This window comes from Pantherophis guttatus, chromosome 12, assembly GCF_059756535.1.
Source record: "Pantherophis guttatus breed Tessera chromosome 12, ASM5975653v1, whole genome shotgun sequence".
In the NCBI taxonomy this organism is placed as follows: Eukaryota; Metazoa; Chordata; class Lepidosauria; order Squamata; family Colubridae; genus Pantherophis; species Pantherophis guttatus.
The window spans coordinates 11620940-11744403 of NC_142074.1; the positions used below are offsets into that span (position 1 = coordinate 11620940).

A 123464-nucleotide genomic window follows, 5' to 3' on the forward strand; every position below is an offset into this window, starting at 1 on the left:
TATTTATTTTTGCTACTGAAATGGATCGAAAAAAATGTAGTCTTTTTTCCCCTCATGTAATTTATGACCGGCATTTCCAGTTTCCTTATAGCTCTGAGAAAATGTTTAATGAATTTTAACAAAGGCATTCTATTTTCAGATTTCAGTCTTAGCGGTTTTATTTGATTCCCAAATGAAGTCATCAAACAAAAAAATGAAATATTATTCAGCATGATATTCAGAACTCTCTCGATCTCTTGTAAATGAGCTCTCTAATTCATTAATGGTTATTCAAGGAAGGTCATCCAAAAAGCTGGTTCTGAATTGTTAGGGTATTGATCAACTGCATTAATCTCATTTTACAATAAAATATCTCAGTAATCCATATAGGAATATCTTTCTTTGGGGGGTGGGGAGTCTTCTAAGATGCATTTTCTAAGAAAACATGCCAGTTTGAAACTAATCTAGATCCAATACGGGCTAACCTGACCAATTTCATATTTTTTCCCCCAAGTAATCCTTCTAATCCTCATTAGTTTTATTCTTTCCATTGAATTTATGGATTTATGAGAAATTTTCCTCTACTGAGACTTTCTAAAGCTTGATCAGAAAAGACCAAAGAATGTTTCAAAGCTTGCACTTTTCCAGAGGATACAAAGTCGATATTAAAAGAAAAAGGATTGGGGAGAGAAAAACAGTAATATAAGCATTTATCTTCAAAACTTGTTTATCAAATATCAGAGAAAACAAGGAATTCAGAGAACTTTTCAATGTGTAAATAAATAAAATCTGTTGTGAAATATGGTGTTTGATTAAAAAACATCACTATTTTACAACTTAGGATGAATGGAATGCTGTCCCAGAATGAGAAAATTCAGGCACAATGAGAACCGAAGATCATGAAGGAAAGAACAATTGAAGACAGCAAGAGTGCCCTAGCTTAATTAGCAAGGTAGCTTAATTTGTCTTGTGTCAATACCAATCAAGATAGCTTAAACTGTCTTGCGTCAATACCAATCAAGTGGCAGGGTTCAATCCAGAATGCCAGCGGAAATACAATGTCAGTCCTCCTATGGGTAAATGAAATGGGCACAGACTGTGTGACACCAAAGTTCACAGATGAAACAAATCTAAGCCAATACTGGAGGAGTTGATATCAACTCGTAGCCTTTTAGATATAGGGTATAAACTCTACACACCTTATTCTGTATCTAAGAATAGTCTGTATCTAACCTTGGCAACTTTAAGACCTGTGGACTTCAAGTCCCAGAATTCTACAGCCAGCCATGAGAATTCTGGAAGATGAAGTCCACAAGTGTGGTATAAAGCTCTACACACCTGATTCTGTATGTAAGCAGGGGTGCCCAACCTTGGCAACTTTAAGACTTGTGGAATTCCCACGGCTGGGTGGAGAACTTTGGGAGTTGAAGTCCACAGGCCTCAAAGTTGCCAAGGTTGGATACCCCTGATCTAACGTATATCAAGCAGAGATCTACTTACCCCTCCTTGAAAAGGTCCAATGATGGTGAAGTCATACATAATGTTTAAGTACAACAGATTATTTATTATCCTAACAACCACCACTCTTCAAAAGCCTTAAGAAAGACACAGCTAGGTTGACCAAATCTACAGCTTCTAATGAAGGCTTTACACACTATCATCTGGGTGTATGTTCATGGATTATTATAGCTGTACATGATTTTTGTTTTTTTACACATAATTGCCTGACACCAATAGAAGATAAGGGCTTCCATCATGCATTTTGCACTAGGATATCTGTTTCGATGATTCTTGGCTTATCGTACCCATGAATCAAATACATGGAGTCCGCCAGTTAAGGGGATCGACTTACGAAACCAGAGCACATCATGTTTAATGTTTTCTTTTCTTTGTCTTTACAATAGGGCCAAGGTAGCAAAAATATTAAAACACTGACCTTTTCTTCTGAAATGAAATTTACAACTTGAGCAGCGTCTCTGGTCAACTAATACATATCTTTATAAACCGGATGAAAACTATACAGTATTTAAAAGTATTAACATAAGCGATCGATCTCTGAAATGAAATGTGTACCGAAATTCCTCACCACAGTTGCAAAATACCCTGATGCTACGGAAACCAACCTACGAACAGCAATAAATCCTCTAAACTGGTAGAAGTTTTTATTATTATTAATATTATTATTATTATTTTGTTTTCTTCCTTTCTTCAACTGAATTCAAGTAGTGTAGGAGGAACTGGTATATGCCTTTTAATTCACAGGGCAGGCAAATACAGGAGCTGTTTCTTGGGGTTTTTTTCTGTTTTTGTTTTCCTCTGTTCCACGTAGGCGAAATGTTCCAGCTGACCTATAAGTCTGTGGAAGTTAGCTTTTTCATGCTTCTTCGCTGAGCCAAGCTTGAAGCTGCAACAGGTTCCAAAACAGGCTGAAATGTCTTGTTATTCAGTGCAGAATAGGTAGCAGCCATGGCCCCCTGGGACATAATGACATTAAAGGACAAATCAACCCACCATCCTCAATCACCATTAAGATACAGACCTCTGTACCCTCTGCCAACTTTACCTTCACTAGATGTGGCGCGTCTTGCCTATTTAACTGATAATGTGGCAGCTGATCTCTACAAGCTATCCATGAATGCTTGAGAACTTGCTCTGCGGTGTATCTCTGGTGTGGATCTACATGTAGCATATGAGATAGCAAATCCTGGATCAAACAGATAACAAGAGTTTCTAAGTACAACTTAGAGAAAGAGGAGGTTACAAAGAGTTGAACGTGGCCTTCGTGATATTGTCACTCCTATCAGGATCATAGCAGTCATCCTTCCACCCCAAGGTTTCCATGCTACTGGTGCCAGGCCTGGAAGCCATCTTTTTCGTTGGATCTTCAGGCCTGCCACATTTCCTACTGTGGGAAACTGGGAGGGGGGATTATATGGAGCAAGGGTGATATATAGTCATAATAACATTCCTTTCTCAGAGAGTCAAGGACATCTTGCCCTGCACTTAGAGGGAAGTGGGAGGCATCTCCAGTTGGAACGGTGCTTTGATTGGACCACGTGATGGACATGTGGATGCTGGGCAGGGACTTGGACTTTCCTTTGGGTGGGGAAAACCTGGAAGCTTTCAGATTCGGGTTTTCCCAGATGTACCAATATGACATCTCTAATAAAATGGAACTTTGAGGAAACTCAAGCCTCGGAGTCTTCTTTCATTGGGGGTGTTCCTTGGAAGCCTGACATTAACCCGAATCTTGACAACTGGATTCTAATGGTAGCAGCAAGGAATATCTTCATCAGTGAATGTCAGGGTCCCTTCCTGATTTCAGAGGGAACCAAAATGTGGCATAGAGGTATGGATGACCCCAAAAGACAGGGAAGCTTAACTGGGAAGGAGCAGTTAAACTTTCTGAAAATGGGATGCTTCTGAACCGGAAACAGTTCATTCTCAACAGGCCTTCATCGTAACTCTCCCTTTTGCCACCTTAAATGGAAAGTGAGATAACTTGCATGCTACAGACTTTTAAAACAAAATGAATGGGAAGCTCAAAGTAGAATTAATATGCACCCTGAATAGCGTATTATCTCATTGGATGCATCTATTACAATAATTTGAATAATATTACATACAAAATCAAAATAATTTGAATAATATTACATATAAAATCATGAAGCAGACCTGAATTTGAGTTTTTAGAAGAGGTAGAACAGGGAAAGCACCTTATATCAAGTTGCATGGGAAAATGACATACTGTACAGAAACTGGTTAGAATCTACATAATATATTGGAACATCTACATAATATAAATCAAAAGAAACTTATTCAGCCTGAGATTCAGGTATGGAAAAATTCCGGCTTGTGTTTTTTAAAAAATAAACGGAATAATTTTAGCATGTGTCTGCCAAGTTACTTTAGCACAGGCATGCTAAGTAAATCTTACAAAAGATTTAAGGTCCAAAAGTAAGATATAATACCTTGCTTTTTAGATAAAGTTAAATATCTAAATAATTTAAATAATAAAGTCAAATATTTGTAGAAAATGCTTTAAAATTATTTATAAAAGGTGATGGCAGGTTTCTTATTACTGATCACTAACCAAAACATGCATTCATGGGGAAACTCTTGATTTAACTGACATTTTGGAGAGGAGGATGGACATTGCCTATGAATGCCTGTTAAATCCAAATTTATGATAAATTGCATCTTTTTTCATCTTTATGAAGTGATTTATTTATTAGTGTCTATGGCATGAAACATCAGGATGCCACAGGATTGGCCTATTATTTGGGAGGAATGTCTACATATAAATTTTGTCCAGTGTATATTAACGTGGTGGAATCTAAAAGTTGAATCATGACAACTGGACCAAAATTTGACCATCCAGGAAGCTTCATAGGTCAAAATAAAATTAAAAAAAAGTTGGTCAGAGAGTCAGAAAGTCACTGGAATGCACCAGTTCTTGCCATACCAACTTCAGGGGTGTCTCTCCAAAATGTATTGTTGCCATGATTCAATCTTTTAGATACGTTTGGCCTGGATGATTGAGTTTTCATTGACATAATGTGATGGAATGTAGCCTGGATTCCCAAACAGGAGAGGGTGCATTCCAGAGGAGCAAGAGACAACTCAGTTCAGATTGTTTGTGTGAGAGAAAGTGGGTGAAGACCGTTCATCCCTAAGAGTTCCCAGGGTATATAGATAGATTCTATGTATAGGTGAAGAACAATAAAGAAATCGCTTGGAAGAATCATAAAGTGAATTTCTTGATTTTTGGAACCTGGCATTGAAGTATATTAAATTTTAACCAATGGTTCACCTGCAATTGTGTTTACACAGCTGCCTGTATCTTATCTATATATATATAAATGGCTGTGTGTGTGTGTGTGTGTGTGTGTGTGTGTGTGTGTGTGTGTATGTTCCAGCATAACTCTGGAACGCCTCGAGCAATTTCAACCAAACTTGGTACACAGATGACTTACTCTCTGGAAAAAAATATTGTGGTGGTAAGACACCCCTAACACCCCTTGGTGTGTCTCTGTGTGTGTCTCTCTCTCTCTCTCTCTGTGTGTGTGTGTGTGTGTGTGTGTGTGTGTGTGTTCCAACATAACTCTGGAACGTCTGGGCCACTGAAATGAAAAGGAATGAATTATATCTATAGTGTCAAATCACAGTACTTTTGTCAGATAGTGTGCATTTTGGATTCAAGGTAAGATACAGCCTGTTGTGCCTTAAAATGGCTTCTACTGTACAGCACAGTGGAGTTGCCATGGTAACGGCTTCACAGTACTCCACAAGGGGGCTCCCTCTGGTACGGGGGATTGGTTCTTAAATATCCAGGCAACGCCTGGTTATCAGTTAGTAAAGAATAAAATAAAAATATGTTGATACCTTTGCAGCATCTGACACAGTGTCCCAATTGCCTCCACTTAAAGAAAATTTTCCACTACCTATCCGTAACAAGATTTCTTCTGGAGTATCATTGGGTCCATTCGCAAAAGGTGTGTACCTAAAATTATTTTTAAGAAAGGATGTTAGTTTCTTTTGCATAAGTAGTTCAGAAACATAGATGGAACTTGCTGATTTAGGACAGATTTCATACTCTGGTTGATCCTATAAAATAAGCAGAAGAGTCGTGGCTTTGAACATCTGCAAATTCATAGCTATGTCAACATGTGAAAGGCGCATCTCACCCTGCCAGCATTGTATAAAGAAGAACACCCAAGCTCCAAATATCACAAGCAGCATCATAGCCTTGCCTCATGAGGACCTAGAAGATGAACAAAAACTCCATGTTATTGTTAGAAAGACGAACCTTCACCACATTCAGATTTAGAAGTAAATTTAAATCAGTGTTTTTCACCTTGGCCACTTTTTAAGTTGCATGGACTTCAATTCCCAGAATTCCCCAACCAGCATGTTGATTGGGGAATTCTGGGAATTGAAGTCCATGCATCTTGAGGTAGCCAAGGTTGAAAACACTGATTTAAACTAATGACCACTTTGCTGCTTAAATAAAATAGTTACCTTCTCCTGAAATGCTGCAGTAGTATCATCTTCTTTTAATGACTCCATAATCCCTTGAGGGGTGGAGTCTGGGCAACTGAATGGAGCTGAATGTTTACTGGCCAGATGCCCTTCCTGTCGCCAATGCAGAGTTTTTTTCAGCAGATACATTCTCTGAGAGAAATATCTGTCTCTACATAGGATTGAACTCACAGCCTCCTGATTGTGAGGCGAGAGCTCCACCTGTAGGCCACAGCACCACTCAAATGCTGCAGTAGTATACAGAACAATAATCAATATTCAACTGAATTCTGGGTTTCCATGTTTGTTTCTATACATTAAGAAGCCCATTTATGCATGCTCTTACAGTAGTGGCCAAAATTGTGGAAACCTTTTGGGAAAAGTGTATTTTCTAAAACTAGCTAATAACACCACTTTTTGGGGGAGTAGTACCATAACATTATACATCAATGGAAAGATCATTTAATCAAGAATTTAATGCAATCACTTTGATAAAGGATTTGCTATTAGAATAGCAGTTACAGTATAAAGAAGAAAAGTCAAACACGGAGAAAAAACGAAATATACAAAAATTATCTCCATAGAAAAAAACGAGATATACAAAAATTATCACTATGTCAGTTAATACTTAGTTGGGTAACCTTTAGCATGAATTATGGCCTCACAATGTCTTCCCATGGAGTGAACCAAATCTTTTAGTTCTGCAGCTGTTATCATGTGAAACCAAGATTGAATGATTGCTTCTATTAACTGGGTTTTATTGCTGGGTCGCTTCTGACTAACAAGTTTCTTTAGACGGCTCCATAGATTTTCAATTGGGTGAAGGTCTGGGCTATTCCCAGGCCATTCCAGCAGTGGAATAGGATTATCTTGAAACTCCCCCCAAAAGTGGTGTTATTAGCCATCAAACCTCAAAAATACACTTTTCCCAAAAGTTTTCCACAATTTTGGCCACTACTGTATGTGAGAGAATAAATCAATTATTATGTTGCAAGGAACAACAGAGCAAAGCAATCTACCCCGCAAACTCGTGAAATACAAATACTTTCCTGGAGATTTAAAAAGACGATTTGTAAAACCAAACAGGATAATGCATACCTCTGGTGCCACAAAATTAGCAGTGTAGCATGGTGTTAAGAGAAGCCCATTCTCTCCCCGAAGTTGCTTTGCAAAGCCGAAATCGCAAATCCTGATGGAATCAGCATTATTGGAATCATCCATATACAAAATATTACTTGGTTTAAGATCCCGATGCACAACCTTAAAAAAAAAAAACACATATAAAACCCAACTATTTTGGCTGAAATCAGGAAAAAAAAACCATTTTAAAAGATTGAGTAATTCTATCAACTCAGGATTAACAAGGGGAATAGAATGAATGATTGAATGTTTAAATCCAATTTCTAAAAAAATAAAATAAAATGAGATTTTAAAATTAGGCACAGACCACAGAATCAATTTACCCAGCTGTCATTTAAAAAGTTAATCATTAAACCCGATTCTCTCTTTTGCTTACAAACACCTACTTCTAAATCAAGTTTGTTTGTTTACTTATTTATGGATTGATTGATTCATTCATTCATTCAATTTGTACGGCCGCCCAACACAACAACTGACTTTGGGTCAGTTTGTTTGTCTTAAAAACAAACAAACTCTAATTTTGCCTCCAGCAATTGCCAGCTCAATTCTAAAATACAATAACCAGGGGTGGGCTTCAAAAATCTTAGCAAGGGGTTCCCTGCCTGGTTGCTGGGTGGCCGTGGCCATGGCCTAGTCAGCCTCCTGCACCACAGTGGGAGCGTTTTTGTCCTCCCCAGGCTCCGGAGGCTTTTTTTGAGCCTCCGGGAGGGCAAAAACGGCTGCTCCAGGCTCCGGAGGCCCTCTGGAGGCCATAAACGGGCCTGTTTCCGGCCTTCCTGAAATTCTGGTAGGCCCGTTTTTCACCCTCCCCAAGCCTCCATGTGCACCATGCAATTTACCTGCATCCAAAATGGCCCACCTGGGGACTCCTGGGAGGGGCAGGGCAGGGCCAGCCAGGAGTGGGATTTGGGGGTTCTCCAAACTGCACAGAATCTTAGCTAGAGGTTCTCTCGAACCCCTGCGGCCCATCCCTGACAATATCCCACCTAGCTTTATTATACAGACCAGTCTCTGGTTAGCACTTGTCCTCAAATCAACTCATTTTCTGAAATGATATACAGTACATGTAAGAAAATATAAGGACTTCAGTTTGTTTATTTGGTGCCTTTGAGTCAATGTTGACTCCTAATGTCTACCTGCGTCATTTTTTGCGGTTTTCTTGGCAAGGTTTGAGAACTGCTGTTTCCTTGCCTTCTTTTCTTCTCTTCTGAGAGAGACTGGCCCAAAGTCACCCAGCTGGCTTTCATGCCTAAAGTGGGATTATAATCATGGTTTCCCTTGGTTTCTGGAGTGATGCTTTAACCCGTCACCAAACTGGCTCTTCAGGATTTCAGTACATGGATATTTATTTATATATTTAAAAGATTCTCCCAAAGGTGCTTTTTTCAGGAGGCAACTGGACTTCCTTGTTTTTCTCTTTTGAAGACGTTTCGCTTCTCATCCAAGAAGCTTCTTCAGATCTGACAGGATAGTGGAGAATCGAAGGATTTATATTCCTTGCAGACAGCTGGTCCTTTGCATCCTTTTAGAGCCGTGATGGCGAATTTATGGCATGCGTGCCAGAGGTGGCATGCAGAGCCCTCTCTGTGGGCATGCGTGCCATCACCAGCTACTATTCCAGGTTCTGTCCTGCGCATGGCATGCGCAGCAGCCAGCTGTTCTGTTGCGGGTTCCAGCATGCTCATGCACGCCGACCAGCTGGTCTTTGTGTGAAGGTCAGCTGGGCAGCGTGCATGCGCACAACGGAACCCGGAAGAGCAGCTGACTGCCGCCCGCATGCACACCAGCCAGCTGTTCTGTTCTGGGTTCTGGCACTCCAGCGCGTGAGCACTCCAGTTTCGGCACTTGGTGCTGAAAAAGTAAACCATCACTGTTTTAGAGAGTCCTTGAAGCACTTGGAGGTTTATCTGTGTCCTCAGGGTCACCTGAAGTGATGCTCTTGGTTCCTGTAGTCTGCAATTTAATCCTACTACAGGAACCAGGAGCACTACTCAGGTGAGTCTGAGGACATAGATCACTAACCAACTGGTTGTCCCAAAGGTGCTTTTTTCAGGAGGCAACTGGACTTCCTTGTTTTCTCTTCTGAAGACGTTTTGCTTCTCATCCAAGAAGCTTCTTCAGCTCTGACAGGATAATGGGGAATGGAAGGATTTATCTTCCTTGCAGACAGCTGGTCCTTTGCATCCTTTTAGAGGGTCGTAGAAGCACTTGGAGGTTTATCTGTGTCCTCTGGGTCACCTAAGTGCTGCTCCTGGTTCCCGTAGTCTGCAATTTTTCTCTGGAAATCCATTCCTACTCCCACACCATTCAAAGGATGTTCATCCCAAATTGTGCAGCTAAAAATGGCAGACTCAGGTGACCCTGAGGACACAGATAAACTTCCAAGTGCTTCAACGACCCTCTAAAAGGATGCAAAGAACCAGCTGTCTGCAAGGAAGATAAATCCTTCGAATCTCCTGTCAGATCTGAAGAAGCTTCTAGGATGAGAAGTGAAACGTCTTCAAAAGAGAAAACAAGGAAGTCCAGTTGAAAAAGCTCCTTTGGGACAACCATGACTTGGATGACTGAGAAATCTCTAAGGTAAAGGTAAAGGTTCCCCTTGCACACATGTGCTAGTCGTTCCCAACTCTAGGGGGCAGTGCTCATCTCTGTTTCAAAGCCGTAAGAGCCAGCACTGTCCAAAGACGCCTCCATGGTCATGTGGCTGGCATGACTAAATGCCAAAGGTGCATGGAACGCTGTTCCTTTCCCACCAAAGGTGGTCCCTATTTTTCTACTTGCATTTTTTATGTGCTTTCGAACTGCTAGGTTGGCAGAAGCTGGGACAAGTCACGGGAGCTCACCCCGTTACACGGCACTAGGGATTCGAACTGCTGAACTGCCGACCTTTCGATCAACAAGCTCAGCATCTGAGCCACTGAGCTACTGCTCAGTGGCTAACAGACATTTAAAAGATTCATTTATACGGCCGCTCATGATAAAGTACAGTTGCAGTTTACAGCAAGCATAAAGCCAAGATCGAAGCAAACCCTAAAAACATAAATCCAAAACTTAATTAAATTATCAAAACGTGGCCCAGCTTACTCCTTGACAGTGCAGGTAGTCCACAGTTTTAGCGATAGTATACAAGACGGCACTCGCTTCGCGTTCTGAGAAATACTTCTGTCTGAGAATACGATCCAGGAGCTCCCCTCCCTTCATCAATTCTGTGACAAGGTAGATATATTTACCATCATCGTACACCTGTAGAAGTTTAATATAGTTGAGTAACACATACTTCAGGAGCGGGGTGTGAAACACAGGGTCTCCCTAGAGGCACACTCAACAGAAGAGGCTGACTTTCCACCAATACCATTTTTTTAAGGTGACAAAGATTCCAAATCTACTGAATAACCTTTTGCTGCTTCAGCCTGGCAGATGAGAGGATACTGAGGGATTGAGGAAACAACCAAGATCATGTGCTAAATGAGGTTCTTTCCTTCGCCATAAAGCAGAGGTGTCCGATCTTGGCAACTTTAAGACTTGTTGACTTCAATCCCAGAATTGATGGGCTGTGAAAATATCTACAGACCCCTTGCATCCTGGACATAAATTGTTTCAACTTCTACCTTCTTCTATAGGGCACTGCACACCAGAACAACTAGACACAAGGACAGTTTCCCCCCCGAATGCCATCACTCTGCTTAACAACTAATTCCCACAACACTGTCAAATAATTTACTAAGTCTGTATTACTATTATTCTTCTCTTCCTTACTAGTATCTATCTCTTCCCACTGATTACTATAACCATGTGCTTGTATCTTTCCATTTATATTGTTTTTATTTGTTTCCTAGTACGATTTGATAGCTTATTAGTAACCTTGACTATCACTAAGTGTTGTATTTTTTTATTCTTGATGAATGTATTTTATTTTCCTTAGATACACTGAGAGAATATGCGCCTAAGACAAATTCCTTGTGTGTCCAATCATACTTGGCCAATAAAGAATTCTATTCTATTCTATTCTATTCTATTCTATTCTATTCTATTCTATTCTATTCTATTCTATTCTATTCTATTCTATTCTATTCTATTCTTCCATTCCATTCCATTCCATTCCATTATTCTATTCTACTCTACTCTACTCTACTCTACTCTTCTACTCTACTCTTCTCTTCTACTCTACTCCACTCTTCCATTATTCTATTCTATTCTATTCTATTCTATTCTATTCTATTCTATTCTATTCTATTCTACTCTACTCTACTCTACTCTACTCTACTCTACTCTACTCTACTCTACTCTAGAATTCCCCAATTCTGAGAGTTGAGGTCTACAAGTTGCAAAGGATGGACATCCCTTCTATAAAGTTAATACAGATGAAATTACATTTCCACCCACAGACCTTTGTAGATGTACCACAACAAAGCCTATTTTTTAATCAAACAGAATCATATTTCAAATATCGAAGCTTCTCTTCTGCATCCCAGCAGAGGCTGGACCAGAGGAAAGGCCTTCATCCCATCAACAGCTACACTTTGTACGTGCTCTAGAAACCAAACAGAATACTTACATCTTTTAAAGTAATAATGTTAGGGTGCTGTCCGTACCGCATCAAGATTTCTATTTCTTCGGAAGGATCTCTCTTACTTTTGTCAATTATCTGGAGAGGGGAGAGACAATGGTCACAAGGAAGTGTGACAGGAGATTAAATTCAGCGCAACGAAGCACATTTCTATTTAAGAAAGAATACAACAGCCTCAGTTTTCAAGGCCACCTTGTAAACAAGGACACAGAAACAGCCTTCTTCCCTTTAATTCCCAGAATTGCGAAGCCAGCATCACAACTGAGTGCCGACAATTCTAGGCAGTTCTAGGTTAGAAGCATTATTATTATTATTATTATTATTATTATTATTATTATTAATTAAATTTATTAAATTAAATATCATTGAAAGATATCCCGAGCATTTCAAAACATTGGAATTCCTCAATTTTATAACGTGGACGCTGAATCTTTCTCTCTTTCTTTCCTACCTCAAGGCAGGTCTGCAGATGAGACATACTTTTGAGATACTTTAAAAAAGACGGATTAGATAGAAATAAGGCAGCAAACTTAAAAGGCCTGCCTAAGTAAGGGATCTGCCACTTCAAATCTTGAACTGTCTAAATGACAAGAACATCATGCTAATTGAACCCAACTGTCAGGCCAACAAAGAAGACTCCGAGGCTTGAGTTTCCTCAAACTTCCATTTTATTAGAGATGTCCTATTGGCACATCTGGGAAAACCCGAATCTGAAAGTTTCCAGGTTTTCCCCACACAAAGGAAAATCCAAGTCCCTGCCCAACACCACATGTCCATCACATGGTCCAATCAAAGCATCATCCCAATTGGAGATGCCTCCCAGTCACACACCTCCAGGTGCAGGGCAAGATGTCCTTGACTCTCTGAGAAAGGAATATTATTATGGCTATATATTGCCCTAGCTCCATACAATCCACACTCCCAGTTTCCCACAGTAGTAAATGCGGCAGGCCTGAAGATCCAATGAAAAAGATGGCTTCCAGGCCTGACACCAACAATTAATAGACACAACTCATGTACTAAAGTTTTACACTATGCCAATAAAATGGAAATAGAGAGGACTGGGATTGGCCTGCTCCACTGGTGCCGTCAGTCCAAGTATTCTGGCTGGCGGGATCCAGGGGAAGGGCCTTCTTTGCCATTGCACCTGCTCTCTGGAACATTTAGCCTCCAGTGTAAGGTTGGTTAGAACCTGAAGACCTGGTTCTGCCAGATAGCTTGGGGCTTCAATGGGGCAACATCACAGTGGAGATGGTTGATAGATTTACAATAGATCCCACTTCCCCACCCCACCTATCCTGCTCCCGGTCTCCCCATCTTTATTTGGACTGTAGTGTTTGGCTTTGTATTAACTTTGTTTTTAGTACATATAGTTTTTTATCTTTTATAATTGTAAGCCTCCCAGAATTAACCAGTTTTAAGATGGGCAGCCAATGAATGAATGAATGAAATACCAGCAATAGTAAAATATCCTTCCGGCAATTATCTTCTTAATGTTAAAGTTCTAAATAGCACATCCACAAATAATTGAAGATAATAACATGTCAACCCCCAAGAAAGAAGCATATATTACCAATGTTTCATTACCCGAATTAGGTTAACATCATCAGTGCTAGGAGGGAGTAAGGTTTGCTCTCATTTTACATCTTTAAGAAGAGGTTGGATAACCATTTGTCTGAAGTGGTGTAGGGTTTCCTGCCTGGGCAGGGGGTTGGACTAGAAGACCTCTAAGGTCCCTTCCAACTCTGTTATTCTATTCTATCCTATTCTACATAAAAGAAAGCAAACCCCTCTCTTTAGTAGCACTGATGATATTACATGGGTGGGTAATAAAACATCTACAAGCAAACAACCAAGCTCAGAGGGCACCAAGGATCCCACAGTTTAACCTTGAGCTACAAATATTCTCCTCTATTGGTATCATACATTGCCAAATTTGCAGCTTAGATGTTTAGAAAAAAAATGAGTCCTGTTCCTTTATATGGTCATTCTAAATAAGATGAAAAGAACCCAAACCTTAATTTAATTTAAAATGGTGAAGAGCTATAAAACGTTTATTAAATGCAGGCTAATTTATGTAGGTTGTTAAAGATGTTTAGATATTTAAACATGATTGTCAGGGTTCCAAGTAATACACTCATAGCAAAGAGAACTCTGAGGCAAGCAGGTTCCTCAAAGAACAAATATTGGCACAAACTGGTGAAAACCTGTTGTGGCTCCGTTGCCTGAGCCTGGGCTATCGACAGATGCAGACTCTGAGAGTGAGGGAGAGGAGTTGGCAAGGCCTCCCTCTCCAGGACCCTCCTCTCTGGCAATGCCTCCGGAGGACACCGAAGGCCAAACGATAGGCTCAGAGCCAAGCACGTCCCCGCAGCCACAGGTGGACAGCGACGAAGGAGATAAGTGCTGACTGGATCCTCGGCAGAGGCGCAGGGAGAAGCGTGCGCAGCAGAGGGGAAGGCGTGCCAGAGATTAGCTGAGTCACTGGACCACACCCCACAGGGTATAAATGTGGGTGTGGTGGCCGGTTCAGTTTGTGACGAGCAAAAACTAGAAATAATCCATGATCTCTGCGTTACTGGACTTCTGCCTGCCTTGTCGGACTGCATTTGGGCTAATCCTTGTATTGCTGAAACTTTGCCTGCTTTATCGGAATGCTTGCAGTCTAATCTTTGTTTTGTGTGAGTAAAGTCTGAATTGGCAGCTAGCCACTGGGTTGCTGCCAGCTTTATCTTCAAAGATTTTGTCGTGTGGCTTATTAACTCTGGGCCGTCTGTGGGGGTGCGTGTGTGGGACGGGGACAGAACAAAACCGACTCTAAAGGTTCCCATGGTTTTCACCTAATTAAAAGTAAAAGTTTTTCCCCTTTCCCCCAAACCATTGGTCACATGGTCCGATCAAGGTGCTGTCTGGTTGCTTGGAAACTTCACTCCTCCTCTCTTCAGCCACCCGGGGGAATGATCTTGGTTCTCAGGGGAAACTATTTTGTTTTGGCTACAGAACTCCAACTATCTCTACTCCCCCCGCCCCCCTATTCCTCATCACCATTGTGGCAACACTGGAGCCTCTAAGATGGCCTCAGCTAGGCCAGCTTCAGAGTTGCCAGTGATGTGGGGAAAAAAATAGTGTCCTACATCAGTGGTGAAATTTCTTTTACTACCGGTTCTGTGGGCATGGCAGGGGAAGGATATTGCAAAATCTCCATTCCCACCCCACTCTGGGGCCAGCCAGAAGTGGTATTTGCTGGTTTTCCGAACTACTCAAAATTTCCGCTACCGGTTCTCCAGAACCTGTCAGAACCTGCTGGATTTATTAACAAGAGCCTTGGTGGAGCAGCAGACTAAAGTGCTGTTATAGTAGCACTTAGCTGCCAGCTGCCTGCAATTACTGCGAGTTCAAATCTCACCAGGCTCAAGGTTGACTCAGCCTTCCATACTTCCGAGGTAGGTAAAATGAGGACCCGGATTGTGGGGGCAATAAGCTGACTTTGTATAAAAAAGAACACCGCTAAGCAGGTATATACAAAAGTATGAAGGCTATTGCTTAACGCATTGTAAGCCACCCTGAGTCTCCGGAGAAGGGTGGCATATAAATCGAACCAATAAATGAATAAACAATAAAGATTTCACCCCTGTCCTACATACCTTCACAGCAAATTCCATATTGGAAACTGTATGGATGCAGCGCTTACACACCGAGTAGGAGCCCACTCCAATGTCTTCTTTAAGTTCATAGGCATCTGTGAAGAGTGCACTGCTCCCATGAAGTTGCTAAAGAACACAGTAAAACAACTTTTAAAAGCTTGCAATTATTTCATAAACTTTTTCGGAACGTTTCTGCAGGCACCCTACACTTCTTATCAGCTCCATATCATTTGGACTTGTGAAAAGAAATATAGTAGTTAAGGGCAGAGGCAGACCTAAAACGACCAACTTTTGGGCCATTTTATCCTTTTTAAGTTTTTTTTTTTTAATAATAATAATAATTTTATTTCTATACCGCCCTTCTCCCGAAGGACTCAGGGCGGTGTACAGCCTATTTAAAAACACAAAAAACACGACAACAATTTAAAATTTAAAATCATTAAATAATTAGGCTCCAATTAAAATCCCAGAAATTTAAAATACCCCAATTTAAAACGTTATGTTAGTAACCCTGCCTGGCGGAACAACAGGGTCTTCAGAGCGCAGCGAAACACCCGGAGGTCGGAAATCTTTCGTATTTCGGGGGGCAGTTCATTCCACAGGGCTGGAGCTCCCACAGAGAAGGCCCTCCCCCTGGATGTCGCCAGCCGACATAACTTGGCTGATGGCACCTGGAGGAGACCCTCTCTGTGGGAGCGGACTGGTCGGTGGGAGGCTATTGGTGGCAGAAGACGGTCTCGAAGGTACCCGGGTCCTATGCCATGGAGCGCTTTAAAGGTGGTAACCAACACCTTGAATCGCACCCGGAAGACCACTGGGAGCCAGTGCAGCTCGCGCAGGAGGGGTGTCACGTGGGCGCAACGGGTTGCACCCATAACCACCCGCGCGGCCGCATTCTGGACCAGTTGGAGCCTCCGAGTGCTCTTCAAGGGGAGCCCCATGTAGAGAGCATTACAATAGTCCAACCGGGAGGTGACAAGGGCGTGAGTGACCGTGCGCAAGGCGTCCCGATCCAGAAAGGGCTGCAACTGGCGAATCAGGCGAACCTGATAAAAGGCCCCCCTGGCCACGGCCGTCATGTGCTCTTCTAAAGACAGCCGTGCGTCCAGGAGGACACCCAGATTGCGAGCCCTCTCTGTGGGGGGCAAAGATTCACCCCCAATAGTCAGCGATGGCACCTGCTGACTATATCGGGGCGCCGGAAGCCACAGCCACTCGGTCTTGGAGGGGTTGAGTCTGAGCCTGTTCCTCCCCATCCAGGCCCGCACGGCCTCCAGGCAGCGGGACATCACATCAAGGGCATCGTTGGGGTGGTCTGGGGTGGAGATGTACAGCTGAGTATCATCAGCGTACAGATGACACTTCACCCCAAAACCACGGATGATCTCACCCAGCGGCTTCACATAAATGTTGAACAGGAAAGGCGAGAGGACCGACCCTTGCGGCACTCCCCATGCGAGATGCCTCGAGGTCGACCTCTGTCCCCCTGCCAACACAAACTGCGAGCGGTCGGAGAGGAAGGAGGAGAACCACCGCAAAACGGTGCCCCCTATTCCTAACCCCCTCAACCGCTGCAGCATGATACCATGGTCGATGGTATCAAAAGCCGCTGAGAGGTCTAATAGGACTAGGACAGAGGAGCAACCCCTGTCCCGAGCCCTCCAGAGATCATCCACCAACGCGACCAATGCCGTTTCAGTGCTGTACCCCTGCCTGAAGCCCGACTGGTACGGGTCTAGATAGATAGCTTCATCCAGGTGCCGGGGAAGTTGTCGTGCCACCACGCTCTCAACAACCTTCGCCACAAAACGAAGGTTGGAGACTGGACGATAGTTGGCTAATTCAGCCGGGTCCAGGGAAGGCTTCTTGAGGAGGGGCCTCACTACCGCCTCTTTCAAGGCGGCAGGAAAGGCACCCTCACTCAGAGAAGCACTTATAATCCCCTGGAGCCAGCTTTTTAGGCTTAGTGGATGCAGTTTTAGGCTTAGTGGATGCAGTTGTTGATGCATCCCAACTGGTTCACAATTAACATTATATCAGACTTTGGTTGAATTTGGATTTAATACGTTGATCATTTCTCGCACTGTCGCACGCACAAAGGACACCTGATAATTGCGTGCGCATGCATGCCAGAAACTGTCCTGCCCCAGGCTACGGACCCCAAAGAACGCAACACACACAAACTCTATACAAAGCTTATTTTACTCAAATAACTCAGTCTTTATCAACCAAAGGCTGTTAATAAACTGTCTTAACAACCTACCAGAATTCTAAGATAAGGTAATCACAGTCTTACTAGAGTTGGCAGAAAGCCCAGAAGCAATTTTGCAGAGAATCCAGACGCAAAGGAGATTGAACTCAAGTTGTTCCCTACAGCTTGCTGCAATCGGCGTTCCTCCTTAAATAGGCTAAGGCAGTGGCCAATTAGCCCCAAGCCTTACTCTCGAGGAGACCTCCTCCTGAGGAGCCACTCCTGCCTTTTGGCAGCTCTGCGCGCCTGTGCATTGAGAAGAGGCTCCTTCTCTTCGTCCTCTTCACTTATGGGAGCTTCTGAAGGCCCTGGCTGAATCCCCGCCTCTGGCACCACAACTTCTCCAGCCTCCTCACTGTCCGATTCGAGCGCCAGCTGCACAGGCTGCTGGCGCAGCACCACACCAGCCTCCTCGTTGTCGGAATCAGTTACAATCTGCACAGGCCGCTGACGGGCCACAACAGAAACCTAGAAGAGGAATGGGCAACACCGTGCGTGCCAGGCAACATGGCTGACATGTGCCATAGGTTTGCCATCACAGGACTAGAAACTCTACACATACACACACCCTTTTTTTTTTTACCTGTACTATTGGCAAAATGTTGTTGAGAGGGGTGATTCTGTGGTCTTCTATAGTGTTCGTTGCCACAAAACTGAAACCTTTGAAGAGCTGATGGGCATTGGCGCTTGGCGGGACTCCAGGAGAATCTTGATTAAAATGGAACAGTATGACACGTTAGAATTGGCCAACATATAACGCAAAATATTCTATATCATCATGCCGATTTATCAAAGAATCCTCTTTCGGAAAGATGGCAAATCTAACCATCCCTTTTGAGTGTTGTAAGAAAGAAGACAATTAAGGCTTGATTTTTTTTTAAAACAAAAAACAAATAATTAGCATGGACAGGGAGGGCTTATATTCGAGAGGAGGCTTATTTTAATGCATGCGCTCAAAAGCCCGATTGTGCTTATTATCAGGGGATGTCTTATTTTTGGGGAAACAGGGTAGGTCTAAGAGCTATTGCTAATACTATTGTCCCTTCCTTCCTTCCTTCCTTCCTTCCTTCCTTCCTTCCTTCCTTCCTTCCTTCCTTCCTTCCTTCCTTCCTTCTCTCCCAGTGGTTAGAATGCAGTATTGCAGGATAATTCTGTCCTCTGCCAAGAGTTCAATCCTGACCGGCTCAAGGTTGATTCAGCCTTCCATCCTTCCGAGGTGAGTAAAATGAGGACCCAGATGGTTGGGGGGCAAAGATGCTGACTCTGTGAATCGCTTAGAGAGGGCTGTAAAAGCCCTGTGAAGCGGTATATAAATCTAAGTACTATTACCTTTGGGAGTTTTTGCTGTGAATTCTGGGTCAAAGCAAAATGTATCTTCCGGTCTTCCAGAAGCAGGTTTAAATGGAGGCTGGATCTCTGTCCTGTAAAGTTTCTGGAATCAGAATCACAGAAAATTATTTCACCATAGATTACCGTGGATTTATATTGTTTTTCTAATGGGAAGTTCTTTGCTTCAGCAGGTTCCATTTTAGAAACATTTCCTTTCTGTGCCTGTGCCTCTTCCCACACTTGTGATTGTCCCCAGAGCCATCTGGAGACACAGAAAGAGGAATGAATCAAACTCAACATCTCCTTCTATTACAGAAGAGTTTGGTTCTTCAAAGAGACTTATTGAGGAAAGGAAAACTACTGGATGCGAGTATAAATATTCTCTAAGCAATAGGCAGTCATTAGCGAATGAAAAGGTATCATGCTTTTCTTGAACCTGCGTTCTCCCCCGTTTCTATAAACATTTTTGAAAAGCTTCTAAATGCTATGAAAAGAAATAAAAAAAATATGTACTATTAGATACATTTTAGGTGCAAAAGAAGAGGAAGTGGGGGAGGAGAGGGGAGGGGGAGGAAGAGGCAGAGAAGGAGAAGAAGGAGGAGGTGGTGGAGGAGAAGAAGTAGAAGAAGAGGAAGAGGGAAGAAGAAGAGGAAGAGGAGAAGGAAAAGGAGGAGGAAAAGGAGGAGGAAGAAGAGGAGGAGGAGGAAGAAGAGGAGAAGTAGAAGAGGAAGAGGAGGAAGAGAAAGAAGAAGAAGAGGAGGAGGAGGAAGAAGAAGAGGAGGAAGAGGAGGAGAAGTGGAAGAGGAAGAGAAGGAGAAGGAGAAAAGGAAGAAGAGGAGAAGGAAGAGAAAGAAGAAGAAGAGGAGGAGGAGAAGTGGAAGAGGGAGAAGGAGAAGGAGGAGGAGGAGGAGGAGGAGGAGAAGGAGAAGGAGAAGGAGAAGGAGAAGGAGAAGGAGAAGGAGAAGGAGAAGGAGAAGGAGAAGGAGAAGGAGAAGGAGTTTATTGCACTAACCCTTTCTTTTTTTCCACCCTTTGGCAGAAATGATATTGGCTTTTTTTTTTTTTGCTTTACCTGCTCAAGGTATTTCCCAACATTAAAAAAAATGCAAGAGTTGTCAAGCATTATATTAAACTTAGTCCTTACAAGAACGGTATCCTGAGTACAGATTTATTCCATAGACTCACATTCCAGTCAATGGTTGAAAAGAAGGGATGCCTCTTTATTTCTTCAACCCCATCAGGACCAGCCCCTATAATTTCAAGGAAGACAAGACACAAATGATTGCCAATCAAACAACAACTACGTCTGCTGATGAAGGTCCCCATCGACTGAGCGATGCAATCGGAAGGGACCTAAAAGTACCCTGTTTTCCCCAAAATAAGACATCCCCTGATAATAAGCCCAATCAGGCTTTTGAGCACATGGTCATAAGGCTAAGAACTTCTTTCAGGGTTCAAAAAAATATAAGACAGGGTCTTATTTTCAAGGAAACACGGTAAGTCTACTTGGCGCGAGTTCCCTTCCACTAGAAGAATTTGCTTTTCTGTAGCATGGGTAACTTTGACTTTCTGGGTCTTCTATCTTGTTAAACTGTGAATCTTCTTGAAGGACTTTGGAACTTGAGCATTGCAGAGCTCCTGGTGCCAGAAATCTTACTTTAATTATATGTTGTACTCCTGGGATTTTAGGTTGCTGTTATGACGGCATTAGCTACAGGTTTGCACCTGGCTTTGAGTATCATATATTCATAAATAATTTTTTTTTCAAATACTGAAAAGAAACTTTCCGGTTCCCAAGCATCAGCTTCCCATTTTCTACACTGCATTCCAAGTCAGATTCAAAAGACTGCAGTCTACACAATCATGCTACTGGAAATGAAATATCAATCACAGACGGCCCCCAAGGGCTTAAGCACTGAAAGTGTTTTCAATGGCAGAACCAAAGGTGCTTTTTCAAAAAGCAACTGGACTTTTTTTGTTTCACCTTGGAGATGTTTTGCTTCTCATCCAAGAAGCTTCTCCAGTTCTGAAGAAGCTTCATGGATGAGAAAGGAAGGAAGGAAGGAAGGAAGGAAGGAAGGAAGGAAGGAAGGAAGGAAGGAAGGAAGGAAGGAAGGAAGGAAGGAAAGAAAAGAAAGAAAAGAAAAGAAAAGAAAAGAAAGAGATAGAGACAGAAAAAGAGAGAGAGAAAGAAAGAAAGTAAGAAAGAGAGAGAGAGAGAGAGACAGAAAGAAAGAGAAAGAAAGAGAAAAGAAAGAAGAAAGAAAGAGACAGAGAAAGAGAAAAAGAAAAAGAAAGAAAGAAAAAAGAAAAGAAGGAAGGAAGGAAGGAAAGGAAGAAAAGAGAAAGAGAGAGAGAATGAAAGAAAAAAAGAAAAAAGAGAGGCAGAGAAAGAAAAAAGGGAGACAGAGAAAGAAAGAAAGAAAGAAGAGAGACAGAGAAAGAGAGAAATAGAAAAGGAAAGAAAGAAAGAGGAAAGGAAGGAAGGAAGGAAGGAAGAAAAGAAAGAAAAGAAAGAGAAAGAGAGACAGAGAGAGAAAAAGAAAGAAAAAAAGAAAAAAGAGACAGAGAAAGAGACAGAGAAAGAAAAAAGAGAAAGAAAGAAAGAAGAAAGAAAGAGACAGAGAAAGAGAGAAATAGAAAAGGAAAGAAGGAAGGAAGGAAGGAAGGAAGGAAGGAAGGAAGGAAGGAAGGAAGGAAGGAAGGAAGGAAGGAAGGAAGGAACTAAGTAAGTCCAGTTGCCTTTTGAAAAAGCACCTTTGGCGCAACTATGACCTGGATGACTGAGAATCTCTGTAGACTTTCAATGACAGAGAATGCTCTTTTTTAAAAAAAACAATGTAAAATATACCAAGGCTAATGTAAAGGAATTTTTGAGCAAAAAACCAAGAATGTTTAGATATTTAGCCATAGTATTCTATAAAGCCCTTCATGGCATGGGCCCGGGGTACTTGCAGGACCACCACCTACCAGCCTCCCTGCGCCCAGTGCGCTCACATAGGACTGCCCTCCTTCAGGTGCCATCGGCCAGACAATGTCGGCTGATGGCGCCCAGGACGAGGGCATTCTCTGTGGCCGCACTGACCCTCTGGAACGAGCTACCCACGGAGCTCCGGACAGCCCCCGACCTCCACTCCTTCCGTGGTGACCTGAAGACATGGCTCTTTCAACAAATCTCCTGATCTGTTGGGAATCTCAGTTTTAATTGTTGGGTTTTAATTGGATTATTTTCTACTTTATTTTATTGTAATTTATTGTTGTCATTTTGTTGTTATGAACCGCCCTGAGTCCTTCGGGAGAAGGGCAGCATATAAATGTAATTAAAATAAAATAAATAAATAAATAAATAGATTATATCAGGGAGGTTATGAAATGCTACAACACAGTCCACCAACCTGGAGTTTTTGCAATGTTGCAGACTAAGGCATTTCTCTCCTTTATCCTTTGACTGTGGTATTTTGAGGTGAAGGTCCAGAACATCTGGAAACTTCCACCTCAAGGAAGACTAATGTAGGTAGGACTAACTTACCTAGCCTGTTTGAAGGATTCCTTTTAAACAACATCCTCAGGAGACTCTGAGCTTCAGGGCTAAGGAATTGTGGCATTCCAAGTTTTGCTCTGGGAAAAGAGACAATTCAGATTCAAGAAGTGCTTTCCAATTAAAAAAAATCAAATGCAAACAATTTACTCAAATGGGCCTTTGAACATGTGTTTCCCACTGCATACCTGATTGTTCAAAGAGACAAGAAATTATTGTTCTAACTTAAATACCCTGTTTCCCCAAAAATAAGACCCAACCAGAAAATTAGTCCTAGCTTGATTTTTCAGGATGCTTGTAATATAAGCCCTACCCCAAAAATAAGCCCCAGTTAATATTGTCAGACAGATGGATGCATTTAGTACCGTATTTTCCCCAAAATAAGACCCAGCCGGAAAATAAGCCCTAGCATGATTTTTCAGGATGCTCTTAATATAAGCCCTACCCCAAAAATAAGCCCCAATTAAGATTGTCAGTCAGATGGATGCATTTAGTACCATATTTACCAAAAAATATCCTTCCCCTGCCATGCCCACCAAGCCACAGCCACAGAACCGGTAGGGGAAAAAAATGGAATTTCACCCCTGCCACAGCCTACTATCAGGCTGCGGCCTATTCAAAACTGGGCCATGTGAGAGGAGGGCCAGTCCGCACAAATTGCACACAGCTTAACTCGCACAAGCGGCAGGGTGGTGTACAGCTGCACTCGTACGAGCGGTGGGCCAGCAGACACGCACACATGGACCAGCCCACCCCTCGCACAGCCCAGTTCTCTCCCCCCTACCCCCTCACCCAGGTCACCAGATTGGGGACCACTGTCCTAAGGATTAAGCCAAATGCTTATGTTTTTTCCTCATCCATTTTAAAAATGGATAACCACCTTTATTCTTTATGGTGGGGTTCCCTGACCAGAAGGCTGTAATAGAAGTTTTGCTTTGCTTTGATCAATACTTTGAAGCTATTTAAAACCTGAAAACCTGAAATAAAAATATACTATCTCAAAATCACTCACTTTTGCCCGTAGTTAAATTTTCAAACAGCTTAGATCGTGAAGAATTTTGGGATTATCCCACCTGATAATCATTTTATCGTATCAATAACATGTATTGCAGCCCATTTTTGTTAACTTGCAAATACTTAGCAATGGAACAGAACAGAAAAAAAATACTTACTTGAGTATCATATTCATAGTTTCGTTTCGGTCTTTACCTTGGAAAGGTAAAGTACCAGTGAGCATTTCAAACTGCAAAAGAAACAAAGACCAAAAACGTTTAGAAAACAAACCAACAAACAAGATTTAAGCTTCTAGAATTGAGATTTAAGAAAAGCCTGCTCCTTATTATAACGTACTGTGAAGGCAGACTAATTTGCATTAAAACACTAACAGAATTGTTAAATTCATAATAGATAATAGATTTATTATACTAAATAATAAATCTATATTAAACAATTTTGATGACATTAAATGCCTTCTGAACACTTTGCACTAATATAGATTTGATTAATTTTAGATATTTAAAGTCAGACAAAATTATGATGGCTGAAAATACATTTATAACTTTGTTTACAGAGTTAATGACAACTATAAATATTTCATTTAAAACAAATTTACTATAGGTAAAGGTTCCCCTTGCACATATATGCTAGTTGTTCCTGACTCTAGGGGGCGGTGCTCATCTCCGTTTCAAAGCCAAAGAGCCAGCATTGTCTGAAGATGCCTCTGTGGTCATGTGGCCGGCATGACTCAATGTCAAAGGCACACGGAACACTGTTAACTTCCCACCAAAGGTGGTCCCTATTTTTCTACTTGCATTTTTTACATGCTTTCAAACTGCTAGGTTGGCAGAAGCTGGGACAAGGAATGGGAGCTCACCCCGTTACGCAGCACTAGGGATTCGAACCACTGAACTGTTGACCTTTCGATTGACAAGCTCAGCCGCTGAGCCACCGCATCCCTTACATTGACTATAGCATTATGTAATATGTTTTTCAACATCCAATGCTGGTTTAAGTGTTCCTTCCTCAGCTATTTTGCTCAAAAAATTAACATAAAGTGTGTTCAGTTCAACTCAAATAACACATTTTCCATCATGATGTAAGTTTGGCAGCAGAAATATTATAATTATACATTATAATTTATTACACCTCATTAAATTTTTCTATCACCGAATATTTCTGATTCCTGGCACCTTATAAAATAAAATATAATAAAAACCCCATGCTAAGAGTATAAAATAAAATAAAAATAAACAAAACATTAATGGCAATAAAACCCCAAACAAATAAAAGTATCTAACCCACAACTCCAAAAATATCAAACCCAATTACAATAGCAATACATCAATTTACGCGGCCCTTGGTGCTCTCTGAGCTTAGTGGTTTTCTTGGAGATGTTTCATCACCAAACCAGACAACATCATCATTGCGTGCAGTTATTGATGATGTTACCTAGTAGGGTAATGAAATGTCTGCAAGAAAATAGTCAAGCTCAGAGAGCACCAAAGACGCCGCAGTTCAACCCTGCGAAATGCAAATATTCCCTTCTATCATTCATGCATCCAGGGTCTCAAATGCTTTTGACCAGGGATGGGCTGCTGGGGGTTTGCAGGGGTTCAGAACTTCTAGCTAAGATTCTGTGCAGTTCGGAGAACCCCGAAATCCCACTCCTGACTGCCCCCCCCAGCAACCAGGCAGAGAACCCCTTGGTAAAAATTTTGAAGCCCACCCCTGGCCATGACCACCAGTTTATTCAATTCCCTCATGAGAATTTATCTATCATTCATGCATCAAGGGTCTCAAATGCTTATGACATGCAACACAAAATTGGGCCATTAATTGCACAGTACCATGAGAACCCCGAACGACCACCAATCCGCACTTTGGTTGTGGCCCCGCCTGTTCACGACTTCAGGGGCCATGTATTCTACAGTACCGCAGAAAGAGTAGGCCTTCTTCTCTTGGTCGACCGATTCTTTGCTTAAGCCGAAGTCTAAAACAGCATCGCAAAGACATACCAAGCAAAGAAATTCTGAGCAAACATCAGTCATGGAAAGAAGAAGATTAGCATTTTTAGGGGAAGTAATGTGATCTAGAGATGAGTCAACGATGGCCCTCCAGTAGAGTTGAGGAAAGTAGAAAAGTCTACTTTCCTCAACTCTACCCAATGAGAAGCGGTCATGGAAGGTCACGATAGCTTCATGATCTCTTCTTAATCTCTTATCCAGTCATGTGCCATGGTAGAAACTCCAGGCCTTTTGTATTTGCATTGTAATGTTGCATGCAGGACCTAAGAGGCTGATCTTGGAACATGGGGTGATGCTCATGTCATCATTTTGACCAAATCTCTCCTTGCTGCAGGCCAACAAGACCTGAAAGCTGATACGTTCCTTTCTATAGTCTAAATTTTAGTAGGCTGAGACCCAACATGACTATCAATGACCTCTTCAATTAATTCCTAAATAAAGCAATTAGAATGGCCCCATGCAACCCCGCTGAGATACCCACAAGCTGCATAATGACACAATGAAGTTCTAGTCCTATCTTTCCTCTCCCTTCTTAAGTTGCTGTACATGAATTCATGATTCATTGATGTCACAACTTTATGCTTGGTTTGAAGAATACATTATAGATAAAGTCAGTTATGATTGTGCATCAACCGTAAAGATATGGACTTGTTTTAGATGTAAAAGCAATATGCCTCACCACTGGGTCAATGAAAAGTTTGAAGGGGAGAATCGGTTTGGACTTAACTCTAGCTTCCAGGTTCTGGAAAGGTCCATCCGTCCAGGGCTTTGATCCGGTGATTCTCAACCTTGATAGCTTTAAGATTTGTGGATATGGCTGGCTGGGGAATTCTGGGACTTCAAGCCCACATACCTTAAAGAGTTGCCAAGGTTGAGAAGCACTGCTTTGATCTCTGCATGGCCTCCACCAGTCTCCAAGTGACAGATTTATACAACGGTACAAAGACCAAGCTAAAATTTTCAATGGTGTATCTTTTCTCCGAGTGGAGGATTTCAACCTAAGCCGGGGGTTGGACTAGAAGACCTCCAAGGTCCCTTCCTTCTGTTATTCTATTCTGTTATTCTATTCTATTCTATTCTATTCTATTCTATTCGATTCGATTCGATTCGATTCGATTCGATTCGATTCGATTCGATTCTAACGCAAGCCCTTCTTTGCGTCATCTCAGAAATGTATTGAATATATACCGTACATACAATAACATTTTTCTCCCCCAAAAAGCAGAATCCATGCTGAGCTTGTATACTCATTTCTGCTCACCCTATTTTAATATTTTCAGCCTATAGTGCAGCAAGCTAGCTAACACAGCTTTTCTTTGAAACATGCTTAGTTCCCAGGTGTCATTTTTAGTCAACATTCGGCGATAAAATGTAGTCTCAGCTACCTGCAGTTAAGCACCGAATTAGAATAATGAGGATTGGTATTTCTTCAATAGGCTAAAAGCCACTGTCTGGTTTTAAATTAATTGCATTTCTGCGATTAGAGCGTGTTGTTGTCGTAACACTTGTTTTGATTAGTTGTTTTATTATCTTGCTGGAGAATTTGTTTTGCTTTTATTGTACATACATATTAGTCGGCCTAACAGTTGGTGTCTAGGAAATGTTATAAATAAGCAATTATTATTTTTTGACAGATCCAAATGGAATGGCTTCTTGTGAAGCACACCAGATACTCTAAACAGCATGACCATAAGAATCAAAAACACATGAGAAAATTTACATATTCCAGAGAGGCTGAAAATGGGTAAGAAATCCACACGACTGTCTCTGAAAGTACAACATATACAACTGTACAACTGCACACTTGGTCTCGGCTGAAAGGCTGAGTTAAATGACTTTTACCGATTCTTTTAGGAATGTAGCATTTGTTCAACAAAAAGTTGAACAATAATTTGAAGGGATAAAGAAGGACATGACGGATGAATCTATCGAGCAACAATTTGTCCCACTTAAAAATACCTCCTGTTTTAATCAGCTGATGCTATTTATGTAATTATTATTTTTTTTAAAAAAAAAAAGCTATACTAATAAGTTTCACCTACCTGTTAACTTGATATGTCCTGCTTCATCAAGCAAAATGCTGAAAATTAAAATTCACATTCACCAATGCACATAACAGGAATATTTTAATAAGACAAATTAAAATGCTATAGTATTTACATTTAATTAATTAAGATTTTTCTGAAAACATATTGTGTAAAAAAAAAAGAGTAGAGGTAGTCTTTGATTTAACAACAGTTCGTTTAGTAACTGTTCCAAGTTACAACAGGACTGAAAAATGTAACTTATGGTTGTTTTTCCCACTTACAACCATCGGGGGGCATCCCCATGGTCGTTTGATCAAAATTCAGACAATTGGCAACTGACTCGTATTTATGACGGTTGCAGTGTCCCAGAGTCACATGATCACTTTTTGCAACTTTTTGACAAGCAAAGTCAATGGGCAAGCCAGATTCACTTAACAACAGTATTGCTAATTTAACAACTGCAGTGATTCACTTAACAACAGAAAGGTCGTAAAATAGGGCAAAATTCACTGAACACATGTCACACTTAACTGCAAAGATTTTGGGGCTAATTTATAGTCGTAAGTCAAGGACTACCTGTATAGCAGTGATTCCACATTTATTTTATGGCAAATACAAAGAAGGGTTTAAATAAGAGTACCATAATAGTGGATAAAATACATTTTACTTTACTTTTCTGGCTTCAAGTCCCTGTATACAATTCCCAAGCTGTGCAGGTGATCCAAAGCTAGAGCCAGTTCTGCGAGGTAGAATTTCACATCTTCCTCTGTAAACATAACCTAATAAGAACTATATAGATTTACATTCCGGTCTGGTTAAATTTCTGTACATCAAAGATGTTAGCAAATCCTACAAAGCAGTGGTGGGTTTCAATTTTTTTTACTACCGGTTCTGTGGGTGTGGCTTGGTGGACGTGGCATGGCTTGGTGGGCGTGGCAGGGGAAGGATACCGTAAAATCTCCATTCCCTCCCCACTCCAGGGAAAGGATACTGTAAAATCTCCATTCCCTCCCCACTCCAGGGAAAGGTTACTGCAAAATCCCCATTTCCTCCTGATCACCTGGGACTTGGGAGACAGAGAATAGATGGGGGCGGGGCCAGTCAGAATTTTTACTACCGGTTCACTGAACTACTCAAAATTTCCGCTACCGGTTCTCCAGAACTGGTCAGAACCTGCTGAAATCCACCTCTGCTACAAAGTTTAAAGATCTGCGATGCAAATTTATTAGTCTGTACTGCATGTTATCTGTGATCTTGGACGACCCACAAGATGGAACTGTACATATGCAACTTTGAAAAGGACAAATATTGATCCTATTATCCCAAAGGTGCTTTTTTTCAAAAGGCAACTGAACTTCCATTTTTTTTTCCTTGAAGACAAAGGAAAGCAAAAGGAAAAATAAATCCCAGTTGCCTTTTGAAAAAGCACCTTTGGGACAACCATGACCTGGATGACTGAGAATCTCCACGGACATTGATTCTATTAGTTCTCCAAAAATAAATATTCAGAGCATGCCTTTTGATGCAGCTCATGAATGACAAATGAATGGTTGGCCTCTGGAAGGACATGGGTCCAGCAAAATACCTAATTTCTCTGCATGAAAAAAAAAAAAGATCCAAATGAACAAGATTATTTAAGTATCTCAAATAATTCCATATGATGGAAAGTTCTCCAAGATCATAGAAAATAAAAGTGAGAGATCAGCTAACCATTAACAGACAAAACTCTGCATTTATCAGGGGCTGCCCCAAAGAAGAGAGAGTCAAGCTATTCTCCAAAGCACCTGAGGGCAGGACAAGAAGCAATGGGTGGAAACCTATCAAGGAGAGAAGCAATTTAGAACTAAGGAGAAATTTCCTGACAGTTAGAACAATTAATCAATGTATCTATCAATGTAAAGATTTTAATTGGTTTTAAATGGGATTTTAAATTTGGGGTTTTATAAATTGGGCCTATTATTTAATAATTTTAATTATTTTTAAATTTTGTCTGTCTTTGTGTTTTTAATTAGGCTGTACACCACCCTGAGTCCTTCGGGAGAAGGGCGGTATAGAAATAATAAAATAAAATAAAATAAAATAAAATAAAATAAAATAAAATAAAATAAAATAAAATAAAATATCAATCAGTGGAACAACTTGCCTCCAGAAGTTGTGAATGCTCCAACACTGGAAGTTTTTAAGAAGATGTTGGATAACCATTTGTCTGAAGTGGTGAAGGGTCTCCTTCCTAAGCAGGGGGTTGGACTAGAAGACCTCCAAGGTCCCTTCCAACTCTGTTATTCTATCTGAACATGGTTGGAGCACCTCAACAATTGAGTCCAACACTTGTTCGTGACTCATTAAAGAAGCCAGGTGATATGGGTTTTGCACTCCAGTGTGTTTTGAATCATCTCTTCTTTTAGCATCCCTTCTAAGACATTTCTAAGTCCTGGTTGAGGTGGGGGAGGACCTACTTCCTTACATAGCGAGAAATGCTTTATTTATTAATGTATTTGACCTCGTTGTGTTTTTACACAGAAACCTTTCCTCTGAGTGAGGAAAAAAATCCACATTTCTAAAAGCAGAGAGTAAGATGATTTTTAGGTAGTCATAACAGTGTAGGAGGCAACTATTTATTCAATCCTGCCTTTTCTCCAGAAAGCCAAAAACAGCATACCACCCTCTTAACTTCATGATCATAATTTGTCCTCACCATTTTGGAGGGAGATTAGGTTAAGAGATATTAACGGCAAGTTGATCCAGTTTCTTCACCGCTGAATAGTGACAGAGAGTCAGATTTAGGCCAAAAAAACAAAAACCACCCCAGATTTGAAACTAAGATATAGAATAAATGGATTTGAGTTAGTCATCTCCTCTGAGCATAATGTCCCTCTCAGATAGATATTGAAAATATAAAAAAGAGAAATCGGAGCTCTTGGAAGAAAAGGCAAAGATAAAAACTTACTATAAGGCTACCACTTCACACTATGTTTTAAAAGGTCCATAAATACATACCTCTTTGGATAATCTTGTGAACACGTCTCCTCCCCTGAGAAAATCCAATATTAAATATAGCTTTCCTTCAGTCTGGAAGGCTGGAAAGAGCAGCCATAAAATATGAATCAGTTTTGTGGAACAACAGATAGGCAGCATAGATAAAACACTTAAATAATATACCCTAATCACACGAGACTTTCGAGGGCTCTAAACTTTTAACTATTCAAGGCAAGAGGAATTAATCAAGAGGGATTCTATAAACATTTGGCCAAAATACTAAATTGATATCCACATATTTAGGTAAAACTTGAAATGCTTGTATTAGTATTTAATAGAATTACCCTGGGAGGCAGAATTTTTTGTGACCTTCTTCATTTATAGAATAGAATAGAATAGAATTCTTTATTGGCCAAGTGTGATTGGACACAGAAGTAATTTGTCTTAGGTGTATATGCTCTCAGTGTACACAAGGATAATAAAATACATTCATCAAGAATAAAAAGATACAACACTTAGTGATAGTCAAGGTTACTAGTAAGCTATCAAATCGTACTAGGAAACAAATAAAAACAATATAAATTGAAAGGAACATGGTTATAGTAATAAGTGGGAAGAGATAGATATTAGTAAGGAAGAGAAGAATAATAGTAATAGAGACTTAGTAAATTATTTGACAGTGTTGTGGGAATTAGTTGTTAAGCAGAGTGATGGCATTCGGGAAAAAACTGTCCTTATGTCTAGTTGTTCTGGTGTGCAGTGCTCTATAGCGTCGTTTTGAGGGTAGGAGTTGAAACAGTTTATGTCCAGGATGCGAGGGGTTTGTAAATATTTTCACAGCCCTCTTTTTGACTCGTGCAGTATGCAGGTCCTCAATGGAAGGCAGGTTGGTAGCCATTGTTTTTTCTGCAGTTCTAATTATCCTCTGAAGTCTGTGTCTGTCTTGTTGGGTTGCAGAACCAAACCAGACAGTTATGGAGGTGCAGATGACAGACTCAATAATTCCTCTGTAGAACTGTTATCAGCAGCTCCTTGGGCAGTTTGAGTTTTCTGAGCTGGCGCAGAAAGAACATTCTTTGTTGAGCTTTTTTGATTATCTTTTTGATGTTAGGTGTCCATTTTAAGTCTTGAGATATGATAGAACCTAGAAACTTGAAGGACTCTACTGCTGATACTGTGTTGTCTAGTATTGTAAGAGGTGATAGTATAGGATAGTAGTATAGTATAAGAGGTTTTGTTTTTAAAATCCACCAGGTTATCAGATGGAAGACTCAAATCCAGGAAGTCCCCACTGGCACTTTCACAACTGTTCAACAACTTTTAACATTGATTCCCAATGGAAAGCCAAATGGTCATTGAACATCCAGACGTAGGAAGACATAATGACCCCACTCAAAAAGTGCCAAACTTTGAGTTACCGGATCAGCAATGGACAATCCTGAATGGGAGTTGCACCTCACCCAGTGTCTGCCAGAACTCTCTGTGTAAATAGGGCATAGTATGTGGGTGACATATGGGCTCCCACGTCAATTGTCAGTCACATCATGACCGGCTGTAAGCTGAGGGATATACTGGTTCACTATTGACTTTTTAAAAAAATATAAACAATGCTGCACTTCAATGGTTAGATGGCCAAGACCCGTGATGCTGACCCTATGGTACATATGCCCAAAGTAGCATGCGAAGCCATGTTGCCCGGCAAACGCGGCCTTGCCTGTTTGTCTTCCAGGTTTCTGGCACGCATACGCACACGACGATCAGCTGTCCTTCGCCCACATGGCAGTGCCAAAAACCGTCTGTGCATGCGCACCGGCCAGCTAACTATTGGGTGCGCATGCGTGCCAGAACCGGGAAGTTCGGCTTTTCTGGAGCGTGATCCCTTTGCACACGCGGCAGTGCTGAAAACCAGCCTGCACATACGTGCCAGCCAGCTGATCATCGGGCACACATGTGTGCTAGAACCCGGATGTTCGGCTTTTCCGGAGCGCGGCTCAGATGAGCACGCACGCACGCGATGTTTCCGCGCAAGTGCCGAAAAGGTTCTCTATCACTGGCCTAGACATTTGGACATAGATCTTTTTAACATTTATATTTTATTACGTTCTATTGATTTAGATCAGGGTGTCAAAAACTCGACTTCATTGAGGGCTGCATCAGGTTTGTGTTATACCTGGGGGGGGCGTGGCCAGCTCGACATCACTTGTGTTGGGGGCACTTGTGGTGGTCACGTGCTTCCCTCAGACCCTCCCTCCCTCTCAGTATAACCTTCCTTCCTTCCTTTGTTCCTTCCTTCCTCCTTCCTTCCTTTTCTTTTTCCTTCCCTCTACATTCTCCTTTCTTCTTCCTTCCCCTCTTTCCTTCTTTTACCTTCCTTGCTCTCTTCCCATCTTCCCTTCTTTTTCTTTGTCTTTCCTCTTTCCCTTTCTCCTTTCCTGTCCCTTCTTGCATGCTCCAATGCAAAAAGGGAAACATTTCTCCTTTTGTTTTGTTTTTAGTTTGTTTTGCTAGCCCTCTGCCAGAGAAAACGGAGGCCTCCCCCCCCCCCATTTTCAGTTGCGATGGCCTCCTGCAACCTTTTGCCAGAAAAAAATGGGGCCATTGCGAGGCTTTTGTGACTGAGAACGGGGTCCAGGAGGGCCTCCTGCGGCCCTCTCAACCTTCATTTTCGCTGGCAGAGGCACTGTGGGCCAGATCTAAGCATCCTAATAGCCAAATTGGCACACAGGCCTTCAGTTTGACACCCCTGATCTAGATGAAATGTTAATATATATTGCTAGTCCATGTATGATATGCCCTACGCTACGTAAATAATAAAAATTTTATCTAAATAAACCCAGTTTCGTGGGAAACATTTAAAAATATCTGCTTAAACGGCTTGTCACACAATATAAAGTCTGTTTTCTTTTTTCTTTTTAACCAAGCTAGTAGATGTAATTCAAACTCTTAGAAACGGATAAACTTCGATCAAAGTCACAGACAATAATACTCACCATAGTGCAGTTTGACAATAAATGGATGATTTACTTCTACTAATATATCTCTCTCCATCTTTGTGCGGACTCTGTCTCGAACTGCAAACATAAATTTTCCAAGAAGAGTGAAACTAAATACGTATTTATGCCTTTCACAATAAGCTGACATAACAAAGGATTTTTACGAGCAAATTTCTATTAGTCAGTTTCAGATGTGTTCCAGTGATTTCCGTGGAAATTCCAGGGGAAACTTCAAACGACCATGAACATCTAACCATCAAGCACACCAAAACATCATGAAAAAGTCACAACTATCACATGACTCACGAGTATGGCATATTCGTGAACTGTGCCAACTTTTCCGTTGAGTCATTTAAAACAGCCACTTCAAAATTTTATTGGTAATTTTGGCACCAGATAAGACAATGGATAGAGGAGATACTAATGCAAAATATAGAAGCAAAATCAGAAGTCTTTTTGCTGGGTATTATTGAGGATAAATACAACAAGAGCACAATTTATCTAATGTTACACATTCTAACAGCAACAGATTAGCTTTTGCACAAAAATGGAAAAACAAAGAGACTCCCACAGAAGAAGAAGTGTTAGCTAAAATATTAATTTGCACGGAAGTGGACAGGCTGACCTTGGAACTTAAAGATAAGAATGAATCAGAGTATTATGAAATCTGGAACAAATTTTATTATTGGCTGGAAAGGAGAAATGCTGGGATATAGGATGATGAGTAAAAAGTTTGGAAGTTTTTATACTAATTTGTTATGATAGATATGACTGAATTAGATATCAAAATAATCTATATGGATGAAAGACTAATATACATTTTTGAAATGTGATAATTAGTGTAAATAAGTGTATCATTTATATGACAAAATTTGGTGAAAATGTTTAAACCGGAGATGTCACACTATGTCCATTGTTTTTGATTTGTATTATAAATAAAAAACATTTTTAAACAAACAAAACAAACTAACTAACTAACTTATATTGGTAATAATTGAATTGAACATGGAAATATCTATTTTTTTTTATTTATTTTTTTACACAGTGATATGGGACTGTCCCACTATCCTGCCAGAGCTAAAGAAGCTTCTTGGATGAGAAGCGAAACGTCTTCAAAAAAGAAAAAGAAGAAAGTCCATAAAAAAGTTGCCCCCCATAAAAAACACCTTTGGGGCAACCAGTTGGTTAGTGAAAAATCTACCATAATGAAACCACTTGCTTCCATATAAATAATACGTCACGTTCACAATATTGAATAGGATTTCACATTCATTCCTATGAGAAATTTCGAGTACCACATCTTCAGTGGAGTTTTATCAGCATTTTTAAGATAAAATTTGATTATTAAGTTCTGAATGGTTATTTTATTTCACAAATCAAAATAAACACAGCAGAAGCGTTTTTAAACTTTACCTTTCAAGGATGCCTTCTTTAGAACTTTCATGGCGTAAAGTTGTCCAGCATCAGGACCAATGATTTTTCTCACAAGGAAAACCTCAACAAACAATAAAGATTAAATATGTTATTGTTTATAAGTCTAAGTGCTACAGCTACTGCTACTGAAATGCTCACAGGATTTACTATAATAAGTTCCCCAGCACTTAAAAACACTAAGCTTCTATGTGCCGTGTTTCCCCCAAAATAATTATATTATATTATATTTTTTTGAACCCTGAAAGAAGCGCTTGGCCATATTGCCATGCGCTCAAAAGCCCGATTGGGCTTATTATCAGGGGATGTCTTATTTTGGGGGAAACAGGGTAGTAGAGGAATAAAATCAGGGGCTCTATGGGACATCCAATGCAACATTTAAAAGAAACACAGTTTATTTTCATTGTTACCTTTCCAAATGATCCTTGACCAAGGACTTTAAGCAATTCAAATTGTGCCGGATCTGCTTTTTCACATCCTTCTTTCACATGGTGGGTAATAGGAATCTCTTTGACACTTCCTTCATCCTATTGAAAGAAAGAAAGAAAGAAAGAAAGAAAGAAAGAAAGAAAGAAAGAGGGAGGGAGGGAGGGAGGGAGGAAAAGGGAGAGAGAAAGAGAAAGAGAGAGAAAGAGGGAAGGAAGGAAGAGAGAGAGAGAGAAAGAAAGAGGGAGGGAGGGAGGGAGAAAGAGAGATAGAGAAAGAAAGAAAAAGAGAGAAAGAGAGGAAAGGAAGAAAGAGAGAGAGAAAGGAAGAGAGAGGGGGTGGGAGGAGGGAGAAAGGGAGAAAGAGAAGGAAAGAAAGAAAGAAAGAAAGAAAGAAAGAAAGAAAGAAAGAAAGAAAGAAAGAAAGAAAGAAAGAAAAGCTGCTAAGAATGAGTGCTACATTAGTTAAGGTATCTGCACCCTGCTTGTTTACTTAGAAGGTTTTTCTATCAGATTATCCATAGTTGTAAACGATATTGTTTATATTTTATGATTTGTAAGGAACGATGGCTTACCACTTTTGAACAGGCTACTCAATATAAATATTTGGAGCAGAAGACCAGAACTATAGTTTACAATCTGAGAAAATGTATAGTAAAGCTTTTGTTATTTTTAAAGACTTGGCTATTTATATATTAAAGTAACTCTATCATTGTAGAATCCGGTGAAAAGGCACTGAGAAGGGACTCACTGTTTTATAGACTTTTGGATACACCTGCAGAATTTTACTTACCTTTACCTTTCAAGATTTAAAAGTATAAATAATTATTTCAGTTTATAAGGCTGAGACTCGTTTAAATTTTCTTGATTGTTTCATAAATCCAAAAATAACAGGGGGGAAAGGCAGGGTACAATCCAATATTACTTTACCAAGGAATAATTCATCCTATTTTGACTTATTCTGTGTTCTCTGATAAATAAAATTGTATGATTAATAATGACCTTGCAAAAGAAATGTCCTTCAGATCCTCTCCCATCTTTACTGAAAACTTCCCTGAAAAAGATCATTGAGCCCAACATTTCTTTGCCCATCTTTTCCATCACTTTAATCATTTACATCAGTGGCTTTTATTTTTTTAGAGAATAACAGAGTTGGAAGGGACCTTGGAGGTCCAAACCTCTGCTCAAGCAGGAAACCCTACACCATTTCAGACAAATGGTTGTCCAACATCTTCTTGAAACCCTCCAGCGTTGGAGCATTCACAACTTCTAGAGGCAAGTTGTTCCACTGGTTAATTGTTCTCACTGTCAGGAAACTTCTCCTTAGTTCTAAGTTGCTTCTCTCCTTGATTAATTTCCATCCGTTGCTTCTTGTCCTGCCGTCAGGTGCTTTGGAGAATAGCTTGACTCCTTCTTCTTTCTGGCAGCCCCTCAGATATTGGAACACTGCAATATTTTGTTCAGGTGTAAGATACTAGAAACCATCTGAGCACTAGCTTTGGGTACACTAAAAATGTACCCCTTTCCCAGAAAAAAAAGCAGTTTAAAGGTAGAAAACATGTTGCCGAGGGACAAAGGAAAAAGAAATGGTAGCCATCAGTCCAAGTGGAAGTGTCAATATCCAATATTTAAGGATGATGCTTTTCACTGTTTTTTGTTTAGAAAAAAAATATCATTTACATGAACCGATCTTAACAGTTCATCTGTTTGTGTGTTTAAAAGTGATCTGGAGTAACCCAGGTTTGACAGTAGAACAGGGTTTCTGTGGAAACTGACACAATAGTAATTAAATAAGAACTTAAGAAAACAACACTTTTGAATGCCACTGTCAGTGGAAATGATGTTATACTCGCTTATTACCATAATCGGAACATTTGCCGGCTGAGTCATCGTAGACCTCACACAACTGAAGGATCTGAAATGCTACAGTACTTCCAGTGAATTCTAAATACTGAGCGGTAGCCACATAATAGAGAGAGAGAGAAAAAAAAGGTTTTGAACAGAATTTGGAAATTCAACAGCTGTTAAGTGTGGGCAGCAGCTACACACGCAACAGAACAGGGGAAAGGAAACATGTGTTGTACAACTGCATAATGCTCCATTAGCTTCCAGCTTCGTCAGTTCTGGCCTAACATCTTCCCCAAAAACTTATATTTTTCACTTTCTTGTGTCAGCGTTCCAGAACAACCCAACTCCAATTAAAAACTCCGAGACAAACTTCATCTCAAAAATCTTCATTTATTGGAATAGGTATACCGGGACGTGATGGCTCAGTGGCTAAGACGCTGAGTTGGTCAATTGAAAAGTTGGCAGTTCAGCGATTCGAATCCCTAGTGCCGCGTAATGGGGTGAGCTCCCGTTTTACGTGTCCCAGCTTCTGCCAACCTAGCAGTTCGAAAGCACGTAAAAAATGCAAGTAGAAAAATAGGGACCACCTTTGGTGGGAAGGTAACAGCGTTCCGTGCGCCTTTGGCGTTGAGTCATGCCAGCCACATGACCAAGGGGATGTCTTCAGACAGCACTGGCTCTTCGGCTTTGAAACAGGGATGAGTACCGCCCCTAGAGTCGGGAACAACTAGCACATATGTCCGAGGGGAACCTTTACCTTTACCTTATACTGGCACACCTGGGAAAACCCGAATCTGAGAGTTCTGAGCTTTCCCTCAATAAATCAAAACCCCAAATCCAGCCCCTGCATCGATCAGTCCATCACATGGCCCAATCACCATCCATCCCAACTTGATCCACCACTGCAACCACTCGTCCTCTAGATGCAGGAGTACCATGACCTTGACTGAAAAGAAGAATGCTATTACGTCTAACAAAAATTGCCTCTACCATATCCCCGCTCCTACTTTCCCAAGCACAAGAAGGTGGCAGTGTGGAAGCTTCCAAGGTTAATATGGCTTCCAAAGGTGACATCTTGTTTCTATAGTCCAGTCTTGTAGTTAAGGAGATTGGACTGCAGAAAACAAGAAGGAAGTGAACATGTAAGCTGTTCGCAGTAACAGTGAAAAATGTCAACATGCACGTTATGATGGTGTCAAACACTGACTGCCTAATATCGTATGCAAGTATGTAAATTGTTGCTATGCTAGATGATGTCAACCTGTGTGCTCTTCTCTTCCTTTCTGTGGGACCTATCTTCAACCTATTCATTTGCTCCCCTAACACCTGAATTTGTTTAGCTTTTCCACAAGAGTGCTTTAATTAGATGTTATATGCACCAAGACAAATTCCTTGTGTGCCCAATCACACTTGGCCAATAAAAAAAAATATTCTATTCTATTCTATTCTATTCTATTCTATTCTATTCTATTCTATTCTATTCTATTCTATTCTATTCTTATTCCTATTCCATTCCATTCTATTCCATTCCACTCTACTCTACTCCTAATTCTATTCCCTTCCCTTCCCTTCTCTTCTCTTCTACTCTACTCTACTCTACTCTACTCTCTACTCTACTCTTCTATCCCATTTCTACATTCTATTCTATTCTATTCTTATTTATATTCCATTCCATTCCACTCCACTCTACTCCTAATTCTATTCCCTCTTCTCTTCTCTTCTACTCTCTTCTACTCTACTGTACTCTACTCTACTCTCTACTCTATTCTTCTATCCCATTTCTACATTCTATTCTATTCTATTCTATTCTATTCTATTCTATTCTATTCTATTCTAGATGTAAATCTAGAACATCTGTAGCATAGATGAGACGTTTCAGCGATTCACCAATGTTGCCAAGATCTAACTTAAGTAATCAACTGGATTTTACAATATTTATTTACTTCCTTCTTCCTCGATTCTATTTAAAAGATAGAAACAAATTCACAGAATTATTAAAAAAAAAAAGCAAACGAGTCAGAAGAAAAGTTTTCGTTTTCAGTTCTAGGCTGAAGAACTGGTATCATTCCATGTTCTTCTGTTTCATACCTATTACTACGACTGGACTTAAGCAGTGATGTACAGTACCATTTCTGTCCAATATAATTGAGCAGAAATATGTAATGGCATGAATCTATGTAATATTGTATCGCTGTTAATTAGAATCCCAAGTTTTTTGTTTTTATTTTTATAAATCCCAACAGTTTCAATAATGCAGTAAATCATCTTATTATATTCTATTATGCTACTGCATTATTAATACAGCATTACAATAATGTTATAATACTGGCAAACTGTATTTTAAAGTTATGATACTATCTCCACAAAATTTATCTGATTTCATCCAAACCAGTGAACATCACTAATTAGCAGTAAGTGTTAATTAATATTATAAATATTACATAGTAAGCGTCAGCTTTATCTAAATCTAGTCTTAATATTGAGTATTGATCACTGCAGTTGTCATTCCAACATTAATATTCCCAAAACCACCTAGAACCTTACCAACCAGTATACAACACATTCTTTAATTTGTAGGAAATGAATATGAAATACATATTACCGCATGACAAATAGAATAGAATATCAGAGTTGGAAGGGACCTTGGAGGTCTTCTAGTCCAACCCTCTGCCCAGGCAGGAAACCCTACGCCACTTCAGACAAATGGGTATCCAACATCTTCTTTAAAATTTCCAGTGTTGGAACGTTCAATAGGCAACTTCTGCAGGCAAGTTGTTCCACTGATTAATTGTTCTAACTGTCAGGGAATTTCTCCTTAATTCTAAGTTGCTTCTCTCCTTGATTAGTTTCCACCCATTGCTTCTTGTTCTACCCTGTGCTTTGGAGAATAGTTTGATTCCCTCTTCTTTGTGGCAGCCCCTGAGATAGTGGAACACTGATATCACGTCTCCCCTAGTCCTTCTTTTCATCAAACTAGACATATCCAGTTCCTGCAACCGTTCTTTAGCCACCAGTCCCCTAATCATCTTGGTTGCTGTTCTCTGCACTCTTTCTAGAATTTCCACATCTTTTTTACATCGTGGCGACCAAAACTGAATGCAATATTCCAAGTGTGGTCCTACCAAGGCATTACAAAGTGGTATTAACACTACACGTGATATTGATTCTATTTCTCTGTTTATGCAGCCCAGACAAAGTTATTATATTTTCCAGATCCCAGGCCTTGTGCTGCTAATATTTAAAAAAGAATCTTGTCTAATAAGAAAAATGTTATCTATCTCCTAGATTAAGCGTCTTACCAGTTCTAATTTACAGGGAAGTATTACTATGTATAGCAATTTCTGGAATAACACAAAACATAAAACAAATAAAAGTTCCTTGGCCCATAGCTTCTCTTTAATTAACAGCCAACGCATTTACTGATGAGACCTACTAATATATGGTTAGGATGGGAGTTCTCATGTTACGGACAATGTAATTTGTTGGGAATGAGTGGGAGAGTTTCTTCCAGGATAAGCATTAGAATCCGTGGAGAATTTCCACATCTCTTTTGGATTCTTTTTTCTTTTTTCCCCAGCTTTTGAAACAAATATATGTTTCGTGAGTGTGTGTAATGTGTGTGTATCAGTGGTGGGTTGCCCCCGGTTCGGATCGGTTCACAAGAACCAGCAGTAAAACCGGCGGGAGGCCCCGCCCACTGACCTGGATGTCATCAGTGATCTGCGCATGCGTAGAAGCAAGGCGTGTGCGTGAGCGAAGCAAGGGTGCGCGCACGATCCCGTTGCGAACCAGTAGTAAAGTTAAGTAGAACCCACCCCTGGTATGTATGTGTCAGTGGTGGGTTTCAAATTTTTTTACTACTGGTTCTGTGGGTGTAGCTTGGTAGGCGTGGCATGGCTTGGTGGGCGTGGCAGGGGAAGGATACTGTAAAATCTCCATTCCCTCCCGATCAGCTGGGACTCAGGAGGCAGAGAATAGATGGGGGTGGGACCAGTCAAAATTTTTACTACCGGTTCTCCGAACTACTCAAAATTTCTGCTACCGGTTCTCCAGAACTGGTCAGAACCTGCTGAAACCCACCTCTGGTATGTGTGTGTCTGTGAGAGCATGCATGGAATCACCTCTGTACCTTCTACTATCAACAGGGAAATATAAAATAGAGCAATTGTCAACCTGAATTAGCATTTCATTGTCAAAATAGTTTTAAGGAGCTCATTTCCTAGTTAAGTTTGCAAGCAAAAATACAAGCTGTTGGGAGAGAATGAATCTGTTATCCCTGAGAGAAAATAAAATCAGAGCAAGCAACATCATGTTAAATAACAACTATGGAATTAAAACACCAAAACACAATTCGGTGTTTCTGACAATGAATTTGACACATTAGAGAACCCTTCCTTCTGTTGTAATGGGTTTCAATTCTCTGAGCCAAGAACTATTTTATTTTTCTCAACTATATCTGCAACTAGCCATCACGTGGATTTCTTAGAGCACTATGTGCAATTGTAAGTAAGCATGGTAAATAAGCTGATAAGGTATCAAACCTCCCCCACAGCTTTCTGCAAGCCAGAAAGGAGAAATATTTCTGCAAACAAGACACTTTTGCAAACTTCGTTTTCAAATGTTGTTTTCCACCGCTGGACTCAGTAGATGGCAGCACGCAGCTAGCCATAACTGATCTCATAAATTAAGCAGCCATCAGCCCCGGTTAGTATTTGATTTTGTGAGAATTAGATGGGAATTCCAAGGGAACCGGCTGGACTGGAAAATAGAAAAAAAAAAAAGAATCTCGGAAGAGGCAATGGCAAACCACTTCTCTTGGGAATGTCAAGAAAATTGCATGGATATAACCACAAAGAATGAAGTTTGACCGAAGGGCATCTTTACCCCTTCGAATCAAAAACCTTGAGATTTGCAAAAAAAAAAAAAAAAAAAAAAAAATCCAGGTGCATGTTCAGACTAAATTCTGTTACCCTGTTTCCCCGAAAATAAGACATCCCCTGATAATAAGCCCAATCAGGCTTTTGAGAGCATGCACTAAAATTAGCCTCGCCCCGAAAATAAGCCCTCCCAAAAATATTTAAATGCAGAGCTGGAAATCAGGTAAGATGGCAAGAGGAGCCCCATCTTGCTCCACGTGCCCCAAAATAATAAGACCTCCCCGAAAATAAGGCCAAGCACTTATATCGGGGTTCAAAAAAATATAAGACGGGGTCTTATTTTCGGGGAAACATGGGTAGATCTTGGAAAGACATCATCCCAGATCAGAGGTCCCATTTTGCACACTGGACTATAAGTCTTATTTTAGGGGAAACACGGTAGCTAGCCCCTTTTTCCTGCTTCAAGCAAGCAGGAGCTCCGGATGCGATTCTTATAGAATTAGATTTTTTTATTTAAAAAAATGCAGACTTGCATCTTGAAAATATGTAATTATTTTAAAAGCACAGCTAGGCAAACCAAATAATTTTGTATGTACTTTCCATCAGCGTGGCCCAAAAAGTCATTTCCCCTGATGCAACAGCAAGGAAAATTTCATTTGTCTCTTTTACACTGGTACCGTATAATTTTGTTTTCTTGCATTCAATCTTGTCCAATTCTTATAGACTGCCTGCAGTTTTCTTGGCAAGTTTTTTCCCATAAGTAGTTTACCATTGCTTTTTTCCTCAGGCTGAAGAAACATGACTGGCCCAAGATCAGCCCAGAAGATTAAAACTCACAGTCTGCTGGTTTTTAATCTAATGCTTTGATGACTACACCCAACAGGTTCCCTAGATAATATAAAATTATTTCAATTCCCATCATGAGGAATATCCCAACTTACGTTACAGGAATATGGTTCTCCTTCCTCCATAGGTTCGTCCACCATTTTGATGCCATTCAGCTGAAAAATAAAAAAGTCATCGTGAGTTCAAAGGCATTAGCAATCACATTTCCTTTTTTCATTCAGTGTCATCGAAAAGAAATTGAGAAGGCTCTTGCACATCACCCAAAATGGGCGTTTGTTTTAGGGACAAAGTTTAGCTAATCCAAAATAAATTATCCAGTACGCTGGGAAGTTGTTACAGGTGTGATACAAGAGGAAGAAGAGCCGTGGTGGCCCAGTGGTGAGAATGCAGCATTGCAGGCTAATTCTGCCAACTGTCAGCAGTTCGATCTTGACTGGCTCAAAGTTGGCTCAGCCTTCCATCCTTCCGAGGTCGGTAAAATGAGGAGCCAGATTGTTGGAGGGCAATATGCTGACTTGGTAAACCAGCAGGTTCTGAGCAGTTCTGGAGAACCGGTAGTAGAAACTTTAAGTAGTTCGGAGAACCGGTAGTAAAAATTCTAACTGGCCCCGCCCCATCTAGTCTCTGCCTCCTAAGTCCCAGCTGATCGGGAGGAAATGGGGATTTTGTAGTAACCTTCCCCTGGATTGGGGAGGGAATGGAGATTTCAAAGTATCCTTCCCCTGGAGTAGGGTGGGAATGGAGATTTTACAGTATCCTTCCCCTGTCACGCCTACCAGGCCACGCCCACAGTAAAAAAAATTGAAACCCACCACTGTGGTAAACCCCTTAGAGAGGTCTGTAAAGCACTATGTGTATTTTGTGACATCACACTCTCCCCACTACAATTTTATCAAGCGATTGTAAGATGAAGATTTTACAATTTCTCAGTTTTATTAGTTTATAATATAAAATACAAAAATAAATACCCTGTTTCCCCAAAAATAAGACATCCCCTGATAATATGCCCAATCAGGCTTTTGAGCACATGCGCTGAAATAAGCCTCCCCCTAAAAATAAGCCCTCCCCGAAAATATTTAAACGCAGAGTTGGAAATCAGAAAAGACAGCAAGAGGAGCCCCATCTTGCCCCATGCACCCCAAAATAATGACCTCCCCCCAAAAAAGGCCAAGCCCTTTTTCGAGGTTCAAAAAAAATATAAGACAGGGTCTTATTTTCAGGAAAACATGGTAGTAAGAAAAATAAGGGAGGAAAGGGGATGAGAGAAGTGTAGAAAAGAAGGAAAAAAAGAAAGAAAAAAAGGTGTGGACTTCCAACTCCCTAGAATAAACAGTAATATCAAAGCTCAACTTTTTAACTTTTACATAATAGTATAAACTAGCCATTTCTATAACAACATATCTATCTAATCGATAAAACCCAAAATCAAAGTTTCATTTTTTCCCCCACCTCAAGCATGAAGTCCAGAAGCGGTTTCCAAGGAGAAACAAACATTACTTTTTTTTTTTTTTTGCTTTGATCAAAGTGGTCAGTTTGGCCATCTCTTCTAAGTCCATCAACTTTTGTAATGAGATGAAGATTTTAATGTTATCTCACATTCGCTCACCAAACTCAAAGATTGGGAGAAGCACAACGGACAGCGAAATGGAAAGAGTTCTGACAATCTTTCCCGAAGGTAGTATTTTGAGGGGGGAAAATCATTGCGAATAGCAGCTACCTTTCAGTCTACAGCAGGGGTGTCAAACTCGATTTCACTGAGGGCCGCCTCAGGGTTATGTTTGACCTCAGGGGACCGGGAGGAGCGGTGGCCAGGGGGCATGGCCAGTTCATTGTCACTCATCAAGGCTCTGTTTTCGGCTGCGACAGCCTCCTGCAGTCCTCTGCCTGTAAAAACGGAGCCCAGGAGGGCCGCGTGTGGTCCTCCCGAGCCCCATTTTCACTGGCAAAGGGCTGCAGGGAGCTGTCGTGGCTGAAAACGGAGCCCGGGAGGCCTGCCCGAGCTCCATTTTCACTGGCAGAGACACAGCGGGCTGGTCCTTTGATGGTTCCAGGAACGGGTCCACAGGTCACATCTAAGCACCCTGTGGACCGGATCTGGCTTGTGGACCTTGAGTTTGACACCCCTGGTTTACAGGGTTGCATCTTCCTCCTTTTTTTCTTTTTTCAGGAAGTAACATTAAATTCACTTTTCAATGGAACATGCTCTCCAATCTACTTGCTAAAGTCCATAAGATCATAGCAACAGAATATAACAATAGGCCAGAGAGCAGATGCACTAACGTAAGCAGTACATGCTTTCAAAATACACAAGGAATATTTATGCTTAACGTCCTCAGATGTTTATAAAGGAACAGAAATACAAACCATCGCTTCCCAAACTTCTGTTCTACGATGAGAATAACCAGAAAACTTTGATAAGTGTTTCGTGATAACCTTAAAGGTTCTACACTGAAGACAGAAAAACGTGTTTTTATCTGTATCAGCACTCGCTGGATTTGATGCTTTTTCAGAAAATACAGTAAAGCCGTTGAGAGGTTTGAAATGATTGTTAGCCGATATCCTGCTTTTCAAAATGAAACCATCCTTTGGATTGTATCTGAGTACTCAAAAGAAAATGTTTAGAATGAAGGAGCTGGAAGGGACCTTGGAGGTCTTCTAGTCCAGCCCCCTTGCTCAAACAGGAGGACCTATACCAGTGATGGAGAACCTATGGCACATGTGCTGGAAGTGGCACGCAGACCCATCTCTCCGGGCATGCAAGCCATCGCCTATTGCTCGGTGGTGGGTTCCAACTGGGGTTACCACCGGTTCTCTTCGCTTTGCGCACGATCACCATGCCTTTGTAGCACAGTGGACTAATGCACTGTTATTAACATCTGCTGCTTGCAATTACTGCAAATTCAAATCTCGCCAGGCTCAAGGTTGACTCAGCCTTCCATCCTTTCAAAGGTAGGTAAAATGAGGACCCAGATTGTGGGGGCAATAAGCTGACTTTGTATAAATATACAAAAGTATGAAGGCTATTGCTTAACGCATTGTAAGCTGCCCTAAGTCTCCAGAGAAGGGCGGCATATAAATTAAAGCAAAAAAAACAAAAAACCCCATGCTTGCATCATGCGCACATAGATGCGAGCTTGCGCTCCGCGCAAACGCATTAGATTTCTGCCCAGCTGAGGTGTGGCAATCCACTCTGCCATGCTATCATCTGGGCTAAAAATCGACAAATAAAGGTAGATATAATGGTGGGATGGGCGGGAGGGCCCAGCTCACAGTCATAGAGAACCGGTTTGCTGACGTCACATCATCACCACTACTGGCTCGCCCGAACCGGGCAGAACCAGGAACAACCCATCACTGCAGTTGTTCTTCTGGGTTCCTGTACTCCAGCCAGCTGGTCTTCATGCATGCAGGAGCGCTGGAAAATGGAAGAGCAGTCTCCCAGTGCGCATGCGCGTGCTAGGTGGTTGCTCTTCTAGTTTGCATATATGCACTGAGCACCTGGTCTTCTAATTTCTGGCGTGCATGCGCACGCGTACACCAACTAGACCAGAAGATCATCTTCCCAGCATGCACATGTGCACTGGGTGGCTATTCTTCCTGTTTCCGGTGTTCCCGTACACATGAAGACCAGCTAGAGTGGATCATCCACTAAGACTCCAAGGTCCCTCACACAGTTACTGTTTTGAGCCAGGAGGATGAAGTAAAAGTGGAAATGCCAAATTAATCTAGTGGGTCAAAGCATATGGAGGCTAATTAGGTGAGAATTTTACTTAAATTCTTTTTAAAAAGTCAAGTGCATCAGCTGCTACAATTCAGACAGATGGCTCATGAGATTTCCTTCTCAACCTAATTTTAAATAATTGGCCCCATTTTATGAAAAGTCACACCAAGTTAAATAATTTTTTTTTGGTCTTTTTTTCCCTTACGATGAAGTTGCTAAATTTGTTCAAAGTTGCACTTTAGAAAGGACGATACGTTCTCGTCCTAACATGTCGACTATGTTCATTAAAAACTGGAAAAACCTGATAAAGAACCCGAGGATAATTATTCATTTAAAGAGACGAATTATCATATAATTCGGCAACAACTCATGTTCATCTACCCTCCCATCCTATAACATGTGTGCATATCTGCACACACCCATTACCACATGCTAGGAAATATCTTTCTGGATTATTAAAGCAACAGGAGTCATCAGCTATCTACCACAAACTTCTTCATGTAGTCCACAAAATGAAACTGAACATGTCCTGCCTTTATTATTTTTACAAATAACTCAAGGCAGAGAACAAATCCTACATACATTCTTCCTTCTATTTTCTCCATAATGAATTGGGCTGAGACAGGGAGAGAGAGAAAGAGAGAGAGACTGACCCAACTGGCTGTTGTGGCTAAAATGGGATTAGAACTCACTGTCGCCTGGTGACTGACCCAAAATCACCCAGCTGGCTTTCATTGCTAAAGCAGGACTAGAACTCACTGTCTGCTGATGATTCAGGAGTCACCAAAGATAACTTTCATGGTTAAAGCATTATTAGAACTCACGTAGAACTCGCATAGGACTATAGTCAAGGTGATGGTTTTCCCAGTTGCAATGTATGGTTATGAAAGTTGGATCATAAAAAAGGCTGAGCGCCAAAGAATTGAGGCCTTTGAACTCTGGTGCTGGAGAAGCCTCCTGCGAGTCCCTTGGACTGCAAGGCGATCCAACTGGTCAGTCCTAGAGGAGATCAATCCTAACTGCTCTTCAGAAGGCCAGATCCTGAAGATGAAACTCAAAGACTTTGGCCACCTCATGAGAAAGAAGGACTCACTGGAGAAGAGCCTAATGCTGGGAAAGATTGAGGGCAAAAGAAGAAGGGGACGACAGAGAACAAGGTGTCTGGATGGAGTCACTGAAGCAGTAGGCATGAACTTAAATGGACTCCAGAGGATGGTAGAGGACAGGAAGGCCTGGAGGAACGTTGTCTATGAGGTCGCGATGGGTCGGACATGACTTCGCAACTAACAAGAAGAAGAACTCACAATCTTCCAGTTTAATGAAAAGAGGGACTACGGGTGACCTGATAGCAGTCTTCCAATATCTCAGGGGCTGCCACAAAGAAGAGAGGGTCAACCTATTCTCCAAAGCACCTAAGGGCAGGACAAGAAGCAACGGGTGGAAACTAATCAAGGAGAGAAGCAACTTAGAACTAAGGAGAAATGTCCTGACAGTGAGAACAATTAACCAGTGGAACAGCTTCCTGTCCAGAAGCAACCTCCAGGGTGCTCCATCCCTGGAGGTTTTTAAGAAGAGATTGGACAACCTTCCAAATCTGTTATTCTGTTATACAGTGTCAGCTTCCATTGCATTGTTCAATAGTGCAATATCTTCTATGCGGCACTGCAAGGAAGGTGAACACCAGTGAAAGGGTGTGTGAGAACAGACTGCTAAACGATTTGAAACAAAGTTAGAAAATGAATACAAAAATGAATAGATTCACTTGGAACAGAAAAAGGTAGTTCCATTAAGGGGAAATAAATTCAGCTCATTTCAAATTGAATTTCAACCATGGGAGGTACCTTGATTTGGTAGGGAACCACTCAACAAAAGACCCTAGATTTTAATCCCCATGAAAGCAGCTCTTTTGCAAGTCCCAATATGAGACTATGTTCACATAATACGTTAGTCAAAGCTTACAGTTAAGCGAGCATCAGCAGGACAATTACTGGCCTTCTCCAAGCCAATATAAAAAAGATGTTGAGACTCTAGAAAGAGTGCAGAGAAGAGCGACAAAGATGATTAGGGGACTGGAGGCTAACACATATAAAGAATGGTTGCTGGAATTGGGCATGTCTAGTTTGATGAAAAAAGGTACATGGTGGCCCAGTGGCTAAGATGCTGAGCTTGTCGATCGAAAGATCGGCAGTTCAGCGGTTCGAATCCCTAGTGCCACATAACAGGGTGAGCTCCCATTACTTGTCCCAGCTTCTGCCAACCTAGCAGTTCGAAAGCACCTAAAAAATGCAAGTACAAAAATAGGGACCACCTTTGGTGGGAAGGGAACAGCGTTCCGTGCCCCTTTGACATTGAGTCATGCCGGCCACATGACCACAGAGACATCTTCGGACAGCACTGGCTCTTCGGCTTTGAAACAGAGATGAGCACTGCCCCCTAGAGTCAGAAACTACTAGCACATATGTGCGAGGGGAACCTTTTACCTTTACCTAGTTTGATGAAAAGAAGGACTAGGGGTGACATGATAGCAGTGTTCCAATATTTCAGGGGCTCCCACAAAGAAGAGGGAGTCAAGCTATTCTACAAAGCACCTGAAGGCAAGATAAGGAACAATGGATGGAAACTAATCAAGGAGAAAAGCAACTTAGAACTAAGGAGAAATTTCCTGACACTTAGAACAATTAATCAGTGGATCGACTTGCCTCCAGAAATTGTGAATGCTCCAACACTGGACGTTTTTAAGAAGAGACAGCACAACCATTTATCTGAAATGGTATAGGGCTTCCTGCCTGAAAAGTGGATTGGACTAGAAGACCTCCAGAGTTCATTCCAACTCTGTTATTCTGTTCTGTTCTGGGAACTGGTTGTTTGAACTGTTTGGTACTTTCCTTTGCCTGCGATGCTCACTCTTACTAATAAGAGATGCAAAGTTAAAATAAACCATTGGTTGTTTTACGTACACTCATTTGGGTACCAGTGGGTGGAAGTCATCAGAAGATGATTTGATATACTTTAAATAACCCTCTGGTAGATGATGCGGAGATGGTGGCATCAGAAACCAAAGAGCTTCTGGATGTTTGCTGCCTTCTCTCCCCCCAAAATGTTAGACCTTAAATGTTATTTTAGTTTCTCTGGGTCCATCTGGCTCTTCGTCACTTCATTTTATTTGGTTGTGAAATTATTCTAACTCCATTTTCTGACACTCAGCAAGGCAAGTTTGGGGACAAAGGGGCAGTTTGCGAGCTTTTCAAATGTTGCAAAGTGCAAGAGGAAGGGCACAAGAGAGAAAATATTCTTCTCTCAATCCACTAAGAACCCAGCACCTGAATTCTGAGCAGAAATAAATAGGCATAGCACAGCATGGTTTGTTAAGCATTGCAACAAAATCCCTTCTATTGAGTGAGAACTTTGCTCCCTTCACCACAACTCTTCCATGACGCATTGCTCCTTACATCTGTTGAAACAGTGGCCAAGATCCAAATGTGGTAAGCACATGTATCCCAGCCTCGATGTGGGGGTAACGGAAAAGGCAAGGATGGTGTGGACTTACCAAAGAGGATGGGGCCAATGGATGAGAGGAGTGTTTCATGCATTCTACGCACGTGTTACTCAGCTTTGGTATTCCAAAGAACAGTACCAAAAATTTTGTGCTTCTCTTCCAGCCTCTAATCTGATATTCAGCTACTTCTCAGGGTGGATTTGATTTAAATCGAGTTGATTTAAATCACTAGTAAAAAGGCTTGATTTAAATCAACTCGATTTAAACCATAATTTTTAAAGAGCAACTGTCATCTCTGCTACTCCTTTGACCCACTGTTGACTCACCGATAGTCCCAGTGTTGCAGAATATACAGCCTCATGCTACATAACTAAGCTCCATTTCATGCTGTATAAACTAAATTATTTATGTATCTTAAATAGAAAACTATCTTACGATAGATTTTTACCCCAAAAGCTTTTTATTAAAATAAATTCGATAAAAATATAAAAAAATGATAAAAATCAAAAAAATCCGATTTAAATCAAAAAAATCTGATTTTTTTCAATTTTTTTTAAAAAAATCATTGATTTTTATCCACCCTGGTTTCCAGGGTGGTCCCATGGGCCAGATCTAAGCACCCCGCAGGATGGATCTGGGCCCTGGGCCTTGAGTTTGATACTTCTCATCCTAGAAGTTTTTTTTCAGATCATGAAGAGAACTGAAGAAACTTCTTGGATGAAGACAACATGAAGAGATCTGAAGAAGATTTTTGGATGGAAAGCGAAACATCTTGAAGCAAAAACAAAGGAAGTCCAGTCGCCTTTTGAAAAAGCACCGTTGAGACAACCATGAACTGGATGACTGAGAGTCTCCATAGACATGTCTCATCAATCCCACACAACATCTTCGCTCTATGAGATGCTCTGGCTTTTGATTGGTTGATTGGCTCAATCAAGATGCTGGTTATAAAGTCCTTCTTGGCACAGAGTCCTTCTGGGTTCTGCGGCTCCTACCTGTTCTGTATGATGTTGGTAGTCCCATCCATTAAGGTCCCATCCATTAAGCAATATCATTAGACAGACCTAGTGTATGTTCTGCCCCAGCTACAGACCCCAAAGAACGCAGCACACACAAACTCTATACAAAGCTTATTTTACTCAAATAACTTAGTTTTTATCAACCAAAGGCTGTTAATAAACTGTCTTAACAGCTTACCAGAATTCTAAGATAAGGTAATCACAGTTTTACTAGAGTTGGCAGAAAGCCCAGAAGCAATTTTGCAGAGAATCCAGACGCAAAGGAGATTGAACTCAAGTTGTTCCCTACAGCTTGCTGCAAGCGGCGTTCCTCCTTAAATAGGCTAAGGGAGTGGCCAATTAGCCCCAAGCCTTACTCTCGAGGAGACCTCCTCCTGAGGAACCACTCCTGCCTTTTGGAAGCTCTGCGCACCCGTGCATCGAGAAGAGGCTCCTCCTCTTCGTCCTCTTCACTTAAAGGAGCTTCTGGAGGTTCTGGCTGAATCCCTGCCTCTGGTACCACATCTTCTCCAGCCTACTCACTGTCCGACTCGAGCGCCAGCTGCACAGGCTGCTGGCGCAGCACCACACCAGCCTCCTCGTTGTCGGAATCAGCTACAATCTGCACGGGCTACAACAGTATCATCTGTGGAACACCAGAATATCCCTCCTGAGATATCAGCTGATCAAATTTTTATTAAGATCAACATAGATCAGCCTAACCTCCTGAGTTAGGTTTGGCCTCCACCCTGGCTACGTTCAAAAGAGCTTGGGGGAAAAAAATGGCCATTTCTTAAAGCCTTAGGTGAGAGTGAATGATGGGTCCTGAATATCTGATTGTCTTTAATCGCTGCTTCTCTTTTCACATCTGAGTGTTTAGCTGTGTGGTACGTTTGTTTTCACAGTACACTATCTAGAGCAGCGGTCACCAACTGGTGGTCCATGGACCACTGGTGGTCCACGAGAAATCCAATTTGGTGGGCCGCAGAAAAATTATTTGCATTTTTTATATTGTACTAAATCAGGGGTCCTCAAACTACGGCCCTTGGGACAGATACGTGCAATGAATGTTTGGGTTGCTGCAGAGAGTCTCCCCCTTCGGGGTCTTTTTGTGTGGGTCAGAGGGGGGCAGAAATTCCGTCTTGGGGTCTGCTTCGGCCTCCTGGTGCAGGGCTTTGGGCAAAGGCTGGAGGGAAGTGCTGCTGGTGGAGAAGAGCCAGACTGCTTTCTGTTGGGGCCCTAAGGAGCCCAGGCGGGGAGGCGAGGAGTGGCTGGGAGGGGAGGGGTGAGTAGAGGCTGGCAAGGTGCCCCTCGACTTGAGCGACATCGAGTTAGCCACGCCCACCCAGTCACATGACCACCTAGACATGCCCACCCACCCAGCCAGTCATTAAGCAGATCATATTAGTGGTCCACGGGATTTAAATTTATGAATTTAGTGGTCCCTGAGGTCCAAAAGGTTGGTGACCCCTGATCTAGAATAGGTGTGTCAAACTCGATTTAATGGAGGGCCACATCAGGATTGTGTTTGACCTCGGGGGGTCTGGTGGGCATGGTCAGCTCGATGTCACTCGTGTCGGGGGTGCCTGTGGCGGCCTGAGCACTCTGCCAAAGAAAACAGAGCGGCCCTCCCAAGCTCCATTTTCTCTGGCAGGCCAGTCCTTTGCTGTTTCCAGGGTGGCCCAGCGGGCGAGATCTAGGCACCCCATGGAACGGATCCAGTCTGCGAGCCTTGAGTTTGACATCCCTGATCTAGAGTCATTGTAGAGTTGGGCAGCCTTGTAAATCTCTAAAATAAAATAGTAAAGTACATAACATCGGTTGGCTCTGCAATGTTTTCAGTATTTTAAAAAAACGAGGTTGTTTGGTTTTTTTTAACAGTGCTTGTAAACAAAGTCCATCATGTGATTGTTCTTTTCAACAAAACCCTGATTTCTGAACACTCTTCAATTACGAAAGAACAAATGAAATTGGTTCTGGAATACAGTCATGGATCCAAAATGCCTCCTCCTTCTACTATGGCAAATTACCGTTCACCAAAAGTAAATCCTTTTCTCCTGCTTCAACTCAACTCGGCCTTGCAAACAGTAGCAATTTAACCAAAGTCTTATGTTCCATGACTGTTTCTATTTTTTTTAAATGAGCCGTTCTAGTGTAACAAGGAATTCTTTTCCTGCCATGACAAATCATCCCCAGTTATTAACTGTGACATTATCAAACAGTGCCAAAAACACAATTGCAGCAAGATAAAACAAACTCGAGCTAAATTCTTGTCAGCATAAAACGAACAAGAGACCAGACCAACAGTAACATAAAAAAAAAGAAGAGTTTTGCAACATTAATTAAGAACATATTCCTCTGTAATACCATCACTCTAAATTTATGTACAGATGCAAACATCTGCTTTTCGGACACCCAGAAATTATATAAAATGTAAAATATATATATATATCTCCAGCCAAATAGTTTCAAACTTCATTTGGCGTGGACAACTGTAAACATCAGTGGTGGGTTTCAAAATCTTTTACTACCAGTTCTGTGGGTGTGGCTTGGTGAGCGTGGCATGAGGTAGCATCAGAGCATGTTAATATAAGGCAACTGGCAGTTGGAACAGAGTTCTTTTCAGGTGGGGAGGGGGAGTAGAATTTCTAGCTCCTTAGCATCAGAGCGTGTGACTATAATATGTATATATGAAATACTAATGATCTGATGGTCATTTCGAAAAATGCTTTCTTAGCGAGCACCTAGAAGCCAAGAGGAACATACTGTCAAATTTCAAGTTTGTAGGCTTTACGTTTCTGGATTTTGTGATTACGGTGCAAGTGGGTTTCGGTTATATATATATATATATATATAGAGAGAGAGAGAGAGAGAGAGAGAGATTATTATGTGAATTATAGAATATTATTAACAGCAAGTACTGTACTTTGAACTAGTAGTTGAAGCATCAGGAGATTGCCTGATGATCATCCTTCTTACTAAATAAAGATCCATTCTATACTTCCTTTTGATTCCAAACATAATCACTTACTCTCTTTTGCAGTGCTGCTCAAAGATATGCATACCTTGCAATTCTTCACTATTTATCAGTTCTGAGAAAATGAATATAGTGTTCATTTTCATATAAAGAAGTATGGATCCGAAGCTGCCTTCAAATCATACTTTTCTATCTCAGCTTACTGCAAAGATGGTAATCATCATCTCTCGTTTCCTTCCAGTCAAGAAAAACTCAGGACTTAAGGCATTTCATTTATATTTATTTATTTATTTATTTAATGAGATTTATATGCCGCCCTATCTCCTGCCGGACTCGGGGCGGCTCACAGCAGTAAAAAACATCTAATGAAAAAGTTAAAAAAAATATTAAATCCAAATCTCATAATTTAACAGTTAAAAGTGCAATTAAGACTAACAAGTTAAAAATTAAAACCCCATCAGTCCAGGCCAGCCAAACGAAACAGCCACGTTTTCAGGTCGCGACGGAAAGAGCGGAGGTCGGGGGCCACCCGGAGCTCCAGGGGCAGTTGATTCCAAAGGGTAGGTGCGCCCACAGAGAAAGCTCTCCTCCTGGGGGTCGCTGGCCGACACTGTCTGGCCGACGGCACCCTGAGGAGGCCCTCTCTGTGGGAACGCACCGGGCGATGGGCAGCTGTTGCTGGCTGCAGATGGCCCCCCAAATATCCCGGGCCCAAGCCATATATAATATTTGTTGGGGTAGGAGAATATGGAGAAGAGATGGAAGAAGAAATGCACAAATTGCTATGTAAACATCAACTTAGGCCTGGCAATGAAGAGAGGTGAGAAAGAAACTCAAGATAACCCAATCTTGATTCTCATTGATATAAAGGCAAAAAATTCTAGCAGGCATTCAAGAATCTGTTATTATACCCTACAACAATAGTTTCAATCCCTTGACTTTAGAAAGAGAAAATAAATCACCAGCAAGGCAAAATACCTGTCCATGTTTTATCTATGATTACTCAAAAAGAAACTCAGGTCTTCCACATGTCAAATGTTGCTTATGAGACTCCATTTATAAATAAACAAACAAACCAGCATGCTTCTGAAGATACCAACCACAGTTGCTGGTGTAACATCAGAAAATCTGTTGTCTAGACCATGGTCACTAAACCCTGAAGCTCAACACTGCCCAACATTTATAGTTTCTACTTCTCCTCTACAAGAGAAAAGTTAAGATTAGTGTTCCCAAGAGGCTGGGATTTCAGCTCCCATATGCTTCAATCCACATGACCAGAGCAAGGAACCCAAATGATCTTGGGGTGCATTCACACATTAATCATTTACAATCCTACTGCAAATACCCTGTTTCCCCTAAAATAAGACATTGCCTGATAATAAACCCAATCGGGCTTTTGAGTGCATGTGCTAAAATAAGCCCCCCAAAAAATAAGCCCTCTCTGAAAATAAGCCTTCTCCGAAAATAAGCCCTCCCCAAAAATAAGCCTGCCCCAAAAATATTTAAATGCATGCACAGCTGATCCCCTCCATTTCCCCTGGTTAGGTTTAGGAAGACAGAGCTGGAAATCAGGTAAGATGGTAAGAGGAGCCCCATCTTGCTCCACACGCCCCAAAATAATAAGACCTCCCCAAAAATAAGGCCAAGCGCTTATTTCGGGCTTCAAAAAATATAAGACAGGGTCTTATTTTCCGGGAAACACGGTAGATCTTGGAAAGACATCATCCCAGATCAGAGGTCCCATTTTGGGGCCCTATGGACTATAAGTCCTTCCCTTATTTTATCTGACAAACAAGCAGGCACTTTAGTAACCATCAGCCAAGCATAATCATGGGAGAGTCTATATATCTGAACAATGCACTTACAGCCACTACCCCAACTCAACTCTTCATTCTGAATCACACGATGGCTGCTCAGATGCCTTCAGGAGTTCGCAAGCATAAATGGAAGTCAACAGGCTGTCAGAGTTCCAAGTAACACCCCCAACGAAAGAAGACTCCGAGGCTAGCAATTCCTCGAAGTTCCATTTTATTAACAATGTCATATTGGCACATCTGGGAAAACCCAAATCTGAGAGTTCCAGGTTTTGCCCACCCAAAAGAAAGTCAACAATCCATCTCCTGCACCCACAAGTCCATCACATGGTCCATTCAATGCATCGTCCCAACTGGAGACAATCCCCAGTCACTCCCATCCAAGTGCAGGCTGAACGTCCTTGACGCCCAGAGAAAAGAATGTTGTTACAGCTATATATCTCCACCAACTCCTTGTAATCCCCCCTCCCGTTTTCCCAGGCACTGAATGTGGCAGCCCTGAAGCTCCAAAGAAAAAGATGGCTTCCAGGGCTGACACAGGCGTTCTTCACCATTGAACCGCAAGAGCTGATCTTCTTCAACTGAACTTACAACTGAAACCAGAGGCTTTTCTTTTAGGTTTGATGGACAAACAGATTGAGGAGAAAAACATGGAACTTATTTTTATATGACAACAGCAGCAAGACTTTTCTCTTATGCGCCGAGATGGAAGAGCTCGCATGTCATCACAACGAAAGAACGGATGGTGACGTCAGCGGAGTTGGCAGAGATTGAGGAATTGACTGCTTTGATTAAAGATAAGACTTTGTCTAGCTTTTCGAACAGAATATAGAATAGAATATTCTTTATTGGCCAAGTGTGATTGGACACACACAAGGAATTTGTCTCTGGTTCATAAGCCCTCACTATGCATACGAGCAACAAAGTGATAAATGATAACACATAAGATACAATCATAAATCGTAAGATACAACCAACAAAGTGATAGTCATAAGATATCAATAGGACTACCGTATTTTCCGGCGTATAAGACGACTCTTTAAGACAGGAAAATCTTCTCAAAAGTCGGGGGTCGTCTTATACGCCGTGTGTAAGCCTACAATATCTACCTTGACAGACTGACGGAAGCGGTAAGAGCGGCTACTACCATCTCTAGTCATTGCTAGAGATTTCTAACCCGACTCTTGAGTTGCCGGTGCTGGCCGATGACGCTACGAGAGCACTGACAACATTGAGGGGAAGCTGTGCCGATCTCGTCAAGGCTGCATGCCGCTGAATGCTGGACCCAGCTGGTTGCTGTGCGGAGCTTCCCCCACCGTCCCAGGCATCCAGGTGGATATTACTGACGCTCCAACTTCCCCAGACAGCTGGGGCTCACCATCACTGGGGGTCTGGGGAAGTCAGAGCATCGGTAATATCCACCTGGATGCCTGGGACGGTGAGGGAAGCTCCGCACAGCAACCAGCTGGGTCCAGCATTCAGCGGCATGCAGCCTTGACGAGATCGGCACAGCTTCCCGAATCTGAGTTGCCGGCGCTGACCGATGACGCTACGGGAGTGCCGACAACATTATGGGGAAGCTGTGCCGATCTCGTCAAGGCTGCATGGGTGACAGGACATGGGTGACAGGACAGGGTGACAGGAAAAAAACCTGGTACGAAATAGCCCTCTTGCCGCTATACGTGGCCCGTTACCTTGACAGATGGGCAGCCTGGCTCATAGGTATCTGTACCGGTTCTGTTAAGAAAACAAACAGCATGGCAGCTCCCATGGGTTTATTGTCTTATCCTTCCTTTCAGTTTTAGAGTGAATTAAGAAAAGTTTAATCCAATTGCACTGTTTTATGTTTACATGTTTGATGACAAACAGCCTTATGTTTATAAGTGACAGTTTTCCTGCTAAGTACCTGCATGTCATAAGCATTTGAATTAAAATTACCATATTGAAATCAAATCTGATGTTTTTTTTAATTTTTATCTGGTGTGCGTTGGAAGAGGGTAGTCTTATACGGCGAGTATAGCCCAAACCCTATATTTTAACAGGAAAAGTAGGGGGTCGTCTTATATGCCCAGTCATCTTATACGCCGGAAAATACGGTAGTTAATAGGAAAGGTGAAAAGGGTAATAGTAATACAGTCCTACTACATAGTTAGATGTCGTTAGGCATAAGTGCTGTGGGAAATATGTGTTTAGCAGAGTGATGGCATGGGGAATAGCTGTCTTTGTGTCTAGTTATTTTGGCATGCAACATCTATATTTTTGTCTATTTGGATACCATTCTTGGACACTGTTTGATATGGTTTCTTCTAGTTCGAAGACTATTTTTTTAGGGTTTTTAACCGATATAGAAGAAAGTTGGAAGTTACTTTTATTTTTCTACAGCTTTTTCCCCCTTTTGTTTGCACTCTCTCCAATTTTTCTTTTTCTCCATCCTTCCCTCTTTCTTTTTAATTCTTTTTGCTTTGCTCTTTTTGTCTTTCACATTTTTCTGAAATTTAATAAGGCTTGGGGTGGAGGGGGAGGGAAGAGGGCTGATCGCCAAAGTCTGCTGCCTGTGATTCAGTGATCAAATCTAGAAATTCTCAGGATGACAAGATGAAGAAGAAGAAAAAAGGAAAGAAGAAGAGATGATTAGAAGCTGTTCGTAATATCATTCCCCACGAATACAGCTCTTTTTAAAACTATTTAAACTGACGGACATCACCACAGCTGATGACCATTTAACTATAAGTTATATGAGGGAATATATTTTAATTAATCTCCAACTGTAACAGCCAGCAAGCCAGTTGAACTTTACATCGTATCAGCAAAACTCCCCAAACTTGTAGCTGATATTTCTTGTGGATCTACGTTTAGTACCAGCTACGATTTTAGGAAGTTTGAATTCCTATTCACTTTCAAAGATGAGAATATTCCCTAAAACTATATCCGAATATCCAGTGACCTACCAAATCTAGAAACGAGGCTTCACAAGAAAATATCTACACCAAGTATTGATTTCGATCCTAAAATAAATCGGGGTACCAAGTTGATAATCTAGAGATGCTTTCTTCTCGTACCAAGTCTGCAATCAGCACATGCACAAAAGAGGCATTGACAAGCAAATTGAAAGTTCAATTCAGATTCGTGACGATATTTGCTTTCTCCAAATCGAATAGCATCATCCTAAAACAAACATCCCTTTTGATAAGGCTGAATAATTTCATTTTAGGCAGTTATATTATTCTGGCATCTGGTTTTTCTCACGAATCTACTAGTAGTGAAGAGGTTTCTTGTGTGCGCACACAATTTGCCTAAATGCAGGTAGTCCTTGCCTTATGACAATAATTGAGTCCAAAATTTTTGCTGTTAAGTGAGACAGTGAGTGGGTTTTGCCCCATTTTACAACCTTTCTTGCCAGTTGTTAAGTGAATCACTGCAGTTGTTAAGTTAGTAACCAGGCTGTTAAATGAATCTGGCTTCTCCCATTGACTTGGCTTGCCAGATCACAAAACGGGATCAGATGACCCCCTGGGACACTGCAACCGTCATTAATATGAGTCATTTGCCAAGTGTCTGAATGTTAATCACATGACCATGGGGATGCTGCAACGGTCATAAATGTAAAAAATGGTCATAAGTGTGAAAAACGGTCATAAGTGTGAAAAATGGTCACAAGTCATTTTTTTCAGTGCCATTGTAACTTCAAACGGTCAGTAAATGGACAGTTATAAGTCAAGAACTACCTGCACTAATATGACAAGTACTGTAGCTAAAAGTTGTCATATAGAAACCCAGAAGCTTGCAATCTAAGAACAAAAGACACAGATGGCTTATACTAGCAGTTCTACATTTCAAAGACGTTAAAGTCAAAAGTCAAAGCCTTTATTGTCGTTGTACATCATGTATACAACGAAATTGGTTTAGCTTCTACTAGTGCAGTTCATACAAGACAATGTGAATAATAATATAATATACAACGTGAAAATAATATATATTATTTATATAATATAATATAAATAATAATATGTTAGGTCGTAAAGGTAAAGGTTCCCTTCGCACATCATATGTGCTAGTCATTCCCGACTCTAGGGGGCGGTGCTCATCTCCGTTTCAAAGCCGAAGAGCCAGCACTGTCCAAAGACGTCTCCGTGGTCATGTGGCCGGCATGACTCAACGCCAAAGGTGCACGGAAGGCTGTTCCCTTCCCACCAAAATGGTACCTATTTTTCTACTTGCATTTTTTACGTGCTTTCGAACTGCTAGGTTGGCAGAAGCTGGGACAAGTAACGGGAGCTCACCCCATTATGCGGCACTAGGGATTCGAACCACTGAACTGCCGAACTTTCGATCGACAAGCTCAGTGTCTTAGCTACTGAGTCGCTGCATCCCTTTTTTTTCATCAAACTAGACATGCCCAATTCCAGCAACCGTTCTTCATATGTTTTAGTCTCCAGTCCCGTAGTTTATACATCCAGATTATTTCCAGAGAAACTGTTTCTGGATCCGCCGTTATGCATCAAAGATACTACTAGTAGTAAAAGGGCCTCGGAATAACTGCAGAAAACAGGAGGACGGTGCCAATTTCATGGTGTTTATTATATAAGCCAGCAAAGTTTTTTGTTTTTGTTTTTTTAACAGTTGTTTCCGTTTCAGACTAAACTACGAAGCATCAACTCCAGACCTTGGTTCAAACATTTGATCATTTAATGTAAAGGCTAGAAATTCCTGCTCAGCAGCCAGACACGTGTGACTTCAGGATCAAATGAACGAATAGTAAGAGTTTCTCTCCCCAGTAAGCAGTTAGTATCTTTTGATTAGCCAATGCATGAGCAGGCAGGAAACTGAAGTTAGAATAAGGGTTAGGAAACACTGACAGGAGAGGCCCTGTATAGGGTGGGTGAGGAATTCATGTCCCCTCTTTGAACTATAACCTCTCAGGGTTACAAAGCAGGAAAAAAAGACAGGTAGAAGACTGCCACTCCAGCACAGGTAGTCCTCGAACCTACGACCACAACTGGGCCCAAGGTTTATGTTGCTAAGCGAGACATTTGTTAAGTGAGCTTTGTGGCCCGTTTTACGATGTTCCTTGACACGGTTGTTAAGTGAATCATTTAAGTTGGTCGCACAGTTGTTAAGTGATCTAGTTTCACTCACTGTCGGAAAATCACCAAAAGGGATGATGTCATGAGCCTCGGGACATTGCAATCGTCATAAATGCGAGTCAGTTGCCAACTGACTTGAATTTTCATCACGTGACCCGTGGGGATGCTACAAAGTGTGAAAAATGGTCATAAAGTCACTTCCCCCCCCCCCAGCGATGTCTTCAATTTGAACGGTCACTAAATGACCTGTGGTAAGTCGAGGACTAGTTGTAACTTTCCGCCTTCCTTTTGATTTGGAGCTCTGTCAGTTCTTCTCGAAATCCCTGCGGAGGTGGTAGGGTTCCCCCTGAACCAAGAGTTCGTACAAAAAAGCCTTAAGAACTGCATATATATATATATATATACAAGCAGACAATGCAAGGAGAACCTGTGGCTTAGAGGTTAATACATCTGCCTAATATGCAAGCAAGCTCAGGTTCGAATCCCAGAAGGGTATGGCTAGCTGATGAGAGCTAAATAGCTTGAAATAGATCTATACTAGTCTCCCTTTATTTCTTTGTCAGTAAATATAAATTTATAAATTTATATTTATATTTATATTTATATTTATATTTATATTTATATTTATATTTATATTTATATATATATATATATATATATATATATATATATATATATATATATATGTAGGTCTTTGGTTATTCGGGTCTTCTCCCACGTAAAATTTGAAGTGTCTTGGCGACGTTTTGACGAAGTCTCATTCGTCATCTTCAGGCTGGTGTTCTCGGCTTCGTGCTTCCAGGAGCAATGTGAGATCGCAGCTGTCTCTTCCTTTTAACTGCTAGTGGGGGTGTGAGCTGATTGGGTGGGAACTTGGCTGTGTTCTGATTGGGTGGAGGTGTGTTCTGATTGGTTAGGGGCTTGGCTGTGCTCTGATTGGATGGGGGGTTGGTTGTGCTCTGATCAGACACTTCCAATTTTACGTGGGAGAAGACCCGAATAACCAAAGACCTACATACAAACACCCGCGAAAACCTGAGAAAACATATATATATATATATATATATATATATATATATATATATATATATATATATATGCCATGTTTCTCCGAAAATAAGACCCTGTCTTATATTTTTTTTGAACCCCAAAATAAGCGCTTGGCCTTATTTTCAGGGAGGTCTTATTATTTTGGGGTGCGTGGAGGAAACCAGAGGAAATGACAAGGACCAGCTGCACATGCATTTAAATATTTTCATGGAGGGCTTATTTTCGGGGGAGGGCTTATTTTAGCGCATGCACTCAAAAGCCCAATTGGGCTATTATCAGGGGATGTCGTCTACCCCAACATGTGGGAGGGGGCATTATTTCTCTTTAGCCAGGCGCTACCTACGTAAACCAAGATTTTTATGCAGCCCTAGTTCAGTGGAATCACAATCCACTAGTTTCTAGGCTTTTTTTTTTTCCTTCTGGCAGCCAGCAAACACTCTGCTGCCCATTGGGAAGACTAAGGAGACTAAGATAGATCTATTTCGGACTTATAAGTCCTCATCAGTTAGCCACACCCTCATCCCATGTATCCCAATGGGCAGCAGAGTGTTTGCTGGCTGCCAGAGGAAAAAAAAGCCTAGAAACTAGTGGACTGTGATTTCACTGAACTAGGGCTGCATAAAAATCTTGGTTTACGTAGGAAAAACCTGGCTAAAGATATAGATAGATAGATAGATAGATAGATAGATAGATAGATAGATATAGATATAGATATAGATATAGATATAGATATAGATATAGATATAGATATAGATATAGATATAGATATAAAAATATAAGGGATGCAGTATGCTCCCTCCCACATGCTGAGGTTGACCAGGTGCCTCAATAGAAAAACACTATATACATATATACATACATACACACACACTCCGTCTCTGCACTTTCCTCTTTCATTTTGTTTCATTTCTCTAACTCTGGTTTCTGCTATGTTTTTAACTTCTAAGTAAACTTAATAAAAATTCATTGTAAAGAAATAAAAACCGCAATTACAATGAAAACTGCCCCGTATACATGAGGATAAGCAAACGTACAATTTCTAAACAACATCCTAACCATATGTTTTCATCACCCTGGAGAATAAATGTTAAGAAAGTACTGTATGGCCGACCCTGCTGGGATTAAATTTAACAATTTCAAATAAAAAGCACTAATCTTCAGCATGGATACCCAAATAATGAGACTTCACGAGAGCGTTTGCCAAAATTATGGAGGCAAACAGGCCCTGTTTAAGCATTCAATCATAGAAATATTACAAAGTACATACAGCTATTATAGAAAACAGCATGGTAATTGCAGCCCTCAGGAATGGCACTCTGTGGACACACAAACAGAGAGCGAATAAAATGTGAAGTCTACAATCCTGCACAAAAGTTGTTTCGATCGCAGTGACTCCTTCCTTATAAAATCTTACATTTCTAGTTAAGCACCAAGGAGCGGAGTAAGACTTACTCCCAAGGAAACATCGTAGCCTGACGCTACAGCGTAATATCTAGCCAAATATTAAAATGTATTCACTCCTTCGCATTTCTGCCACCCAAAACTGCACTTGCTAATTTGTAAAACTTCCTCTCGGAGGAACCTTTCAAAACTAGTACTTAAAAAAAAACAAAAACCTTGAAGTGCAATCACAGGCAAGTCTAACCAGTTTTCAGAACAGTATTTGGATAAGATCTTTCACGAACGTATCATGTAAACCGGCACGAACGTAATACTTCGCTTCTGACTCTCATCTTCCAATTCTAGAAAAAAAAAAGGCGTTTGCGGTGTAATAAAAACCTGCCTCCCTTCACATTTCCGCGACACAAATATTTCGGTATTTCACACATCAGTCTAGAGCCCAAACGGGGTTATTTCCCCAGTGTAAATTTTTTTTTCCCAACTCACTCTATTAGACACGGCAATTCCAGCCACGGCCATGGTAGAAATAATCCAATGCCAAGAAAACTGACCAATAATTAAAGAAATTATTGCTGAGCTCACTGCTTATTTTTATAATGAAACTGCTGACTAACTTTAAAAATAAATCCCTCCCTATTCAGCCAGCAATGGATGCACCCGGCATGTTTGTTTAATGAAACCTCTGGTAGTGTCTGGGACCGAGGATGCTATAATTAACCCACCTAACAAAACCCATCCTGATAAAAAGCTGTTGCCAAAATTTAACGAAACTGCCAATCTGTGCCCCTTTCCGACGTGCCTTTGAATGCAGACATTCGGCATGCTTGCTTGCAAAGAAGATTCACCCTAGAACTTCTTGTGGGAACCCAATCGGTTGTTTTTCATGATTAAACAAACCCTTGAGAGGGCCTGAGGTTGCCTAAGTTCTCCTTAGCTAGAAACAGTAACCACATCAATTCTTAGGTCCCCTAAGGACGAGTGAATCCTACTGCAGATAAATTATAGACCTAGAAGACACAGGATGGCAAGAGAAAACCACCCAGGTTCAAGGAAACAGCCCTGCCAGACTTCCTGATTGCGACATCTAGTTTATCTAACTGACTTTTGTTTTGCCAACCTGTTAAGAAACCATGGTTTGGAGCTCATTGCAATAAGTCCACTCTGCCTAGTGCAGCTTATTCAGCAAACAATGATGTAATGCACCATATAATCCCGAGCAGAGATTCTTATCTGGTTTAAATGTTTGGAGCAAACTTTAGGACTTGAAATAGATAAAAGGATAAGCGATGGGGCAGAGTTCCTGAAACTAAATCACCAGGATAAGATCACTGCACCTGCAGGATCATAAACACTATTTTTTTTAAAATTTGATTTATATGCCGCCCTTCTCCGGAGACTCAGGGCGGCTTACAATGTGCTAAGCAATAGCCTTCATCCTTTTTGTATATTTATACAAAGTCAGCTTATTGCCCCCATAATCTGGGTCCTCATTTTACCTACCTTAGAAAGGATGGAAGGCTGAGTCAACCTTGAGCCTGGCGAGATTCGAACCTGCAGTAATTGCAGGCAGCTGGTCTTAATAACAGAGTGCCTTAGACCACTGTACTACCAAGGCTCTTTTCTAGCATTTTAGTGTTCCATGGGGGGAAAGGAAAATATGGACATAAAGGTTTGCAATGGCAAATCAGCAAAAAAAAAAAAAAAAAGCATATTAATCACCACTTTAGTTCTAGCATTTACAGGACACTATGTTTTTCTTTTATAACAGGCCAGGGACAACATCCAGATTACTTCCTCTTTTTTTAAATGAAATATTAAGATTATCCTGCAGGGCTGATGAATGAAAAAGAAACACGGATGACATTTTGGAAGTGTTTTGGACTATTTAAAGGGCACATTTCAAGGACAAAGAAAGACAGCAAAAGAATTTTTCAAAGGTGTCAACAACTAAGGAAGGACATCATTCAGAATCTTTTTAGCATTCAGGGTACTGGAGTTCAAAGCCTTTTAAAATATTTCGGAAATAATTTTGGAATACAAAGATGTTTGTTGGTATACAAGTAGTGATGAAAACTTAACGATTTCTAAGTACAGATAGGGCTAAGCTAAACATATATTAATGCCCTAAAGGAGGATAGACTTCTTTCTTTCTTTCTCTCCCTCACCTCTCCCCCAATTTTTTGAAGTAAAGTAGACCGAATACTAAAGAACAGCACTAAAAAAGAAAAAACTACATTACACAAAAAAATAAAAATAAAAGTAATAGCAACAGTCATAGAGAATCTAGTTTTCTTAACAGTTCTCGCTATCATAAGCTTTGCAGGTAGTCCTTGACAATCGAGGCCCAGATTTCCACTGCTAAGTAAGACAGTTGTTAAGCAAGTTCCACCCCATTTTGCCACCTTTTTAGTCACCGTCGTTAAATGAATCACCACCATTGTTAAGCAAATCTGACTTCCCTCCATTGACTTTGTTGTCGGAAGCCAGCTGGGAAAGTCACACATGGTAATCTCATGACCCCGGGACATGCAACTGTCATCAATACATGCCAGTTGCCAAGCGCTCAAATTTTGTTCAACGTGACCATGACACTGTAACTGTCGTAAGTGTGAAAACTGGCACTTTCTTCAGTGCCATTGTAACTTTGAATGGTCCTTAAACGAATGGTTGTAAATCAAGGATGACCTGTATTGCAGGCTGAGAATGTAGGTATGAAACATCCTCGATTTTAGGTTCTTGACTAGTACAAGATACTTAAAAGCAACTTAAAAGTTATCCTCGGAACTGAAGAGCCATTTCTACATTTAGTTCCTGGGAAGGGGAACTGGATTAAAAAAAAAAAAATGAAAGATTTATACATCCTTCGTACCTGGGACCTTCTCCTCATTTAAGGGTGAGGAGAATTCCAGGAGAAATTGAATAGAATAGAATAACAGAGTTGGAAGGGACCATCGAGGTCTTCTAGTCCAACCCCTTGTTCAAGCAGGAGACCCTATCCCATTTTTAACAAGTGGCTGTCTAGTCTCTTCTTGAAAGCTTCCAGTGATGAAGCACCCACAAGTTCTGGTGGCAAGCTGTTCCACTGGTTCACTGTTCTCACTGTTAAGAAGTTTCTCCTTATTTCTAAGTTGAATCTCGCCTTGGTCCAGTTTCCCTTCCTTATTCCTGGTCTGGCCTTCTGGTGTTTTGGAAAATAGGTTGACGCCCACTCCTCTCTGTGGCAGCCCCTCAAATATCGGAACACTGCTATCCCTGGTCCTTAAAAAATGTGAACCAGAAGCATCTGGTAATAGTTCAAAACTAGGATTATTTGGGAGGTAGGACCTGTCAAGATAGGGAAAGGACAAGCAGAAAGAATCTAAACTGGGGATGTCCAATCTTGGCAACATTAAGACCTGGATAGAACAGTAACACAGTTGGAAGGGACTTTGGAGATCATCTAGTCCAACCCCCTGCTCACAAAGGAGACCTATACTAGGGATTCGAACCGCCGAACTGCCAAACTTTCTGATCGACAAGCTCAGCCACCGAGCCACGTAGCCAGACCTGTGGACTACAACCATGTTGGTTGGGGAATTTCTGGGAGTTGAAGTCCACAAGACTGAAAGTTGCCAAGGAGGGAATCTCCCGTGATCTTAAAAAAAAAAAAACGAAGGGAAGCGACAGGGGAAAAAAGAAAGAAAGAAAAGAAAACAGAAGTTCTTGGAGACCCAAGTAGTAGAGGACCAAAAGGCAAAAATGAGGAAGGAAAGAGAAGGTGGACAAGAGGAATTTTAAAACAAAAATTATTGTATCGGTGGAGGCTTGTTAGAAAGTAGTTTTTACATAATGGAAAATAAAATTAAAGTTCAGTTCTCATAGAATTAATGGGGGGGGTGTTTATTAGGGCAGGCTCCCTTCACCAAGCGGGCGCTCCCCTGCCTTGAAATTCACATCCAGACGGAAGGTCAAAACCGTCAGAAAACGAGAGCAAACCCCTGGCTGGGGATGAGAGGCATCGTGACCCCGCACCTTCTCCAACTCGCAGCCCGGAGAATGAATGACTGGGCTAAACCCAGGACGGGTATCCAGAATTCCCACGGCCTGGCTGGGGGAGTAGAGCGGAGTGGGGGATGATGGGGCCGCAGATCCTCCAGAGGAACAATCCAGACTAGCGTCGGGGACAAGCAAGATAGTCAGGGAAGGGGGAAAGAAGGAGACGCCGGCTGGGCATCGGAGCAACCCGGATCCCTTGGGCGGAGGATGCGGGCTTTCAAGAAAGAGTCACGGGGAAAGAATTTCCATCCCGGACTTTCATGTATGTATTCATGTATCTGTCAAGTTTCCGAAAGATGCCCTAAGCTTTCAAGTTGCCAGTATGTATGTATATATGTATGTATGCATGCATTCATGTATGTATGTATGTATGCATGTATGTATATATGCATGTATGCATGTATGCATGCATTCATGTATGTATGTATGTATGTATGTATGCATGTATGTATGTATGCATGCAGGCATGTATTAATTTATTTATTTGGGGGGAGGGTCCGGGGAATAAGTCAGCAAAAGTTCGGAGGGGGGGGTTGAATGGATAGCGACCCCCCCCAAAAAAAACAACCCAAAGAAGAAGAAGGAGGGAGAGCCCCCAGCCCAGCACACGAGGGGGCAGAGGAGGAGGAGGAGGAGGAGGAGGAGAGCCAGGTTGGGACCCTCCCTCCCTCCCCCCCCAAAAAGGGCCCGGAGACCTGCCCCCCCCACCCCCCCCACCCCCCCAAAATAAACTTCTCCTCCCGGGCCGCTCACCTCGCCGCCCGGACTGCTGCTGCTGCTGCCGGTGCTGCCTCCTCCTCCTCCTCCTCCTCTTCCTCCGGCGGCGGCGGCGGCGATCTCGGGGATGGAGGCGGTCGGCGGCGGCAGCGGAGGAGGCGGAGGCGGCGGCGGCGGCGGCGGAGGAGGAGGCGGAGGGCAGAAGGGCTCGGCGTCGGGCTCAGGCGGCGGCTCCTCCGCGCCCTCGGGCGGCGCAAAGGGCACCATGGCGCCGCCTCCGCCGCCGCCGCGCTCCTCCTGCCACTCGGGGCCGGCGGGGGCCCTGCCTTGTGCCCGGCTGCCTCCTCCGAGCCGGGGCGGACGCTCATGCTCGACCCTCCCCGGCCGGAGGGGACGGAAGGACGGCGCCTCGGACCCCAAGAGGCGAGCCGGCCGCCGTTCAAGCAGCCGCCGGGGCAGCTCCGCCGAAGCGCATGGCTGGGGAAGGCGGGGAGGCTGCGCTGCTGAGGCTGAGGCGACCCGGCGAGCGGGGGCGGCTCTGCGCGGCGCCGGCCTCGGGGAATGGGGGGGGTGGGAAGCGGAGGGGGGACGGACCCGGGCGACGCCTGGAGGCGGGGAGGGGGCGCCCGTGACGTCAGCAGCCAGGGGGAGAATCCTCCCTCCCTCTCTTTCTCTCTCTGCCTCTCTCTCTCTCTGTGTGTGTCTCTTTCTCTGCCCGGCGGCGAAGAAGGGGTTAAAACCGGGGGAAGGACCCACACAGCTCTTTCCTTCCCCCCTCCCCACTCCGGGGAGTCGTGACGTCAGCGGTTGCGTGGACACCGGAGAGGGGGGGTGACGTCGGTGGCGATGACGTGAGCGCAGCCCCGAACAAAGGAGGGCGGGAGGGAGGGGGGGCGTGGAGGGAAGGTGGGGGAGAAAGCCCCGGGACGGGCAAAGGGGAGGACCGAGCCCCAGGTAGCCAAAGGCGCCAGGCGGCGGGGTGGGGGGGCGGGGTGGGGAGAGACCGGGGTTGGCAGGGCACCAGCGTGCCAAGGACTTGCGAAAGCAGCCAAAGCCGCCCGGCCGGCCGAGGGGGGAGCGGAGGGGGGAGGAGGGAGGGCTCTGCCTGCCGGTGCCCTTGGAGCCAGCGGAGAAGAGGTGCCCGACGGGCCGGGCGTTCCCCGCCTGCCTCCCTTTGATCCCGCGAAGGGAGTTGAGCGCGGTGCCAGGATTGCGGGGACGGGATGGAGAAGAGGAGGAACGGCAGAGGGCAGATCGGGCAGGGGAGAGCAGGCGTCGGAAACTGCCCCCCCTCCTCCTCCGCCTCATCTGCAGCCTTCCTTCTTTCTTTCTTTCCTTCCTTCCTTCCTTCCTCTTCTGAGGTCCTTATTTAAATTAATTTCCTTCCTTCCTTCTTTAACCTTCTGAGAGCTTTATTTAAATTCACCTCCTTCCTTCCTTCCCCTTCTGAGATCCTTATTTAAATTAATTTCTTTCCTTCCTTCCTTCCTTCCTCCCTCCCTCCCTTCCTTCCTTCCTTCCTTCCTTCCTTCCCCCTTCCCCTTCTAAGATCCTTCTTTAAATTAACTTCCTTTCTTCCCCCCTTCCCCTTCTGAGATCCTTATTTAAATTAACTTCCTTCCTTCCTTGTCCTCCCCTCCCCTTCCCTTTCCTGTCCTTCCTTATCCTTTCTTGTCCTGCCCTCCCCTTCCCTTCCCTTTCCTGTCATTCCCTGTCCTTCCCTTCTTTCCTTTCCATTTGTGTCTTCCATTTCTATGGGCTGCTTATCTTGATACATGACTTTTGGGAAGCTTACTATTCAGAAAGATATTACAATCAAAAACTTTTTTTAAAAAAATAATAAAACAATAAAAACAGTGAAAACATTCAAACCACTTCACCTCTCTTGACCCTTAAAGCCTCTGCAAAGGGCAGTGTATGTCCTAATGCAGCTAGCCTCTCCTTGTCCCTGCTGCCCCCCTCCCCCTTTAAAACCAAACCCAAGACCTGTTTATATCAGCAAAATAATATTTCCCCCGTCCCCAGGGAAAACAACAATGACATGGCTCAAAACTGTACACACACTTCCTTTTTGTTCAGCTCTTCATTTTTAGGGCAATCTATCATCAGAATGAAATTGTGATACAAATTTGAAGTATTAGCTACCAGCAGCATTTGAATGGGATGGATTGCCTTAATTCTTATCACAGGCTGGTTGGTATCATAGAGGAAGCAACTTATGTTAGGAAATGTGGAAAAGAAACGGATGCTTCCGATATAGGTGGTTAGTTGTTGTTGTTGTTGTTTTAAACCTTGCAGATCTGTTCTGTAGCATTTCCAATAGCTCAGAGCATTTTACATATGTGTGTTCTCATGACAGGCAAACTCATAACCTCTGGTTTATAAATCATCCCAGCCAAGGTTCCATCCTATATTAAAATGACCCAAAAAAAATCCACATTCAGGCTCATTGGCATGTGCAAGTTCAGCCCTTCTCTAGCAAAATGTAACTGCCAATGTATTCCACTATCTAGAATTATTTTAGAAAAGCAGGGACGCGGTGGCTCAATGGCTAAGACGCTGAGCGTGTCGATCGAAAGGTCGGCAGTTCAGCGGTTCGAATCCCTAGTGCCGTGTAATGGGGTGAGCTCCCATGACTTGTCCCGGCTTCTGCCAACCTAGCAATTCGAAAGCATGTAAAAAATGCAAGTAGAAAAATAGGGACCACCTTTGGTGGGAAGGGACCAGCGTTCTGTGCGCCTTTGGCATTTAGTCATGCCAGCCACATGACCACGGAGACGTCTTCGGACAGCGCTGGCCCTTCGGCTTAGAAACAGAGATGAGCACCGCCCTTTAGAGTCGGGAATGACTAGCACATATGTGCAAGGGGAACCTTTACCTTTAGTACTTGAGAAGCTATCACAGAGAAAAATGGATTGACTTGTTCTCCAAAGCAGGAGTCTCCAACCTTGGCAACTTTAAACTTGGAGGACTTCAACTCCCAGAATTCCCCAGCTAGCTTTGCTGGGAGTTGAAGTCCCCCAAGCTTAAAGTTGCCAAGGTTGGAGACCCCTGCTCCAAAGTACCAGAGGGCAGGACAAGAAGGAATGGGTGGAAGCTTGTTAAAGGCACATCCAATCTAGAAGTAAGGAGAAATTTTCTGAGAGCAATGGAATAGCCTGGAATCATGGATGCTCCATTGCTCGAGGGCTTCAAAAATAGTCTTGGACAACCATTGGACCCGGAATGTACTAAAAGGTCTCCTGCCTTGAGCAGGGGGTTGGACTAGAAGACCTCCGAGGTCCCTTCCAGCCCTATTCCGAATCCTCTCCTCTCTTCTTCCCACAGGGCAAATCTGTGCTGGCAAATGCAATCTTAACAGGAAGAGTTCTTTGCTCACTGCCTTTTCATGTCCTCCCTGCACAATAATAATTATTATGAAGATCCCAACGCTTAAATAAAATTCATTTGTTACAATATCTGTAATAAACTATAAATTATATCCGTTGGCCAGAATACAGATTGTGTGTCCATGTGTGCCTTCTGGCTCCCACAGATATAACTTACACAAGTTATAAAACTTATACGAGTTTTAACCAATTGAGGCAGATCAGTTTTTGCCGCCTAGGGGGAGCTGAGTCGATTCCTGTTGCTTGTTGCTAGAGTTGTCATCGTAAAGCACGGGGAAATTTAAATGTATCTTTCACCAATTAGTGGCATTTAAAGTGTAGAAAATTGCTCTGCCTAAAAACAACCAAGATTATTTAAAAACGAGAATGAGTAGGCTGTAGTATTTAAGGTACTCCGAGAACAGAGCTCTTCATTCAAATCAGATCTCCAATACAGGTAGCTCTCAAGCTATAACCACAATTGAGCAACACATTTCTGTTGCAAAGTGAGGCAGCTGTTAAGTGAGTTTTGTCGCATTTAATGACCTTTCTTGACACCGTTGTTAAGTGAGTCACTGCAGTTGTTAAATTAAGTTGTTAAGAGCCTTGATGGTACAGTGGTCTAAGCACCCTGTTATTAACACAGCTGCCTGCAATTTACTGCTGGTTCGAATCTCTCCAAGGCTCAAGGTTGACTCAGCCTTCCATCCTTTCTAAGGTAGGTGAAATGAGGACCCAGTTTGTGGGGGCAATAAGCTGACTTTGTATAAATATACAAAAGTATGAAGGCTATTGCTTAACGCATTGTAAGCCGCCCTGAGTCTCCGGAGAAGGGCGGCATATAAATCAAATTTTAAAAAAAAATTAGTTGTTAAGGGAATCTGGTTTCCCCGTTGACTTTGCTTTGCTCAGAAGGTCACAGAAGCGGATCCTGTAACCAGGGGTGAAATGCTACCAGTTCGCACCGGTTCAGAAGAACCGGTAATAGTAAAAGCTACCAGTTCGCCCGAAGCGGTATTTCCGATGATCAGCTGTGCCGTGTGATTTATATTCGCTAGAAAGCAGGAAATCCTGCTTTCCTTCAAACGGCTTTCCACCCAAAGCGTGCGTTAGGTGCACACTGTGCATGCGTGCACTCAATGTGTGTTTGGTGTGCACTGCACATGTGCATGCGCATGCAGCATGCATCTGGCGTGCACCGGAAGCAATGTGCAGGCAGCGAACCGATGGCAACTAGTTGAGGATTTCACCACTGCCTGTGACCATCATCAATATGAGTCAGTTGCCAAGCCCCCGAATTTTGATCACGTGACCTCGAAGATGCTGCAACGGTCATAAGTGTGAAAAACAGTCGTCAGTCACTTTGTTCAGTGCCGTTGTAGCTTCAAACAGTCACTTGATGAACTGTGTTGTAAGTCGAGGACTACCTGTTATTGAAGCATTCCAGTGGTGGGTTGCCCCCGGTTCGCACCGGTTCTATAGAACTGGTAGTAAAACCAGTGGGAGGCTCCACCCACCGACCTTGACATCATCAAAACGCTTCTGCACATGTGTGCGGCCCCACTGCGAACCGGTAGTAAAGGTAAGTAGGAAACCCCCTCCCCCCCCCCGAAGCATTCTGGATGACTTTGGGTCTCCTTATCCAATTAATCCGAGGGAGTTGTGTGTGTGTGTGTGTGTGTGTGTGTGTGTGTGTATGTGTGTGTTGGATTGGAAAGGAAGAGGGATTGTAGGCTACAAACCAAATCAATAAACACCATGAAAGGTGTTATTTTCTGATCTGGATTTCATTCATTAGCTGAATGAACTATGCTTTTCTAATGATCTCTGTGTAAGTCATTCTGAATAAAAGTACTGAAAATGGTTATATAAAGTGTTGGTATTTCTGCTTAAGATCATATATCTGTTCATAGGTGTTGTATGTCTCTCTCTGTGTGTGTAGACATGCCCTTATCTTAACATGAAGGATTATTTCCCTTTTGCCTTTCCTTTGTTTCCTTTGTTTATTTTTCTTGATAAAGTGTTCAGTGTTTGTTTTTATGTCTCTATGTACTAAGTTTTTTAAAAAATCCAAAAAAAAAAAAAAGACAAAGAATGTCATTCAATGCAGAAGTACACAAAACTCTTGAAATTCCTGGGGTTAAAGTTGTTGATACCACTCCTTGCTTAAAAAAGAAAGAAAGAGAGAGAGAGAGAGAGAGAGAGAGAGAGAGAGAGAGAGAGAGAGAGAGGGAGGGTGGGTGGGAGGGAGGAAGGAAGGAAGGAAGGAAATGTACTTTTTTGGCTGCTATGAACCGTTCGTATTGATACTGAACTGAAATCGCTAAGTCTGTGTTATCTTAACGCTGAAGGACTAATATTTGGCAACTCAGAATAACAATCCCCATTTTAAAAGGCTTTACATTTAAAAAAAAAATATTCAAAGGTTTAACAGCACGCTTAATTCCTCACTGGATCTGGTGGTACAGATTATAGAATGTCTGTCTGTCAAAGGCACCCAGCATTATTTATTACTTGAACAGGTGGCTGGAGTATGGAGAACAGAAAATCGTTCATCTGGTGCATGTGGGTTGTAGGTTTGATTAAATGACTTACAAAACTTCCTGGAAAAAACAGAGGCAGTGTTTTTATCAAAAGTCTCTCTCTCTCTCTCTCTCTCTCTCTCTCTCTCTCTCTCTCTCTCTCTCTCTCTCTCCCTCCCTCCCTCCCTCCCTCCCTCCCTCCCTCCCTCCCTCTCCCTCCCCCTTTCTGTTTCTGTGTTTCTTTTTCTATTTTTCTATTTCCTTTTTTTCTCTCTTCTTTTTCTCTCTTTCTCTTTCTCTTTTTTTCTGTTTCACTCTGTTTCTCTCTCTCTTCTTGCTCTCCCTCTCCCTTTCTCTTTTTCTATTTCTTTTTTCCCTTTTCTTGCTCTCTCTTCTCTCTCTGTCTCTGTTTCTCTTTTTCTTTTTCTTTCTTTTTCCTTTCCGTTCTCTCCCCTTTTCTTTCTCTGTTTCTCTCTTTCTCTTTCCTTTTCTCTCTTTCCTTTTCTCTCTCTTTCTTTTTCTTTTTATTTCTCTTTTTCACTCTGTGTGTCTTTCTCTTTCTCTCCCTTACTCCCTTTCTCTTTCTGTTTCTGTTTCTTTCTCTTTTTCTATTTCTCTTTTTTCTTTTCTCTTCCTGTTTCTTTCTCTTTTTATCTTTCCCTTTCTCTTTTTCATTCTGTTCTCTCCCTTCCTTTTCTTTCTCTGTGTTTCTCTCTCTCCTTTTCTTTCTTTCTGTCTCTCCCTCTTCTCTTTCTCTCTCTCTCTCTCTGTATCTTTCTCTTTTTATCTTTTTTCTTTTCTCTTACTCTCTGTTTCTCTTCTCTTTTTATCTTTCTCTTTCTCTCTTTTTCACTGTTCTCTCCCTTTATTTTTCTTTATTTTTCTTTCTCTTTGTTTCTCTCTCTGTGTGTGTGTGTGTGTGTCTCCCTCTCTCTCTCCCTCCCCCTTTCTGTTTTTGTGTTTCTTTTTCTATTTTTCTATTTCCTTTTTTTCTCTCTTCTTTTTTCCTCTTTCTCTTTTTCTCTTTCTCTGTTTCACTCTGATTCTCTCTCTCTCTTCTTGCTCTCCCTTTTTATTTCTATTTCTGTTTCTGTTTCTCTTTCTCTATTTCTTTTCCCTTTTCTTGCTCTCTCTTTTCTCTCTGTCTTTTCTCTTTCTTTTTCCTTTCCTTTTTTTCTTTTTCCCCTTTTCTTTCTCTGTTTGTTTCTCTTTCCTTTTCTCTTTCTCTCTTTTTCTCTTTTTCTTTCTATTTCTCTGTTTCATTCTGTCTCTCTCCTCTCCCTTACTCCCTTTCTCTTTCTGTTTCTCTCTCTGCATTTTTCTCTATTTCTCTCTTTTTTCTTTTCTCTTCCTCTGTTTCTTTCTCTTTTTATCTTTCCCTTTCTTTTTCACTCTGTTCTCTCCCTTTTCTTTCTCTGTGTTTCTCTCTCTCCTTTTCTCTTTCTTTCTGTCTCTCCCTCTTTTCTCTCTCTGTATCTTTCTTTCTCTTTTTCTATTTCTCTCTTTTTTCTTTTCTCTTCCTCTCTGTTTCTGTTTCTCTGTTTCTCTTTTTATCTTTCTATTTCTCTTCTTTTCATTCTGTTCTCTCCCTTTCTTTTTCTTTCTCTTTGTTTCTCTCTCACTCTGCATGTTTGTGTGTGTGTCTCCCTCTCCCTCCGTCCCTCCCTCCCTCCCTCCCTCCCCCCCTCTCTCTTTCTCTCTCTCTGGTGATTGCCTCATTTAGTCCCTGCCACTTTCTTGGCGAGATTTTTGAAGTGCCTACTTCTTCCTAGGGCCGAAAGAGAGGGACTGGCCCAAGATCACCCAGTTGGCTTCCCACCCAAGATGGGAGTAATGTAGAACTCATGGTCTCCCAGTTACTACACCACACCGAGTCCTAGCACACAGAAGCAGGCTTATACATGATTTCTGGTACTTGTTATAGAGTAGCAGAGCTCTATCTTCGGTGGAGAAATTGTCCCTTCGGATGAGTTTTTCTCCTAATAAACCTGAACGTGTGTTACTACCTTCAGATGCTCATGGAGGAGGACAAGAAATGAAGCTGCTGGGATTGTTAATTATCAATTATCCCTCTCCCCCCCGCTTCTTTGTATAACGTTGGCAAGAAGGAAGGAACAATCTGGTCTACCACATGGCTCGGGAGAAGATTCATTCTCTCTCTTTGTTCAAAGTCGGCGCTCGTATTTGTAAATCTGGGTACGAACTACAGGCTGTTGTAGTGTTGTTGATCCGAATATATTGGGAAGAACTACATGTTTTATTCAACTAACATTAATACATCGTAACACTGCTATACGGTTCCAAATGGTGGGTGTTAAGAATTGTACATACACACAGCCATATTGTGAATGGCAAGATTTTTCCCCCCCTAAGAGAACGCATAGCGATTGTAACAGAAGCCTGAAAATTTACTCTTTCGGAACTATAGCATTTATACAAAAAGCTCATCGAGTCACACCATCACCAAGTCATCCTCTTAGCAAAAGCACGAAAAAACTCCTTCGACCACGTTTTCAAATTTCTGCGTGTCTCTTTCGACGACATTTCACTTTGGATTCAAATTTATGGCATCTTTCTCCTTTCTCTTACTTTCATGAACATGCACGAACAAGTTGCTCTACAGAAAGAAACATATCAGTAGCTATCCATTTTATCACCGTGCACGTTCTTAATTTTATTGATCGCACACAGGAAATCCTCAAGTTACAACAGTTCATTTAGTTGAGGACTGTATGTATTGTCTGGTTGGCATTTGCTTTTGATACCAGCATCTAAGACTTATCTATGTTTAGGTCTATGTATGTCTATATCATCTATATCTATATCTATGTCTCTATGTCTATCTGTCTATCTATCCTTATCTATCCATCCATCTATCTGTCTGTCTGTCTGTCTATCATCTATCTATTATCTAGCTATCATCTATCTATCATCCGTCCGTCCGTCCGTCCGTCCGTCTATCTATCTATCTATCTATCTATCTATCTATCTATCTATTATCTATATCTATCTATCTATCTATCTATCTATCTATCTATCTATATACGATTATCTATCTATATAACATCTATATCTACATCTATCTATCAATCTATCAATCTATCTATCTATCTATCTATCTACGGTTATCTATCTATCTATCATCTATCTATATCTATCTATCTAGTTTATCTAACTATATATGTATCTACAGTATCTATCGTTATCTATCATGTGTCTGTATGTCTGTCTATCATTTATCTATCATCTTTCTTTCTTTCTTTCTTTCTTTCTTTCTTTCTTTCTTTCTTTCTTTCTACTTGAGGCTCTTCAATTTCCTGTGCTTTTTTTTCCAATGCATTCATTAACCACCTTGCATTCAACTCCAAACATCAATATTTTAACAATGATCCTTTCCTGTCACTAGATATTTATAGACATCACATGTACACCCAAGATTTGTGCTATAAAAAAAGTTATCAAAAACTCTTCAGTTCTAAGGCTTCAGCAACTCATCCTTCTCCTCCCCCCACCCCCCATGTCCATTTTTTGGCTTTTTTTTTTTTGTTTGATTTATATGCCGCCCTTCTCTGGAGACTCAGGGCGGCTTACAATGCGTTAAGCAATAGCCTTCATACTTTTTGTATATTTATACAAAGTCAGCTTATTGCCCCCACAAACTGGGTCCTCATTTCACCTACCTTAGAAAGGATGGAAGGCTGAGTCAACCTTGAGCCTTGGAGAGATTCGAACCTGCAGTAATTGCAGGCAGCTGTGTTAATAACAGGGTGCTTTAAACCACTGTACTACCAAGGCTCCTTGGTCTTCTTGTCTTTCTTCAAAAAGGTAATCCTAATTTTTGTGGCCAATTGTAATATATCAACTCAATGATAATTTCTATGTTAATTTTTTTTTGCCACTATTAAATCATTGGCATTCACATGATGATCAGTCAGTTGGTACTTGTTGTTCTTCAAATAGCTGGTGATTTTCTTTTCTTTTTTGCTTATACGTCTTTTGAGCTATCTGAGGGGTTCCTCTCGAAAATAATCATAGTTAATAACAGGATAGCAGATTGTCTCTCTGCAGGGTCATTGTTTTGGAATGGTCGGTTTGTAAACAGCAATAGCGCTTAGACTTACCGTACTTTTCAGAGTATAAGACGCTCCGGACTATAAAACGCACCTACCTTTTTTGGTGAGGAAAACAAGAAAAAGAAATTTGGCTCTGCCTCCCAGCAATTTTGCCTCATTGCAGCAAACAGCCTGCTTTACTTTCATTTTCGTTTTCAGCATAGCTTGATTAGCACAAGAAAAAAAAAATCTGCTCCCAGCAATTTACCTCCTTGCAGCAAGCAGCAGAGGCCCACGCAAAACTGAGAAGGCTGAGTCAACCTTGAGCCTGGTGAGATTCGATCTGCCAAACTGCTGGCAGCTGGTGATCAGCAGAAGTAGCCTGCAGAACTGCACTCTGAACCACTGCGCCACCATGGCTCAAATGACTTTGATAGTGGGATCCAGCTATATGCTATGGGAGAAGAACCAAAGGGAAGACTCCATATCGGAATGGACTTTCTGGGATAATGCTATTATGGGACGACTTGGATGACAAGGCAGATTGAAGGAAATCTAAAAATATTGAATATGCTGAGCCAATGAATGTTTCCCATAGGACTAATTAGGGACCAAGGACAAGATGAGCAGAGAGGGGAGGTAGAGAAGGGGAATGAAATAGAAAGTTGTCTCAACCGGGGAGAAAAAAAAATAAAAATAAAGAAAAAAAATGAAAGAAAACTAATAATTGAAAATAATAAATAACCCATGAAAGAGACCTGAAACAAGATGGATCAACAACATCAGTAAATATTGCAGGCCCAATTGGCAAAAGAAAGTTCAGGACCTTATTGGTTGGAAACAGTGGGAAGACGGATGCCCTAATTAAATCATGAGCCTCGAGCCAAGCTTCAAAAGAATGCTAGTCATTTATTAGGAACTTTATGTCAGCACATTCCAATAGAAGCCAACTCTGAACCCACGTAATTTATGAGCCAATCTTGACCCTGTTTCCCCCCTCCCCCCAGGGTGTGTCATCAGTCATATTCACCAACGGAGCAATTTCACGGCTTGTAGAGATCACTCCCCTCTGGCCGCTGTGGGTAACCCTAGAGACAGCCTTGAGTGATACATGTCTGGAATGTGCTTTTGTTTTTAGCTGCCGTGCTGCTTTGCCGTTTTCCCATTCCCCTTGCCTATGGCAACTCGAGAACAGGACAGGGATGCTTTGCGAGTTGACATTCGGCTCCCCTCACTTCCTGAAGGCGACCTGTGCAAACTATTCATCCTGCAGTGAATAGACAAGGGCTAAAATGATGACGATGATGAAATAAATAAAAATGAAATGGAAATAATGAAATGAAATGAAATAATGAAATGAAATGAAATAATAATACAATAATACAATAAAATAAAATAATAAAATAGAATAAAATAAAATACAAGAAAGAAAACATGCAAGCAAACAAACTCAAAGGACAGATTTGATGAACCACTGGATTTTTTTTTTACTGTCAGTTTTCTATGTTTCTATGTCGCTACTCACCGTTAAGCGCCAGGGAAATCAGGAGATCCAGGCAGTTCAAATGCATATAAAGATTTATCGTAAGCTTGAGCTCTCCACAAGAATCTGAGCTACTAACAGATCCAAGCAAATTGTCGGTATATAGCAAGTCACAGGAATTCAAAGTGGGCTGGATTTAGCGCACTTGTGGGCTCGAAGAGACTCGAGATTTATGATCCGTTTGACCTCTCCCTCGGGCTCAGCTTGGTCATCTCCTACATCCACACCAGGATTGGAGGCAACTCTTCTAACAGCCAGCAAAAAAAAAATTAAAAATAACCAAGCAGTTGAACCTCACAGCCTTTTGATGCCTTTTTGATCCAGGATTTGCAGTAGGACATTCGTTTTAAAAATATATAAAAAAGAAAATGTTCTTTGGATTGCACGAGCAAAAACTGGGGCTGCCGGAGCTGGGAAACCAGAGAGATTTCTCCAGCTAACATGATTTCACAGCTTTCATTCATATGCATAATTTACTGCCGTCGCATTTCTTTTTAATCACGAAGGCCACTTTCCCATGTTCTGCTCAGCTCCCCAAGAGGCCCAATTGGATTCATCAATTCTTTATTTGGGCTACATTTCTCAGCTGCATCAGCTTTTACTCTTTGGTGATGTCACCAGTTAATGGACATTTAATCCTTCCTTCAAATCTCCGGCTCTCGCATTGATTTACAGTCATAGGACTTTCTACCCAGAATTCTCATTAATGCTCCGTTTCAAGAATGTGTCCTTTTCCAATAAAACCATTTAAGAAGTTTTAAAGCCTGTGGTTTCTTCCCCACCCCCTGCTTCTGTGCTAAATGGCCCTTAAATACATACAGAAAGTAAAATACGTTTAGTGTGGGGAAAACTCGTATGGAAAAACTATTAACAACATTGTGCTGCTAACAGGGAAGTCTTAATTTAAAGGGAGATATTTAATGGCAGTCTTAATGGACGTTGCTGGAAGGGCTGGCTGGGGTCAAGGCTAGTCCTCCGGAGAGTTGAAATAGATCAAGTGTTTCTGACTCTGATCGTTCCTCATCATTTATTATTGAATGGCATTCCCCCCCCCCCAAAAGTGCAGGATGTGTATAGAATAATACAGTTCGAAAAAGACCTTGGAGGCCATCTAGTCCAACCTCCTGCATGAAGAGGAGAGTCTATACCCGTGATGCAGGGGTGGGTTCTAAATTTTTTTACTACCGGTTCTGTGGGCGTGGCTTGATGGTCACGTGACAATTCTTTAGGATTACCAGTCTACTCATTTGTTTTTGGAGGCAGTGGTCTACTCATTTGTTTTTGGAGGCACTGGTCTACCCATTTATTTTTGCAGGCACCAGTCTACTCATTTGTTTTTGGAGGCACCCATCTACTCATTTGTTTTTGGAGGCACTGGTCTACCCATTTATTTTTGCAGGCACCGGTCTACTCATTTGTTTTTGGAGGCACCCGTCTACTCATTTGTTTTTGGAGGCACCCATCTACTCATTTTTTTTGGGAGGCACTGGTGTACCCATTTATTTTTGCAGGCACCGGTCTACTCATTTGTTTTTGGAGGCACCAGTCTACCCATTTGTTTTTGGAGGCACCGGTCTACTCATTTATTTTTGGAGGCACTGGTGTACCCATTTATTTTTGCAGGCACCGGTCTACTCATTTGTTTTTGGAGGCACCAGTCTACCCATTTGTTTTTGGAGGCACCGGTCTACTCATTTGGTTTTGGAGGCACTGGTCTACCCATTTATTTTTGGAGGCACCCGTCTACTCATTTGTTTTTGGAGGCACCCGTCTACTCATTTGTTTTTGGAGGCACCAGTCTACCACCACACTGCCTTTTAACACTGATCAGCTGTAGGGCGGCCCTTTAAAGCCCCACAGCAAAAGTTTAAACAGTTTTTTTCCTTCTAGCCAATCAGCTGGGACTCAGGAGGCAGCAATAGATTGGGGGTGGGGCCAAATAAAAGGTAAGAATAACGCGGGGGGGAGCGGGGAGGGCAGGAGGGCCCAGCTCCCGAACTAAGAGAACCAGTTCAGTGACGTCATATCATCACCGCTACCGGCTCGGCGGAACCGGGAGGAACCCACCACTGGTGCATGCATACACGACAATCAGCTGGCCTTTGTGTGTGTGGCAGTGCCGGAAACCGGAAAAGCTGGTCTTCCGTTTTCTGGTGTGAGCATGCGCACCAGTCAGCTGATCAGCACATGAGCATGCACGGCAGAAACTGGAAGACTTGCTTGCCGGCACGCATGTGCGTGCTGGTAACCGAAAGTACCTTATCCGGTGCGCGCATACCCCCTGGGCACCTTTTCTTCCTGATCGCAGCCTTGACGAGTGTGTACACGCGAAGTGCTCACTCCATGCCGAAAAGGTTTACTATACCATTTCAGACAAAATGGTTGTCCAATATCATCTTAAAAACTTCCAGTGTGGAGCATTCACAACTTCTGGAGGCAGGTTGTTCCACTGGTTAATTGTTCTCACTGTCAGGAAATTTCTCCTTAGTTCTAGGTTGCTTCTCTCCTTGATTAGTTTCCACCCACTGCTTCTTGTCCTGCCCTCAGGGGCTTTGGAGAATAGTCTGACTCCCTCTTCTTTCTGGCAGCCCCTGAGATACTGGAATACTGCTATCATGTCTCCCCTAGTCCTTCTTTTCACTAGACTAGCCATGCGCAGTTCCTGCAACCGTTATTCATATGTTTTAGCCTCCAGCCCCATAACAGTCATTGCTCTTCTCTGCACTCTTTCCAGAGTCTCAACATCTTTTTTATATTGTGGTCACCAAAACTGGATGCAGCATTCCAAGTCTGGCTGAGCTAAGGCTTTGCAAAGTGGTACTAATACTTCACATGATCTTGATTCTATCCCTCTGTTAATGGAGCCTCTATTCAATAGTATTTGAATGGACAGATCTGAAATTTTAAAAGCGGCTTTTTAAAAGATAGCCCTGCACAAAAAACAAATGCTGGATGTTGAATTAAGTTGGGCTTCAGATGAAGCCAAGCAAGCATTTCCCTATGTCTTAACTCTTATTGGTTTACAGTAAGCATTACACCACAGTTACTGGAATTAGTGGATATATGGCCAACCTAGGTCACAAATAAATGAACTATGAATAAAGAGGGACGCGGTGGCTCAGCGGCTAAGACGCTGAGTTTGTCGATCGAAAGGTCGGCAGTTCAGCAGTTCGAATCCCTAGCGCCGCGTAACGGGGTGAGCTCCTGTTACTTGTCCCAGCTTCTGCCAACCTAGCAGTTCGAAAGCAGGTAAAAAATGCAAGTAGAAAAATAGGGACCACCTTTGGTGGGAAGGTAACAGCGTTCCGTGTGCCTTTGGTGTTTAGTCATTCCGGCCACATGACCACGGAGACGTCTTCGGACAGCGCTGGCTCTTCGGCTTTGAAACAGAGATGAGCACCGCCCCCTAGAGTTGGGAATGACTAGCACATATGTGCGAAGGGAACCTTTACATATGTGCGAGGGGAACCTATGAATAAAGAGTGCTTTTGTTGGGAAATGACCAGCTAAACAGGGAGAAGGAATCTAGTGGGGAATTAGCCTTGAATCATTACACAGCCACAAGAGACCTAGGATTGAAAAAAAAACCCTTCCCTTAAGGTTCGTGGAACCTTATCTACCTATTCTCAAGGGAAGGGAAGCAGTCTGGGGAGATTCCTGTATTGTAGGCAGAAAACAAGCAAGTAGTTAGTCTGCACTCTAGAGGCCTGGGTCTGGTCGTTTGTGCATGGCAGCTTTTCAACTTTGGGGGAAAAGAAGAGTCTAGGAACCTTTGGATCTGCATTAGGGCTGTACATTGCTTTGGATTCATAGTCAAAATGTACTTTGAGTGCAGGGATTACTTACATAACACCAAACTCCTTAAAGCAACCATGTCTTTTACAGAATCATATGGATGTCTGCTATAGCACTTCATGATTTTGGAGAGGGAAAGCAATTAAAGGAAATTGAACATGCGTGCCCTATGTATGCTTCCACACAACCCTATGTTGTGACAAAGGCCCAAGTAGGTATTATCAGACGCAATAACTTCTAAACAAACAGACTTTATTAGTACAGCTGAGAATTAACTCATTCTCAGCGTAGTCCAAACTAAATCAAAACAAATTCTTCATAACACAAATTCTTCAGTCTAATCACCAACCTTGGTCTAATTAGGCAACCTGCCAAAGGCTTCTCTTGGCAAAAGTTCAGAAGCAGAAGACGCCGACAAGAAATAAATGTAGCAAGACAAGAAACAAATCTATCAATGTTGTTTTCCGACAAAGAGCCCAAGAGCCGTTGCTGGTCTTTTAAGCCTTATGTGAGGGGCCAATCATCTCTTGGCCTTACTCCCGAGTCGTCCTCTCTGCTTTATCTGCTCCTGCCTTCTGGCACCTCTTCTCATGTGTGCACTAGGAACAGGCTCCTCCTGTTCCTCTGCCTCTCTGCTGTCAGCCTCTGGAGGCTCCGGAGTCCGCACATCACTCCCAGATGGCCCTGGCCCCATCTCTGCCCCCGATGCAGAGCCCTTATCAGGGCCTTCCCCAGCCTCCAGGACTGGCCCATGTTCTTCCTCAGCCTCCTCACTGTCCGACTCCACTGCCAGCTCCTCAGGCTGCTGGTGGACCCTTTTTTAAAAAATTTGATTTATATGCCGCCCTTCTCCAAAGACTCAGGGCTGCTTACAGTGCATTAAGCAATAGCCTTCATACTTTTGTATATTTTATACAAAGTCAGCTTATTGCCCCCACAATCTGGGTCCTCATTTTACCTACCTTAGAAAGGATGGAAGGCTGAGTCAACCTTGAGCCTTGGAGAGATTTGAACTTGCAGTAATTGCAGGCAGCTGATGTTAATAAGAGTGCTTTAGTCTGCTGCGCTACCAGAGCTCTAACACCCTAACAGGTTTTTTTGGAATCCTATGGGAAGTGCCACACAATCCTCATCTACGTACGATAAGCCAGGCTATAAGCCAGGTAGTCTAGTCTGAGCTGGCGGCAGTTCTCTAAGATTTCATGCCAAACATTATGATGATAAATGCACAACATCCAAGCCGAATGGTAGAGTGGGCGGGTGACTGATAATTAAAAAGGAGCTGAGCCCCCATAGAGAGAAATTATATTCTTTATTCTTGAGCCGCAATCCTCAAAAAAAAAAAAAAAAAAAAAAGCTTTTTCTGAACTTGGCATCTGCTTTCCTGGATGATCCATTGTTGGCACCGGTAAGGACTTCATCCCAATGTTAATGACTACTTTGGAGGAGAGATCTGATTCAAGACTGCAATAGGGCAAGGAAGTTTCTTTGTTCCAATATCTCCCAGATCTTACGTGGTGCAAATTTTCAAAAATCAGCTTTAGAATTTAGCAGACCCATTTAAGTTTATAGACAGAGAGATGGATACACACCCTTTTATTATCATCACTCCTGAGTTTTTCAAAGTCCTTTTCTACGCGTGAATTCAGCTGTAGTCTTAAGCAGGGGTCTCCAACCTTGGAAAATTTAAGCCTGGAGGACTTCAACTCCCAGAATCCCCCAGCCAGCTGCCTGAAGGATTCTGGGAGTTGAAGTCCTCCAGGCTTAAAGTTGCCAAGGTTGGAGACCCTTGGTCTAAAGTATTGGCTATTTTTTAAAAACTGCAATACAGCCTGTCATAGCCCCATCAGAGCCTGAGTCCGAGGAGGAAGACGAGCCAGAGCTGGGGCCAATGAGGTTGAGGGGGTGGCCTCTTTGGCTCCGGAGGAATGCAGGGAGGAGCAGGACGAGGTAGCCCCTGGTCCTTTGGGCCTGAGACAGCTTGCCAACAGGGAAGAAGGGCTAAGCAGTGAACATGAGAGACAGAACTCAGGCGATGAGCAAGGACTACCCACTCCTGATCCCCGAGCACGGAGAGTGGAGAGGAGGTGAGAGCAGCACAGGCCTACCTGATGACTCAGGAGGAGAGCGTCCCGCCCCTCTTCACAGGGCACACCTGAGGACTGAGATTTAAGGAGACACTTTGGGGAGAGGCACTTGTCGGGAACAAGCACTGAATTCGTGGAGCTTTGTGTGCCGTTGCCAACGTTGCTCGACTTCTTGCTTTATAATTGCTTTGTTCCTTTGCTTTGTGGGACTCCTTGACTCATTCCTTTGCTCCGTTGGACTCCTTGACTTGTTCCTTTGCCCTGCTGGACTTCTTGCCTTGAAGCCGTTGTGCTAAAAGCATTTTGCTGGACTACTTGCAGTCAGAGGCTGCTGGAGATGTGAGCACTTTGTTCTGGGACTTGCCGTAAACGTGGAAGCGTTTGGGGGAAAAGTTGGAGCAATAAAGGGGAGTCGAACTATCAGCTGGCTGTGTTGCCTCCGTGCTTTGCCCCAGGTCATCACACAGGCAGTCCTCAACTTACAACCACAACCGAGCCCAAATTTTCTGTTGCTAAGCAAGACAGTTATAAAGGGATTTTTGCCCCATGTTACAAGCTTTCTTGTCATCGTTGTTAAGTGAATCACGGCAATTGCTAAGTTACTAACACAGCTGTTAAGTGAATCTGGCGTCCCTTCGCTTGTCCGAAGGTCGTAAAAGGGGAGTACCTGACCCTTGGATATTACAACAGCCATAAATCCATGCCAGTTGCCAAGCATCTGAAGTTTGATCATGTGACCATGAAAACGCTGCAATGGTCGTAAGATTGAAAAACGGTCATAAGTCGTTTTTTTTTTCAGTGTTGTTGTAACAGTCACTAAGCAAAAGGCTGTAAGTAGAGGACACCTGTACTGGCTTATACAAATCAGTGATATTGCATTGTGAGTGTGGATCAGGGGTGAAATGCTCCCGGTTCGGACCGGATCGCCCGATCCGGTAGCAATGGAGGCGGGTGGTTTTTTGGCCGAAAAAATGCTTTTAAAGGTTAAAAAAAAAAGCCTCTGATGATCCTGCGGCTCAGCTGGGATCGTCAGAGCCTTTTGAAAGCATTTTTTTACAACCTCTTCACCGAAGAGGTTGTAGAAAAAATGATTTTAAAAGTAAAAAAAAAAAAATTGGCCACGCCCACCCAGTCACATTACCCCTCCCACCAAGCCACACCCACAGAACCGGTAGTAACAAATTTTAGATTTCACCACTGGTGTGGATGTTGTCATCTGAGTGCCATTGATTTTCAGCTATTTCCATCCTTTTTAGAGTCAATAACTATTCTGAAAGATTTTAGTCAAACTTTTATCCTATAATATTTTTAGGGAGGTAGGTGTGGGGAGAGGTTTGCTCGCATGATTTCTATTTCAAGAACAATAGCTTGGCAATTTCTATCAATCTTCCCATCTTAGTCATACCTTGATAACAGGCTAATCTCAGCTCCTTTACATCCTTTTCTTGTTCATCCTGAATAGTACTTTCAATAAAAGATTACACAAGCATAGAAAATGATTAAATGCCATCGGAACAATCTGTTCAGACAAAGTTGGGTATAAGTGCAGAGCTCATTTAGTCAAAATCGTTCAAGATAGCATCGCCCCTGAATTTTTTAAGGCTTGTTCATCCTATGTTCCCATACCTATACAGTTTATAACCCTTTGCTGCTATTTTATTTCATTTTATTTTACACTGATCTTTCTTCTAAAAGGAAGGAGCCTATGGGAATACACACCCCCTTTTAAAAAAGAGAGAGAGAGAGAGAGAGCACAAAACAATTAAATAAAAGCTGTTAAGAGCAGAATAAATTCCCATAAAACAAGACAATTAAACAATGGGAATAAAATAATTTAAGAGGCTGTCTGGCCCGGGGTTGGGTGGATGGGTGTTGCAAAAGCAGTAACTGATTGTTAAAGCAAGACAGGGTGCGATCTATTGTAATCCCCTTTTGGGAGGGAGTTCTATTGGTGGCTACTGCCCTGTGAAGTGGATCCCAAGGTAAGAGAATCGGTGGAGCTTTCTGTGTTAATCATAGCACATCGGTTGGGTGACACTGGAAGAGCCTGGAGCCCTGGTGGTGTAGTGAATAAACTATAGTGTTGTGGGCAAACTCTGTCCACAGCCTGGAGTTCAATCCTGATGGGGCTCAAGGTTGACTCAGCCTTTCATCCATCTAAAGGTTGGTAAAATGAGGACCCAGATTGTTGGGCACAACTTGCAAATAATGCTTACACTGTAAACCACCAAGAGAGTGCTTGGTGGTTTACAGCCCTAGCAGTAGAGTAGAGTAGAGTAGAGTAGAGTAGAGTAGAGTAGAGTAGAGTAGAATAGAATAGAATAGAATAGAATAGAATAGAATAGAATAGAATAGAATAGAATAGAATAGAATAGAATAGAATAGAATTCTTTATGGGCCAAGTGTGATTGGACACACAAGGAATTTGTCTTTGGTGCATATGCTCCCAGTATACATAAAAAGAAAAGATACATTCGCCAAGAATCATAAGGTACAACACTTAATGACAGTCATAGGGTACAAATAAGCAATCAAATCAGGAAACAATCAATATCAATATAAATCGTAAGGATACATGCAACAAAGTTATAGTCATGCAGTCATAAGTGGGAGGAGATGGGTGGTGGGAACGATGAGAAGATTAATAGTAATCCAGACTTAGTGAATAGTTTGACAGTGTTGAGGGAATTATTTGTTTAGCAGGGTGATGGCGTTTGGGAAAAAACTGTCCTTGTGTCTAGTTGTTCTGGTGTGCAGTGCTCTATAGCATCGTTTTGAGGGTAGGAGTTGAAATAGTTTATGCCCAGGATGCGAGGGGTCTGTAAATATTTTCACAGCCCTCTTTTTGACTCGTGCAGTATACAGGTCCTCCATGGAAGACAGGTTAGTAGTAATTGTTTTTTCTGCAGTTCTAATTATCCTCTGAAGTCTGTGTCTTCATAGCACTTAGCACTTAGATTATATAATGCTTCACAGTGCTTTTACAGCCCTGTCTAAGCATTTTACAGAGTCAGCATATTGCCACCAACAATCTGGGTCCTCATTTTACCCACCTTGGAAGGACGGAAGGCTGAGTCAACCTTGAGCCAAATTGCAGTCAGCCGGCAGTAGCCTGCAGTACTGCACTCTAACACTGCACCACCCCAACTCTATGGAGATTCTCAGTCATCCAGGTCATAGATCTGGTATATATAAATTGTCCGCTATTAGGCTACCAAACTGGAAATCAAGAGAGTAGGAATAAGAGCGATAATCCTTCAATTGGCTCCTCAAATCTCAGGCTGTAAGTCATTCCACGTAGATCAATATTGAAGAACAACAATAGAGCATTTTTCTTTCAGCACTAATAACAGACTTTCAACCGATCACTTTCAACCGATCAGCAACCGATCTTGTTTCAAATTAAGAGTGGAAATTGTGCTAAATCTATGTCTTGTGCTGAAACTGAGCACACAAAAGACAAGCTATTCGTCTCCTTCTTGTTCTCTTTCTTAGTTCTCAGCAAGGCATCCATACGATTTGGGCACGATTTGAACGAACAAAGGATGACCCATCTTTGACAATGTCAATGCACAAACACCACAACTAGTATACTTGTGTCAGACAACAGGAGGCAAACCCGTTAATGGCAGCATTTTGAGGAATGATGTCCATACAGTGTGCTGTGAGCAGACTTGAGGAGCTGGCCAATATGATCTGGGGTTTTGAAACTAACTTGGATGAGATCATGGCTAGCCTAGTGAAGAGAAGGACCAGGGGAGACATGATAGCAGTATTCCAATATTTGAGGGGCTGACCCAGAGATGAAGGGGTCAAGCTATTTTCCAAGGCACCTGAAGGCCAGACAAGGAATAATGGATGGAAACTGAACAAGGAGAGATTCAACCTGGAAATAAGGAGAATTTTTCTGATAGTGAGAACAGAGAGAGCCTTGGTAGTACAGTGGTCTAAAGCACCCTGTTATTAAGACCAGCTACCTGCAATTACTGCAGGTTCGAATCTCGCCAGGCTCAAGGTTGACTCAGCCTTCCATCCTTTCTAAGGTAGATAAATTGAGGACCCAGTTGTGGGGGCAATAAGATGACTTTTTATAAATATACAAAAAGGATGAAGGCTATTGCTTAACGCATTGTAAGCCACCCTGAGTCTCTGGAGAAGGGCGGCATATAAATCAAATTAAAAAAAAAATCAACCAGTGGAACAGAAGTTGCCTTTGGAAGTTGTGGGAGCTTCATCAATGGAAACTTTCAAGAAGAGACTGGACTGCCATTGTCAGAAATGGTGTAGGGTCTCCTGCTTGGGCGGGGGGTTGGACTAGATGACCTACAAGGTCCCTTCCAACTCTATTAATCTGTAAAGTTAAAACATGGATGTTTTTTTTTTTTAATTTGATTTATATGCCGTCCTTCTCCGGAGACTCAGGGCGGCTTACAAGGCGTTAAGCAATAGCCTTCATCCTTTTGTATATTTATACAAAGTCAGCTTATTGCCCCCACAAACTGGGTCCTCAATTTACTTACCTTAGAAAGGATGGAAGGCTGAGTCAACCTTGAGCCTGGTGAGATTCGAACTAGCAGTAATTGCAGGCAGCTAGATGATAATAACAGGCTATTAGTCTGCTGCGCCACCAGGCTCTTACCACTATAGTTGACCACTATCTGATAGAAAACAAAAAAAAGTAGAGGCAACAACACACCACTCCCAAGAAAACTGTGCAGATGTATTCATGAATTCTCCAAAAGTAGAGCTGAACTTAAAAGTGACTACTTAACTTAGAGGCCACATCCAAAATAGCAATTACTTTTGTAGTGTATTTTTAAATAATGGCTTTTATGCAGAGAACGACACAGTGAATCACAGTTGATATAATTGTATTCCTCCCACTGCTGTGAATTGTTTAAAGCCCAGAAACTATACATCCAGAAAAAGTGAAAAGGCAAACAGGCAATTCCTGATTCTTTTCATCACTTTTAATTGGTTGCCATAAACTGGAAATGCTACAGGCACAAGAAGGGGGGGGGAGGGAGGGAATTAATAAAGGCAGCCAGCTTTGACAGTTTACAGGCTTCCTTCTTAACGAAAGCAAGAAAGTGCTAAATAATCATCTTACAGGTTGTTACATGTTACTGCTTTTTCTTGACTATCCAGTTTGAACTGTGTAGTGGGAAGGGAATAACCCGAGAAATATCCTTTAATTTCCCTTTCCTTTTTTTAAACTGAGCTTCGTGGATTGGGAGGCAATGAAATCTTATGCTGTCCTTCTCAAATATCATCTTCAACCTAGCATATTATGAATTTTTCAGGACATGGATGGGGGCGAAAGGAGCAATAAACAGCACCGCAAATGAGGACCCACATTATAGGGGTATATTTAGATCAACAGGTATATATTTATAAATGATCAATGTCTTTACCGTGTGTTCAGAGCAGCTTACAGTTAGGAATGGGAAAAGATTGCCAACGACAAATTAAAGCAGCATCTATGGAAACAGGGTGTGTGCAAGACTCTCCGTTCCAATAGTAGTTTGCTATTTTCCCTTTTGAAGTAAGGTGTAGAATTCTGGTGCCAGAAGAAATCTAACTTTAGGAATCCCAACTTATCTACTCCCTGACAGATTCTGGGACCGATGATTTCTAAAGCCAGTAAAGAATGTTTCCTGAAATTTTAGGGAGTGGGAATGGTGGCGCGGTGGTTAGAGTGTGGTACTGCAGGCTACTTCTGCTGACTGCCGGATGCCTGCAATTTGGCAGTTCGAACCTCACCAGGCTCAAGGTTGACTCAGCTTTCCATCCTTCCGAGGTCAGTAAAATGAGGACCCAGATTGTTGGGGGCAAGAGTAAACTGTTGACTCTGTAAACTGCTTAGAGAGGGCTGTAAAGCACTGTGAAGTGGTGTATAAGTCTAAGTGCTATTGCTATTTATTTTCCTTCCTTCCTCCCTCCCTCCCTTCCTATTAGTGTAGGCTAATTCTGCTGACTGCCAGCAGTTCAATCCTGACTGGCTCATGGTTGACTCAGCCTTGCATCCTTCCAAGGTTGGTAAAATGAGTGGGTCCTCATTTTGGGGGCAATAGGCTGACTCTGTAAACTGCTTAGAGAGGGATGTAAAGCAATGTGAAGCGGTATATAAGTCTAAGTGTTCTTGCTATCAAGGTTGAGATACTCTGAAAGTTTGAAGCCCCTCCCACCATTCCTTTCCATGTTTAGAAGGCATTAATCAGTCATTTGCTCAGTTTCAAAGGTTTTTCTCCAGTTGCTTCCAATGTAAGGAAACATGACCAATAAACAATCCAGGACATAGTTAATAATATTAATTATGGGAAGAATGGAGAATTGCAGGTCTTTTCCTCTGCATCATGCCACATGGCGGAAAGGAAGATAATTTTTTTTTAAAAAAATCAATAACGCTAGAAAGGAGGATTTAAAAGATCGGGTGGCATAATACAAGTGGTTCTGCTATCATCCACTTCGTTTCCAAAGATGGAAGCCCTAAGGAAGAGACATAACACGGTACGTAAAGCAACAGCCATCTCTGCAACAGGGGCATCTTCAAGGAGAATGTCAAAAAAAGTCAAGATGATTCCATGGTGGTGGCCTCCATTTCATTCTGTTGCCTTCCTCTTTGGATGTTCTGCCATCCTATGAAATTCTGTTTTCTCTTCAATAGAAAAGCCATCATCATTTTCTAACTGTTGGAAGAAATGTCCATCTGGGTTCAATTCCAAGTGGGGAGAAAGACACTGGAAACATGGAGACTGCTTGAAAAGATGGTTTAATGGTGGACAGGACCACGTGGTTTTGAGGTCCTGGGCAAAAAGGCACATGGGGGAGAGAGAGAGAGAGAGATTTATACCCTCTGTTGGGCTTTGAATTTGAGCTCGTATTCTGATTGGTTGTCAGACTCCCATGGGGCCATGCAGGAGTAACTTTGTAGGTTGTCTTTTGAGTCCCAGGCTTGGTTGAGCCTTGTTGGGTGATGCAATCTCCCCAGGTGCCATGTGGTGAGTTCTATTGTTAGATGGGTAGAGGGCTAATCCTACCTTTGTTGGATCTTGGGTGTGGGTTTTTGCTTATGAATAGACTTAGCTATCTCTTTATCTCTTAAGTGCTGACATCTGCTGTGGATTATTGAGAGTGTGGGGGCTATTGAGTCTGCTTCCTGCCTAAAAAACATGTTTCTCCATTTCTCATCCAGGGAGGTGTAATATTCTGCCTTTTTAATATTTCCTAGAATATGTCATTCTTCTAGGAGAGGGGTGGGTTCTAACTTCCTACGTAACCAAACTTGGTCTAGACGTCTGAATCAAGAGGCAAATTAGCAAAGAACGGTCTTTGCTCATGAAATGAGGAAAGGTGGTTACGGGAAAAACAGTCAGTCTTGAGCTCAAAAATTGGTTAGTCTGGCTTCACACAAAAATGGACTCCTAGACTGAAGAACACCGTAGTTTTATTTTTCCAGATGAATCGCGAGAGAAGGACTTTCTGTTTTTTGCCAATGCTTTAAGCTAAAATTATCGCTTTAAAGAAGTACTTCTCAGTGCTTCGTTTAAATAAATTTCACCGGGTGCCTTGAAGGTTTAGCATTCGAAGAAACACCTCACCTCCTTTGTCTATTCATATTCTTTAAATATTTTATGATTGATGAACATCTGTACACGTCACAATTTGATCTCCCTTCCCCCCCCCCCCCCTTCAAGTTAAAGGCTTCTGTTTTCTAATCCTTTCTTTGTTGAGCCCTGGATTGTTATGAGTGTCCTATACGGAGCAAGAACAAATAATGTAAAACGGCACACGGAGGACAGAAAAACAGGCTGTGTTCCTAGCCAGGCCTGCACAGAAGAGATAATCGAGATCTAGTCATAATGGGCCAGCCAGCTTCAGTGCAGAAAGGAGATTAAAAAAAATTGAGCAGATTGGGACCAGCCTGAGATAGCTGCCTCCAGTCACCTGTTTTTCTTTGAAAGCTTAGTGTTAAAAGAGAGCATTAACATCGCTGCTAATAATAATGTTCTTTTGAATGACAGTTTGCTGATTTACATGGGGGGTGGGTGGGTGGGTAGACAATTGTGTCCCATTTTTTATGGCCTTCCTTCTTGGGAAGTCTGTATCAATGGAGCTCTAAATCTTAGAGGTAAATCCAATATAGGCTCCCCTATTCTTCAATTATAAAACAATGGGAAGGGATGGGAAGGGAGGGGAGGGGAGAGGAGAGGAGAGAGAGGGGAGGTGAAGGGAAAGGAAGGGGGAGGAGAGGCAAAGGGAAAGGAAGGGAGAGGAGAGGAGATGAGAAGAGAGGAGAGGAGAGGTGAAGGGAAGGGAAGGGAGAGGAGAGGAGAGAGAGGGGAGGTGAAGGGAAAGGAGAGGGCAGGAGAGGAGAGGATAGAAAGAGGAGAGGTGAAGGGAAGGGAAGGGAGAGGAGAGAGAGGAGGGGAAGGGAAAGGAGAGGAGAGGAGAGGAGAGAGAGGGGAGGGGAAGGGAAAGGAGAGGGCAGGAGAGGAGAGAGAGGGGAGGTGAAGGGAAAGGAAGGGGGAGGAGAGGCAAAGGGAAAGGAAGGGAGAGGAGAGGAGATGAGAAGAAAAGAGGAGAGGAGAGGTGAAGGGAAGGGAAGGGAGAGGAGAGGAGAGAGAGGGGAGGTGAAGGGAAAGGAGAGGGCAGGAGAGGAGAGGATAGAAAGAGGAGAGGTGAAGGGAAGGGAAGGGAGAGGAGAGAGAGGAGGGGAAGGGAAAGGAGAGGAGAGGAGAGGAGAGAGAGGGGAGGGGAAGGGAAAGGAGAGGGCAGGAGAGGAGAGAGAGGGGAGGTGAAGGGAAAGGAAGGGGGAGGAGAGGCAAAGGGAAAGGAAGGGAGAGGAGATGAGAAGAAAAGAGGAGAGGTGAAGGGAAGGGAAGGGAAGGGAGATGAGATGAGAGGAAGAGAGGAGAGAAAGAGGAGAGGTGAAGGGAAGGGAAGGGAGAGGAGAGAGAGGGGAGGGGAAGGGAAGGGAAAGGAAGGGAGAAGAGAGGTAAAGGAGAGGAGAGGAGAGGAGAGGAGAGGAGAGGAAGAGAGGATAGGTGAAGGGAAGGGAGAGGGCAGGAGAGGAGAGAAGAGGAAAAGAGGAGAGGAGAAAGAGGGGAGCTGAAAGGAAGGGAGAGGAGAGGAAAGAGAAGAAGCTTGGATGGGCTGTGGACAAACCCAATGAAATATGAAACTAAGGTCACAACTGGAACCTACAGATTTGGGCTCGGTTTATACTGCACGTTTAACCATTTGACACACTCTGCAGATTGGATTCCGCACAAGATGGGATGAGTATGTTGAATGGCTGTTCATTGGTGGATGACTGCATAGAGTGCAGTGGCAAGACCACGTTTGTTGGCAAACCAGAAAGCAAGGGGATAAAAAGGGGCTCCCTTTCCAAAATGGATCCAACCCAACCCATTTAATGTTCAAATCTGGGCTAATTTTGTGGCACTCCAGAACTATTCAGAGGTCCTGTTATGGTAATGCCCTGTTGTCAGCCTTTGTTTAAGCTGTGAGTCAGATTTAAAAGCTCCTTGCCAAAAAAAACCCCTACAACCGCTTCATGGCATTATGTGTCATGCACAGGAAACTGCGAAGCATGTAGGTGTTGTGGACTGCCAGCTGCCAGTGGAGCTGGCGGCAGACTCAGACGATGAGGAGGTTGGGAAGGAACCTAGGCCAGTTCTGGAGCCTGGGGAAGGCTCTGACGCAGAGATAGAGCCAGGGACGTCTGTTTTGGCCCGAAAGCGGCCTGCACGGATCGTGGCTGATCCCGACAGCGAGGCGCTGGTGTGGGGTCGCGCCAGCAGCCTGCGCAGCCGGGGCTCGCATCGGACAGTGAGGAGGCCGAAGAGGATGTGATGCCAGAGGCAGAGACTCAGCCTGGGCCTTCAGAACCTCCAGTGGCTCCTTCAAGTGGAGAGAGCAAAGTGGAGGAGCCTCTCCTCAATGCTTGAGCACGCAGGGCTGCCAAAAGGCAGGAGTGGCTACTCAGGAGGAGGAGGACTCCTCAAGAGTAAGGTTTGAGGATAATTGGCCACTCCCTTAGCCTATTTAAGTTGCACGCAGTTAGTAATTTCTTGCTGGAAACAATGTGTAATTATTACAGAGCATTTTGGAGAGTGAGTGTCTTATCGTATCTTGTCTTCTGGGCTGGTTGCCAACTTTTGCCGGATTTTGTTTATTCTTGGTACGTTATAACTTTGATAAGGATCGTTGGTGTGTGTCACAATCCTTGGGAATCCGGAGCTGGGGCAGAACAATGTCCAACATTTCCCAACCACTGGAGAGGCAGCTGCCTTCAGAAGCTGAAATAAGTGAGGAGGAAGAACAGCTGGGGCCTGTTCCAGATGCACGTATGCGCAGATGTGTTAGGAGAGGAGAATAACGGAGGACAAGGAGTTGACTCAGGAAGCAAAGCACAGGTGGACGCTGAATGGCCGCTTCCTGGCTGGGGAATAAATAGAAGGAAAGGGGAGTGGGTGTTGTAGAAGACAACCGTTCGGATCTCAGAAGATTTGGCTCATCATGCTTCGTGCCTCAGAGACTGCTTGCTAGGACTTAATTTACAGTTTTGCGGCTGGAAGCTCCCGGCCTGGCAATTATCTCAAGGAACTGATAAGGTCTGTTACTGCAGTCAACTCTTTGAAGGATTATTGCCTGGACTTTTCGGTGTGTGAATGCCATTAATTCACAGGAGATAGATAAATAAATAGGTTTTTTTTAAGGACAAGGAGTCTGTTTTTTGTTTCTGCTAAGGCTGGGTCAGAACAGCAGGGCTGGTTCATGAAAGCAACAAACACAGGTGTGTGCATGAAAGCAACAAACACAGAGACATAACAATGGCAATTAACCGACCGGGGTTCCAACTGTGGAATGGGTGGATTTATCTGGCAGCTCGGGGGGAAAAAAAGAACATGGCCAAATTGCAGCTTTGAGAGGCTCAGATTAAGAACGTTCTGAATCATCGCAGCCTTTCAGCATTGGGAAAGTGAGCAATGGATGAGGTCAGCTTGTATTTTATTGTGCAGCCTGGACGGCCAACGATCGCAAGGCAGAGAGACATGGAGAAAACAAAATTTAACAACAGGGGTGACTGAACACAGAGTTACTCCCTCGAGTTAGTCATCAGGAATCCTCAGTAACTGAGTTTAAATATGCTTGGGATAAAACAAAACAAAAAAAATCAAAATAAAATGATAAAATAATAATTAAAAGGATTAATTAAAAAGAAAGCAAAAAGCAAATAAAATCAAAGGGGAGACTTGATGGACTTCCAGATCTTTTCCTGTTATTAGTTTACTATGTCTCTAATGTTTCTATTCAAACCAATTCCTCTGCATGAAAGTAGGTCGAAATACAATCTAGAGATAACTTACTCCCCATTTCCCATTCATCATCTCTCCCGGATGAAGAAACCTTCAAAAAAAATGTTCTTCCATAGCTGGAACAAAAGGAAGTAGCAATAGCAATAGACTTATATACCACTCTATAGTGCTTTATAGCATTCTCTGGGTGGCTTATAATGTCAGCCTATTGCCCCTCAACAATATGGGTCCTCATTTTACCGACCTTGGAAGGTTGAGTCAATCTTGAGCTGTTCAGGATCGAATTCCTGGCTGTGAGAAGAATTAGCTTGCAATACTGCATTCTAATCACTCTGCCACCACAGATTTGGCTCTGGTATTCTATTCTATTCTATTCTATTCTATTCTATTCTATTCTATTCTATTCTATTCTATTCTATTCTATTCTATTCTATTCTATTCCATTCCATTCCATTCCATTCTAATTCTATTCTCTACTCTATTCTATTCTCTATATATATTCTATTCTATTCTATTCTATTCTATTCTATTCTATTCTATTCTATTCTATTCTATTCTATTCTATTCTATTCTATTCTATTCTATTCTCTATTCTACTCTATATATTCTACTCTCTCTATATTCTATTCTATTCTATTCTATTCTATTCTATTCTATTCTATTCTATTCTATTCTCTACTCTACTCTACTCTACTCTACTCTATTCTACTCTCTCTATATTCTATTCTATTCTATTCTATTCTATTCTCTACTCTACTCTACTCTATTCTACTCTCTCTATATATATTCTACTCTCTATATATTCTATTCTATTCTATTCTATTCTATTCTATTCTATTCTATTCTATTCTATTCTATTCTATTCTATTCTAACCGTTCGTCATATGGTTTAGCCTCTGGGCTCCTTACAATCTTTGTTGCTCTTTTCTGTTCTCTTTCTAGGGCAGTGATGGGTAACCTTTTTGCCGTCGCGTGCCAGGAGCGGGGGGGGAGGTTGCGCACATGTGCCCATACCCATAATTCTATGCGCTCTGCCCCCGCACATGCACGCGCAACCCTCTCCCCGTTTCCCCCGCTCCTGGCACATGATGGCACGGTAGGCCCGTTTTTTGCTTTCCCCAGCCTCCAGAGCCTTTCTGGGAGTCTGGGGAGGGTGAAAACAGCCTTCCCCAGCCCCCCGGAGGCCCTCTGGAGGCTGAAAATGGCCTTTTGCCAACTTCTGGTCTCCCGCGTGCGATAGGTTTGCCATCACAGTTCTAGGGCCTCAACATATTTTTAGACTACACATGCCTACACACACAAACACACACATACACACATGCATATGGAAGCAAAAACCCATTTGGAAACAGAAAGCATGTAGTATAGGGTAGTCATTTTAACAAACCACAAGGTTTGCAATTGAGGCTTGTTGGTTGATCTGTAGTAACAAACAGACTATTTCGCTCAGAGTCACCTTATAAGGAAAATGGGAGGCATAACATTTAAATAATAAATTTAAAAAAATAAAATAAAAATGTTTCATTGATATCTTCCTCTGCTGTACATCCTGTGTGCGCCCAGGTGCTTGGGCTTCCTTCCATAAGTAAAAAAAAAAAAAAAAAAAAATCCAGGTGAAAATTCTCTTTCGTCAGCTTCTAGGAATTAGATAAATGCGTCTATGAGGCTTTCTTGGCAATAGAATGGAATGTTTTTGGCTTCTTCATCCAGTCTACCATCATGGGGTTTTAGGGTGGTTTCCCATCAAAGTACCAATCGGACTTACTCCTATCTAGGAGTGTTCTTTCTTTCTTTCTTTCTTTCTTTCTTTCTTTCTTTCTTTCTTTCTTTCTTTCTTTCTTTCTTTCTTTCTTTCTTTCTTCCTTTCTTCCTTCCTTCCTTCCTTTCTTTCTTTCTCTTTCTTTCTTTCTTTCTATCTTTCTTTCTTTCTTTCTTTCTCTCTCTCTCTCCCTTCCTTCTCTCTCTCGTTATTTCCTTCCTTCTTCTCTCTCTCACCCTTTCTCCTCTTTCTTTCTCTCTCTCTCCCCCTCCCTCCCTTCTTTCTCTCTCTCCTTCCTTCCTTCTTGCCCTCCTTTCTCTTCTTTCTTTCTTTCTCTCTCCCTCTCTCCCTTCTCTCTCTCCTTCCTTCTTTCCTTCTTTCCTCTCACTGTCCTTTCTCTTCTTTCTTTCTCTCTCTCTCTCTCCCTCCCTTCCTTCTTCTCTCTTGCCCTTTCTCTTCTTTCTCTCTCTCTCTCTCCCTCCCTTCTCTCTCCTTCCTTTCTTCTTCTCTCTTGCCCTCCTTTCTCTTCTTTCTTTCTCTCTCCCTCCCTCCCTTCTTTCTCCTTCCTTCTTTCCTTCTTCTCTCACCCTCCTTTCTCTTCTTTCTTTCTCTCTCTCCCTCCCTCCCTTCTTTCTCTCTCCCTTTCTTCCTTCTTCTCTCTTGCGCCCTCCTTTCTCTTCTTTCTTTCTTTCTTTCTTTCTTTTCTTTCTTTCTTTCTTTCTCTCCCCCCTCTCTCTTTCTTTCTTTCTTGTCAGCTAGATGCTGCCCTCTGCTGTCTGACATAAAATATTCACAATCAAAATGAAAACAAAACAAAACAAAACACAATGAAGCACAATAAAATACACAACCCTCAAGCCACTTGTCCCCAAGAACCGATAAACAAAATCAAATCTTTTGGCCTAAACACAAGGGGGAAGATTGCTCCTTGTTTGATGCCAAAATGGACATCAGGGTAGATAGAGACCAAGCAAGATGCTGAAAGGTTAGAAGATTTAAATTAGATTACACTTTTACTAGTGTACTAAAAAATGCTTTACTGCATTTTTTAAAAAATGTACCATAGATTTAGGTGTCCTTCAATGGGATTGGACCAGAAGACCTCCAAGGTCCCTTCCAACTCTGTTATTCTGTTATTCAAGTTTGGAGTGATATTCCTGGTTTGCGATTCATATTACATCTTATCATTGGCTTTGCTAACTATGGTTCATCAACACTGGAGTTCAAAAGCTTCTGGAAAGTTCCATGCCCATCGCTGGTTTAGAACAGGGGTGTCAAACTCCATTTCATTGAGGGCTGCATCACAGTTGTGTTTAACCTCGGAGACCGGGGGCGTGGCCAGGATGGGCGTGACCAGCTCGACATCACTCATCGAGGCTCCATTTTCAGCCGCGGCGGCCTCCTGCAGCCCTCTGCCAAAGAAAATGGAGCTTGGGGGCACCCCCTGGGCCCCGTTTGTGGCCGCAATGGCCTCCTGCAGCCCTCTGCCAGTGAAAACGGAGTCCTCCCGAGCTCTGTTTTCGCTGGCAGAGGGCTGCAGGAGGCAGTCATGGCTGAAAACAGGTTCCGGAGAGGCTGCGCACAACCCCCCGGGCTCCGTTTTTGCTGGCAGAGGCACCACGGGCCAGTCCTTTACTGTTTCCAGGGTGGCCCCACGGGGCAGATCTAAGCACCCCATAGGCCGGATGTAGCCCGGGGGCCTTGAATTTGACACCTCTGGTTTAGAAGATCCAGATCTGTGCCACCATCTACCCAAACAATGGTGGTACCTGCAACAAGAGAGCAAAGCTGAGCTTGGCATGAGTAGAAGATGCCACCTTCTCTATCTCCCTTTCCTACAGTGGCCGTTGACTCTTTTCTTAAAATCTGACAACAAGGTTGTGCCTCTGATTACAAGAAACTTGCTTCAGTGAAGGAAAGGACATACAGTACAACCCTGTCTTCTCCCTTTCCGATGTTCCTGCCCCAGAGGGGGCCCTGAAATGGCTGCTTTGTTCTAAATAATGATCAGACCGCTGAGCCCAAGACTCACTGTTCTTTGGGTCTAAGAACTGAAAACATTTAACAGCTTTGAGGTCAAGAAGATGATTTTCTATGAATCTCATTGTTTCAGTAACTCAGCAGGTTCGATAAGGCATATGACCAGATTTGATTGTCTGAGTCACCTACTATTTTGCATTTGCTCTATGGATCTCCTTCTCGCGGTGCCTTTATTTTTCTGGTTTGTGACACATTGTGATTATTAAACATTGAGTGGGTGATGTTCCTGTTTCATAGTTGACTGAGTTCCTAGTCTCGGTTTGCATTGTACATCTTGGCTGGGAAACAAAAAGTTAATAGTCTCACAGTATGCTCCCCAAACCTTAAGCTTTGGAACAACCCCCCAAAATAAATGAAATTGTTGACCTTTCATTCTCTGGGATTCGTTGTGTGCTTTTGTGACAAGACAGAGCACGGTGTACTCTTCAGATTGATGACCAAACTCAAGTCACAGTCAGAAAAATAGCATTGGGGAGTTTCAAATCCTAAAGATGAAGCTGTAGTTTTTTAGGTACATACAGTAAGAACATTGATAGAAAAACCATGGTCTGGACAAGCGGTGATGATGAGAAAACTATTAGTACAGGGGTGAAATGCTCCCGGTTCGGACTGGCTCGGGCGAGTAGGTAGCGATGGCGGCGGGCAGTTCGGAGAACCGGTAGCAAAAATCCCTGCCCCCACCCCCCATGCCCAGCTGAGCCGTGCGATCATCAGAGCCTTTTTTTCCTTTTAAATGGCTCTGATGAGCCAAGCTCTGACGATCCAAGCTCTGACGATCCCAGCTAAGTTGCCTGTTGATCAGGCAACTCAGCTGGGATCGTCAGAGCCTTTTGAAAGCATTTTTTAACATGGTTTTACATGTAAAAAATGGTTTTAAAAGTAAAAAAAATAAAAAATCGGCCACGCCCAGTCACATTACCCCCCCCCCCCACCAAGCCATGCCCACAGAACTGGTAGTAACAAGTTTTAGATTTCACCCCTGTATTAGTATCTAGTACTTAAGTAGAAAGTAGGGTCTTTGAAAAGTCTGTAGAGATTCTCAGTCATCCAGGACGTGGTTGTCCCAAAGGTGCTTTTTCAGGAGGCAACTGGACTTTCTTTTTTCCTTCAAGACGTTTGGCTTATCCAAGAAACTTCTTCAGCTCTGACTGGATGGTGGGGAATGAAAGGATTTATACTCCTTGCAGAGAGATGGTCATTTGCATCCTTTTAGAGGGTCGTTGAAGCACTTGGAGGTTTATCTGTGTCCTCAGAGTCACCTGAGTGGTGCTCCTGTTTTCCGTAGTCTGCAATTTTTTCCCCTCTGGAAATCCATTCCTACTCCTACACCATTCAAAGGGTATTCATCCTGTTGTGGTCCACCAGCAGCTTGCGGAGCTGTCAGCGGAGTCGGACAGTGAGGAGGCTGAGGAAGAACATGGGCCAGTCCTGGAGGCTGGAGAAGGCCCGGATGAGGGCTCTGCATCGGAGGCAGAGATGGGGCCAGGGCCATCTGGGAGTGATGTGCGGACTCCGGAGCCTCCAGAGGCTGACAGCAGAGAGGCAGAGGAACAGGAGGAGCCTGTTCCTAGTGCACGCATGAGAAGAGCTGCCAGAAGGCAAGAACAGCTAAAGCAAAGAGGATGACTCGGGAGTAAGGCCAAGAGATGATTGGCTCCTCCCATAAGGCTTAAAAAGACAAGCAACGGCTCTTGGGCTCTTTGTCAGAAAATAACGTTGATAGATTTGTTTCTTGTCTTGCTGCATTTATTTCTTATCGTCGTCTTCTGCTTCTGAACTTTTGCCAAGAAAAGCCTTTGGCAGGTTGCCTAATTAAACCAAGGTTGGTGATAAGGCTGAAGAATTGTGTTATGAAGAATTTGTTTTGAATTAGTTTGGACTACGCTGAGAATGAGTTAATTCTCAGCTGTTCTAATAAAGTCTGTTTGTTTCGAACTGTTTGTGTCTGATAATACCTACTTGTGCCTGGGTCACAACACATCCCAAATTGGATAGCTAAATGTCTGTAGAGATTTCCCATCTGGTGGCTCAGCAGACTGAAAGCATTGTGATTAACACCAGCTGTCTGCAATTACTGCGAGTTCAAATCTCACCAGGGTCAAGGTTGACTCAGCCTTCCATCCTTTCGAGGTAGATAAAATGAGGACCCGGATTATGGGGGCAATAAGCTGACTTTGTATAAAAAAGAACACCGATGGTGGGGGGGGGCAAAGCCCTACTAAGCAGGTATATACAAAAGTATGAAGGCTATTGCTTAACGCATTGTAAGCCGCCCTGAGTCTCCGGAGAAGGGCGGCATATAAATCAAATTAAAAATTAAAAAAAATTAAATCCGGGTCATTGTTGTCCCAAAGGTGCTCATTTTTGGAGGCAACTGGACTTCCTTGTTTTTTCTTTTAGGGCCTTCTAAGGAAAAAATAGCAAACCGAAGATAGTTCTGCTAAAAACGGAGTCGATGAGTACAGCAGAATGTAGAGGCAGTAAGTAGACCAGTTTTTCATAGTTCTTTTCCAGATAAGGACAGGATTTGAGATTGTGCACAATAACAGAGTTGGAAGGGGCCTTGGAGGTCATCTAGTCCAACCCCCTTGCCCACGCAGGAGACCTGTACTAGGGATTCGAACTGCCAACCTTTCTGATCGACAAGCTCAATGTCTTAGACACTGAGTCACCTAGTCCGGTGCCTAATCAGATGCTCTAAGTCAGGGGTGTCAAACTCAATTTCATTGAGGGCCTCATCAGGGTTGTATCTGACCTCAGAGGGGGGGTGGGTGTCACCAGGGTGGGTGTGGCCAGCATGACATCACTCATCTTGGGGGGGGGCGCCTGTGATGGCCCGAGTGCTCTGCCAGTGAAAACGGGCTCCCGAGCTCCGTTTTCGGCTGGGATAGCCTCCTGCAACCTTCTGCCAGTGAAAACGGAGCTTGGGGAGCCACAGTCGGACCTCACGAGCTCCATTTTCACTTGCAGAGGCTCTGCGGGCAGATCCTTGTTTCCAGGGGAGCCCCGCGGGCCAGATCTAAGCATCCCATGGGCCAGATCCGGCTCCCAGGCCTTAAGTTTAACACCCCTGCTCTAGACAGCTGCTTCTCATGAGGTCACCATAGGACAGTGGTCTCTGGTGGGTTTAGAGTTCTGGGAGATAATGGACTATCCAACTTACTTTAATCGTCTCTGCACACCTTCCAGCATAAAGGTTGCTTAGTTCCAGAATGTCATACACATGGGTGGATAGATTTATTGTAGAGGAGGATTGTGAAGGAAAAATTGGATAATCCACCAGACGATTATCTTTCAGATCTTCAGAAGCAAAGGTTTATTACAAGATGAAATCCGCCATGGAAACAAAAGGTAAGCAAGTTATTTTAGCTGTAGGTTTGTAGGGGGGGAAAAAAAGAAGGAGCGGACTAGCTGAATGAAACAGTTGGCAGGATTGGAACAAGCAGAGGGATTTGTGCACAGGAAAGCAGCCTAAATTCAACAAGAAATATTTGGCAGAATTATTCCAACATGTTTATAGTACAGATGGGAATGTGTCTATGATTCATGCTATGCACACAGCACTTGCTCCTTTTTAGAACAGGAGGAGGAGGAGGAGGAGGAGGAGGAGGAGGAGGAGGAGGAGGAGGAGGAGGAGGAGGAGGAGGAGGAGGTGTCAATATTATGGATTGGAATAGGCTTAAAATTAGACACTGAGAATGTGGCACTTGCCTATTTTACGCTTTTGAAAGCATTTCCGTGCACGTCTCTTGTCGAAGGCACTCCAAATGGTTAATGATAGAAAGTATAATGGTTTATTTAGTATCCCCACATTACAAATATCATTTTTACTCTGCCTACAACTTAAACAATGCAAGCGTTTGTAGTACGAGTGTCACATTTGTTCTAGGCAGGCTTTCGTTGAGTTGTGTGCCAGCACTGAGCAGGGCCACCCACATTGGACATGCCAGCATACTCTCACACAAATTATCTACGCTCACATTTCTTCCTTCTACGCAAGGGCACTGTTCTGATCTAGGCTTCCCTTAAAAGCACGAAGCAGCGTCTTGGTCCCGGCAGAACCCCTTTTATTTACACAACTGTGAATTCCTTTCATTCACAGTCAGCATGGCCTGTCCAAACAGTTTTTCAGAGGAATACTTATCAACACAGACCTTATCTCGCTTGGAAAGCTGCCATATCAATAGTTTCCAAATGCAGGGCAAGGCAAAACTTGGCACAGAGTCTCTGGGAGTCACCGACAGATCTTTCCACTCTTGAAACAACTGACCAAACGAATTGTTTCCTGCAAAAGCCCACTCCCCGTTCACTCCTCTTTTGTTTCCTATGGGAGGGGCCAATCACCTCCAAGATGTGGCTTTACTCCCAAGTCGACCCTGCTTTCCTAGTTGTTCTTCTGGCAGCTCTGCACATGCGCACACTGGGAACAGGCTCCAGCTGTTCCTCTGCCTCACTGCTGTCTAGTTCCCTCTCTGCCTCCGATGCAGAGCCCTCGTCTGAGCTTTCCCCAGCCCCCAGCACTGGCCCATGTTCCTCCCTAACCTCCTCACTGTCCGACTCTGCTGCCAGCTCCTCAGGCTGCTGGCAGACCACAACAGAGAGAGAGAGATGAGTTCAAGGTACACCCAGATGTGGCTTTGTAGAGGCAATAGCCATCTTCATACGTCTATGGAGATTCTCAGTCATCCAGATCACGGGTGTCCCAAAGGTGCTTTTTTAAAACTGGACTTTCTTTGTTTTTTTTCCCTTGCTTCTTGGATGAGAAGTGAAACATTTTCAAGGCAAAACAAAGAAAGTCGAGTTGCCTTTTCAAAAAGCACCTTTGGGACCATCATCTAGATATTTTGGAGTTGAGGAAGTCCATTCAACAGATGGGAAGACCAAATCCCATGGCAATTGTGGATTGTGGATTGTGGTGATGTGTGAAGCCATGTTCTGAGCATGGCTGAATCAGGAAAGTGAAAATCGGGCCGGGAAAACATGGGGATGCTGCCTTTCAACTAGCTATTTTCATTTTTCCGCATCTTAGTTCTTTTTTTGCCACCAGATGTCACTACAATAGCATGTATTACGCAGAGAATGAGTTTACACCTTATCTTTCCTTCCAATGGAAAAAAAAACTCCATCTTTTAAAAGGACACGTCATGCTGCCATTTCTACATTTTTTTTTTTCCCCTACGAGAAATGCCCTTTCTGGGCTTTTCACACATTCGCTATTTCTAAAAGCATTAATTCATAAGGACCCATTTTATTTTGTTAAACTTCGCGCTCCTAGCTAGCTTCCTGGGCTTCCAAAGTTGAAGATGCTTGCTTGAGAGGAAAGTCGATCAAAGATGTGAACTTCTATCAAATCTGATAAATCTTCTAAGACTGACAGCGGGATCCTTTTCGCAGCACACTTCTCTGTGAGGACGTTAACAGCAATACTCCACAAATTCGCAGAATATAAATAACAGAGTTGGAAGCAGTGGTGAAATGTAAAATTGTTACTACCGGTTCTGTGGGCGTGGCTTGTTGGGGGGGAATATGACTGAGTGGGCGTGGCCAACTTTTTTTTTTTTAACTTTTAAAGCCATTTTTTCTACAACCTCTTCGGCTGAAAAGGTTGTAAAAAAAATGCTTTTAAAGCCTCTGACGATCCCAGCTGACTTGCCTGATCAGCAGAGGCTTTTTTTCCCTTTTAAAAACATTTTTTCTATAACCTCTTCAGCCGAAGAGGTTGTAGAAAAAATGCTTTTAAAAGCCTCTGATGATCCCAGCTGAGCCGTGTGATCATCAGAGGCTTTTTTTTTTTTTTTTACTTTTAAAGCCATTTTTTCTACAACCTCTTCGGCTGAAAAGGTTGTAAAAAAAATGCTTTTAAAGCCTCTGACGATCCCAGCTGACTTGCCTGATCAGCAGAGGCTTTTTTTCCCTTTTAAAAACATTTTTTCTATAACCTCTTCAACCGAAGAGGTTGTAGAAAAAATGCTTTTAAAAGCCTCTGATGATCCCAGCTGAGCCGTGCGATCATCAGAGGCTTTTTTTTTTTTTTTTAATTTTTAAAAGCATTTTTTCGGCCAAAGGGGTTGTAGAAAAAATGCTTTTAAAAATAATTTTAAAAAAGCCTCTGATGATTGCACGGCTCAGCTGGGCAATGGTGGGGGGCAGGGATTTTTGCTACCGGTTCTCCGAACAACCCACCTCCATCGCTACCGGATCGGGCGATCCGGTCCGAACCGGGAGCATTTCACCCCTGGTTGGAAGGGACCTTGGAGGTCTTCTGATCCAACCCCCTGCTCTGGCAGGCAGGAAACTCTCTACCATTCCAAGACAAATGTCCAATCTTTTCTTGAAACCCTCCAGGGATTTCTAATGCCCAATTACTGTTTTTTTTTTTTTTTGGTGGCTTTTTTGTTTTGTTTTCTTTTTTTTGAAAACTGAAACACACTTTTTATCTTTGTGTTTAGTCTATTGATTCAGAAAGGATGCAGACAAGATTATAAAAGGAATCCCCAAGCCATGAATGCCTGAGTTTCCCATTTAGAAGGAGGGCCTTCTCTGTGGGGGCACCTACCCTCTGGAATCAGCTGCCCCCAGAGATAAGGAGAATCCAAGACCTCGGTGCCTTCCGCCGTGCCCTTAAAACTTTCTTTTTTCAGCAAGCCGGGCTGGCTTAATATATTTTTTAAATATTTTTAATTGGTTTGTTATTTTAAATTGGGGCCAAATTAATATATATCTTTTTAATTGTTTTTAATGTTTGTATTGTATGTTTTTATCTGGCTGTACACTGTCCTGAGTCCCTCGGGAGAAGGTGCGGTATATAAATTCGAAATAAAAAAAAATAAAAATAAAATTTACTGATAAATGAATTGGCAGACCGGTTTTGTGTTCATACCACACAAAAAGAGACAAGTGGCAGTCCTCTAGATATTCACTGTGCCCTAAAAAGATGAAAAGGTCCCGAGATGAGCTGAATGTGACTTCTATTGACTGCAGGGACACATCCCCCAAATGTTTTCATGAATTTCTTTCCATTCTCTGCATCCTCTTCCTCCTCCAGGTGCCTTTCTCCTAAAGGTCAAGTAGATTGGGCTGACAGGGTGATGGTTTAAGGCAGGGGGCAGTAAAATCAAGGCCCAGGGGGACGGATCCGGCCTGCACGGTTCTTATATCTGGCCCCGCAGTGCCTCTGTCAGAAAAAACAGAGCTCAAGAGGCCTGCGTTTTCTGTTTTCGCTGGCAGAGGATTGCAGGAGGCCGTCGCAGCTGAAATGGAACTTGGGAGCCTGTTTTCTCTGGAAGAACACTCAGGCCACCACAGGCGCTCCCAACATGAGTGATGTCGAGCTGGGCATGCCGACCCTGGCGATGCCCACTCCACCACCACCATCCTGAGGTCAAACACAACTCTGATACAACCCTCAATGAAATCAAGTTTGACACTTCTGGTTTAAGGGCACCCATAGTGGAGGGTTCTGTGGTTAAGGTTAAAGAGCCGAGGTGGCGCAGTGGTTAGAGTGCAGTACTGCAGCTACTTCAGCTGACTGCTAGTTTAGCAGATCAGCGGATCAAATCTCACCGGCTCAAGGTTGACTCAGCCTTCCATCCTTCCGAGGTGGGTAAAATGAGGACCCAGATTGTTGGGGGCAATATGCTATTTGGTATACTGTCTATGGTGTAAGCCACCCAGAGTCCTCGGAGAGTGGGAGGCATAGAAATATGAATAATAATAATAATAATAATAATAATAATAATAATAATAATAAGTATGGTTCATTGACATTGCAATACCTGGTGATGCACGGATTGAAGATAAGCAGCAAGAAAAAATCACAAAGTACCGGGACTTGCAAATTGAAGTTGAGTGACTGTGGAAAAAGAAATTGTGTGTTGTCCCGATTGTAATTGGAGCCCTTGAAGCAATACCCAAAGGGCTACCCCGCTATTTAGAAATTCTAAATTTGCCGGATTAATGGCTTCGACAGGCCGCATGTGGCCCACAGGCCGTAGTTTGAGGACCCATGCATTATACCATCCAGACAAATGATTGTCCTTTTTTTTTTCTTTGAAAACCTCCAATGATGTACCATCCACCTTTCTGGAAGGCAAGCTCTTCCATCGATTAATCATTCTCACTGTCAGGAAATTTTTCCTTATTCCAGGCTGGACGTCTCTTTTAACAAGCTTCCACCCATTGCTTCTTGTCCTGCCCTCAAGTGCTTTGGAGTTTTTCATGCACCTTTAGCAGGCTGCTAATAGCTCCATCGATATTGCAAATCTCACGTAGCAAGCACGACTCCGAGCTGGCTTTCCTGATTCACTCTGAGGTCGATCCTGCTAATTAGCACAATTTCTAGAGTTGGAGGGTGCCAGCAATTGCAACTGCAGCACTATAACTCCGTGTAAGATTTTCAACTCTGCCCCAACACAAGCAACAACAATCGGCAAAGATCCAGTGAGGCTAAGAGGATCCTTCTTGTTGTGTTGATGAGCAAGCAGGAAACCAAGCAGAGAGAGGATGATGAAAGTGATTTTCAAAATGATGCCAAGGGCTTCTTTTGCATGGATTTTATTAACCTTATTGAAACAGGCAGGGGTTATATCCTGTTCCTGTCTGCTCATGTGAAAGTAGCTTAGATCAAACCTGCCTTAGATATGATGCATCAAGACAGTCATAGTGTTCTGAGCTAGGCTTCCTGAGACAGTAAAACGCACACGAATAGTCCCAAAAACCCTCTTTTTATTTCAACGGCTGTGAATTCTGTTCATTCACAGCATGTAATAGTTTGTAAAGAGTCCGACAGAAGTCTGCCACAGTCCTTTGGGATAAGGCTGATAAGCACCCATCTTTATCTCCCTTGACACCAAAGACCTACCGTATTTTTTGGAGTATAAGACGCACCAGAGTATAAGACGCACCTTAGTTTTTGGGGAGGAAAATAAGAAAAAAGCTGATTGGCGGGTGGATGGGCCTCCCAGAATACCCCGAATCAGCTGTTCAGGTGAATTTTAGCAACAGGTTCCTTGGTTGTGAGCTCTGTGCCTTGTTTTTTTTTTGCTTTTTGTCCTGCCTCTGAAAGCCTCCGAAACAGAGAAAAAAAGCCCCTGAAGCTCTGTTTGGGGACTTCTTTCCTGAAGCTTCGTTTCTGATGCTTTTTTCAGCCTCCGAAACCTCCATTTGAGAAGCTGGGCAGGGCTACATTCAGAGTATAAGACGCACCCAGATTTTCACCCTCTTTTTTTGGGGGGGGGGAAAGTGCATCTTATACTCCGCAAAATACGGTAATTGGCAATTAGCTTTGCAAGGCCACATGCAGCACAGAGTCAAAACAGAGCTTCAGAATTTAAACCGACCAGAACGAACCAAGTTGCTTCCTGCAAAGGCTCACGAGCCTTTGCTCCTCCTTTATGTCTTATGGGAGGGGCCAATCATCTCCAAGACCTACTTCTGAGTTGTCCCTTTTGTCTTAACTGTTCTTGACTTCTGGCAGCTCTCTGCATGCACGTACTGGGAACAGGCTCTCCCTGTTCCTCTACCTCGCTGATGTCCAACTCTGGAAGCTCCAGAATCAGCACATAACTCCCCGTTGGCCCTGGCCCCCTCTCTGCCTCCGACGCAGAGCCATCGTCCGAGCCTTCCTCAGACTCCAGGACTGGCCCATGTTCCTCCCCAACCTCCTCACTGTCCGACTCTGCTGCCAGCTCTGCAGGCCGCCGGTGGATCATGACACATAGCACGTTCCCTTTTCCATGCTGGCATGGATGGTTTGCTTCCAGGAGGCAAAGGAGAATACAGTAGAACTTCAAGAGGTGAGAGATAAGAAAGATGGACTTCCTTTCATCTGAAACAAAACATCCTTTGAAAAAAGTCCTTTTGCACTCTCTTTTGAGGATGGAAGCAGGGTTTTTTTTAACTTTGGCAACTTTAGGGTTGGCTGGACTTCAATTCACAGACAATTGCTGAGGTTGTAGTATGTTCTTCTCAGCACTGTCCAAAGGACGGATGGTGTGGTGGCTCAACAGTTAAGATGCTGGGCTTCCGACTGGAAAGCTGACAGGTTCGAGACCCGAGTGCTATGTGATGGGGTGAGCTCCCGTCCTCGCCCCAGCTCCTGCCAACCTAGTAGTTTGAAAGCATGCAAATGCGAGTAGATAAATAGGTACCACTTCGGTGGGAAGATAACAGCGCTCCGTGATGTCATGCTGGCTACGTGACTGTGAAAATGTCTTCAGATATCGCTGGCTCCATGGTCCTGAAATAGAGATGAGCCCCCCGCTCCCTATAGTCAGCAACGACTAGCAGAGTAAAATCTGCAGGGACTCCTTTACCTTATTGTCCAAAGTAAGTGAGCACCATCAAGAAGCCAAACTCAGGTTCCATTCAGAGCATTAACAGGGTTTATTAAACATAGCCGCTCTCTCGTTAGGGTTTGCACATTATTTGGACAGCTTCTCAGATCTGCAAAGTTCAGCACTCTAATTCTGGGTCCTCATAAAATCACTCAGCCCAGGACTAAAACACCGGAATCTAAAGACACTTTTCTAAGTGAACTGCTACTATTATCAGCTCTTGTTGAGTTGCAGTTCACTTTACCAGAGGGCTGTTAATAGCTCTCAACACACACGTAATATTCTCAAAATCAACTCAATCTTAAATATTGAATCCTACACATAAGGTGGCAAAATTAGGATGGTTTTGGCTTCCTGCTGATTCGTTATCACTCTTCAATTTGTATGCGTTTGTGTGTGCGAATAAAGATGACTGAATAAAGAATTTTTAACAGAGGAATGAAAGACTGAATAAATTCTTTTTATAACAATCGACTCTAAAAGGACTGAATCAGGATGACTGAATAAAAGAGCTGTCATTTCATTTTTACACTTGTTATAGCCCAATGCCTGATTCGCCCTCATCACAGGATAGCTGCATTTTGCAACATCATTAATTGGCAAGATATTTGAGTAATTGAATCAGCAGGATAGGACACCAGTGGTCTGGAAGTGAGTGATCAATAACCTTTCTTCAGCCAGGGAACTAATTCTTTGCTGCCTACCTAACAACCATTCTGGAAGTCATCGAGAGAAAAAGCTATTAGCAATCTTTATTTAAGTCATGTGCTGTTCTCCAACCTTTTCCTATATAGACAGGAAGACACTGAAGTTCATTTTTTACAGGCTGATGTGCCACAGATTTGGTACCCAACAACAAACAATTAAACAAAGTTGTTAATATATTCTTGTAGAGGAAGATGGCTGAACTCAAACAAGATTTTAAGCTAGGTTTGGGCGTTGTTATTTTTGCTTACACTTTAGTTAAAAGGAAAAACAGCAGCCTACGGCTTGCACATAAATGCTTAAAGCATAATTGCTTGGTTCACACATTCTTCTCAGCAAACAGCCAGACAAGTCACCTAATTATCTACTGTATCTGTTGACTAGGCAAGTGTTTGTATAAAAATGGCAAATTCCCTTTCTGCGATGAATACTGCAATCACTTCTTTTTTTAAAAAAACAACAACCAAACATCATTATAATTAATAGAATGGAAATTCATATTAATCCATGTTCTATTTTAATTCTCTGCATGTTTGAGCTGCGATGCCAAAGTTTGTACATTACAATAAGCTATTAAAATCACATTGCTTGGAGGATGCATCTCCCACCCCAAAACAACCAGAATAAATCTATTTTGTCTAAAAATACCAACATTCTGCTACATTATATTGTAAGCTTCAACCACGAAAGGCTGCCTACAGACTTTGATGTTAGAACTTACCTTTGCTTCATTTTATTGAAGGTATTTTTACTGATCAATGACCACAATAAAGTTTCTGTCTGTCTTTCACCCCAAAACAAAATTGTCCTAGTGCAATATATGAATGGAGTCAACATTTGATAGCTAGTTTGAGTTAATATATAGAACAGGTAAGCAGAGGGCCAAATACGGTAGAGTTTGAATGCAAAGTAAGAGAGCATATGTTACTATCCTTGGAGTTGACTTCAAGAATGTGAAATCAAGCTTGAGTAACAAGAGTAAATCTTTCTAAATCATTAGTTATGAAAACAGAAACTAGAAACTTAATGTAGGAAATCAACTTACCATATTTTTGGGTAACAAATTTTTTCACCTAAGAGGGTGAAAATTTGGGTGTGTCTTTTTTTTATTTTTGCTTTAATTTATATGCCGCCCTTCTCCAGAGACTCAGGGCGGCTTACAATGCGTTAAGCAATAGCCTTCATACTTTTGTATATTTATACAAAGTCAGCTTATTGCCCCCACAATCTGGGTCCTCATTTTACCTACCTTTGAAAGGATGGAAGGCTGAGTCAACCTTGAGCCTGGTGAGATTTGAACTTGCAGTAATTGCAAGCAGCAGATGTTAATTACAGTGCTTGAGTCCACTGTACTACAGGCTCTTCCTTATACACCAAATGTAGCCCCACCACCGGCCCCCACACTTTGGCCTCTGCCCAGTGGGGAAATCCAAATCTTTTTAATACTGGTTCTGTGGGCGTGGCTTGGTGGGCGTGGCAGAGGAAGGATACTGCAAAATCTCCATTCCCTCCCCGCTCCTGGGGGAAGGATATTGCAAAATCTCCATTCCCACCCCACTCTGGAGCCAGCCAGAGGTGGTATTTGCCGGTTCTCCAAACTACTCAATATTTCCACTACCAGTTCTCTGAATTGCTCAAAATTTCTGCTACCGGTTCTCCAGAACCTGTCAGAACCTGCTGGATTTCACCCCTGCCTCTGCCTCCCAGCAAATTACCTCTTTGCAGCAAACAGCAAACAGCCTGTTTCAGCTTCAGCACAGCCTGATTAGCACAAGCAGCTGATTGTTGGCTGGATCGGCCTCCTGATCCTCAGCTGTTTCAGGCTGCAGGGATTGCCATAGCCCATTGCCCCCTCCACGAGGCCCATTTTCGGCCTCCGCTGCTTGCTGCAAGCAGATTGTTTTTTTTTTTGTGTTAATCAGGCTGTGCTGAAAACGAAAATGAAACTAAAGCAGGCTGTTTGCTATTTGCTGCAAGGAGGAAAATTGCTGGGAGGCAAAGGCAGATTTTTTTTTCTTGTTTTCCTCCCCAAAAAAGGTAAGTGCGTCTTAAAGTCCAGAGCGTCTTATACTCCAAAAAATACAGTACTTATCCTTTATTGAATTTTTCCAATATTTTAGATCTTGTAGATGTAGAAAAATATCCTTGAATGGAATAAATAAAGATAAGTGAAGGCAGGTAGACCTTCACTCTAACCAAGGTGACTTAGCAGTTTACAGTGTTGTACTAAAACAACTCGGTTTATTAAGGGTCTGTCAAACTATAACTGACGCAGTCAGAAAATAAACTGACAGTTCTTGAAATTATTAAAAGTATGGATTTCAGTGTGGATGCAATCTCTCCCATCCAGCCCTTCCCCCCCTTAAAAATGGGGAGGGGGAACAAACACAGTAAGAAAATTAATACATGCAATTATACAGGGTGTATATTTTCAGAACCCTTAATGAAGACAGGAAACTTTGAAAGTATCCATTAGCCCAAATCCAATATTCACATTTTTATTTTTTATTTATTTTTTCAAACCAAACTTCTCAAGCTATCTGTTGATAAGTTAAAAATCCTATGGCACAAAATTTTCACAAAAAAAGTTAAGGCAGAGACCAACAGTTCATATAAAAATAGCTGAATCGGTTTCTTGCGAATAATCTTTTGGCTGTGTGTTCTGGATTTTGATAATACAAGATTATAAATATGTTATCTGTGTATGTAGGTGTGTATGTGAGTGTGTACAGTACACACAGACACATACAGACAGAGAAAAAGATCAGTACAATTGGGTGGAAACCCTTTTAGCAATAAACCAAGATCACATATCCTGGGTTACAATGGAGGTACTCAAGATAAGAATCTGTCATAGATTTCTTGCTACACATAACCATTTTACACACTGTAAATCTGCAGTATAAACACTGAGTTTCATAGAGAAATTCAGCTTTAAATCATCCTAAATTTACAAAATTCACCCAAGTTAGCCAAATGGACATTCTGTTCATTCCTTCAATTTCAGTGGCACATTTTAATAAACCAGCTTACATTAACAAAAAAACAAAAAAAAGACAAGATACTCAAAATTTTCCAAAGCATCAACAAAATTTTAAATCAAGTGTTACCATCTCCCAAAGCAGAGAAATTTCTAAAGAGAGGTTTCAGACGAGGTCGGATGGACAAATGTTAGGAGCATTTTATGAAGCTGCCAGCTTACAATTCAAATGAACTTTTACAGCGTATTCGTACTCAGCTTCTATTTATTTTGCATTCATCTTGCTTTGAAATTATGAAACTTAGAATCCGTACCCCTGCTGGAAGGTGCACTCAAAAAAGCATTAAAATATATATGGTTTTTTAAAAAAATATTACATGCTTCACTCTTCCCATGCATTGACTAGAAACAGGTGAATTCTGTATCCTTTGACAAAACAGCATTGCAACAAAAAAGCAGAAGAGGACAAACATCATTATCTCTGTTTTATTGTAACCAAAAGTGGATTTAACAGCTGGAAAATGCAGTAAATTGCCCCTCCTCCAACTGCCCAACGATTTTTGAGCAGATGTTCAGTTGCCAGTACTCCACCAATGGAACAAGGAACATACATATTTTTCTCGCGCATTGTTCTCTTTAAAAACCAGTTTTATGATGCTACCATGAGCTACAGTAGAAGAATAGGGAGTTGGATGTACTGGTCAGAGGAATGTCTTAAATCAGTGTTTCTCAACCTTGAAAACTTTAAGATGGGTGAACTTCAACTCCCAGAATACTGGAAGTTGAAGTCCATCCATCTTAAAGTTTTCAAGGTTGAGAAACACTTGCCTTAAATAGAGTGCTTGCATATATGAACCCCCCCCCCCAAATTCTGTGCAATGATATCTGATACAACCTTAGCCACGCTTGCAATAACCACTTACATCAGCATGATTTAGGGACTGTGTTCCTAGATCAGCCGTGTCAAAGAAGAACTGAACTGCTTTCTTTTCTAATTGAATTGGTGATTTCCAAATTTGAGGTACTCTGTCATTCTAAGCCATAGCTTGTTTAGTCTCTTCATTGAAGACAAGATGGGTGATGGGTTCACCCAATAAACCACAATTTGTAAATCATGGTGGATGGGTTAACATAATGTAGGCTTAGCATGATTTGAGGCAGCAAAAGGACCAAGCCATATACTTTTTCAGTGGGAAAGTACATTGTTTTCCTGTTTCTTTCCAGGAAATTGTATCGTGTTCACCTTCTAAGTGCCTTATGGATTATCTATTCTGAGACCTGCTGTGTTTTAAATAGGTAAGGAGAGTTAATTCGGTTTCTGGAGACTGTTCAACACCTGAACTTTTTTTTTCCTGATAAAATACTGGGAAATTAAAAGGATCATCAGAACATGGAAACATTATAAATAACACACACTTTTAATTGTTTGGATTAATTATTATAATATTAAGTTTGTTGTCTCCAACAAGGGGGAAAGGTTTCTATTTCCCAAAGAACATCTGATTTGAATTTCTGTAAAACCACATTGAATGTTTCAATTGGCTTATGTCCATTCGGTTAGAAATTTGTGTGTGTGTGTGTGTGTGTGTGTGTGTGTGTGTGTGTGTATGAATGTTGGTAACAGACAGCTAGTATTGGGAATGTCAGAACCCAAAAGAAAGTAAAGCTATCTTTAAAAGCTAGAAATAGAAGTGGCAAAAGAAGACACTTCCAGATGATGTTCAGAAGATGTCTAAAAGGGATCAATTTTAAACTTATTTGCCTAAGCAGCTTGCATCTGCAGTAGAAAGTTGCCTATTGTAAGGCTATAACTGAGCAGTTTAAAGATAGGGGCAATTCTGAAACTAACTAGTAATTAATATCCAAGGCACATTCCTGTGGAGAAACTCAACAATACCCATTCATCTCAATGGATCTCTTGAAGGAACTTCCCCCCGTCAGCTGTACCTTTATTGTAGAATACATTTCCCTTTCATAGAGTCTTTTACATGGATATGCAAACAGTTTGCCCATCAAATGGACACACCAACTTTCTTCTGAACTGAGCTGGGAACTCCATGACATGTTGCCATGTTTACTTGGCAACACATGTAAAGTGCTCCTAAGCTTCTTTCCAATTCCCCATTCATATAACCATCAATTACTTTCATATTGCTAACGTTAGATTAGATAAAAGAGCCACCTAAGCAAAAGACAACAATATTTGGGAGAAAAATGACCCGTTCCCTTCTTCCCAAACCTGAAATTATCAAGTAGTTGGAAATTATTTGATCATTTCAAATGTACCAAGAAGTCACATTGTAGTCTAGTGCAGGGGTCTCCAAATTTGGGCACTTTTAAGGCTTGTGGACTTCAACTCCCAGGATACCCCCGTCAGCTTCCTGGGGAATTCTGGGAGTTAAAGTCCACAAGTCTTAAAATTGCCAAGTTTGGAGCTTCCTGATCTAGTGCACATCCAAGGTTGCATCATTTTGCAGAGGTAGCCTATAAAATGTATGTATAGATGTGTGTCTTAAGCATTATGTAAATTAAATAATTCAGTAAAAATATTTCACATACCAGATATGAATTTGCTGAATTTGCTCTTTGTCTATAACATCCCACATTTTTTTTTTCCAAACAAAATGACACTTAAACGTATTTAAGGTTCAGGTTTGATGTCCCCTGGCAATCAAGATAAAGATCTTCCTATGAAAAGAGAACACCAGAATTCATGCTTTAAAAGAAGGATAAGTAATGGAATCTATTATTTACCATTTTCATGTTCACATGTTTCAATCTGTCCCAACGGTGCTTTTTCCAAAAGGGAGATAACAGAATAACAGAGTTGGAAGGGACTTTGGAGGTCTTCTAGTCCAACCCCGTTCAAGCAGGAGACCCTATACCATTCCAGACAAGCGGCTGTCCAGTCTCTTCTTAAAAAGCCTCCAGTGATGGACCACCCATAACTTTTGCAGGCAAGCTGTTCCACTGGTTAATTGTTTTCACTGTTAGGAAATTTCTCCTTAGTTCTAGGCTGCTTCTCTCCTTGAATTGAACTGAATTTGAAGAACTGAAGAAGTTTCTTGGATGAGAAGTGAAACCTTTTCAAAACCCAAGAAAACCCAGTTGTCGTTTTGGAAAAAAGCACCTTTGGGGCAACCATGACCTGGCTGATGGAGAATCTCCATCGACATCCTTTCCCTGAAAATAGTGTTAAATTACCTCGAACAATGGAGTGTTTACACACATACAAGATGGACATTGTGAAGTACAATACACTTTTAATATTTTAAACCTCACGGTCCAAGCAGAGGTATCATCAGTCATCTTTTGTTGCTTTTGTCTTTTTAAAAAAAATAAAATAAAATAAAAGGAGAACAATGAGTGAGTGACCAGAGGAAAATTAAGCAGACCTCTTGCATTACCCAAGAACAGGGGTCAGCAACCTGTGACTCTGGAGCCTCATATGTGGCTCTTTCATCCCTCTGCTGTGGCTCCCTGTAACTCAAAATATGCGTCACAACCGCCAATGTGCGACACCCACCGGCACACGATTTATTGAGCTTTTCAACCCCCGATAGGCCAACCATGGATAAATCCAAGAAAAAAAAAGTTTCAGAAGAAAACAGAACGTTTAATTCAATTACATATGCTAGTTTTGTGGCCGCTCAAGAAATAGTCAGCACAGGAAGGGTTTTGTGGTTCCCGGTGTTTTCTTTTCTGTGGGAAACGGGTCCAAATGGCTCTTTTGAGTGTTTATGGTTGCTGACCCCTGCCCCTGAAGAATCTGATTCTATTAAAGGTATCTCCATTCAGTGCAATTGTTAAAAGATACATAAGCCTCATCTCCATAAAGTCTCAAGGCTTCAGAGAGGGAGAGAAACAAGGGGGTACGAAAGATTGTGATGTTAAAAAAATGGGTCCTTACAATTTCTGGTTAAAACAACCACTTTTTAACCATACCTTTCTCTTAAGGACCCATTTTGGATTGGAAAATAATGCAGGCAGTCCTTGATTTACTGCCACAATTGAGCCCAAACTTTCTGTTGCTAAGCGAGACAGCCGTTAAGTGAGATTTGCCCCGTTCTATGACCTTCCCTGCCACAATTGTTAAGCGAATCGCTGCAGTCAACTGTAACCATCATCAATAGGAACCAGTGGCCAAGCGTCCTAATTTTGATCACATGACCTTGAGGGATTGCTGCAATGTCCATAATGTGAAAAAACAGTCATAAGTCACTTGTTTCAGTGCCGATGTAACTTTGAGCGGTCACTAAACAAAACGGCTGTAAGTCGAGGACAACCTGTAAAGGCTACAGTCCCAATGGATATGGGCTAGCTAGTTCAAACACATGTTCAGCGATTTTATTATAAACTGTCGTGAGGTCTGGAAAGGATTATTTTAATACAGACAATAAATAAAACGCGTCTTCTCATCATTGGATGAGCCTTAACATCAAATGAAGTCTCGCATCAGTGAGACGTCTCAGCGCGACAAGCATTCTCCATTTTAAAAAGACAAGTATTTTCACTGTAGACTCAGATCATACATTCAGCCTCAAAGGACGCGCAAGGATGAAGGAACTGCAAGCCATTAAAAAAAAAAAAAAGTGTATCATTTGCAGAGTTGTATTTAGATCACACTGGAGGCCTAGGGATTTACTAGCCAGTGTCATGCCTTTAAAAATCAAAATAAGCGTCTTGAAGTTGGAACCAGGCGTACGCAAACCAAAGTGCTACACAAATTACTGGCAAAAATAAAATGTTTTCCAGTTCACAAATATGTTTTTGCCTAAACAGCATATAAGCTTTCCATTAGAACTTCTGGAATAGTTGCAAAGCTGAGAGGCATCTTTATAGCTTAGGAATATGGGCATCTACATCCGAGGTAGCTAAATAGAAAATACAAATACAAAAACAAAAAAAATCCCAACCCTTTTGTATGAAATAGCTTTTCAGTTCTTTCAAAACTCTGTTCAGCTTGCATTTCCGCTAAAACCCAATTTTAATGATGTCTGGATTGCTGCTCTTTGACTAAGCAACACAAGAAGTGCCTAAGTCACGGATGTCCAACCTGGGCTGCATTGAGTGGAGAGGATTGACTTGGGTCACAAGTAAAATACGGAATATAGTTAATTACAAACTATTCTAAAAATACGAGTTCCAGGTATATTAATAAAAAAGGAAGCAGACATACTGCGAACTCCGGAACTTAAAATTTTAACACAGCTGATTACAAGTGGGAGACGGCTGGAAGGGCCTATTACACGCACAAGGGCTAAATTGGTTAATGGCGTATAAAGGCAGAGATCTCTGTAATGGTAGTTTAATACTCAGACAATGTCAGCAGATGGCTGACGAAAGCTTAGCAAAATAAAATTTTAATTCTTTTAAAATTTTAAGTTCCGGAGTTCGCAGTATGTCTGCTTCCTTTTTTACGAATATAGTTAATGTATATAAATCACACAAAATTGACCAAGAGGGGTTCTTGGTGCTCTCTGAGCTTGACTGTCTTCTTGCAGATGTTTCATTGGCCAAACTAGATAACATCTGTAACATTTGTCAGAAATGGTGTAGGGTCTCCTGCTTGGATGGGTGGGTGGGTGGGTTGGACTACAAGGTCCCTTCCAACCCACCCAACTCAATCTAATCTAATCATCAGTGGATGTAACCTAGTTTACAATAATGTTAAAATTTGCAGTCTTATGGAGCCTCGTTACTAGCTGTCCTGAGCAGCATGTGACCCGTGAACCATAGGCTGGACATGCCTGGCGTAGATCAATGTTTCTCAACCTGGGTAGCTGTGAAACGAACACCCAGAATTCCCCAGCCAGCACAGCAATCCACACATCTTGAGAAACACTGTCCGAGGTAATCATGGAGGTGTTTAGGACATCCCAGGGGTGAAATCCAGCAGGTTCTGGAGAACCGGTAGCGGAAATTTTGAGTAGTTCGGAGAACCGGCAAATACCACTTCTGCCTGGCCCCAGAGTGGGGTGGGAATGGAGATTTTGCAATGTCCTTCCCCTGGAGTGGGGAGGGAATGGGGATTTTGCAATATCCTTCCCCTGGAGTAAGGAGGAAATGGGGATTTTGCAATATCCTTCTCCTGGAGTGGGGAGGGAACGGGGATTTTGCAATATTCTTCCCCTGGAGTGGGGAGGGAACGGGGATTTTGCAGTATCTTTCCCCCAGGAGTGTGGAGGGAATGGGGATTTTGCAATATCTTTCCCCTGCCACGCCAACCGAACCAGTAGTAAAAATTTGGATTTTACCACTAGGACATCCCCTCTCCACCCAATGATTATCCGTTGCAGTGCGTTTGGCTAAGCAAATGCAAACAGAAATGGCAGTTGAAACAACAGGCAGCTGACCCTAAAAAAACAACATGCAGTTCAGATCTGCAGATCTTTCCCTGTAGTCTTTTCGGGCTCTCCATTGCAACCTTCCTTCTCTATTAGGCTGGCCTTATCATGCATTGCCTTATCTTATGCTTCCTACGTTTTACATTCATTTTTTTTAAAAAAAAAATGCATGTAGTGCTGACTGTTCATATGGACGACAAGCACGTCAAGCTGCGTTTTGTGACTCCAGAAAACAAGTCACAAAGGCCACGTCGCACAGACGCGACGATCAACGTGGCAGCGAGAACAGCTTCTTCAGAATCTCGTGTAGTTTGTTTTATTGCTGCTAATTGTGCTATACAAACTTTTTTGTAAAGGAACGCTTGCTGAAAACTCAGCAGCGAGAGAGGCGTGGCTTCAGGAGCTTCCCAGTGTTCGGAGGTAGGGGAACCCCTTTCCGGAAAGCAAACGAGAGTAAAGGTAAAGGTTCCCCCTTGCACATATGTGCTATTCATTCCCGACTCTAGGGGGCGGTGCTCATCTCCGTTTCAAAGCCGAAGACCCAGCGCTGTCCGAAGACGTCTCTGAGGTCATGTGACCGGCATGACTAAACGCCAAAGGCGCACGGAACGCTGTTACCTTCCCACCAAAGGTGGTCCCTATTTTTCTACTTGCCTTTTTTACGTGCTTTCGAACTGCTAGGTTGGCAGAAGCTGGGAGAAGGAACGGGAGCTCACCCCGTTACGCGGCACTAGGGATTCGAACCGCTGAACTGCCGACCTTTCGATCGACAAGCTCAGCGTCTTAGCCACTGAACCACCGCGTCCCTTTCAAACAAGAGTAGTATTAAGGAAAAACCCAAGAAGCCATAATTATCCCGTGTCAAATCAGTTTGCATAATATATGTGGGCCAAAAGAAATACAGCCTTCTTTGGCATTTGGATTTTGATGCGGGAACGGTGCCCAATCCCACCGCCCTTTTTACCTTTACTTGAGAGGGAACACATCATTGCTCATAGTCGAGTACATTCGCTTTCACCCAGAGGTGCGACTAAACAGGGGCAGGGGTGGACTGCTGGGGGTTCGCAGGGGTTCTGGAGAACCTCTAGCTAAGATTCTGTACAGTTCGGAGGAACATGACACTCCTGGCTGGCCTCTCCTACCCTTTCCCTCTCAGGAGTCTCCACACAGCCCGTTTTGAATGCAGGTTAAGTGCAGGGTGTGCGGGGAGGCTCAAGGAGGGCGAAAAACAGGCCTATTGGAAGTTCGGGAAGGCTGGAAACAGGCCCGTTTCTGGCCTCCAGAGGGTCTCTGGAGCCTGGGGAGGCCGTTTTCGCCCTTGCGGAGGCTTGATGAAAGCCTCTGGAGCCCGGGGAGGGCAAAAACACCCCCCCACCACCATGGTGTAGGAGGCCGACTAGGCCACGCCCACCCAGCAACCGGGCAGAAAACCCCTTGTTAAAATTTTTGAAGCCCACCCCTGAACAGGGGTGGGGTGGGAAACCCCTCTTAATTTCTCCTCTGCAAAAACCCTTTCCTCTGTGGCAAGATCTTCTTAGGCTAAGAGGAGTTGCAATCCTGTTTCTCCTGTTTTTTCGTTCTTAGAGAGCAACTCTAAGAAGAGAGCAGCGAGATCAGGGGTGAAATGTAAAATTTGTTACTACCGGTTCTGTAGTGGGGGCGGGGGGGGGGATGTGACTGGGTGGGCGTGGCCAACTTTTTTTTTTTTTAACTTTTCAAAGCATTTTTTTCTGCAAATGCAAAAAAAAAAAAAAATGCTTTGAAAAGTCTCTGCCGATCAGGAACACAGCTGGGATCTTCAGAGCCTTTTCAAAGCATTTTTTCCTGAAGAGGTTGCAGAAAAAAAAATGCTTTAAAAGTCTCTCTGATGATCCCAGCTGAGTTGCCTGATCGTTTTAAAAAATGCTTTGAAAAGTCTCTGAGATCCCAGCCGAGCCGCGCGATCATCAGAGGCTTTTTTTTTTAACTTTTAAAAGCATTTTTTCGGCGGAAGAAGTTGTAGAAAAAATGCTTTTAAAGGTTAAAAAAAAAGCCTCTGATGATCGTGCGGCTCAGCTGGGCATGGGGGGGGGTGGCACAGGGATTTTTGCTACCGGTTCGGGCGATCCGGTCCAAACTGGGAGCATTTCACCCCTGAGCGAGATAAAACGCAAAGGAAGGAAGAGAACAGGGAGGTGGTGGCAGCTAGGGTGAAGAAGCTGTGAGCTGGAATTTAAGAATAACGTACAAGGGGACGTTAGAAGAGGGAGGACAATTTTTTTACACAGTTTTCTTACCGACTTTTCCATCGAATGTAAAGCCTCCCAGGTTTGTGCTATGGGGCATCAATGGGGCGTCACTTATTTATCTTACATTTCTGTGAACGCAGCACTGAGAGGCCTTCAAAGGCCACACGCCAAG

At 42.4% G+C, this 123464-nt stretch overlaps 1 protein-coding gene and 1 long non-coding RNA gene across 3 annotated transcripts; one reads left to right on the top strand and one right to left on the bottom strand.

Annotated features, from left to right (window-relative positions):
- Positions 1–1522: 1522 nt before the first annotated feature.
- Positions 1523–69007, bottom strand: RPS6KA6 (ribosomal protein S6 kinase A6). Of its 2 annotated transcripts, none has more exons than XM_087877410.1 (22): positions 68245–69007; positions 43011–43070; positions 35330–35446; positions 34902–34983; positions 33486–33566; positions 30517–30596; positions 28192–28298; positions 27535–27572; positions 25316–25458; positions 23642–23712; positions 22461–22549; positions 20117–20181; positions 18932–19034; positions 18186–18310; positions 15352–15477; positions 11696–11785; positions 10225–10383; positions 7099–7260; positions 5667–5743; positions 5365–5482; positions 2543–2683; positions 1523–2453 (listed from the first exon to the last, which is right to left on the bottom strand). In XM_087877410.1, the coding sequence occupies exons 1-22, from the start codon at positions 68473–68475 to the stop codon at positions 2328–2330; spliced, it is 2391 nt and encodes a 796-aa protein (XP_087733536.1). In that variant the 5' UTR covers positions 68476–69007; the 3' UTR covers positions 1523–2327. The 2 variants fall into 2 exon arrangements, with proteins under 2 accessions (XP_087733536.1, XP_087733537.1); XM_087877411.1 differs by lacking the exon at positions 68245–69007 and adding an exon at positions 63943–63960.
- A 21808-nt stretch (positions 69008–90815) lies between these two features.
- On the top strand, positions 90816–106241 carry LOC117675895 (uncharacterized). Its single transcript, XR_004594295.3, has 4 exons — positions 90816–90958; positions 103099–103178; positions 103997–104049; positions 105974–106241. It is a non-coding gene; the product is annotated as an uncharacterized LOC117675895 (long non-coding RNA).
- Positions 106242–123464: the final 17223 nt, after the last annotated feature.

Bases quoted from the DNA above. Each gene is read 5' to 3' on its own strand.
- RPS6KA6 (XM_087877410.1), bottom strand. From the start codon at position 68,475: ATGGTGCCCTTTGCGCCGCCCGAGGGCGCGGAGGAGCCGCCGCCTGAG. The intron at 11,786-15,351 runs GTATGTAGGACA...TCCCCTCTCCAG, and splicing joins ATATGGAATTTGCTGTGAAG to ATAATTGACAAAAGTAAGAG. The intron at 5,744-7,098 runs GTATGCATTATC...TTCATCTTCTAG, and splicing joins CTAATTTTGTGGCACCAGAG to GTCCTCATGAGGCAAGGCTA.